General features: G+C 37.4%; 1 protein-coding gene across 2 annotated transcripts; it reads right to left on the reverse strand.

The window, feature by feature from the left end:
* Positions 6,547 to 115,484, reverse strand: COL5A2 (collagen type V alpha 2 chain). Of its 2 annotated transcripts, none has more exons than XM_021399319.1 (54): positions 115,129 to 115,484; positions 61,801 to 62,025; positions 60,240 to 60,253; positions 58,212 to 58,244; positions 57,340 to 57,372; positions 56,638 to 56,691; positions 52,909 to 53,019; positions 51,851 to 51,928; positions 50,134 to 50,178; positions 49,569 to 49,622; positions 48,909 to 48,962; positions 47,443 to 47,496; positions 43,594 to 43,647; positions 42,799 to 42,852; positions 41,453 to 41,497; positions 40,220 to 40,273; positions 39,508 to 39,552; positions 36,642 to 36,695; positions 34,812 to 34,910; positions 34,311 to 34,355; positions 34,110 to 34,208; positions 33,768 to 33,821; positions 32,592 to 32,699; positions 31,876 to 31,929; positions 31,080 to 31,178; positions 30,494 to 30,547; positions 29,588 to 29,686; positions 29,425 to 29,478; positions 29,271 to 29,324; positions 28,719 to 28,772; positions 28,092 to 28,145; positions 27,715 to 27,759; positions 25,848 to 25,946; positions 25,048 to 25,155; positions 24,877 to 24,930; positions 23,991 to 24,044; positions 23,820 to 23,873; positions 22,830 to 22,883; positions 21,963 to 22,070; positions 21,803 to 21,856; positions 21,569 to 21,622; positions 20,383 to 20,544; positions 20,163 to 20,270; positions 18,767 to 18,874; positions 18,587 to 18,640; positions 18,124 to 18,231; positions 17,933 to 17,986; positions 16,618 to 16,725; positions 15,726 to 15,779; positions 14,641 to 14,748; positions 12,515 to 12,806; positions 11,107 to 11,294; positions 9,048 to 9,272; positions 6,547 to 8,193 (listed from the first exon to the last, which is right to left on the reverse strand). In XM_021399319.1, the coding sequence occupies exons 1-54, from the start codon at positions 115,229 to 115,231 to the stop codon at positions 8,047 to 8,049; spliced, it is 4,491 nt and encodes a 1,496-aa protein (XP_021254994.1). In that variant the 5' UTR covers positions 115,232 to 115,484; the 3' UTR covers positions 6,547 to 8,046. The 2 variants fall into 2 exon arrangements, with proteins under 2 accessions (XP_021254994.1, XP_021254995.1); XM_021399320.1 differs by lacking the exon at positions 115,129 to 115,484 and adding an exon at positions 89,415 to 89,486.

Below are 144,179 nucleotides of genomic sequence, written 5' to 3' on the forward strand. Positions count from 1 at the left end.
GAACAATTTAAGCATCTTGATATTGTTTAAAGCTGTTGAAGATGCACAGCTTGGTCATCTCTCACATCTACTAGCTGATGGAAAAATGCATTGGAAAAAAACCTTTTCTTCACCCACATGGCAGAAAAAAAAACCAGCTTTGGTGATCTCCAGTACTAGTGGGGCTGAGTGTATGGCTAATAACAGTTATTCAACCTTAAAACTGAGTCTGGGGGAATTGTTGTTTTGTTTTGTGTTTTGTTTTTTTTTTTAAGTCATCAGTTCTTTGATTACTGATTTCTAATAATGAAAGGTTTATGACTGAAGTGTTTGTAGAAAACAAATAGCTGACATCTCCATAAAATAACATACTTGATTCAAATACTTTTTTTTTTTTTTTTCAGAGAGTCACTCAGTAGGCCAACATGATTCTTTTCTATTTTTATAGGAAGGCCTTTCAGATAACAGAAATATGGAATAGCACTGGTTAACAAGCAGGAATTAGCTTAGAAAGTCAGGCTGGCCTTTGGAAGATTTAAGTTCTAGACTTGTTTCTTTCTCATTTATTTTATCAGCCTACAAAATGCTTCAACTGTTTTATTATTATGGTATTTCTCATGTAAAATAGACCTTACCTGATGCTTTCAGAGTAGCAGCAGCATTACACACTGTTATAGGCAGTACATCAAGTTCACAGGCTACAGCAGTTTGGGAATAACACATTTTTGCACAGGCAACTAGTAGAGATCTGTCAAGGATGGACGGAACCACCAACATCTGCTTTCAAGCTCTAAGCTGATTTTATACATGTTCAAGTACATCTTCCTTTAATCTATCATATAACTTTAAATTTATATGCTAGAGTCAGCAAAAAAAGAATATATTGCTTGTTACGGACAAGACACCCATTTCAACCAAGACAGAAACCTTATTGGCTCTTTGCTCCACAGTCCCTTCAGCATTTCTAGTTAAGGTATTGAACTGCTGATTTTGTTTTATCGTTTGCCTTGCATTTTTTTTCTTGGTGATAATACCATCATTTCTTTTATTATCATTTTTATCTTTTTTTTCTGGACATTTGCCTACCTGGCAGGGAATCCTTTTTTCATTTATTTTTTTTCTTTAAACAATTACCATTTCACTCTGCTGTTCCTTCTACAAACGTTTTACTCTCTCAGTCCTATTATTTTTATAAATACAGCCTCTCTCATTGAGTCCCACCGCCTAGCAAGTGTCAAGACTTCAGTGTAGCCTTCATTTCCTGAAAAAAAATATAAATGTGTAGACTGAGAGATTAATTCAGGGATTAGTTAAATTGTCTTAACTGCTATTTTAAAACCTTGCAGATTTCAGGGGCAAAAAGACTGCTGAAGGCCATCTCCAAATAGCAGCAGGTTTTCCAGGCAGGAGAATCCTAATAACTTCTCTTAAATTTCAGATAGGATATTCTAATAACATGTTACTCAGTTTTAGAACTGGAAATTCTCTCTGGAATCCCATTTGAGATTCCAAGATTGTTTCTAAGGGATATTTTACTAAGTATCCTTCTTGCTTAGTCAGCACTGGTAAGACCACAGCTGGAATGCTGTGTCCAGTTCTGGGCTCCCCAGTGCAAGATAGACACGGACTTACTGGGGTGAGTCCAGTACAGGGCCCCAGCAGTCAATATGTAGAACTACCTCAAGGAAGGAAAGCAGATGAGGGCCCCAACCTCTTCTCAAGTGATGCCCACTGACAGGGCAACAGGCACAAACTGAAGCATGTGAGATTCCATCTGAACACAGCTGTGAGGGTGTTCAAACACTCATACAGGTTGTCCAGAGAGGTTGGGCAGTCTCTGTGTGTAGAGATGCTCAACCCCTGACCTATCTATCAAAGCTTCAAACAGTTTCTAATTTCCCATGCATACTTCCTATTCTTCAGCTATGTCAGTGTGCAATGCTCTTCCCACATCTACCAGACTAATAACTGTTTAGCTCCATTTCAGGCAACCACAAGACAAAGAAAACCTAGAGTCCTTCACCCAGCAGCAATAAGAAAAATAATACGTTTTGCTCTTAACACACATTTAGACTCTTTACTTGTCTTCATAGAGAATAACTTTTCCTCATGCTCCTGTCTTTGCTTGCTATACTTCACAGGCCTTCTATGTGTTGCTTCTAGCAATAATGCCATGACATTTTCTAAATTTCTATGTTGCTTGGTGCATTCTTCTATTGCTATGTAGTATCCCAGCGCTCCACAGAAACTTTAGCAATAAAATCTTGGATGTGAATGCATATTATAGCTAAAAGAAAGCTAATAATTAGGTAAGGGAGGAGCCTGAAAGGGAGAGGCCATGAACTTCTGCTCTCATGCATTCAGAGACAGCAAAGCAACCTCTGAGCCAGAGCAAGGTGAAAGGATAAGGCACATAAGGAAGGAGAGCAGAGGAGCTGTATCCTATGCTGCTCCAGCCTTTTAAAAATAAACAATTCAGTGTAATTCCTTTTCATAATCACTCTACCACTAAAGTGTTTACACTCAAACCTGTAAGCCAAAAAGCCTCATTCAGGGAGGATTAAAGCATCAATTCCTTGTTTTCCTCACCCTGTAAGCATCCAAACTGCTCAACAGAAAGAGCTCTCTGCAGTAAGGCTGTGATCACCTTAGACACACGCATTTAGAGCCAAAAAAAGTGACACGTAATGAAGAGGCTCCACTATATGGTAGATTGCCATAAGAAGATATATGCCCCATTCACTGATGGGTCCTGTCACGTTGTGGGAAAGCATCAGAGCTGGAAGGTTGCTGTACAGAGTCCTACTTGACAAGTTGCAGAGCTGCTGAAGGAAAAGGTGAATAATGCCAATATACAGAAGTGAAGGCGATCCAGCTGGCTTTAGACATTGCGGAATGAAAGAAGTAGTCACTGCTCTAGCTCTACCTCTACCAACTCCTGGTTGGTGGCAAATGACATATGGAGCTGGTTAGAGCAATGGAAGCAGAACAACTGGCAGCCCAGAGGCAAACCCATCTGGGCTGCTGCACTGTGGAAAGATATTGCTGCCCAGGTAGAGAACATGGTTGCAAATGAATTGCTCTGGCCTTTTTGACAGACCTTGCGGTTACTCAGTCAGTAGCATGAGACTCCTAATCCCAGGGTTGTGGATTCAAGCCCCACGCTGAACAATTAACATCCCCCCAAGTAAAAGCAAACTGTGGCCTGCACTCTGCTGCTATAGGGTTGGAAACACAGCCCCACCATTTGTCAGGGGCTGATCCACACTGCACTGGAACAAGGGAAGCTCCTGAACAACTGCAGCACATTGACGACATCATGTGGGGCAACACAGCAGAAGTTTTTGAGAAAGGGAAGAAAATAATCCAAATCCTTCTAAAAGACGGTTTTGCTGTAAAGCAAAGTCAAGGGACCTGCACAGGAGATCCAGTTCTTAGGAATAAAATGGCAAGATAGACATTGTCAGATCCCCATGGATGCGATCAGTAAGATAACTTCTATGTCTTCACTAACTAACTAACAAAAAGGTCAGAGAAGAGCACAAATGCAGTCCCCACAACCCTCACAATCAGTCCTGGTGTTAACTCCAATCCCTGTGACAAGCCCCACACTGAGCACTACATTGGCTGTTATGGTTTAACCTGACAGTGGCTCAGCACCACAGTCATTCACTCACTCCCTCTTCCCAGTGGGATGAGGGAGATAATCGGGGGGGAGGGGGGAAGCAGAACTCATGGGTTGAGATAAAACTATTTACCAAGAGAGAAAAGGACTGATGCTCAGCTAGCCACTGAGCAGTGGAAGAGAGCCAGATGAACTTGGACCCCCTGCAAGACTCCTTCCACTTGATGCCATATGCTATGGAATATCCCCTCAGGCAGTTTAAGTCATCTGTCCTAATTCCATTCCCTCCCAGCTCCTTGGGCCCTTTGCTGCAAATGGCCTTGGCTCTGTACAACACTGTTTAGCAGCAACTACAAACATCCATGTGTTATCAACATTGTTTTTCTCCTAGAACCAAAACATGTCATGATACAAGACACTCTGAAGAAAACAGTTCCATCCCAGCTTAAACTAAGACAAGAGCTAGGCTCCTGAGGAAATACAGAAAGAACAAGAGCATTTGCTTTTTTAAAAGCTACAATATTAACATTATTTCATTATGCAGTATATAATACAACACTAATATTGCCCAGTTAAACCACTGGGCAAGGTAACTGTAATACCATGACCAATTCTCTTTCATGTCCCTTATTGTTCAAAACAAATTAAGAGGCAATGTCAAGTAACAATAAGAGAAAACGTCTCAGAGAAGGAATAATTCTACTCCTATCAAAATAGGAGGTGAATGACTACTAAAACTAGTCAACAGTAAGATAAGAACAGGCTCGGCAATACTTGAACCTCAATTCTTTGTTCATTGTGCTTGCAGAGAAACACACTTTTTAATTTCTGGGAATATTTGTTGTAACTACTGATCATATTTGAAAGATTGTCCACAGTTTTTCTCCCTAAGAAAGAAAAAATTCTTTCAAAGTTTTAAAATGTAAGAAATCTAACAGTTAAATACACTGTATGAAGCCATCTGTGTTAGGAGTCACTGCACAGGAAAAGAAATCCAAAAATGGATTCTAAGTATAAAATCAAAGCCCTGAAGTTGAAAACATAAGGAATTCATAGCTCTACAGTTTATACTTGGCTGCTTCTTTGTTCTCATTGAGGTATTAGAAAGGACAGGATCCTGTTGCACTGATTGGGCCTGTCACAACAGCTTATAACCAGCTGTATAATTACATACAAAGTCCAATATTTTATATCGATAGTTCACTGACACAGAGATAAAAGCTGAATAGTGATGACACAAGCTTAAGAACAATCCAAATGCACTGGTTAAAATCTTAACATCTAAACACATCCTACTCTCAGCATTCAAGTTCAACTACATCATTGCCAACTCTGCCATTATCATCATTCACTGAAGTGCCAAATTACCAGCAGTGAACAATGGGCTTATACCTCCTAGATGAGATGTTAGCGGCTGTTGTGCAGCTGCATTTGAGAGGTGCCAGCTACTACCAGGAGCCCTTGGTTCATCTCTCACTCAGGCCAGCATTCAACAGGAGAGTCACTTAGGAAAAACAATAACAATAACCAACTCTTATAACTACAAAATTGATTTCAATTCAGCCTCGGACATTTCACTATCTAAAGTGCCTTTTCTACTATTTCTCAGGCCATTTGCAACAAAGACTGGAGAACTGCACTAAATATCCTAAATAGCTGATATTTAATTAGTGCTATTTTATAACCTAATCAGTGTCGTGCAAGTTATCAGACCATTCAATATATGTTTTTGGAATTAAAGATGTATTTATCTGAGACCGTGTCACATGGCCAGGTGAGAAGAAAAGCAGTGCTCCCCCATCCACCCTTCCACCCACTCTTCCTATTTTTTTTTTATTATTATTATAATAAAGACTCTTTAGTTAACTGCATGTGAAGGCTTTGCCTCAGTGATCCTCCAGTTATTTTTTTTATTTTTTTTTTGTTACAAAATACCATCTCAAGGTGCCTTATAGCTAAGGCTCTCTTTCACTATTTGAGGCATATCACTGCAAATGTTGCACACTTTGTATGGAGATAGAGGTGTAATGAGAACGACTTGAAAATAATAGGTGCTCATAGTTAAATACACTTCTCCTTCAACAACCTTAAAAAAACATTTATAATAAACATGGATTATGATACTTTGCTGACAAAAAATAAGAAATTTAAAATAACTTTCTAATATTATCTATACACCAGACGTTATTTACTTTGTGCATCTGATTGACACTTGGAGGCACGATCAAAGTCGCCAGCTAACTACATTTGCAAGAACATGTTAGAACAAGCCAACATACCTCAGATTACCCTGCAATTAATATCATCTAAAAATCTATTAAGGGTCCAATACAGTATGCTGACTCCTGAGCCACATATTAATAGTAATCATTTAATGCTATTAAAAACAAATAAATCATACTGCTCCTGACAGGGAAATGAAAGAAAAGAGATTATGGAGATGTGAATCTTACGGTTCTATGTTCCTAGTCCCAGTGGATGTGCATAAGGACAATCTGGAAACTTCCAAAGCTCCAACGTTTTCAGGAGGAAAGGAACATAAATTCTTGCCTGCCTTGATACAATGCAACGTTATGGCTTGTCCAAAAGCTGTTATCTGTCAGAGATGACTTACATTGACACTTGGAATTAGTCGCACTTTACTCAGTGTAACATAAAACAATCCCAGTCTCTGCAGTCTCAAAAACAATACCAGTTTGGCAGCCTTACTACCATTTCTGGGGATAGCTCCATGCTAACTGACAACTTCCTTGTGAAAATTGTCACAAAATAAGGTGTTATTCAACATACTTTCATTTCCCTACATGCAAAATACTTCAAGCAAACACACTGCAAAGGAGTTACTCAAATAGCAGCAAAAAATAAACACTTCTATTTTTTACTTTTCTGGAAGTTAATTGATATGGGACACACTGGAAGGAATTTTACAAAAAGGAAACCACTTAAATAGCAAGAAGCATGTATTTAATTAAATGCTTTGCAAAGATACATGAATAAAGCTATGTGCATGACTTTCTTTAGGGATGGCCCCAGATGTTTATTTTTTATTTTTTTAAAGAAACAAACAAAAAACTTGGAGAGCACAGATGCAATAAAGAAATAAAAAACTAAGTAATTTTGTACCCACATACTTTACAAAATAAAGCATGCTGTTAGTACAAAACATTTTATACACTGTATGACCAACAAATAAATGCACTGTAACATTGTTCTCTCAAACACTGTAAGCCTAACAGCTAAACTCTGAAAATGATATTGAGTCAGCATCTTTATTTCATCAGCCTTCTACAGAGCCATTTAGCACCATCACTTTTTTTGTTTTGTTTTTGCCCTGCCTATCACCTTTCTCAAAATAATAACAGAAGCATAGCACCTTTCAATACCTAAAATAAAAATATGAATATTAAATGCATCCCAACTTTCAGAGATGAGGTAGCTCATGCTAAGAAATGATGGAATTTTCTTGCTTTGACAGTTCAAGACCAGCAAGTCAAAATTACTGGTAATGCATGTCTGGATGTCAGCTAAAAATCAGGGATTTCTAAAATTTCTCTTTATTAGCAATTGGTCTGGTATATATGTGAATGATTTGCAACATACATAAATTGGCACCGTATATAAGACATTGGTATAATTTGATATGTAACTATTAGATGGGCAAGTATTGGAAAAATCAGCAAGTGTTGGATTTAAGATACATTTTGAAGATCAATAATAATTTAATACAATTGCACAGATACATTGTGAGAAGTGAAATTAGGCCTCAAAATTTAAGAAATGGGACACTTATTCTGAAATCTTCTATTTACCCCAGTAGTACTTTTACTTTTACTTCATAAATTAACGGTGGCTGTAGAATACTCTTATGAGCAGACTGTTACATAGGAAAGTGCAAGAAAGACAATGCCAAATTCAGATGATCCTGTCTGAGAGATTTCTGTCTGCAAGAGACATGAATAGCTATTACACTGGCAAACACAGGAAGATAAACTGGGGTAGATAGAGTAGATATGGTTGAAATATAGCAAACAGTTCACCAAAGCGCTCCACTTTTCTGTTATTCAGTATGCATCCAAGCAAAAGAAATTGTCATTAGAGCTTTACATAGTCCCACATGAAAACTATCTATTTTGTATACCTGTAAATTCTGAAGTGATCTGAAAGAAAAGCGAGGAAAAGGATTCATGTTATTTTTAAAAGGTGGTCATTGTTTCCCTTATAATTGTACTGTTGCACAAAATGTTGGTTCAACCATTTAAAACGGAAGGTTTGTAAGTAAAATAAATATTCAAAAGGAGGCTGGGCATTTAGAAACTGTATATACAGTGCTGATCCAATATCAGCCATTACTTCAAGAGTCTCAGGATTAACTTCAATCAGTCTAAGTTCATGAGTTTAATTGCTGTTGTGGCTGAGTACTGTGTTAATTTCCCCCCTTCCTCTTACACAAAACAAACTGGCCCAATTTCAATTCCAAATTCCTGATCGGTGCTGCCAACATCCACTGGTGCGATATCTATGATAGGCAAACGTGCCACGTTCTGTGTTCTGTACTCAAAGACCGTCTTGCCCACGTTGCCATTACGTTTCTGGGAGGAAAAAAAAAAGAGGAGAAAAATTAGTCCAGATCTCATCTGAGAAACAGTCTGAAGTCCAGCTGGTGAGTCAACTGTCTCCATGTACCTCTGCTGAGCAATACTCTTCTTTCTGCACTGTACTTTTATTATTTTCAAATGTACATGTCTTGCTTTCATAGTGATGAACAGACCTGTCCAATTGGCACAGAATGATTTCTCCCTCAAGAGGGATTGATTTTTCTTTTTATTATTAATTTCTTCTTTCTGTGTATATGTACCTGCACACACATACTTGAAGTACATTCCTTTAAAACACAGAGAGTATTCTGATTTATATCAAGTGCAAAACTAATTTTAGTAAAATTTTGCCCGTATCTTGGATACAGCTGCAAAGGCTATTGACAAAATCTACACTACGCCCACTTGCTGGATTTAAGGCTACTAAAATTTTGAGCGGGAGGAACATTTTCCTCTCCAATTCAGTCAGTACCAATGAATTTTCTCTAGAGTATTGCTGCAAGAATTCTACCCATTTGGCAGACCAATGCTTAAGATTATTTGACTTCTTTTTGGGATGTCACACAGAAATAACAAATACTGTTTGCAAAATTGCAAACTGGGAAGATATGCATCTCAGCATGCTGACCAATAACTAGTATTTTATCAATATCCTCTAAAGACATTGATTACATGGACTGAGAACTGTAGTAAAATGCCTATTCAGTTACATCTGTAATTCATGGTGAAATTCTGCAGTCTTATATTTATCCTATTCCATCGATTGCTTTCCAAATCAAGAAAGAATTGCCACCGTCAACAGCCAGAAATCCATTTTCTCCATTTTCAACGACAGAAAGGCAACTTACAGAACAGCTGTCATGAAGAACAGTGTATCTGAATCGGCTGTTTCCCTCTGCCTTGATCTCCAGGTCATTGGCCCCTTTCAGAACAACAGCTTTCTTCAGGTTCTTAGTTTGGTCATCCATGTACCCAACGCTATTCTTACAGAGGTAAGTGATATTCTGGGAAGCTTCCTTCGACAGGAGGCGCAGGAATGTCATTTGAGTGACAGCTGTATCCCCATACACAAACTGTGAAGATACGAAATAGATCACCATTCATTACATAAAAATTCATTAACAACTTGTGAATTTTATTAACATATGTCATTATCATAACTCTTTCCAGACATGACTAGCAGGAGCTCTACCACACAAAATCTAAGAATGATTTTTTATTTCATGGAAGCTGAGGTTGAAGAAATGTAGACAGCCTGCAGCAGGGATCATTTGGGAGAATTTTGGCCATTATGCTCTGAAGCTGAACATCAGAAAGGCAGAATAAAATAGTACGTTACAACAACCTCAACTGAGGTGAGAAAAGTCAAGCCCAGAAAGCTCTTTTACAGCATATCCACTATATTGCAATTTTAGCAGCTTGTTTTCTATAGGTCATGTACCGTATTTAGAAGTGTCACAAACAGCCAGTTTGACTATATAAAATACATTTGCATATAGATATATCCATCACATAATTAGCTTCCACAAAAGTCTGAAAATGTTTAATGTGGCATTGTTTCTATAAAAAATTAAAACAATATTTCTATGAATAACAACATTTAAATTCCTGATAATTTTTCCCTTCTTGTGAAGGTTTCACTTTATTCATGCTTAGCAAATCATGACAGCATACAAAAAAACTAAGAATGACTAAAAAATGAAAACATTCCACTGGAACTGGCAAAGAATAAAGAAAACCTTACGTGTCACTACCGTCATTTAATATAAAATATGTTCTTTGTTTAGCAACATCAGACATGTATTATTTAGAATCTGTAATAAATGCATCTGACTACTAAACAGTTCCTAATGTTAGCTATCAAACTGGGCAGTGCTTCCAAAAATGAAATATTCTTTTACAGTTTTCCTCAAGATAATTTCTTCCTCCAAAGAGCAGAAAAACAGAAGAAAACAAAATAAACCCTCTATATGTAGCTCTGCAGGCAGCTAAATATCAACCGTGACATCTTGGGTCAAGGAAAGTTCTCCAGAACATCACAGTAAGTGAAAGCATCTCAAAAAAAAAAAAAAAAAAGCAATATCACATCTGTTCTTAATATTACATCTGCTCTCAATTCGGACCTGTCAACAGGAACAATCTGATTGACAAAGGCCTCATCACATACTCGTTTGAAAGATATTTAATTACTCTGTACGAAATAACAGTTGAAAATATCTTTGGTTTTAATTTAATGAACCAGGAATAAAAATGGTAAAAGGTGTTCAATTAATTATATGTTTTACATAGCATAAATTTCTGTTATTTTGCAGGATCACTAAGCCTACTTTTAGAAGTAGGCTTCTCACAGAGGGAAAACTGAACAGAAATCTAAGGATGGAGTTTTTGTCTGCCTAGAGACTGATGCATTCAGCATGAAGTACTTGGAAACTAATGACAATCTTATTTTCTATAAAAGTACATTCGATGAGAGAATTTATACCATGAGTCTTGTAGTTTTTAGCAGTAAAGAGCTTTCTTTCAGAAAGCGTAGAATTCAATTAAAACAGGAGCAATTTCAGTCATATATTAGGGCAAAAATACATGTTAACGACAAAGATAGTAAGTTACTAATCATCAGAAATCATCAGAGATCATCAGAAAAGCTGGAATTTTTTGGACAAAGAGAAAAACACCTACCACCAGTAGCAGATTACAGCCAATCCTGCCTTAGACATACTTGCACTCTTCTTCCCTTTCCTATACTAACTGTATGATAACAACTTATTGTATAAGCCAGTCAAATCAAGAAACAAAATGCTCTAATTTAAACCAAATTTGCTCAGTGGAGCAGATGAAATTCTACATCAAAAGGAAATAATGTTCATCATAAGTAGCTAATTCGTGAAACTAAATAAATCTATTTACCTGTGATCCCCTGTTCATATCAAGGCCGTACCAAATGGGCTTCAAGTCAGATGATCTGCTGGCCCACCATGTTTTACGTGGGATAGCTGATGGATTTGCAGAAATGCAGGTCTCTCCAGTTTCCATGTTGCAGTACACTTTTATAGCATCTTCAACACATCCCTGATTAGGATCAATCCAATATTCACCTGCAAAGGATATAAAATAAAATATAAAATTATGTTATACAAACAAAAGCATGTCTTGACAGTACAAAACACGAGGGAAAACAAGCATTTGCTTCACGTCACCATCCAATGTTTGTTTTGACATGTACTTCACTTTAAAGTTGCTTCAGATGCAAGTCAATCAGCATTTCAAATATTTCCAAACTGAGGAATCAAGACTTGACAGTTGTTTAAGGTTAAGGTTGCTCAAATCTACTTCAAAGATACTGGATGCTCCAAGTGCATAAAGAACACACAAGGGTTAGACAAATTTTTCCTGCAGATGCCTCTCCTATTGTTGATGCTAGTGGCAACGTTTCAAGAAACAAGGGAAAAGATAGTAAGGGGTACAAAAAAATTGTGTTTACCTTCCAGACTGTTCTATCAGTGGCAACTCATATTAATTAGGGAAACCTCAACTGGCATGTTAGCGTATTACAACCTACCAATTGCCAGTAGGAAGCAGCAGCAAAGAATTCTAGATGGAAAGAACTCACAGGTCATCAATCCTATTTTGATTAGTAATATTTTGAGCTAATAGCAATTAAGCAAATATTCACAACTGATGTACCAACCTCTCTCTGTCATCATCTAAGTGGTACTACCTGTTGATAACACTTTCAGAAGCCAAACACAATGAAGTAAAAAATATTTTAGATGTAAAAATATATTCAAATATGAAAGGAGACTGTGGTGAGGAGGGGGTCTGCCTCTTCTCCCGTGTAACTAGTAATAGGACTAGAGGGAATGGAGTTAAGTTGTGCCAGGAGTGTTTAGGTTGGATATAGGAAAAATTTCTTCTCAGAAGGAGTGGTGAGGCATTGGAATGGGCTGCCTAGGGACATGGTGGAGTCACTGACCCTGGAGGTATACAAGAAACATGTAGATGTGGCGCTGAAGAATACGGTTAGTGGGCATTGTGGTATTGGGCTGATGGTTGGACTAGATCTTAGTGGTCTTTTCCAACATTAATGATTCTATTCTATATATCAAATAAATAAATGTGGTGTATATCAGAATATATACCTCATAGGCAAGAAGAAATATTTTCCTGTGTGGGAGAAGTTTTTGAGTTCCTAGTGTTTATGCTCGATTAGACCACAATCAAAACCTGTATTACAAACCTTTTTTGTGACTAAGTATATATTGGAAGTAAGACAGACTCTTATGTCACATACAGAAGGTAGTGTGTTTACACTCACCGCTCTTCTTGGATGGGTGGCACAGCTTCAAGTCATCACAAGTCCGTGCTGGGTGTTTCTTCGAACCATCTGGGCTGCGCATAGTCTCAATCTGGCTGCTCAGTGACTTCAGTGTGGCATGGACTCCTGGGTCTGTTTTATTGTGGTCATCAGGAGCTGCTTCATCTTCAGTAAACTCTGGTAGTGGATCTGCCATAGCATCATCATAGTGTCCCATAATGTCACCAAGGGCAGCAGTGAGGTGGCCTGGAGGGCCTGGAGGACCAGGAGGGCCAGGATCACCTGGTGGACCCTAAAGTAAAACACAACAACAACAAAAAAAAATGGCAACAGAGGCACAACAGAGTAAATACTAAGTAAAATGGTAGAGAAGCCAGTCACTAAAAAACAAGAGTTTGGGGCCACTCACTCTGATGTGCAGGAAAAATTCACATATAGATAAACACTTCACATTTCCAGGAACAGAGAGAAGAAATTAGCACTGCACATGAGGTACTGCACTTTAAGATTAGAGCTGCACCCTGCTTCGTGTCTCCACTGTCTGTCTTATTATCTTGCTCAACTTCTTCTCCATCCAGCTTTCAGACAACAGCTGGAAGAAGTCACTAAAGCCTCTTGATTCCAGTTTAAGTCATCTGTCCCTCTTTGTTCTCAAATCCCAACCTACTAGCTTTATTTCCACACAGCTGCAAGCAGTTTTCAGAGCAATCTAAAATTTCTGCCTACCCTGAGTCACCTCAGGCACACTTCCAATCAGTAAAACCTGGGGGAAAATTTAACAGAAATATCTATACATTTATCCTGCGTAGTGCTGAGCTTTCTGACAACAGATCACCAAGATGTGAAAGAAAATCCACATCATCCTGACTTGGAACAGCAAGTTATTTCCCAAATAATAATATTTTCCTGAATGTTGAGGCCTTTCTGTCAATCTGAACTGTGATATCTGCGGAGGTAACTGAATCTTGAGATAGCAGACATCTGTCAATAAGTATTATATGTCCACCTGCAGGTTCTGAGAGCTCTTCTTTGGCAGCAGAAAGCCTGCAATATACCTACACTGTAAGTTTGATGCTCTGGTACATGAGACGGTACATTAGAATGTGGCACTTCCTTTGAGATTAATTCAGAATTCACAACTAGTGTTCCAACTTAAGATAGAGCATTAAGCCAAAGTAATATATGATGCATGTCTCAAATGAAACACTTAGCATTTCTTTTTTGTTCCAATTATTAGTTGCACGCAAGTCAACACAAGAAGTAAAACTGAAAATATTGCAATGTAGTATTTCTTGTATTGTCTCACTACATTAAAGAAATATTTTGATACATTTTTTTTCTATGTAGACTATTCATTCACTGTTGATGCCTCAGCAGAAATTGAAATACTGATAATTGGTAGAAATTCAAATGAAATAGAGTAAATATGAGCACATTATAAAGACAGGAAATACCATGAATGTTTATTGTATGAGACAGAAAAAAAAAAAAAAAACAGCTGAAACTGCCTTCTCTGTCTTGCTTGTTATTTTAGGAACATTTTTTCTACCTTGTCTACCTTATCTCTCAAAACCAGCAATGTCATTTTTTTATTCTTCATGTGATCATCCATATCACCCCTTTCTCAAATCCCTCCAGTTTATAACTATCCTTCTTGGGATTATATAACATGTTTTATAAATTAATAATTAATTAATTGATATATTTGTAATATGCCTGGTAGATTTAGAAAAGTTTAAGACTTTTACCAAAGCAGTGGGAGTATTTTTTTTCCTTAGTTGCACAATGGCTTGTTGTTGATGGCTTTAAACTTCAGTCTGAAGGTCAGCTGAGCTCAGTATTAGTTTCTGCTGTGATTTTGGACTGAAGAATTTCCTCAATGCAAAGTATGATAGAGTATGCTGCTGGAAATCTTGGTGAATAAGACTAGGATACCCAGCTTTTCAGAAGATAACGAATGAGTTATTAGTCTTTTCTATGCACAGTCACCCCAGTTAGCTGTTGGAGAAACTGTATCTGGTATCATGATTTATCTTGAGCTTGTGGATGCTTGACAAAGTGCTGCAATGTACTGAGGAAAAAAATCTCATTATTTGAAGGTAACCTCTCTATTTCCGTTAACTTACCTCAGGCCCAGCTTCTCCTACACTTCCTCTAACACCAGGAGGCCCAGTTGGCCCTAGTGGTCCAGGACTTCCATCTTTGCCTGAAGGACCAACTGGACCTGGAGGACCCTACACAAAATTGGAGAAAGAAGGAATCTATTTTAGCATTTAATAGCAAAATTACACAAAACCTCCTTTTTACAAACAATCACAGAATTCCAGAACTGTAGGGATTGGAATGAACCTCTGCAGCTCCCTCAGTCCAATGCCTTCTAAAGCACATTCCGTACAGCAGGTTACACCAGAAAGTGTCTGGGCAGGTTTTGAATATCTCCAGAACAGAAGAATCCACAACCTCTCCGGGCAGCTTGCTCTAGTGTTCTGTAACTGACAAAAAAATTTTCCTCATGTTCATGTGGAACTAGTGTTCCAGTGTGCTCCTGTTGCCCCTTGTCTTGTCACTGGGGACCACTGAAAAGAGTCTATTCAGAAAGCAATACAATTATTTGTGTATATTACCAAACTTTAAAAATCATTCTTTTTGTTCTTCCCTAATGCTAAGAAGGCAGTTTCAATGTTCTTCCAAAGTCGGTCACCTCAGACAACATACTTTGAATTCATGATCTACTTTTTCCTAAAACATTTTCAGCAAGTTCAATTTCAAATGCTACATCTTAGAGTAGCTGGTGTATGCTCACATTCATACAGATCCAGAGACATCCTGTTACTCAAGAATATACAAGGAATCATATTTCTCCTTTACCAGGTGTCAGTGATACCCCTAGGGTTTAGGAAAGTCCAAAAAGTAGAACTGCCACATATATGCCTTTGCATCAGATGTAGCATAAGTGTCTGTATAAAGAGACTGCAGATCTGTAGCTAGCTATCTTCATCTAACTTTCTTTTTCTAGCTATTTTCATCTAACTACATTTTATGTTAACCCTTGTTTATTTAGCAAGGTAATGTCTCTCAGCAACAGATATGGTAATAAACACATAATATTGAAATCAATAAAACCCAGTAAATTAAAAAGAAAACTCAAATAGAAATCTAACTGTGGAAAAAACAAATGGGAAAAAATCCCAGACTGGAGCTTTATACTCACCCGAGGACCAAACGGGCCTGGAATGCCAGGACTTCCCTGTTCACCAATAGGGCCCTAAACAGAAGAGATTATCATTATCATTGTAATATTTAAAGCACATTCTTTTTGTCTTAAAAAATATTGTGCGATATAAACCTTTATGTGTGAATAATTTTATAATATATTTGAACAAGGGTAAGTACCTTTCCCTCTTCTGATTAGTTTTCATCTTACTGTCTTTTGTCACAAAGACATGGTAACAACAGCAGTCTCAATTCAAACAAATAGAAGAATGGTGCATAGATACTGGTAAAGTTGTTTCTGCACAACAGCCTTGCTTCATGTCATTTAGAATCAGTGCTATTACGAAGTCCAAAGATGCTTTAGGTGGTGGTTTATTTGTTTTGGTGCGGTTTTTTTTGATTGAATCTTTGCCTACTGGTTGAAGCATTCAGCTCTTGCACAGGATCAATGACCAACAGTCAAAAAACTAAGTTTTCCATTGTATTTCCAATCAATTGCCACTGAATTCATGAAGTTCTTACAAGTACTAGACAAAAAGAGACTGTCATAGTCCTCATGAGATTTTGGATTTGATTTCTTGACTGTTAAAATACACTAGCAAAAAATATTCCACACTCTAATGTAATTACCCAAAGCTACCAACTTCTGAATAGGAGAGTGCAGTTCTTGCAAAGCAAAGGTTTACTTCACTACAAAGTATTATTGCAGTATTGCAATAAAAATATTAGAAAGTGCAGACAGACAGGCCACTCAAAAATACCTACTGGGAAAAAAAAAAACTTGTAGTTTTGTTCTCAGTTTCAGTTTTTGTTGTTCTTGTTTAATATGTTTCTAATACACGGTTTAACTGCCAAGGTAATATGATTATAGTATAAACAAAACAGCTTACAGGAGGACCAGGAAGACCTTGAAGCCCAGTGAAACCTCTGTGGCCTTTCTGGCCCCTGTCACCTCGATCTCCATTGTCACCTTTGTCACCACGAGGCCCTTGAGGACCCTGTAAGAATCAGTAATTATATGTAAAAATTCCGAACTGGGAAAAAAAAGACAAAAAACTCATTTTCTTTTAGATGCTGCATTCAGACCTCCTTCACTTCTAAAGATAAAAAGAATAGGATGCCGAGGCAGCTCCAGGAATTGTAATTTTAACCAAAGTATAAGCAAACAATTACGTAAAACTGCATTATACTTAATTACAAGTGTGGTAAACTTAGTCTCTTTAACTTCATAATACAGTAAAAAAAAAAAAAACTGTAATAATGATACTAAATAAATTACATAATGAAATTAACAGTAAGAGACATCTTTGTCTTACTGGATGTAAGAAATGATTTCCACAGGCAAGACTGAAGTATTACAAACCTTACACAGGCTTGTAACAATAAACAAAAAGCCTCCATGTTGCACTTTCAATTCTTGAAGCTCCTTTCGCCTTAATTATGATTAAAGTACAACTGAAGTTACATTCCCTAACTGGAGACAACAGTGTTTGGGCTCCCCAGTACAAATGGCTGGGTTCTCCTGCTGTCAATTTTATTCTTGTCATTTTAGATAGACTGAAACTTTTCATACTAATTCAAGAATAATTGAAAAAAATGGCTTGTGCTCTCAGTTCTATATTTCTTATCACAAGTTTCATGCTAAATTTCTCAGTGCCAAATACCAAATAGTTCATCAATGGCATCATTATCACTAACTACTCAATAAACCTTTCGCTCATATGACTTCTGCTTAGGCTCTGGACAACATTCTTTGAATTTCCCAAGTTTGTAATTCATTTTTTTTTCCAGTGTTGGATTATAAAAGAGTTGTGTAACACAAAAAGATAGGGTTTGTTTGCTTTTCTGTTGGATTGAATTCAGAATCTTCTAAGCTGAATAAGGCAGTTTCATAAGGACAGGTGATTATTTTATTTATTTTTGTCTTTGATATTTCTGCCACTCTGATCTATCAATCTGCCTTTTTCTTTAGCATTCATTTCTTCAGTCCTAATTTGAACTGTCAGACAGATCATAGCCAATTACTAACTCGGGCCTACCATCCTCTGGACAGCATCGTGCTCCAAATAAAGAGATTTCAAAGCATGTGGAAACAAACACTTAGTGTTTAAGCTTTGCTCAGTATTCTGATTTGGGCACTTTTTCTCATGCACTGTCCTGTTAAAAGTATCTCAGATAAAATCATAGAGACCATGGAAAACTTACAGGCAAACCTCTTTTTCCCGCACGGCCTGGGGGACCCATTGGCCCTCGAGAACCCTACAAAAATTGCACAGAGAGGACACGTGAATCAACCCACAAAAGTAGACACAATATTATATGTACATACACATATGCATACATATATGTATGTAACAAATTATTAAAAACAAAACAAACAAAAAAGTCACACTTACAGTTTCACCTCTTTGACCTGCATCTCCTGGAGGGCCAACAGGACCTGGAGTTCCAGGACCTCCTGGTGAACCTGGTAAGCCTGCAGGGCCAGGTTCACCACGATCACCCTGCAAAACATAATTTCAATATTATTTATCTGAAGAGAACAGAAGTAGACCAAAGCAATAAAATAGCATTCTTAATGTATTCTCCCCTAAGCAATAAGACATAAGCATTCCTAATCTACTTTCTCACAATGGCAGTCTACGAAGATATTCATTCTGTAAGAACTCAAGTCTGAGTTTCCAGGGACAGGCGTTCTAAGCCAGGTTTCCTCAATTTTGAGAGCTTCTTACTCAAAGCTGTAATATACTTTTAAAGCAAATTCTTCATTCCAGTTAACTGAATGAAGAAAACAATCCATTAAAAAAAACAATAATAAAATGGAGATTTACAGATTTAAAGAAAACAACTTATTCTTACACGTTCTCCAACAGCTCCATCTCGTCCTGGAGTACCATCATTACCAGCAGGTCCCTAGAGTTATGAAACATATATGGCCATTGATTAGCTCTATAATCTCACATTTCTACAAGAAGAACTAGAAAGTTATCTTTCTGTTGTTTTGTTTCTTCCTGCATATTACTAGGCTCTAATACTTACTTCTGGACCAGCTTCCCCTACGGGTCCAGTGGCACCTGACTGGCCTATAGGTCCTGGGGGACCTTTATCACCTGGTGGCCCTGTGGGACCTTGTTTTCCTGGCGTACCCTAAAAGAGATGAGAAATACCAGCATTTTAATCACTGAAAGAAGAAAGCACAAGAAAAATAATTCCTATAAAGCATTGCTCATGAATCTGAAGTACCCTAAACTTTTTTGTCTTCCTAAAACTGAAAATTAAGAAAAGATTTGTAGTGGAAATGCTAAGTCATAGCCTTAACCAGTGATGGAGCACCTGGTGGGAAGGCAGGGCCAAACTAGGCGAGCTCAGCTGCATGCAACACACCTGAGTGACTGGAAGGGGTGGAACCAGGAGCCCCCCCTTCATTTAAGTGTTGGCAGTGAAGGCAAGGGTATCTTACCGGATATCCCTGTAGGGGATTTAAAGGGTAAGCAGATTCTTTCCTTTGCTTCTGTGCCCACTGCTACTGCATTTGGGCATATCCTCACTTGCTACAGCTTACGACTTTGCCACCCCACTACTGTCACTGTGCTTTCCATCACATTATAGTATTCTAATAGATTTTGAATAATATTTAATATTCTGCATGTTTTTAAGCAATTTATTTGTGTTAGTCACTTTTGAATAGACTAACATTGACTAAAAGCTTTACTAGAAGTCAATCTGTCTAGTAGCAGCTCTCTAGTATACACTTTCTTTGTTAATGTCTGATGGCTGTCTTCCCAACACTGGGAAAATGCAATGAACTTTGAAGTAATTAACATCAATGTATTATTTTTTTTTTTAGCCTGGAATAATTCCTGCCTGTCAAACTATAAAGTGACTTTATGGATCCAGCACTAGTGACAGAACTTCCATACTATCATTTCTATTGATATTTTATTTAATGTCTTTGTCTCCTGGATAATTAGGCTTTCTAATAAATACCTCTAAATACCACAATGAAATAAAGAACACAAATGGCAATTTGGAATACTGTAGTTTGCAATTTATGAAATAGCAGTTACAGAACATTTACTCACATTCAAGTGACTTTTGGGCACCTAAATGAACAGTCTGGGGTGTTGTGGTTTTTTGTTTTGTTTTTTTTTTTTTTCCCCAAAGATCTAGTTTGAAGTCAAATAAGGACATTTGAACCAGATGCCTTAGCATATAAACCCACTTATTCTTGATGCTGGTTCAAATCATCCAATAAATCAGAAATAAAATCTCCCACCTTATACGCTTCTATGAGAGTTAGTTATTTTCTATTCTCTCTACATTCACTCCAGGAACTGATGTTTTCCAGTTTTCACGTTGTGGTGCACTATGCTCTCAATCTCACAAAGACAATGAGAATATTCAAGGTTGGTATATCAGTTTGGTCATTACTTACTGCAGGACCTGGCAGTCCTGGCATGCCTCTTTCCCCTCGCTGTCCTGGCATACCCACAATACCTCTTTGACCAGTAGTTCCTGCTGGACCTGGGGGGCCATCTGGTCCCTGAAATGCACAAGGGATAAAATGATGTTACCATCACTTCCATAGCAATAATATAACAAGACCAAACCTAGAGTTAGTCTGGGGAGATACAATGACATGAACAAGGACATACCGGCTGCCCGTCTTCCCCTGCATCACCCTTGTCTCCAGGACCACCAGGGGGCCCAGCTGGTCCTCGATCACCCACACGACCATGAGAACCAGGATCACCACGAAGACCTGGGGGACCTTCTTTTCCTGGCTCGCCAATAGGCCCAGCAGGCCCTGGAGCTCCCTAATAAGATTTTAAAGCTTCATTACAATGGACTTTTTTCTAATCAGGACAAATAAACACCAAGGACTGTTGGTTTTTTTTTTTAATTAACTATAAATATGCACTCAGGGAGGAACAACGTGTGACAGAGAGCCCAGAGGTAGTATAATCTCATTTACAGTGGTGCTGGACTCCCCGGATTTTAAAATTATGTCCCAGCTCTAGGTTTCTTTCTCATCCCATTACAATTTCAAATCCCTCCTTTAGAAGAGGCTTTTTATTTTTTAATTTCTACTATACAGCTACTGCTAAAACTTTCTCTGGCCATTCTTTCTAATATCAAGCACCTGTTCATATTCAGTGTTTTCATTCATGTGGTCTAAAGGAGTGCCGTCACAGACCTTCATTCATTTCTCAAATACCTTTAAAGGTATCACATTCATATTATGTTTTCCGTAAATTTCACCTTTACATAAACTTACTATGACTACAATTTATTTCGTACAAAAATCTCTCTGAAGTTGAATCTTCAATTGTTGAACCACAGTTAAGTTTACTTTTTACAAGAGAGTTTCTAAAAGTGTTTAGACATGAGATTTTGGTTTTTGTGTTTTTGTTTAATTTTAATGCATCTCATGAGTAACTCCACTGATGAGATAAACTAGTAGAGGCCTTTTTTTTTTCCCCAAAAACTCTCGTAACCTCAGTCACCACTGAAGAGTATAAAGAAGAAGAACAAAAAGGCGGGGGAAGATAAAATTGTCATTTTGTTAACTCAGCAGAGTAGTTTGAGAAGCTAACTCAAAACCTAACTAAAGATGACTTAATCCAGTGAAGTCTTGCACTAATTTGGACACAGCAGATCAGTTGCAAGATTAATAAGTTTTGTTTAGTAAAGTAAGATGTAAATACACAGTCACAGAAGCCAGTGTTGACAAACTGCTCTCTTCCATAGCATCACATGGTAAACATCGCTTCATGCTTCCTATTTTATCAGTGGCTGGATTACAGTATCTAACTATTACTAAAATGTCAATAGACTTACTGTAGGTCCTGGAGGTCCAACTCTTCCAGCAGATCCTGGGAATCCAGTAGCACCCTAAAAACCATTTTGACATGAACTTTACAAAAAGAAAAACAGCACTGAAGTTACCTAAAATGTTCTTAACCAAGTTGGTGAAACAGCAAAATACAAGCTGAGATAAGGAATTGCACACATATTGCATTAAGTTTTATTCGATTGTCTACAGTTACCTCACAAAAAATAAAATCTACTTACAGGAGGACCCTGAGTTCCCCGACCACCTTTTAGACCAGGAACACCTGAAGGACCCTAAGAGAAAAGGAAAAAGAGAGGGGAGATAGAGAACACTCAGAACACCTTAATTAAGCAGGATCAACCTATGCCACTACTCTCTGATGATGTTATTTGTACGTACTGGTGGACCAGGAGATCCAGCAAGCCCCTGTGGTCCTGGAGATCCAGCATCTCCTTTCTGTCCAGGTTCCCCAGGTTCACCTTTCACACCCGGCTGACCATCAGGGCCCTATAAGAAATCAAATTATAGAAGAGGCACCAGATCAGAGAATACTACATCCTTCTAACCTAACAAGTCACTTTGTAGAGAACACCTAGAAGGCAAAATATAACAGAAAAACAAATCAACCCACAAAGCAGTGCATTTGCTCAATAGGTAAATTCAAGGGAACTGTAACCATTCATCACAGTCTGCAGAATATGACAGATATGGTTTTCTGAAAACTCAGTGAAGTCAGTATTTCCATTGAAAATATTTTCTAATTAATATTTTTCATTTCTTTAGATTTTATATTTTCCTCAGCACCTGTTAGATATCTAAAAGAAACTGAACCAGTATTCTCTTCTCCAGTCTTCCCATCAGGGAAAGCAGGCACCTAATTCCTTGTGAGGGAAAGTATTCACTGAAAATCTGACAAATTTTCTATTTGTTCCACCAATTCATACTATCCTCTACTAGTCATAGAGTAAACCTTAGCTACTTTCAGTAGATGACACTTTACAATCTCAAAGGAACAATTTAGTGTATTCATGAAGATATGAAATCCAGTGAAAAATTACATCATCTTATCAAAAACACTATTTTTCAACTGTCTAGGGTATTCATTGGCCCTCTCCACTACTTCATATAATGATGGGAAAAAGAAGCAGATCTTTTTCCAACAAAAATGTGACTCATGTTCCAAAACACTGCAGTATTATTCATAATGAAAGAAACTAATTAAGTCAAAGCATGACTAAAAGAAACTCAGTGTTACAAAACACATACCGGAGGACCAGCAAAACCAACAGCACCAGTTGGGCCATTTTCTCCTCGGGAACCCTGGTCAAAAAAAAAAAAGAGTAATTGTACATAAAATAAGTGTCTGTCCATATGCAGTAATTTTTGCACATAAATGAAGAAGAAAACAAGCTGTTTACTCTTGTGTGATCATATTCTTTATTTTTTAATCAGAATCAAATGATCATTTAATCTCACAATAAAAGATGTTAACTATGATGCTAAGGCCTACCACGTAGTCAAGACTACATAGACTTTTGGAATTTAGAGACAAAAGACATATGCAAACGGTAGAACAACAATAGGAGGAATTCTGCTCACAGCCACTTCCAGTAGTATCAGGATCAGCTAATAACACATTCTAAAGAACCTACCATTCCAAACAGATACATCTGAGGACAAAAACACCATTAATTCAAAGATATATTCTTCTACAAGGTCAGAATGGGCCATGAACTTCTTCAGCTGAGCTTTTCACATAACATTTGTTTGGAAAGGGAGGAGTTGAAGGCTGCCAAGCTCCAGCATTCCCCAGAGGGGTGGAAGCTGTTTCAATTTATACTAGAATTGAGATTGTTCTGATTTATGACAGAGACATAATGAATTCCAATTGATATGAAGAATCTAGAAGGGCTGAGCTTCTAACTCCTTAGTCATCCAAGCCAACTAGCAAGATCTCTAAAATCACAAATGGAAGAATAGATGAAAAGAATTAACACACTTGGATGAATTAAGATAGATCTCTGTGCTTTGTCCATCTAAATAATTTTAATACAGTAATATCTGGAATGGGCGCACTTTTAAAAGGACTTTTAAAAAAGAAACTTTTAAAAGAACACACTTTTAAAAGAAGCACACTTTTAAAAGAAACCAGGAAACTATACCAGCAAATGATACAAATGTCTGAAGCTTAGATCAGAGTTAGATATTTGTAATATTTATTAACTCATTTCAGGTAAAAAACAAACATTTACTTACAGGGTTTCCACGAGAACCAGGAGGACCAACTAGACCTCGAGGACCCGGTTCACCCTTAAAATAAAATTTGAAGTTAGATCCCAGTAACTTATCTGATGAGTAGCAAAAATGCCAATAAAGCATGATGATATTAAGAAACTTGAGCAGGGAATGGCATAAAAATCTGTTTACCTTTTCTCCAGTGGGACCTGCTGGACCCATTGGGCCAATTGGACCAGGAAGACCCTTTTGAACAAATTAAGAAGGAAGTTAGAAAAGTGATGATTCAAAATCGTTATTTCAAAACCTCTGATAAAATACTATTTCCATAATCTCTTCTTTCCTTCAAATTCTTCTTTATGTCCAAAAACTTATTGGGTCTTCTATATCTAAAATTTACTTGCATTTCCTTTCACAGTGACCAAAATCCTGTATCTTAATAGTCTGGCTTTCCTTCATTCTCTGTTTCTTCTCCAGCTTCAACTTCTTCTTTGCACCATTTATGAATAAGGCCAATGATAAAAATAAGAACAACAAACCTGGCTTTATTTTGCATTCTCAGGAAGAATTTAAGTCCTTTTTTACCCACTTAGCACAGAATATTTCAATATCTTTTATGCTAGTCATTTATGCTTTATTTTAAAGCATCTATCATTAACTTTGGAAGACTCATAAACATCTTGCACACTCCTCTAAAGTGTACTTTCTCTTTTCCTGTGGTAGTTAGGCAAATAAGTTCCAATCTCTTTATCCAAACTGATGAACTATACTTGATGACCCTACAGCACTAACACTTTTACTTCCTTGTGTATTTAAAATCTCAAATTAACACATTACTTCTGGGAATCTTTACCATTAAAATCTTAACTCCAATTATCTACTATACAAAACATGGACTTAAAACAGAGATACAAGAATATTGTGCAGAGTTGACCAGATTTGAAGCATCAGAGGAAATGCATCAACTCATCATATCTCCAAGTTGATTACAGTTTAACTTTGAAGTGAGTACCCCTAACACAGTAAACAAACTGCTGTGTGGAGAGCAGATATTAAAAAGAGTTACAGATTTACTTACTCTTGCCCCATCATTGCCAGCAGTACCTTCAGCACCTTTCTCACCTATGCCGCCCTACAAAAAAACCCAGAAAGTCTAACTTATGACACTGAATGCTGAATAGTTCATACTATTGCATAAATGCAATATTAAGAGACAGGTGAATCTACTTGGCACAACAGGAATACTTACTCTGTCACCCTTCGGACCAGGAGTGCCAGCAATCCCCCTTTCTCCAGGCATACCTTGAAGACCTGGTGGGCCTGGATCACCAGGTGTCCCACTAGGGCCTGGGCTTCCCTGAAATGAATAAAGTGCAAGTTATTTTCTATTCATCTGAGGAGTATCTTCGTCTCTAGGCTGCCGAACATACTGTGCGTGTATTGAAGTCTCTGGGGTAGAGTTTTAAGTAATAATTTTCTCTTAAATTTGGAACTTATTCTTGTCCAAATACTTCTCATTTCCCATTGTGTTCCTCAGGAAATTCAGTTGTAATACCACAGTCCTTCCAAATGCATTAGTACGTAATCATACCAGCGCATACTGGTGACCAGAACAGGCAAAAAAAGAAGCTTGAGCTGTTGAGCTCTGTCTTGACCTTGATGCTACATCAGTTTATTACACAAAGTAGCAGCAGGTAGAAGCAGCAAGGGGCAGAGATGTTTTATTTATGCTTTGTTTCTCACAGTTTACATCTATTACAGATTTCACGTAACTGGTGTGATCTTCCAAGGCCCAATTAAATCAACTGCAGGTGAAGAAAAGATGTGCAATTTTCAGCGTTTATTTTTAAACATTCAACACTGCCAACTCTCTTAATGTAAACTGACATAGTTCTTAAAACAGAGCCATTGTTAGACTTTCTTTTTGTAGTTTAGAAATGGCTTTGTCCTGATCTAATGAGAAGTACACACAAATATCTCTCTGATGCCCTTGTGAAAAACAATTACACAAGACATTACTGCAGCAACACAAATCTCATTGTAGCTTACCTTTGGACCATCAGGACCATGACCTCCAGCCATACCCTTTTCACCTGGAAGTCCGGACGCACCTGGCTCTCCCCGTTCCCCCGGATTGCCACGTTCTCCCTATAAAATGGATAACTGTCACTTATTTACTAGTTAGGGCACAATTCTGATAGCAAAAAAACATAAGTACACTATGAGCACAGAACTACTACTTAAAAAAAGAGCCTGTAAACTAATTCTACGAAGGATGCTCCAAAAGTAATGCCTCCTATTTCATTACATTAGCCCACAGTGTCGGAGGTGGATGTTGGTGGTATAGCAGTAGAGATTGAACCTTTCCACAAATATTCGATTACATTTTGTTGCCGTGAGGCAGATGGCAGCAGAGGGGCAGTCTGACAGAACGGCATCTGATGCGCAAGTACAGATGAAGCAAAGGTATGTCACTGAATTCCTCCATGTGGAAAAAATGGGCATTGATGCCTCCTGAATGTTTGTGGAGAACAAACAATGGATGTGGGCACAGTGAGGCAGTGGGTGGTGTGTTTCTGCAGTGACAACAGTGACGTGAAAGATAAGCCATGTTCTGGACACCCATGCATTTTCATACCATGAAATGAAGAGCATCTTAATCTGTGCCAATCAGAGGACTATGACCAGGGAACTGTGTACAGAGCTGAACATCAGTTTCAGTGCATTGGAAACAATGGTGATAACATTGGAATATTGCAAAGTTTATGTCAGGTGGTTCCCACAAACACGCACAGGAACACAAAGAACACCGTATGGAAGTTTGTCAGGACCTACTGAACCAATACAAGACTGATGGTGACAGTTTCCTGGATTGCATTATCACCAGTGATGAGATGTCGTGTCATCACTATGAGCCAGAGTCAAAACAGCAGTCCATGGAGCGATTACGTGAATTCCCCATTGAATAATAAGTTCAAGATGCAGTGCTCAGTGGCTAAAGTGATGTCCATTGTCTTTTGGAATAAGAAAGGGGATTTTTTGGATTTTCTGGAACCCTGACAAACCATCAACTCTGACCACTACATCATGATGCTGACTAAGCTGAAGGCTCAAACTTTCAGAGTCAGATCTGAGAAGATGACAAGCTTTCTCTTGTAATACAATAACACCAGGCCCCATACCAGCAAGAAGACTGTGGAGCACATTGACAGTCTTGACTGGACTGTCCTACCACACCCACTACATAGACTTGATTTGGTGCCTTCTGACTTCCATCTGTTGTGGCCAAGGAAAGATGTTGCCCATGACATCCATTTTCTTAGCAACAATGCCGTCCTACAGCTGTGAAACAGTGGATCACCTCCGCTGGTACAGATTTATGAGTGCTGCATAAAAGCTCTTGTTCATTGCTGCAGAAAATGCATAGCAAATGGTGGTGGCTATGTTGAAGAACAGTATTTTGTAGCTGAGAATTTGCCCTTTCAAATAGTGTTTGTGTATTCTGTATCTGTTTTAGTTTCAACATAAATAAATCGGAAGCATTACATTCAGAGCAACCTACGTAGGAGAACTGATGAAACAAAAACCAGCATTATGCTTTTTATTGTTAAAGGGACGCAATGCAGAATATTGCTCAGCAAAATAGAGTCTTTTTACAGACTATAAACCACATAGTTTACATAGTCACATCTGTTCACTTAGCAGATATTGATTAACACTACTTCATGAGCAATTAAACTATTAAAGGTGGTCAGTTTTATATAAAACACATCACCTTTAAATATATCCATGCTTACAATTATTTTATTGGGGGCAAAAAAGACAAAACATTCATTTTGGCTGTCAAAGTTCACGTAGTGCATCAACTTTCAACCTCAGAAAATGGTTACGAATACTTCTGAAGGAAAATACTTACCCTGGGGCCCAATGGACCAACAACTCCAGGATCTCCAGGAACACCCTATGCAGAAGAGAGCTCACCATTAGGATGAAAGCATATTCATAGTCTTATAGCTGTGAAAATTAGAGATAATCATTTTTATTTCCAAAGTACTGTGAATGCAGATGACTAGTTCTGAATACTATCTGTGCGGGACAAGAGAAGATTTTCCAACCAAGAACAATAAGATAGCCATATTCTAGTAATTAGGTTATCCAAAAGCAGTCCTCACAGACAGCTTATAGGCTACATCAGTAAATATTTTGAAACAGAGTGGGAAATTAAATTATAAAGAGGAGAAAAGATAAGGCTACCTTACAAAGTGATTTCTTGTAAAATTATACAGAAATTACCTGATCACCTGGCTTTCCTCCTTCACCTGGAGGACCCGGTGGCCCAGGTAAGCCCTGTAAAAAAATAAGTAAAAATAAAATATGGTTTTAATAAAACATGAAAAGATATTTAAGCTCAGATTTAAGACACCAATAATACGAATATATTGCATACAGTACAAGATTATGCCCTTAGAAATCCCCAAGCAAAATAGTTACATGAATACTGAAAAGTGTTTTCCCACTCTAAATGAAATGGCATCTCTTCTTTAACATTTGTCAGACATTTGCATGTCAGCTTTAAAAATGATGTTATCTATAAATAGATTGACTTAATTAACATTTCATTATCAAAACAATCCTTTTGCTCCATATTTGGAACATCTTTGGAAAATCTCCAGCTGAAAAACGGAAAGGTTTTTTTTTTTTTTTTTTTTTGTCAGTGGATACAGAACTGCCACTTAAGCCTCTTCCAGTGAAGTTTACTGTACAGCTGATATAAAAGCAACATATCAGTAATTATTCTACATATTATTGCCATCAATTCTCAAGCTGTGTTTTGGTAAACATCTTTTGATTGAATTCCTAACTTAATTTGATAGAGACATAGCTGTTTATTTTTTTTCTTACAAAAATTAATACACATACCTGAAACCCTGTAGGACCTGGAGGGCCTTGTTCTCCCCTTTCTCCTGCCAGACCCTGCACAAAAGGAAGTAATAAGTGTAGATCAGAGGAACAGTGAAGGAATTTTCCTTCTCTCTGAATATTCATTTTTTTTCAATTATGTATTTGTTTATTGTACGTTTTTACTTACAGCAGACCAAATATATCCTATCTAAAATAAGGAGATAAGATATATCTTATTGTATATTTAAGATTCTCACCCAGAATTCTGTGCTAAAGGCAATACACTCAGTTCCACTGAAACCAAGAAGCTAGAAAAATGAACTATAAAAAAAATTTGACCTTTACACTGTTTTTTTTTTAATTTTATAATTGCCATAAAAGAAATTGTATTACTGATACATATGTGTTCGATATAAAATTCCCAGTTTTCCTAGGATTTCTTTTAGCGTTATTGTAATCCTTGTTTGGAATCAGCTGGTGTGAAGACAAAAAAACCATAGAGGCAGAAAGATCAAGGAAGGGATGGAGAGACAGGCAGGTAAGCAGACAGTGTTGAAAAAATTGACTTACTGGTGGGCCAACCGGACCAGAAGGACCAACTTCACCATCTTTGCCAGGAGCTCCCTAAATAAAAATGACATAGGAAAAAGCTTTGTATAGTGAACGTACATAACAGAAATGCATACTTTCTGTAATCACTGAAAATGGCAACAGTCACACTCACTCTTTGTCCTGGGACACCTGCGTTTCCTGCTTCTCCAGGTTTACCAGGATCACCCTAGTTTGCAGGAAGAAAAATGATTATTTTTACATATTGCTCTTGGCCATTAACATGTATGCAAATGTTTAAAGTTAAGCAGATCTTGGGTACTAGGTGTCATACTCACACTACTACCCTTTGGCCCAGAAAGGCCCATACTGCCTGGCTGACCTCTAATTCCTATTGAACCTGCAGGACCAGGACGTCCATCTTCTCCAGGGGCACCCTGGAGAAAACAGAGAAAAAGTGTTTTCTGCATTAGATTAAAAAAAAAAAATACTTATTCATTTGAGCCTATTAACCTCTAGAAAATGACTGTCAGTGGTACTAGTGAAAAACAGTTCTAACTGAATTTGAGAACAACCTTGAAGTGACTAGATATTTGTATTTTTTTCTTCAGCAAAATAATTGTGTTAAATGAAATTTAAATACAGGATACATTTGTGTCACAGCTCAGTGATTGAACCCATACTGTTTCTCAGGAGTCGTAGAGAAACAAAGTCGTCAGAAACAAAGACAATTGGCTTTCCAACATAATACAAATAATCCTACCTAAAAAAAGGCTCTTGGTGCTAGAATTTTTCATTTTAAAGTTGGTGAATATAGCAGGGAGTAAAGTACTTGGTTATCTTATACTGTTTAAGTATATAGAATAACACTAGCCTCATTTTGTGCTAACAGTTATCAGAGTGTATTTAAAATAGAGCTACAGCCAGACAGCTGGAATTAAACAAATATGATCTAATTACTAACACTGAGCCATTATGTACAAATATTTTACTGTCCCCCTCAAAAAAGAGACACTTAGAAAATATTGCAGCAGCTGCTAAACCACAGACACTGCTGTAAACAACAGACAAAATTATAGGAACATTAACTGCTCTGCATCTCGAGTTAGGAATTCGAGCTTAACACTTAAAAGAGAAGGTGAACTTTCAGAAATCAAGAAAAATGGAGTAAATACAAGTAATTTCAATGAGTTGGGATCTCCAAACCACTGTGACATCAGCTCAGACGACCAGCTGCCACTTACCAAGGGGCCGAGTTTTCCTTCAGGGCCTTGAACACCTGGGTTTCCTGTCAAACCCTAAAAATGGGAATAATATTGGTGTTAAATTGTGCATATAATTCTATAACGATATAAGGGAAATACAAGAAAAATGTAAATAAACCCAGAAGATATGCTCAGTTACTACCATGATAAAACCATCAAGATACTCTTCACATGATTTTCTTCTCCCTATCCAAAGTCCTCATCCATATCTTTAAAGTACTTTACAGTTTCATCCCTATCTTTGATCTTCCCTTTCCTATTCCCCCTTTCATTGCTTTTACAGCTCTCAAACTTCCCACAGGGTTACATCCTCCAGTTGCGTTAGCCAGTCTAAATCAGGTATCTAAATCAGGTATCTTCTTTCAGAGACAAACGGAACCTGTGCCTTCTAACATCAGCAGAAAAAAAAAACAACAACCAGGTATTCTGGCCTTCAGCTTCTAAGGTGCCCCACTGAAATAGGTCCATCCTTGTAACAGCAGCTACTTAATTTTGTAGAGTGTACTCTCACCTTTTGAAAATGATATATATCATGGTTTATAGCGTACTGCTATTAGTTACTTACCCTTGCACCGGGGAGTCCAGGCTCACCAGGACGCCCAGGATCTCCCTGACCTCCTTTAGGACCAGAAGAACCTGCTGGACCACGCTCTCCTTGGGCACCCTACAGAGATATCAATAAGCTATTAGTTAACACATAGAATAGTCACAGTGAGAAAGCTAAATAAAATAGATATCTTCAATTTAAGATATATTTTTGTGAACAGAGTCCCAAAACATCAATAATTCTATTATTACTGCTGCTTTCCAAATTGCTATTAAGTTGCCTCTTCCATAAAGCAAGCTTATGGAAGGACTTTATAATCCCTGTATTTCCTTTTTTTACCAAGAAGTCAGGAATTATGAGAAACACTAGACAAACATGCAGGGCATTGACTCACTACAAGTGTTGCAGCACTTTAGAAAGCCAAAGACAGATAAACTGATCTGTTCAAGAGAAGTCAGAACTACATATGAAGATACACCAAAAAAGGCAATTTTTCAAACAGTTGCATTCTATGGAACTACATATATAACAATATAGTATTACAAACAAGTCAGTGTTTTCTATCTATTCTCTTATGAGATTGAGGGACCATTAACTCCAGCACATCAAATGAAAGTTGAACAGCACAGGAATTGAAAGTGATTTCTCATAAAATTTTAGTCTGAAAACCTTCCAACCACTTTTTGACATTTTTCAATTCCTTTTTGGTCTACTTCTGGTAATTTTAAGGACCTGCCCATTTGCCCAGAAGCATGTTTTTAATGGAACACTTACTCTCTATATATGCATTTATGAAAACACTTATTTTGTTTACCTTTGGTCCAGGCAAGCCATCAGAACCTGGAAAACCACGATTCCCAGGAGCACCCTGGGAAAAGTCATAGATACAAGATTATTGACTTTATTTATTTATTTATTTATTGCATAACTTATTGCAAACAAAGAATTTGAGTTCTAGTTTGAGGATTCCATTTATTTCCTTGCAATTTTCTTCAGCAGTATAAATTTGGGATTTTTTTGTCCACTTCAAGCACTGAAAATATCAGTGTTTTATTCATGCATGCTGAACAGCATAATTCAAAAATGGATGACCATTTGTACAGGGCTTAAGTACATCATCTGCAGATGAGCTCATCATATCTCTAACATTTGTTACCATGTTATACTGTTTCATGAATCCATGAATTGAAATATCCACTGCAAAAGTAATGCATAGTACCACAGATTTCTTTCCTCATAAAATAATAATCAGAAGTAAGATCAATTCAAAAAATATCATGCCATATTTTTAGATCCTGAGCTTCAGAGTATAATTTTCGAAGAGATTATGGTCTATCACAGAAGACAGCACCCTGAAATCACTAATCTGGTACAGAATCAAGTTGTTGTCATTATTTGATACTGTTAGGAAAATAAAGTCTGATCATACCCACAATCAAAGCATAAGAAAATCTGTGATTAGGTCTTGATGACAAGTTTTCTACTTGCCAGTTTATCTCTCACAAGACACTATTCTTCTGGATCACTTACCCTCTCTCCAACAGGGCCTGGTGGACCCACTGACCCAGGATCACCTCGAGGGCCTCTTTTCCCTTCTTCACCTATGGGGCCAATGGGACCCTGGGGACCTTGTGGGCCCTGTTGAAAGTTAAATTTTGTAAAAATTCCTTGTTAAGCTTACCACTCCTCAAGCATATTGAAACAGACTATCTTCTAAATATCATAAACATTTTTCTAAATTAAGGAGGAAAGAAAATATAGTTAGGTTTTGAATCAGCTTTTCTCTTTTTTTGTATTTATGAACAAATACCTCAGTAAGATGGGCAATATGAATAAACTCCAACTCTGTAGTTTGGCACTACAGTGGTTATTAAAAACACCTATTTGCTCAGATGTACTACTATGTCATTTTATTCATTATCATAAATTGAACAAGCAATAAAGAACTAAAAATCAATTCGATTCTTGAAGAAATTTTCAAAGAAATGAGAATCCAGGCATTGGTAAGGAAACCATTATTTTATCTGCACAGTTTCATCAGTTTTTATGTGATCACTTAAACTACTGAAAAAGAAAAACTAAAGATAGACAAGACAAATTGTCCCCAGCTCTGTAGAACCACTTTTTTCCCCAAAATTCATACAGTTAAAGCATGAAAGTAGCCAGGTTTCCAAAGAATACTTCTCCAATATTAGCTGTGTGATAAACAGCTATTCATGCCATACAATTACATAAACATTTCTATTATTTTAATATTTATATCAATATACACACACCTGCATAGAATGTATTAAATGTATAGTTTTTAAAAAGATTTTGTTCTTATGATTAGCACGCAGATCTGAGCGATTTCAAATGCCTAGAAACATACAGGATCCATTTCTCCTGAGATGGAGAAACTGGAACAAAGTCACTCTGAGCACTACAGAATCCTGAGCAAATGTACTAATTGGTTTCTGTCTGAGTTCAGGCTTATAAGGCCTACACAGAAAGGTGATTTATAACATCAAAGGAACTGTTTTGTCATTCATTCTTTATACTGTCTAGCTAAGTTCACTGCGGCTTGTCTTCCATAATAATAATAATTTGACAAACGAAAGTAATAATGAAAAATAACATCTGAAATGTCTTAAAATTTAAGTCTATTCAAAATATGCATACAAGCCTTTGCGATTCCTTTTCATCTTACAAAGCATGGAGACTTACTGGTTCACCTTTGGGTCCTGCTTCTCCCTTGAAACCTGGAACACCGGGGTCTCCCTGAAAGCAAACACATAATTAACATGTATGAAGTTAAAACTGTGCAAGTCATTCTTTTATTTTGGATTATGCTATGAAATAGAAGTAGACCCTTTTCCTTCTTAGACCTCTAAGAAAGCAATTACATTATTTCAAACTCACGGAAGACTTACAAGATCTCATTCTCAGCATACTCCTTACCATTCTGCTAATTTAAAGGCACCTCACTGCCAGTCAATGTTTTAGTTTCATAGAGTGACACATTTGCTAGATATCATAATTTCCACAAAAAAAAAAATACATCATTACCGGCTGCCCTCGAATACCAGGTGGGCCAGTACTGCCTTGTGGTCCGGGGGAACCAGGTGGACCTAATAAGCCAGGGGGGCCTCCAGTGCCTGGAGATCCCTACAAACAGAAATAACAGTAAGGAAAAAAAAAAAAAAACTAATAAGGAAATAAAATAAATCCACTTACAAAGTTTCTTCAACAGGTGATACATTTACTTACAGTTGGGCCTTTAGCACCTGGAGAGCCATCTGTCCCTTCCGTACCCTAGAAATAACATCCCAATCATTAGAATTAATTTTTTCGAAGAGGATATCGATAACAAAAGCAGAAGACAGCTATTTGATACACTTTAAGAGAGCAGACGGTAAAGGCTATTAAATAAATACATTAACCTAAGATCTACTAGTGCAAATGCAAATATGAGTAATAAAGGGTACAAGTTAATGTGATTTTTAGTCTTTAAGATCTTAAATTTTTAAAGTATCCATTGGATTGAGACTGTATCATACTGTATAACTTCCTCTTTTTAAAGTTGTTTTAATTAAATAACAGAAAGTAGTTATGAACAAAATCAGAAGACAGATGAATGACACCTTTCCTTTTCTGGGAAAAAAGTACTTTGGGCAAAACTTACTGTCTACCAAGTAGAATGGTAAAATCCCCAATAAACAGGTAACATGGACATACTAAGCAGAGAGGAATTCAATTTAATGTACTTACAGGAAGACCTTGCGATCCAGCTGGGCCTTGTGGACCTGTTTCACCTCTTTGTCCTTGAGGGCCTTCAGGACCACGAGGACCCGTTGGACCTGCTTCTCCCTAACATTTCACAAAAGAAAACCGGGGATTATCTTCCTCTGAAAAGTAGCACTTCAAACTAACTCAAGAGTAATACTGAGCTGATAAGAGAAAAACAATTCTGATAAGAGAAAAATCTTGATATACCTTATTATCCTTAAAATATACTCTCACTTTCCTAATTCTACTTCTGTGTGTATATAGAATTTAAAACTACAAAAAGAATTTTCCCTTAATGTATACAGTAAAACTTTCTATAGAGGTGGAGCACTCCATCCTGTGGCCTAAATCAGATCAAATATTTTTGAGAGATACCTCTGTCTAAAATCCTAGTCCATATCTGTAATCTGACAGTTCTGTTTTGCTTTGTTAACAGATAAGGATTGGGATTTAGGAGTAACAGAACACTTGTTGTTTTTTGGGTTGTTTTTTTTTTGCACAGCACAGTTCAAGTTGCTGTGGCAGCACTACAGTATATATTAAACAAAGTATTTTTATAGAGATATAGACGATACAGTCATAGACAGATAAATACTCTGGTAGTCACATGTCATGCTGATCAGAGTAGAATAGAATAAACAATTACTCCCAGTAAAGCCTTGTAAGAGTGGAACAGACCCTCCAACAAAATCACTCCTCCCGGAATCTACTTTGAATTCTATTTTTATAAATGAAATTTGCCTTTTGGAAGTGATGGCCATTAATATTACATTTTCAGAAATGAAGTCTACATCTTCAACATATGGTCTGCTTAGCTTTTATAAGTTCAAAGCAGCTATTCCAATTTAATTAATCTAATGAACAAGCTTGAAGATAGGTTCTCTTTTTCAAAATGCCTTCATTGATTCTTCACCTAAAAGTTTCTCCAAATATTTATTTTGATATTTAGTACAGCTTAGCTATGCACTAAAAATCTCTATCATTTAATTTTATATATTATCTTAATACTCCGTTCCAAAAAATCGTTTCATGCATGTTGTCAGCTTCACAACACAAAACATCTGCTGAATTTGGCTACTAGCAAACTGAAAAAAAAATTCTTTTCAATAAATTTTTCATGTTGTGTTTAAGGATTGGAAAGGAACAAAGAGAAGCAGTTGGGTGGGGAGTAAGTGACAGAAGTATAAGGAGTATGAGTTGTCTTTCGTATCTTCTTTGCAGACATATTCTCAAGGCTAGGAAAAAAAAAATAATTGAGTGTCTTCCTGAAAAACAAGAGAAGAAAATCCCACAAAGACAGTACTGCAGCTAGTACAAGTTTTCTACATCAGCCCAATCATGCAAAACCACAAAAACTTGAAATTATCATTTGGCTTACGGTGGTGAGTTGCAGTGCATCTCTATTGGGGTTTCAGGCACTTTCTTTACAGGTTTAGGTCATCTCAAAAAGTATTGTTGGCCAAAAATGGTCACCAGAAGGTACTGCTTCCATACTCTCTTAGACTAACTGTTACAACTCAACTTGCAGAGCATGTCTTGTTATTCTTTGAATAAACTGGACAAGATTTTGGTTCGCAGGATAAAAGTATCTTGTTATCATTCCTTAATGAAAGCAAAAGTGAAAGCAAAAAAAAGTATCCTAATTGTGTTAATTTCTGTTACTTTATTTGTCTTCTATCTTCTTTCTCAAGGCCTTGACTAAGATTGATGTCACAGCCACTCATAGGGACCTGTATACAGGTAGGTAAGAAAAGACTCCAGGATGAACTTGTGTTGTTAAACATACTAAAAGGGAATTTTATTTATTTTTACCTTCATACCAGGAGCACCTGGAAAACCTGGAGAACCAGTTATGCCAAGGGGACCCTATAAAAGATGAACATACAAAGCTATAATTCCACTCTTCAGGTCACACAGATTAGTATCTAAACAGTGGGTAAGTATGACTCTAAGATTAAGTACAGTTTTACTCATAAAACATATTTTGAAAAGAAAAATATATTTTATTTTTCTGAGTGATACGTGTGTTTTTGAAATAATGGTGTGATGTTTTAAGAATGTACTTACTGGATTATAAGCGAACTTACAGCCTTTGATTCAGCTATTAATGTGCAAATTGTAATGTGCTCAGTTCACAATTACTATAATAATCATTTTTCAATTTTAGCTCTTAATAAAGCCTTATTTCCTCTTTCTACATTCATGTTACTGTGGTATAGTAAGGAAAAGATAGTTGTTAAGCAATCACAATTTTTCCGACAGAAAGTAGCAGAGGAGAGTTTCAATTCTTTTAAATGTAAAAACCTAACCTACAAAGAAAAGAAATGCAAGTTACATCTCCATCAAAACAGTTATGTTGTTAGGCATTTGAGGTGAACAATATGACAAGTAAAAATATAGTAAAAGTCTGAGCAACTACATGTCCCCACTTCCTACACTTCTTTCTCACTGAGATTCCCAAATTCACAACCAAATTCTTGCAAGATTTAAAACATAGATTTTGTATCAGGCTTTTGAGGCTATATAGACACAGATGTACAGGAGGAACAGCTTATTGTTCAGACCTTTGTCCTGAGATAGGCAACATTTCTGGAAAGGGAAGAGAAGTAGAGGCTGGATTATAGCACACCATGAAACATATTTCTGTGCAGAGGCACACCTTCAGCTCCAAAAAGCAGTATAGTTCTTTCCAAATAGCTTTATACCTCAAGACAGTCAATGCCAGACCTAAGAATATCTGAGAGCTTGTGCAGATAGAATTATTATGTAGCTACGCTATTTCTAGATCTAGAGTCAAATTCTGGGTGCATTGTACTGCAGAGCACTGGCACACCCTTACGTGGCCTATGTTTGGGCATGGATGCAAACAGCTGGACTTGCATTAAATGGCAGGTTGTCCAAAGTCACAGAAAAGCAAGTGTGTGTACTTTAATATACATGCACGTTATGATGAAAACCTTGTTAAACAGAAAGACTTGCAATGAAGCACCTTGCAGTAAATTTATTGTTTCCACTTCCATAATGTCTCTTCTGCTGAACAATATATTAAACAGAAGACTACTCCTACGGAATTATAAACTCTGAGGGGTGACACACAGTGGTTATACATATTCACTACAATGCTGGGTTCCCAGATGATTCCTCTTTCGTTTCCTGATTATTTTTGTAAAATATGATGCATACTGTGAAAGAATGTTCTATGCAATGAAGTTTTGCTGACAAACTAAAGAACAATTTGTCCCAGTGAGTATTAATTACAGACAACATTTCTGCCATGACCTTGCACTGGATTTCTATAGAATGATGTAATATCTCACCAAGTATAATTTTGAAAACCTATGTCCCAGTTAACTGGATCACAAATACACATAAGCCAAATCTCTCCCTGATTTCAAGGAGAATTCCAGAATTAGGGTAGACCAGTGCACCGACTCAAAAAACAATGCTTTTCATTAACTCTTCCTCCAATTAGAAACATATGCACTAAGAATCTCTATCTCCCTGTGAGTATGCATGAGAATCTGCCAAAAGTGTTTGCCAACCAATTGTCATGTCCAGTGAAGCTGAACTCACATTTTACGCCAAATAAAAAATTCAGCCTTCACACAGAATTTCATAGTTTGGGAACTAGCTTTTTTTTAACCTTTATATTTTGATGTCAGTGCTGAAAAATCTTCTCATTGTTTTAAAGATTCTTCTATTAACTTACCCTTCTTCCACGATGCACTAACTGCATTTTGAAGCTTTTAGACAATATTCATTTTCAAGCTTCTATTACAGTTAATTATTTTTAATGAATTTTGTCATAAAATTGTTTGGTCATTAAGACAACACATGTAAATAAATGTTTCTCAGGCTTATATCACTCTGATACTATGGAAGTCTCTACAGAAAGAAATTAATTGTGGGCAGATATATTTGGGGATTGGTGTAAAAAAAACCTCTGGCTTCTTTATACCTTTGCTCCTGTGGGTTGACTCAAATGTATCTTGCAAATGCACTGAGACTGGATTGTAGGGCTGAAATTATCACCCTTCAGTATGCTAACATCCACACTTTGCACTGCCACAATCATCTTCAGCTCACTTGCAGCTGTGTGAGGCATTCTGCCATTGAGCATATCAAGCTTTTTCAGTGAAGAACTTTATATCAATTTGAAGACATTCATACACATGCTGCTGGTTCCTCAGTTCAGTGTGTGACTAAATAATTAAATGCCAGGCTTTTATATGTTTTGTAACAGAGCAAATGCAAGTATTAAGTTCTGCTATTGGTGAGTGTATTTCCTCTTGCTGAGTAAAATCTCATTTGTCAATTTTGCATGTTAAGAAAGAAAATATGCAATTACAACTGTTTTACATTACAATACATATTTTAAGACAATTATCACCCTAAAACATGGATCCCACTTCAAAAAAGCAGCAAAACATCATCTGTCCAGGGAAAACACTATCCTAGTCCTCTGCAAATTAAAACCTTTAGATTAAGTAAAATACTTTGCATCATTTTCAGAAAACAGCAGAAAAGCCAAGATCAGTAGCTTCCTGGTCCACTGCCAGAACCAGGAATCAATTATGCCACCAGCAATGGCCAGCAGTCATATGTGCTTCTCTTGGTGATGCCAAAATGCAAGAGGTAAATGTGAGATGAAAAAAATTGTGATTAGAAAGCAACTTACCATTGGTCCCGGCTTCCCAGGCATGCCGTGCTGACCTCGTCCACCCTAAATATGACAATGGACAAGACAGAACTCAATTTTTTTTTTTATCATTAACTTTTGTGATAACAACCACACAGACTAATGTGTTCAAATAAAAGCTGGATTATAGATCCCTCTGAGCACTGATGTATAATACTTTTGGAAGAAATCATGTTTCCTTTAAGGAAACAGATTTCTCTATTAACTTTAGAGAGGCCAACATTTTGACAGTGTCACTGTGTGGAGCAGTAACATAAACATAAAGCAAGAGAAGGAAATTTCTACTTAAATATGATTTCATATAGAGGTGAATCCCCGTTTTTGTTTTTCTAGTTCAGCATTTTTTGTTGAAAATAGCCTTTCAAGAGAAATTTCATAGAAACAAAGGAGAAATTATTGAATCATTGAAAAAAAATACAGTGTTGAGGATATTTGTCCTGTTGAAAAGTTTTAGCATGAGAAATTACAATTCTTGCACAGAGCTAGTATTTTCTTTTTAGAAGTGACTTTTGAAATACACATTAAAGATTTCTCCCCACAACACTCTACTCAGGCTGTAACTTTCTTAAGCTACAGCAGAACTCACCACTGAAGTAACTAGCAGTCACACAAAAGCTTTCAGGCTGACAGCTTTAAATTTAAATTAAAACAAAATAGGAATTATAAGGAGACAAACCAAGACTCTACTTACAGGGGCACCCTGTGGTCCAATTCGACCTCTTTCTCCTGGCATTCCTCTAGGTCCCTTGAAGAAAGAATAAGAAATGCAATCCTCAAGAACAGAACAACAAAAAGTGGAAAACATAGTTCACTTGACTTTTTTCCTCATAGCAGAGGAGACCCTTCCTTTTTTTTTTTTTCAAACTATTTTTTTTCTTTTTACTTTTTCTTCAAAAATTCTTGACTTTTCCTTTGTTTCAAATAACCTTTGCATTATACTGCTCTTCAGGAATTTTCTGTTCTGTCTTCTTTATTTGTTTTTAATGAGAACATGATTAGCTTCACTGAGACTACAAGCACAAAAAGGACAGCTGATGTAAATTCTGATTACAGAAAACAAGCTTTTTTTTTCTTCCTACAAGTGTAGGAAGAAAAAGTGTTCCATGACAGGAAAGAAATAGGAGCTCACACAAATCCTTGCAGCTTCACAAGCTTGCCCAGGGGAAATTTAATGGACTATAATTTCTCTTTTCCTGCTCCAATAGTATTTCAAGTTCTAAAAGCATTAGAATAAATTCTGTATGTTCTCACCAGGGTCAATAATGAAATCTCATTTACTATGGCTCATTCACAAACAAGGCTCCCCTTCAGGGATATTACATTCTGCATAACACATGATAGTGCTTTGCTGAGATGTCATTATCTGATACCATGCATGTGCTTTAAGTCTACAAGCACAGTTGAAAGTGAATTTTTGAAATATTGTACCACTTACAGTTTTCCTAAAACACATCTGAATGAAAGCTATGCTGAGAAAAGGCTTCTCCATTTCTATGCCATAAAGGCTTATCCTCACCATAATATCCAAAATCCTCTCTCCGTGGTTTTCTTAGCTAGTGCATTTCTGATCTAAATTATTTCATCTCAAAGCAACCTAATTCAAATGGAGCATTAACATGGAAAAAAAAACTTTAGTTACCCCCAAATGTCTAAATTTCTATGAGTAGGAAAACAATTACAAAACCTACATTAAAATTTCTGTTGAGTCTATCATAATTATTTGTATGTCTGTGAATTGTCAAGAATAACTTCTTACAATGTACAAACATTACTTTTAGTACAGTAGAAAACAAAGCTTTAGTAATGAGAAAATTCAGCTTCAAAGCATCAAGTATGGATTTCAAAATCATAAAATTCCTACTTGCACTATTGGTAATATGTAATATTGGTAATACGTGGTAGTGCCAATACATGTAATACTCACTAGAGGACCTGTTGCACCCATGGCACCTGTTGGTCCAGCTTCTCCCTAGAAAAAGAAATGAAATAGCACAGTTAGAGGATACAGGTTAAAGGAAAATAGAACTACATGTTTCAACCCATTCCTCTGCACTTAAGTTAGGCCTAAGAAGAAGATTTGAACAGTCACCTGTGTGCATCACACACGCACCAAAGGCATGCTTTCACCCTGACACTAGCTTTTCACTGGTTGACAAGGAGAAAAAGCAACAAAAAACAATAGCCAGCAGGATTTACACACAAGAAATTGTTGCATTCTCCTCCTATCTGTCCTAGCTGACTGCACACACCAACTACTGTGCTGTTTCTACCAAGTCCAATGTTTCTGCTGTTCCCATCTCCACAGAAAGTTACAGACTGTCTTTGTCTAAGATGAGACATCTTTGCTAACTCTCTTTAGCTCTAATTTCACGTTTTCATATACATTTTTGGAAGATACTCTTCATTCACTGCATTTGCAAGCTGAAGGAATAGGTCATTTTCCACCTGTGATTATCACCTTCAGCAAGCCAAAAATGTTTTAGCATCAGCACTAATCAAGGTGCAAAAGCCTGAAAGTAGGTTTCTATGCTTTATTAAAATAACTTTTAATCCATCTTGAAAGCACTGACTGCAGCTGACTACCCTGATTTGAGATAAAATAATAAAGGTGCTGTGGAACCAGCGAGTATTCTAAAGAGAATTAAATTGTCAGGTGAAAAATATTTGGGTTGATAAAATATGTTTTCTTTCCCCTTCAACATCTGTTTCCTTTAAGCCAATCTTGTTTAAACCCAGTAAGGTAAATTAAGAGAAGAAAGTTAGACTTTAACTGTGCATTGCTTTATTTTATTATATATATTATATATTTATTATACAAAATACTAGAAAATTATCTTTAATCTCTGCTCCAAGTCACTCATTTGGTCTGTGGTTATCCAAGGGAATGGACCACAAACTGGCCAAGTGGCAATGTGTACGGGCTCTTTGCTAACAGAATTCAACAGCTTCAACATTACACAGGTGTTGCAGACAGACATCACATTCACCTCATGATATCCCAGGTGAAATTGTGACCAACACAAACCCAAATGTTTTTTTTTTTTTTGTATGAAGTCCAGACATGAGATTTGATAATAATTAATACAGATTGAGCACACAGTAAAAATGGACAAGTCCATATAGCCTCCCTAGAAAAAACATTAACTCCATGAAAGCAGCACCAACAGAAGTGGTGTACAAAGCTTTATGCTATTATCTACTGACTTTCATTACTTTGGCTTTACATAAAACATGGTTAACAGTTTAACTCTTCATGCGCCTTGAAAATACCTTTGCTCCAGCTGCTCCAATTTCACCTTTTGGACCATCGAGACCTTTCAAACCCTGTAAGAGTTATAATTTCACCACAATTTTATATTTATATATACACACATATACACACAGCATTTCTACTATTATTGTTAAAATAATTCAATACCAGGACCTTAAGAACAGACTCCAGTCTGCAAGAGCAAGAAAGGGGGGAAAAAATAGAAGGAAAAAAAATTATGGAAAAAGTTTCTAAACATTTCCTAAATGGAAACTGTTTGTATAAGGTACATTTCCTTGGATTTACTTTCCTTTAAAAAAAAATCCTAAAACAACAAGGAGGAGGCCCTGAGGAATAGGAAACCCATTTATTTCTCTCTGAAGTAAAGTTCTGGCCAGAAAACTTGCTAGTTTGTAATCACTCCATCTTGCAAACATACCCACCGCTCAAGTTCCCCACCCTAACGAAAGACTTGCCATTAAGTGAGAAAACTGTCTGCTTTGTGCCTCCTGAAGCTTGGCAGGACTCATGCAAGCTCCATCCAGATTCCCAGAACATTTGAAAGTAAAGAGAAGAAAGTAGAAAAGAATACAACTGAGGTCAGCTTAATGGGGAATAGCACTGATTTTCTACAAGGCGCTCTCTCTCTCTCTCTCTCTCTCTCTAACGGCAGTGATTCTGCTATTGTTGGCAGGACTAACAGTGTAGTCAAATTGTAGTCAAATTCATCACAAATGCAAAACCAGCTGAATGTCTTTACACTGAAAGTGTCTTGAAACATCATCGATAAGGAGAGGGAAGGCCATTTTTCTTACCCTGTGACCCTTGAGACCTGGAAGACCTGGAGCACCAGGAAAGCCTCGAGGCCCCTAAAAAGTAAAAAAGAAAAAAAAAAAAAAAACACAGCAAGTAAACGCTACGGATTTCTGCAGATAAACCTAGTAACAACACTGCTTACAGGGAAGAGGGTCATTTTAATTAGTAATAACATTCCTAAGACTCCTTCACCATGGTGATATAATACACCGTGGTACAGCATTTAAGGGAGTCACAGACAAAACAAGGTAATGTCCTATGAAGCTAGACAGTCCCAACATTATATGCATTTTCACTGACACTAAAATTTTTATAGCTTACATTGTTGTATGACCAAATCTCAAATTTCAACAGAAAAATGAAGTAAAAACCAATGGTAGATCAAGTTTTGAAGCTTAAGATGAAGAAAATTTAATTAAATAAAGACAAAAAATCAGTCATTATTTAGCATAAAATAGAAAAGGAGGCCAAAACTGCGAACTGCATTTATAATATCAGAATATATCAGTCAAATATCACAATAAACAACTGCTGTTAAAGCATACCTGGTAATTAAATCAAAGTTGCCCTGCATTTCAATTTCTACCAAGTTGCAGGATTTCTCTTTCAGGACAGGCTAAGTAACAAAAGGAAGCAAGGTCCCTTATGCTATAATACTGGCCATATTAATTTATAATGGAAATAACATTAGAATCTTCATAGTCTCGGGCAACAGTTCAACAAGCTGTTTAGACATATTTCTTCCTCTCTGGCACAAGCAATTATTCACTTCAGCAGCAGACGGGCATTTCCACTTCCACAGTTCTTCACTATGTAGGGACCTATAATCCATCCCTAGCTCATCTACAGGTTTTTGAAAGAATCACTGATATATATTGTCTTAATAAACAAAAAGCATATATAAGGAAGAGCTTCTCAAACCTCTCTGGAAAAAAAGCAGTACAAATAACTTCCTGCTTTGTCTCACTGCAACCAAGGGCACTGCTGTTGTGATTTACTATTTAAAAGGGTAAGGTGCAGCAGAATCTTGCTTAGCAAAAAAAAAAAAAAAAAATACACTGAGTACCTCCAAACAAAAATTATCAAAAAGAGCATAGTTCATATGTTTTGGCATATTAAAATTCATATGTATGTATTATACAAAAAGAAGCATCATGAAGTAACAGCGATACCCACAGGAGCAAGAAAGAACATGTGAGATCTCAGCACAAGAGAAGAGCTCTCTACATACTGTTGTTTCTTTGTTAGCACTAAGAAACGTAAGAGATGCCTTTGTCTTCTCGTAGTCAATTATGGAGATAATGACTGATCTTAAGGTTAAGTTGGAAATTACTCCAGAAAGGGGAGTACTCCCTAAAGGAAAAATTACTTTGTAAAGATATGGATTTTCTAAGTTAGTAGGCTAGTTTCTTCACATTATCATACTTGGTGAGCTTCTCACCAAAGGGCAATCTCAGTCATCGTACAAGGTCTTGCATGTAAATTTGAAATCCTAAAATTATACTTATTTAAACTGAATAAAACCCATTAAAAAATTTGAGGTGTGCTTAAGCAGTAGCATATTAGATACAATGAGGGCAATCAAATGATGAAGCACACACATGAGACAAATCACATGGCAAGCAGACAAATCCTGCACAAGTGGAAACAGCCATTAGGTATCTCTGTAGCAGCCTATGGGGCTAGCCACTGACCAAGACACTGCACACTTCTCTGACAAACCATGTAAACAATGCTATTCTTTATAGTGTAACGCAACTGCAGCAAAGCTTTTAATGAGCCTTTTTTTGTGTGTATGCAGTTAAAATACTTTTTTCCTTCATTAGGAAGTCTTCTGGCTTTAATGCAAACACAAATACCTGTTTTAACCTTGTTTAACAGCTTGTTTTTTGCAGAAAGATCCTGTAAATCCATTACACTGGATATACAGCAGACGATACCAAGCTGGGAGGGCATGTTGATCTTCCAGAGGGTAGAAAGGCACTACAGAGGGACCTGGATAGACTGCATCGATGAGCCAAGGTAAAGCATATGAGTTTCTATAGGGCCAAGTGTCCGGTCCTGCATTTTGGTCACAACCCCAGGCAACCCTACAGGCTTGGAGAGGAGTGGCTGGAATGCTGCCTTAAAAAAAAGGACCTTGTTGTGCTGATGGACAGTTGGCTGAATATGAGCTAGCAGTGTGCGCAGGTGGCCAAGAAGGCCAGTGGCATCCTGGCTTGTATCAGGAATGGTGTGGTGAGCAGGACTAGGGAAGTAATCCTGCCCCTGTACTCGGCATGGGTGAGGCCCCACCGTGAGTACTGTGTTCAGTTTTGGGCTCCTCAGTACAGAAAGGATATTGAGATGCTGGAGCAGGTCCAAAGAAGGGCAACAAGGCTTGTGAAGGGCTTGGAGAATATGCCCTACGAAGAGAGACTAAAGGAACTGGGGCTCTTTAGTCTGGGGAAGAGGAGGCTGAGGGGAGACCTCATTGGTCTCTTCAACTACCTGGAAGATGATTGCAGTGAGAGCGGGGCTGGTCTCTTCTCACTGGTGACAGGAAAAGGGGAAGTGGCCTCAAGTTGTGACAGGGGAGGTTTAGGTTGGATATCAGGAAAACCTTCTTTACAGAAAGGGTTGTTAAGCACTGGAACAGGCTCCCCAGGGAGGTGGTTGACTCACCATCCCTGAACGTGTTTAAAAACCATTTGGATGTGATGCTCAGGGACATGATTTAGTGGTGGGTTGTTAGACTTAGAGTAGTATGATTTTGTAGGTCTTTTCCAACCTGAGCAATTCTATGATTCTACTAAATCCTACTCTCCACAGTATCCTGGGATTAGAGCATATGTACATATGCTCTCTCTGATCAGCTTTCCCCAGAATTTTATTAGAGGCTTTAAGTACAGAAGATGTTCAACAGTGTGCACTATTTTAAAAGCATACAAAGAAGATGATTTTATTGAGTAAAAATAGAACAGCTTAATCTGAACAGAATACTCCATAGACTACATTAGCATGAAGCAGCTCACAAAACATTGCCTTTGCTCCATAACATTTTGAAAGAAGTCTTTGGAGATAATGCTGCCTCATTGAAGGATCATTTCTCTCTCGAAGAGATCGTATCTCCCATTGCTAACAAAATTACCTGGCAAAAACTGCATGCTTTTGAGAAAAGGAGGCAGTTTCAGAGATGATGTGTATCAGGCAGCTTCTTGGATTTATCTGTCTCCTTTTCAGCCACACTACAACTCCCTTCCAGGTGTAGAAATGTGACTAATGAACTCATAATACAGGTCAAATGTAACATTATCATGTTATACACGATTGTAAAATGGCTTATCAGACATAACGGCTTTCTTTTATTTCTAGAGTGAATCATGATGAGCATCCTCTGCAGTACAAGTACCTATTATTTGGAAATACTTTAATCATGTTTACATATTGAAAATGCATAACAATATTTTTGATAATGTTTATGATATCATCACTTCTTTCCCTGCCTCTCAGACTGGAAAGGTAAACACTGCCACCTTACTGACATCACTATATGCTATAATATATATGATTGCAAATGACAATGTGAGAAACTGGGAACTGTACAACTCACAGGTACTGTCATCTGCTTCATGTATATTTCATACATGAAACTGCTGAAATGTGCACCTATGAAATGATTCTCAAGATTAAGTGAGAAGACTGTGGAAATACCTTTTTTTTTTTTAGCTATTACACTGATCTGGATTGTTAGAATTAGGTGATACAAACACTTTAGAAATTGAATGGGCAAGCTTTACACTTATCAAAACAGATATTGATGACATAATTACAGCTATTTGCTAAAACATAAATGATTATGCTCTTACTGGAGATCCTGGAAATCCAGGCTCACCAGACTGTCCTGGTCTACCGGGTTCACCCTAAGGGAAAAACAAAACAAAACAAAAAAAAAACCATGAAAACTGAATTTTCTTATTTTCTGTTTTCTTACCACTCTATCATTCAAACAAATATGTATTATAAATCCTGTTTTACTGTAACAATTTCAGTAACATAAAGCAACTACACTCACGACTAACTGTTCATTAGACACAGTAACTTAAAAGGCATTTTAACAGAATTGTGGGAACCGAAGATTGAGTCTAACGCGCACCTCAGCAACACCAGGTGGCGCTGCGAGGTGGTGTGCCTGGGAATTGAGAACCAGGCACACTTTGCCAACGTCGTTCTGACAGTCACATCGTTTTGATTGTCCTTAGGAACAGAAATCTAAAAATACTTGCATTATAGCTTGTGACTTCTCTTTCTGTTCGAATTATGTTGTAAAATGAGTATAATTTAATTCTACATCGGTCCGTCATTGACTGTTTTCTCCACAAAGCAACAGAAAATAAAGTATGTTTTTAAAGACTGAAAGTCTACCACATAATCAAATATTCCATACATGTATCAAGTAGTTCACATACATCCAGGACACCAGACTGCAGAAATATGAAAGGCTTGAGAAAAGTAGTTTTCGGACAGAGAGACAGTAAGAACCCATCACAAATGCAATTAAAGAAACCTACACAAACATTGGAAATGGAGGAAGTTCCTCAAGTAGTATTGATATTCAGTTTCATTGCATTGAGAATAAACTCTTTCCACAGATTCTTATAACGTTTTGTACGGTTTAGCAGGAAAGCAACCATTACCATGGTAATTTCTATACTAAAACATCTGGCATCTCCAGCTTTCAAATCACTTTACAGTTTCAGTTCACAGCTCAGATGGATTTAACATGCTTTGCAAAAGAAGAATTTATATCTAATGGAAAATCCCTAGGTTACTGTTGTGCAGTACGTATCTATTAATTCATATGCATGTATTTTACATGTAATATATGTAAATAATCATAAAATCAATTATGGATGTAATAGATTATTAAGTAGTTTTTTAATAGTAAATTTTATCATTCATATCCAGGTGCATGTTATTGTTACAGTTCTTCTAGCTCATCACGTGATTCCAAAGAGAGGAGGGGCCGCAATTTGCCCCCATTTCAAGAAAGACATCTTACTGAAGAACTGGCTGAGGAAACAAATAACAAAAAGATAGTGCTTAAACTTTGGGTATCATGGTAACATGTAATGGGAAGAAAGGAAGGTTTTGAACAGAAAAATATTGCTAAAGATTATTGTTATGATACTGCAATAATGAGAAGTATGATTACAAAATGGAAATTGAAAAAATGTAGCTGCAACAGACACATCTGCTGGTTAGTCACTCTTTAAAAGAGGCCAATATTTGTTTTATTAAACATGAAACAAGATATGAACAACAAGAAACTTACATCTTCACCGGGTTTGCCTGGAGGCCCTTCTGGCCCACGAGAACCAACTGGACCCTAAGGAATAAATAGATTTGTTGAGAAGTCCATCTAATCATCACTGAAATAGCTATTTGCACCGTTTGAATGTCTTGTTTCACAAAAAAACAGGTGCAGAAAAAGGATGATCATACGCCTAAGAATGATTGCTGAATTTTGTGGTGCTCTAATCATTCTGCCCCTAAGAAAGCTGCATTAAGTTAAAATGTATACATGTACAGTACAAAAATGTAGGATGGATTCTTCAGGAGAAAGAAAATTTAAAATCAGTTATTGTTCCCAGTCTGTCTCTCACTTTTACCCTTGAATCATTATATCACTTCAAAAAATGAATATTTTCATCTTCCTTTATGTGTTCCCCTACCAGCTACGGTGTTACTAGTGGTTACCCATCCTCAGGTTTGTGGTGGCAAAGTAAAAATGATTCTTTATAATATCATTCCGATACAAAACAATTCAAGTTTACTGATCCACGAAAGCATGCTTTGAACACCACAACTCTTTATCTAAGTATTAATTACTTAGCTTTGCTTGTGACAACATGGAAAAAGATCTCCTCTAAAGGAGGTATAATAAACCATTTGCAATTTTATTGTAGAAGTGTTTGTATTTATTTGGTCTTACCATAGGTCCTGGATCTCCGGGTTCACCAGGAGGGCCTGTGGGACCAGCACCACCCTATAATTGACATGAGGTAAGTACAATTACAAATTCTATAAAGTAAACATAAAAGGATAAAAACTAAAATCCAGGATGAGGAAAACAACAGAATATGGGACAGTCTGGATTCTAATTCAGAAACAGCTCACTAGCAAGATGAGTGAAAGGTGGATGCTAAGACTACTCAATCTTTAGAGAATCCCTGAGCCGTACAGAAGTGCCATTAGACATTAACACCATGCTAATGCCAAAATCACAATTGAAGAAACATCATTTTCATTCAGTCATTAAAAGATGTGTGTTGTGTCAAAACCTTGTTAAGGATCTGTTGTACAGAATCAATAGAGTAGATCTGAAGCAGAACTTGAGAGCAGTATACTTAGGTTCTCTTCTAAATGAAGACACATTCAGCCATGCTTGAGACAGATATGTCTCAGAGCTGAGTTCTCTTCTACATATACAAGTTACTACATGCTCTGTCATCTTCTTTGGCCAATTGTCTTAAAACCCTATGAAATGAAACACTTACTTGTTTTCCTTGGAGACCTTGAGGACCTCTTGGACCCACTGGACCCTATCAAAATAATAAAATGTTACACATTGAAGACCACACTTCCTTAAGTAACAATCATCCTTCAGAGACAGCAAAATTGCCTGAGAACAACCTCCTAGTTAACATTTCTATTCTACCTCCTAGTTAACATTTCATAACTCTCGAAAGGCTATTATGTTAGGACATCCAAATTAAGCACATCAAATGAAAATCTTCAAACCCAAATGCCACAGCAGCGTAATTCATTAGCCATGGAAAATATGGGCTTGGGATGTCACAGTTTGACATCAGTGAGAACAACCTGTATGAGTGCATAAAAATGCAACTAGAAAAATGTAAGATTACAATTGCAGTTAGGGGAAAACAGTTTCCCCTTTAACTGATTTTGATTAATTAGATTAATTTATTTGTTCATTGTTTGCATTAGTAAATTTACAATGTTGTTCTTGGCCATGAGCAGGAAGAAGTAGTAATGGAAGGATTCATTTTCATGAACCATACAAAATACAAGAACAGGTTCCAAATCATTGCTGCTTGTCACAGAAAATGTAGATCTGCCCTTAAAAACTTCCATGGTATTTTTAGAACAGTCTCATGTTTAATTGTAACCTGTAATATAAAGTAAAAATAATCTTTTCTGAAAGTAATTCATTTACTTCTAGCAATACAAAAAAGTATATAGTAGACAATAACTTCCATTTTGACAGATTCGAGATTTCACAGTTCATTAGTTTTTACTAATTTTACATTGCATTTAAGCCCTATTTTCAAAAAAAAAAATTTAAAAAACAGTAAAAAAAAAAAAAAACAGTAGGTTAGCTGAAAGACAGTTACTGAGTTTTACTGAGAACGTTTCAAACAGTGTTGAAACTGAGTTCCAAGGTTACTGGTGGGGGCTTGGATGGATAAGATGCAGGTAGGTAAACTCATGGACAGGGCAGTCACTGAAGGATAGTTTTCTCAAGAAAGAATGCTAAAAATAACAGGAAAAAAAGCTAGCAATATCTTTGAGATATCACAGTGTGATAAATACACATAGTAGAAAGAGATACTGTTTCAAAATAACCCAAAGAGACAGTTTAGGGTGGTGTAATGGCTTTCACAGATGGTAAAAAAAAAATTAAAAAATTCCATGTTACCAGTAAGTTCCCAGTGCACTAAAAGTGAAGGACATACCTTCAGTATGTGAGAGAAACAGTGAGAGAAAACCAGACTCAACGGAGAAAAAGAATGCCTGTCTTAAAATAATAAGCTCACAGCTGGTTTCAGAAATACTCTTTCAAATTGCTACCAAAAATAACTATCTTCGATGGCACAACATGAAAAAGAAACCATCGATGTTGCATGTTTGTTTACTCAGCTTTGTACTATACCCGACACTCTCTAGTTCCTCTGCAGTGACTCAATAAATGAGAAAATCATGCATTACTTTTTTAATATACCCTAACAGCTGTTATATTTCAGAAGGAAAAAGGAAGTCAACAAGCAGGATAGAGGGCGGGACAAAAAGCTTCCACTTTAACAGAACATTTTTTCATTGTCTTCAGATACTGTTAAAAGCTGCACTGGAAAATTCTGTATTTTTAATTTCTAAAGGCATGGGAATTTGAAGAGGATGAATTCTACTTTTGTTTTTCTGTATGTGCACTCCATTTTAGAACTCTTCTAAAACACAAGGCTAATCTGGTCTTACCACTGCACCAGGCATCAGTCCCATCTGACTACCGAGTCCAGATTTTTCATCCAGTCCTGCCATCTGAGCTGCAAACGGCTGAAAAAATAAGACGGGTGATTTTAGTTGTCAGTTATGTTGATTCACAAGGCAAAATTCTTTGCAGCACTACGAGTAAATTCTTGTTCCAATCAATAAAATAAAGGTTCTTTTTATACATTTGTAGTGCCTTAAGGGATCAAAGACCAATCAAACACATCATATTATCTGCTTTCTATTCTGATTCTACATTCACTTTAATTAAAAAAAAGGGGGGGGGGAGGGGGGGAAGATGATAAAGAGAAAAGCTTTCAATTAAAATAATTAGATTTCTTCCACCATTCCCAAGTTTAAAATCATACTTTAACTTCAAATGCAATATTTCTTCATTTCTTTTAAGACTGCTTTGTTTTCACTTACTGTGCCTCAAGTTCAGAAATATCTGAAGGCAAACAGAAATATGCAATCATAAAATTAGCTACACTGGACTGCATTTTCTGTGGTTCTAAGGGATACCTCCATACTGAAGAGATTTACTGAATCTGTCAGATTCAGGACCATTCAGAAAGGTGTTTAAGCTGAGAAAATCTTCCCAATTTGCAGGCTGTTGGCCTAAGCAGTATTCCATCTTACTGCAGAACAATGACTGCTTTCAGTAATGTTGCAGGAACAATTGAGTGAGAAACAGAGAAGATACCTCCCATATAGCAACAAACGTGTAACTGAATGTACTTCAGAAATTCAGATATATGTCATGGTCAATCATCATTAGTCTTCCACAGAATTCAGGAAAAAAATAAGATGTTAACAGATGTTAAAATACATTATAAAAGCGTCCTTTCAGAGTTTTTTCCACACTCAAATTATTTCAGGTTTTTGCAGAATTTTCATTCCTGCTAGCCATTGTTCCTCATGACTGGGAGACAGGAACAGTTAGAACAGCGTTCTGTGTTTGCTGAAGTAAATAGAAGTTACTGTGTGGGATGTGGATCTGAACCAACATTCACTTCACTTTCCACCAAAGCAAATGTAAAACTCACCCTGCTTAGTCCATCTGGTCCTGTATGGGTAGGATGTCCAGGAGGACCAGGGTCACCAGGTTGGCCAGGGATACCGGGTTCCCCATCAATCCCTTGAGGACCACGAGGACCCTAGAAAGAAAATAAAAAATGCAAACAGCATACAAAGGTAATCAGGAAAATTCTTGTAAACAACAAACTCTCATCTCTGAAATCTGAATTATTAAAGGAAGATTTTCAAATAAACAACATCCATCAACACCTGTTCTTACCTTTAGTTCAGAAGCACTGGTTAAAATGAATTATGAATTTGGCACATAAGTAAATTGCAGTAATTTCTCTCCAAAGCAATTCTAGAAATTCAGGCTTCCTATCATTCCATATTAGAGTATGTTATTCCTGAAAAACTATTTGGCTTTGTGCACTGTACGGATTATCAAGAATTTATTTCTAAAGTACAGATAGCTCAGACTAGTGCATGTACATACAAAAACTCAGGAAATTCCATTGATTTCTGCAGCCTTCTGACATCATGAATGGTTTAGCTTATACTGTTGCTACGCTGCCAAAAGTACAGAATAAGTCCCTTGGTGTCAATGTTATCTCAAACCACAGTTTACAGAATAGACTGGGAGTCTATCCCACTGCTCCCATTTTTATCACCCATATTTGATTCCTGAACTTCATCTTATCTTGTATCAGAACCAAAATTAAATAAAGAAGCAGCTAATAAAAACATTAGTAGAATGAAATCAATAGAAGTAGGGCCAGTAAAGATATACTTCAATCCTAAATACAGATTTCAAAGTGCTTGTCACTGCTGCTTGTCAACTCTTCATTGAAAGAAAAATGCTGGAAAACAATGAGGAAAAAAGTCTACACTATATAACAAGCTCTTCTACTTTAAGGATCCTTACACATAAAACTTTGAAAGCCTGGCTCAATGACTCGTAAATACAATCATAATCAGACAGCTTTCTTGTATTTCCAGGAGATGAGGTCTGTGTTTCCTTGCAGTCTCCATTATGTTCCAGTGAAATTCAGGATCTGAACTAGTATGATTTGTACATTAAAGATAAAGCATTCCCTTGGGAAAGAGCTACGTTGGAATAGTATTGACATTAAGATTCCTGGAAACTTCCGGTGAATAAGCCATTTTCTTCCCCCTCATAATTCTCAATATATCTTTATGGTCTGAATTCCTATATGCCAAGTAATCAGTGGAAAAATCTTTTTCTTATCAGATATATGTACACACATCTACTTGCCACATCTGAGATGTGAATAGCTGGTATTCTGAGACAAATGTGCAGATTCTTGCATGTTGGATAGAAACAGAAGGTTCTATCAAAAAACTACTATCTAGTATTTCTATCAAAAACAGAAGAATACACTGCCAAACCCTACTAGCATATAGCTTCTGAAGAAAGAAAAAGTAGTAGATATCTTCTTTCCTTTGTTCTCAATTAAAAAAAAAAAAAAAAAAAAACAGATTTGCCTGAAAGGATTCAGCAAGCTTCTATAAAATGACTACAAGTTTTCAATACCCAAACCAAGATACCTTAACAAGATCTGACTTAGAAAAATCGCTATTTTTTAGCTCCTGCTTAGAAAAGGAACCACATTTTTAGTTAACAAGCGTGCTTCAAGAGCAACACTGCAACCACCCCACAAGCACAAAAGTCCTTGAAAAGCATTTTTGTATTTATAGCTGGCAACTAACCAGTGGCATACAACTGAATCTTCTTGCACTTTAATAAAATATTGATTAAAATTAATTGATATTATATGTTTGTGTGTGCATGGAGAAACTTTTCTTTTTACCAGCTCAGCTCAAGTCAGAGAGGTTTACCAAATAATTTAAAAATCTAGCAGAGGCCACAAGGTGGCATCCTTTAAGGACATATTTAGAATAATGACACATTAATAATGCTGGCTCCCTGCTGCTGGTCAGGAAACACTATTACAGATTTTGCCTGTACCAGAAAATGCAGCTTACAGCAGAGCACTTTGAAACTACTATTTTATTTCTACTGCAATTACTATCTAATGTAAAAATACTGAAACAAAATGTCCTGATACTCTGAGCATGCTCAAGCATATTTTCTGTCTTCAAAGGTTCATTTGTATGAAACTGTATCATACTCCAAAACTTCCCATCCCCAGATGCATTCTGTAAATCCAAGCATACTGCTGCCTTTGTGTTTCTCTCTCACTGCTACGCTAACAAATAATTTGAAATACTGTGCTAATACTTCTTAATTCACTTTATATACAAGTGTCCTGCTTACGTAAAAGGCAGAGATCTATAGAAGGGTTGAATTCCACCTGCTCACCAGTCAGTAGGAATCCACTTAAAGGGCTTAAAAAATAATAACCTAAACAAACAAAAGGCTTGGGAACGTGCTTTAGTGGGTTTGCAGTTAATTTCATAGTGGGTGCCTGTAAAAGCCTATCTGTTCCATTAGGAGTTTTAAACAAATAATAAACAATGTGTGGGGAATTTTTCATATTATAAACAGGAGGTGTAAGTTAGCTTTCTATTTTTCAGAAGCATAAATCAAAAACCCTGCTCTAGCAGTAACTACAGATCTAAAGCACTGCCCTGTGCTTTCAGATCCAGTCTGACATACAGTCTCACCAAAACCTTTGACATAATACTTTCAAAGAAGCTGACTGGTTCCTAATCCCTTGATATCTCTTCAAAGCACTATTAACAATCCATGTCAAAAGAACACAAACCTTTTTTTTTTTTTTTTTTTTTTTTAAACACAACCTTTTAAGTGTTTCTAGCCATCACTTTGTGAAGACATAAGTGACACACAGCACAGGATCAGAAATTTAATGTCTCATTGATAAAACTGCAACTGGAAGACACGTCAGACATCTCTGCAAACACAGTCAAGATTCCTCTGCGTACCACAAAATTTCACAATTACTTCAAGAATTCCTTTATGCGTTGTGACAGTCATTCATCAGACAAAGGTCTTAACGTTGACTGATCTAGAGAGCAGTAGTGGCTTGGCATCTATCTCAAGAGGCAATGCATTTATTCCACATCCTTAGAAGCAGTGTCATTACCATCTATGGACAACAGGCATTCACCAGAGGAACAGCAGGAAGGAGTCAGTTTCAGGTCTATGCCTAAAACTCAGCTCTGTTACTCAAGCAAAATACGTTAAGTATTGGCTTGCTCTCTCCTGAGGGATAGGAAAATATCCACATAGAAATTATAATGGTACAACTCTTTAAAACCTGCTAAAAACAGCTTCTGCATTTTGTCCTAGCCTTTTCAACAGGAACATGTCGTCTCTGGTATTTTCAGCACTCCCTTTTGGCCTTTCTGTGGTTCTCCACATGCAGACGCTGAAATTCCCTTATGAAGTCTTTATTTCCACTGAACAATCTTGATTATATTATTCACCAGCATACCAACACACGTAGTCACATATTAACTCCTGCTAACTTCCTGAGCTTTCTGTTCTGAAACACTCCAATCCTCACAATTCACACTGCTGCTAATACACAGCAGTAATCAGCAGCCAGCAGTGAAAATACTGCTTAGTCTCAATCAGTTCTCTCAAAACATCCAGAGATACTGAGATATAAACATTTTTCTGTTTGTTAGCTAATTCTTGGAAGATATGAAGAAAGTTTTGGTAACTCTAACAGACATGGAGAAAGTTTAAAGCCACCTAACATTTTGAGGTTAGTTCAGAAATTAATTTCTAATACTTTTTAATAACTTACAGGTCTTCCCTTAGGTCCTCGTTCTCCTCTTGGTCCTTGTGAACCAGGAGGCCCCTAAAAGAAAGTTTAGAAATATTAAATGCCTTTTAAACTAGCTAGTGATCTATAAAGCTCTGCTAATACGAAATGCCATGCTTATTTGAAAACTAATATATTATTTTTTTTCCACATGATCATAAAGAAAACAGTTATGACCACTGAGCATCTCTTCTCAATTGTACGTTGCCTGAGGGGAGTAGAACCAGGATGCAGAGATCTACAAGATGGTTTCACATCTCATGTGCTCCACAGCTTAATTTAGCACAGATTTTTCTGAACGCTGGAAGTTCTCAATACTGACTTGTCCAGGTTTGAGACACCCTTCACAATAGTCCAGAACTGCTCTCTGCTTAGTCACAGCTGGAGAGCAGACTGCATCTCCTTCATCTCCTGCTTCTCCCTTAGCATTCTTCAGCAACAACCTTGTTCAAAGGCCCTTGGACAAGCGAGTGCTACAAGCACACATCTCTTGCTTAGGTCGTGGGCTGAACTAGTAAAAATTTCCCTAGTCTTGTTAACTCCCAAAACCCAGCAGCTTTGCTCACAACACCCCATCACATGTGTGGAAGATTCCTCCTTTATATCATTCTCACAATACAAAAGAGAAATTAAGAAAGTAGAAAATGCTATCAGCGGAGAAACAGAAGATAAGAAAATACTCACTGCAGGTCCTGGGCGGCCTCGTATTCCTGAAACCTAAAGCAGGTAATATAAATTAAAGTTATCACCCAGTATTATGCCTATATTTGTCATGACCTTACAGAAAATTATTTCTTGAAAAATAAATAGCATAGAGAGAATTAAGATACCAGGCAAGTTCTAAGGCTTTTTGAAAAAAAAAAAAAAACAAAACAAAAAAAAACCAACTTTTTACTGGACCTCTTTTCCCTTTTTGCAATATTTCTATAAGCTATATGAATAAAGTCTTTGGAAGTATCATTGTTATTTTATACAAAAGCAAAAAAAAAGATTAAATAAATAAGTAAATGATCTTATTGTTGATTGTCATTTAAGTTTATCTAGTCTTTTAATTTGTCTCCATCCAACAGGCTGGGAAGTTGTTGTCACCATCCCTGAAGGTATTTAACAGACATGTGTATGTAGCACTTAGGGACATGGCTTAATGAGAGACTTTAGTTGATGGTTGAACTTGATTATCTTACAGGATTTTTTCCAATCTAAATGGTTCTATGATTCCAGAAAAGGATAAAGTTAAAGGTGGAATGGGAGAATTTTTAGCACCAGCTCTCTATTTTTTAATGCATTTTCCTAACACTAATATATCGCTATACCTACACAGAACTGAACCATGAAAATAAAAGATTATGAGGATTTGACTCTAAGATTTTTTTTCCTCAAAATGCAATTGACAGGCATTTACAATTTCGCAGATGTGGAACAGTGTAATTCATTCCATTCCTTTCAGTATCAGCATATACATTTTTTTGCATTTCTTTAACAGCTGCAATTCTGCTTGAAGTACTGAAATGGACACTTCTATGGTGCTCTGATAAATGAAGAAAAAATGGACTCACAGGCGGCACTATTCCAGGTTCTCCTTTTTGCCCCTGTAAAAAAAAACAAAAGAGAGAAACTTCAGATGGTAGGAATCAAATGAGAGCACAATTAATGGTACCAATTTTGCCAATTCCATCCCTATGATTGTGAAAAATGCAAAGAGTTTTCTAAAGATACACCTGAGACTAAAACAAAGTCCCTGCGAAAGCTAATCTGCACTATTTTTAAAGTGTATAGAGACTGATTAAATGAAGATTTATAAACTGAGTTTCTCTAACTGCACAAAACGCTGGCTGAAAGAAAAGAGACAGACTAAAGTGTTACCGTGATTTTTTCAATAGTAAAAAAAAATGTTCCCACTCTGCTATATGATGATTTGATTCATTTGAAATACAGAACCCACCACACCATTCAGATACCATTTATTCAAGATATTAAACTAGAACTCACAACACCGCAGGTGTACAAAACCTACATGTCTATCCACAGTGTAGGAATAGAACACAAAGCAACATCACATGGCCACAAAATGAAGGGGACTGTATTTGGCAACTGAATTTTTCTTGTGCTGAGTGTGTTCACAACTATTACATGTTAAATAAAATAAATGGATTTAGACCTACTGGCAGTAACCATTTCATTAAGAAAAAAAATAAAAGAGGGCCTCCTTCTAACTCTGCATAGGGAGTTACTCAGTTTTAACAAGTCTATATCCTTGATAACCTAAAATTTCTATTATTTCTTGTAGCTGCTTGCCATCTTAGAAGTTCATTTATTGTAACTCACTACATTCCTCCTGTAAAAATAGATCCTCTCCCTGTTCAATGCATGCTGTGCACTGCGCTGCCCAGAGAACCATGGCCCTGGTCAGGAATAGAATGCTCTGGTCCTTCACCCAGCATCCTTGTCAGGCAGAGCTCACAGCTGCAGAGCCATCTGTCTGAGGAGCAGACAGTAATGGTTGCCAGTGTTTTACTTAGCGCTGACTCAAACACAGCCATGATGTTATGCAAGCTGCCTCGGGCACCCTGAGTTAATACCGCAGTGAAAGCACAAAGGGTGCCAAAAAAAGTTTCGAGTGTAGTTTCATACCTTTAAATATGTCTGAAGATTACTTTTATGATATTTGTGCTATCATCTAGTGGTTTTATACAAAGATCCATTTATCCATGGCCAAGTATATAAAATAATGAAACATAACAGCAAATGTAAGAAAACCAAAGTTTGTATTAAAAATACAAGCTAGATCAAAGAGCAGTGTAGAATAGTTTTAAAACCTTGAATTTGTAAGTATAATTTTATGACAGAGCTGATCAAATCAGCGGCCAGGATACCAGCTGTAAGGCAGAACAGTTCTGAGGTATCTTTGACTATCAGTAGCAGGCAGAACATTTCTGAGGTATCTTTGCCTATCAGTAGCAGGCAGCACATAGGCTCCTGTAAATTGGTGTAGCAATAAGCTGGCCAGGCTACAAAGCCAATAGTACCAGCTATGCACTCTGCCCTTTACGCAGCAGTGAAACAGCTACCTTGTGATTGTCACTTGAATTACAAATAGTTTAAAACCAACACGAAGATGCCTAGGCAAGAATCAGTAATGCTTTGCACCACAATATAAGACAGGTCTCCTGCTCAGCATTTTAACAAATACAGCAGGAATGGTTAAAGAGGGGCTGTGCTACCTATCGCACACTGGGCAGTAGGCAGTCCAAGCAGAATATTTTACAACTGTGACTTCTAATAACCTAGTGGTCTCTTCACTCATTGTGTGGCGCTGCTAGAGATGAGACAACCAAAGTACTTAAACTGGAATTTCTTTGATGTAGACAGCAGGGATTTTCAGCCAGGAGATTGTCTATATTGACCAGGATTTTTTGCCTGCATCCCAGGATCTCTTCTATTGCAAACTCCCTAGCCACTGAGGAAAAAAAAAAAAAAGAATATGTTTTTACTAGAGTTTATATCTAATTTCTGTGAAGTGATCTGAGGAGACGCAAGAGATTTTTTAATATATTACAACAATAAATAAATTAAAAAAATCTTACCTTTCTTCCTCTACCTAATAAAAAGGACAAAAGAAGAAAAGAGAAGAAATTAATGCTTTTACTTCAAGAGACAGGCACAGTAAGAGTTGAGTGAAGGTGTTACAGCTAAAGCCACACCAGATTCTGAGTGCACAAGGAGCTGGAGAAGGTTCCAAGGATGCACATACTCTCTTGTTCAGGTCTGAGGAATCAGATGCCCCCTGACCATCAGCCTTTATCAGCATTGCACAGAATAAGAAAAAGCACTTTAGAATATCCTCTGGGGAACTCTTAGAAGCTTTTAGCACTGGCTGAAGAGCTGACAGTTGAAGAAAGTTTTATTACTTACTAGAATATAAGCAATATTGATGAATCCATAACATACAACATGGGTATTTTTCAAAAGATAGAACTGACTGGAGAATCTTTCACACTTTTTTTTGTTAAGTTTTTGCAATATTATGTGTGCCTGAGTTCAGAGCTATATAGCTACACTCATATCCATAAAAATCCTTCTGATAAATATTTTATTAATGTCTTGAATTACAGTAAGGAATTCTGGAATGTTTCCATGCTGTTCTTACATCTTCTGAGTGTAACTGTTGGCCTTGGCCTAATGCCTCTCAAAACACAACAGGAGGGGCCATCTGTTTGTAGATGCTTGACACATCTTGCTTTATTGCTCAGTTACACATGTCCATACTACACACTTGTTATTACTTCATCTTATACTAAGTTAATCAAAATTAATTTTCTCCTATAAAAAATGGCTTTAATTACTACATATAGTATAGCTCAAAAATGCAACATACTGTATTAATGAATATTTATTGCAAGATAAGATATTTTTCTCTTAGAAAAATATTTGGAGGGATTTCTCTTCTGGAATTAAAAATGAACTGGAAAAGATATCATCTTTAACGTATATCACAGAAAGTACACAAACAGTATGAATACTTCATACTGTGTTTTTTTCTTATGTCTCACAAGAGAATCATCTGTCCATATTTTTACTTTGGGGAAGCATTTAATAGTGTTTACATTTGACTGTATTTATATAATTTTTTCAGCCATTGGAGAAGCCTGAAATTGAACATTTTATTAAAGCATGTTCTTATTTTATGTCTTAGCATATTGATCTTTCAGTTCCAGAAAAACCATCAGAAAAAAAAAAAAAAAACAAAAAAACAACCTCAAAACATCAGGATGGAATTCAGATCAGCCTCTTAGTTCTAAGGCCTTTGGGCTTTATCAGATTCACAGTCGAAGAAAACTTTCCAGGGTCAGTTCAGGTGCAAACCAAGTCAGAATATAACTTCTAAGTATTTAGTGCCCTCACATTTAAATATTTAGCATGGAAATACTTTTAGAAATTTCAGTATCCATAGTTTCCTACTTCTTTGGGTTGATTTTTAGTGAACTTGAACCTCACCATTAACCTTCCTGTGTATTGACTTCAAGCTGACCTACATTTCAGTAGTCCCCCTGTCCCAATTTGAGCCACAGCAGTGGAGCAAATTTCATTCTCAAGGCCAGCCTGACTGGCCCACCTTTCAAAAAGTGAACTAGGAAGCAAGCTTACCAATGGTAGGGTCAAAATCACGTGCTGTATGGGGACACACAGGACAGCACTCTCCTGGGGGCACCTGTGGGTTCTCACACTCCAACACATCTTGACATTGGATTTCATCACAAAGAATAGCTCCATTGTCACAGACACAAATCTGGCATGGCGAGGGCTTCCAAATATCCCTGTTCAGGTACATCTGGCCATTCTGAGTGCAGGCAATCTCTTCAACGTCTTCTCCTGGTAAAGAAGAGAGAATATACATAGCATTTTCCAGCTGTGAAATCAAAGGAGGAGTAAGTCTGGATGAGAAAAGAGCACATCTGGAGATCAAAAGTAGCACCACATACATGAAGAAAACAATCCACTAGTATAGCTGCAGTCAGTATTATGAAGTTCTGCATATCAGTCACCTTAACCGTTATTTCATTTTACCAAGTTATTTCTCAATCAAAAGGAAGTAAAATAGAGTCATCAGGGAGTACAAAAATCCATCATGTGGTCTCAAATGAATGCTGCTTTATGAGTTGCTGGATGCTTTTCTGCTCAGTGGGGTACGACTCCGCAATGAAGAACTCCTGCCATATGCCAGCTCCTAGTAACTCTTGCACACAGGGCAATACGGCATTTTCTGGAGAAAAGAACATGCATGCGCTACCTACACCCTGCTGCAGATACTTTACACAGCCAGACTTACGGCATCATGGAACAGACGCAATAGAATGCTTGTTGAAAAGAAAGAAACCTCATTTGTGATGATCTTGGATAAGGTAATACCGGCATGGAGAATGAAACCTTCCAAACAAGACAGTCAGTCACTGTCCAGTGGCAACCAAAGTGTGCATTGCAAGGGTATGCACAGCAGCAGCTGAATGAAGAGAGGCTCCTCAAACTACTGGGTTTGTTCAGTTCTTGCTCGCCATTGCCTGACACATAATCACAACAGCACGTGCATAATTCATTGAAACATGTTAACTATATACCAAATAATTCTTAAATAACTATATATGAAAGAATGCCCCGCACAGCCATTTCTAAAGGAGCAGCAGCTACTGACTGTATGCATGTCCTATGTACATATTCTCACATCTGTATGAAGCTCATCTCAAATTACTGAAGTTACGCATCTTTTTTAACATAATCCATTTCCTTTAAATAAGTTAATTTTCTTGCTTTAATACTCTTATCTTTATTTATTTTTCCTTAACTTCATTTAGAAATCTATTCAGTGTAGATTTTACTCTCTCCTCTCCAAACAATATACAGTCACCATGACAGAACAACTTCTTTAGGTTGAATCCTCTTTTTTTTTTTTTTTTTTTTTAAATATTTACTTTGTTTTTAATGTCCCGGGAGAACTTAAAATTTTCAAAACTTTCCCTATTTGACTGGGTTGAGGAACATGGGGAATAACTACCTCTTCACATATTGTCCTACCCATAGTGAAGTCCTGGCCTTTGTTTTCTTCTTACTGTGTAGACAAATAGTCCAAATATCTATGTATATTTTTGTGTTGTTTTTTTTTTTTTTAAATACCAAAGGTATCAGTATTTCCCACAAAAAGCAAAATACACTTTAAAAACAAAATACGGTTTTCCTCAGCCGTCCAATCTTTTAAAGAATGTCCTATCCGCAGAAAAGATCTTTTACATTACTTTGGCCTAATAAATATTTCACCCTCAGAAGGAACACAAGCTCCAGCAAACAGAATGAACAGTCCCCAGACTGCCCCTAGGCAGCAGATCACAAACCTGCAACCCAAATTCTGATTCCCTCTGAGCCACAGGGGGAGCAGAGCTCCCACGCAGGCTCCTGTGCTCTGAAGGATTCTCCTGACGCTGAGATACTGCAGTGAGGCTTAGTCATACCCTGGGTGGGAGCTCCATCTGGCCACGGAAACCCTCCTAACAAAAATGTCTTCAAAACTGGACATAAGATGAGGAATAGAGGAAATTATGTGTACGTATATTGGGTGCATCATGATAGTCAACAATAACAATTATTATTTGTTAAGAAAACTCGTTATTAGTGTAAAAATTAACAGCACTGAGCACAAGGTCAGCTTCACTGTTCTATGCCTTTCTGCTGTAAATTGAACCAGATGTAAACAGAAAATCACAAAGTAATAAATAGGAACAGATTGGGGATTTTGGCTTCATGCCTTAGCTCTAGTCCAGTTATTCCATCAATGTCAAAAGCTCGGAGAAACAGAGCAGATGTGTCATTAACTGTTGCCTGCCATGATTGGCTCCTGCAGCTTTCTAACAGAAACTGAAATCAAAATTTATACCAGGTCATCTCCTGACTGTGACCAGCTCATCACATAAACTGACCAAATGGCTCAAAGGGGTGCTGCAGAAGCTCAGGAGGAAATGTTTTCAGTGTGAAGTAAAGACATCAACCAAGTGTGCTGTACAGTCCATTTATGACACTGTGAGAATAATTTTCCAAACTGCAGAAAGCATTTTGGAAAGCACTCTTCTCACTTCTCCCTTGTGTGCATGACATAACACACTGTCTGACATATTTAGCCTTTTCCCCCCAGATGTCTGGCACACGGCCTCCATCTTCCTTAATGTAGCACCAGGAGAACTCACTGTGCTGTTCAAGAGCAGCAGTTTGCATAAATGAAATTTCTGAGTTATTAAGCCCAAAGTCAGCATTCTGTCGTAACTTCAAATAAACCACATAGCAACAACTGCCTTGGCAAATAGGAGCTGAGCCAGAAGGGGACTGCTTCTGACGGAGTCCTACTAAGTGGCTCGGAGAGATGTACAAAGGGAGGCGAAAAGAGCACATCCTGACTTCTGGCAATATATTGAGAGGTATGATTTACTGTCAGATTGCATATATGCTGGTAACTTTAAAAGAAAAACAAGCACATTTTTAAGGTTAAAACTTTCAACTGTGTTCGCTGATTCTAGCTTTCCTTTATGCTGTGGCAGTACTATACTAACAGTAACCTGAAAAGAGCAGCTATTACATTTCTAACTCATTCATCAAGCACATTTTGCCACTTCACTAGCAGATCTGAACCATACACATATCATCCACACTTACCCAGATCAAGAAAGGCAGCAGAGGAAATTTTACTACTCTGTTTCTTTCTTGGCATGGAAATCAACAAGGTTTTTGTTTTTTAATTATAGAGACCAAGGCACTGTTTTCTTCACACATTCTTTCCACCTCAGCAGTTGTAACACAAGGTGCCGAATGACTACAGAAGCAGCTTTGGAACTGTTAATGTGGCAAAATGAGCTGATAGTCTATTAACCAATTCCTTTCTTACCAATAGGAAGTACACCTATTATTACTACTGGACCTCACAGGAGAATCTGCAGGGGCATCAGCTCATTTCAGTCAGAGAAAATGAGTCTCAAAGCATCTGCAGATGTAAAAGGCAAGGTACAAAAAATACCCTACGAAATATTTCAAGACATTCATTCATATGCTTACGCGGAGGGCCTTTCTGAAAAATGATTTCAGTGAAAGGCACCATGAGTACAAGGTGAATTTTTTTTCCTGCTATATATTGATCTCTTGGAATATCAGTTTTGCAAGTAAGAACTATTCAACTGGAAATCAAAGTGAGCTACAGCTTATATATCAAGTCTTCATATACCAATTATCAAAGTTTGGAAGAGAAAATCACATTGCGCACTAACATACACAGGACCAGTTCCGTCACAACACTGAAATTGGGCTAATTACTGGGAAACAAACATCCCAGCCGCTAGATGGCTGTCAAAACCCATCATTCACCATCAGTAAATCCAAAATCAGTTTGCATCCAGCAAAGGCGTACAAGCCGCACCCTGCTTTTGGCACTCCATGCTGAGCTTCTTTTCCTTTTAAGCTAATTTCTCTCTAGAACAGTTCCCTTCCTCAACCAGCCAAGGATAGGACAAACATTTTTGAAACTACCTACCAGGCATGAACCATTGTGCAAGCAAACACAGAGATCCAAGTTGCTTACTGACACACTTGTACTTTCCACACGCATGGGTCATTTAGCAGAATGTGGATACTAGGTTGCTCTTCCAAGGGTAGAATTAGAGGAAAGAAACAGAAGTAAGAGAGACTAAAGTGGGAGAGAATGCATCTTGGTTTATTGTTCAAAGTTATTCACGTTGCCTCACTGCTTTCATTGATTACTGATTCAAGTCTTGCACGTGAACAATGAAAGTGAGGCCTAAGCATGGAACCGGGATAGACAAAAGGAAATTAACACCTAAAAATGAGAAAATGGAGGGGAAAAAAAAATGTGTCTTGATCAAAAATTACTTAAAAGGGGTTAAAAGATGAAGAAGAAAACTACTTCACACAGCTTTCTGAAAGTGTCATCCAAAAATATTAATTTTCCTTGCAGATAAGCCCCCAAAATCCCACACTATACTCTCATGTTACCTGTCTATGCTTATAAACAAAGTAATATTACAAAAGGCAGTCACCATAGCACATTTGAAGAGAAGCCAGGAGATATGTCTCTGAATGCCATACATAGGGGGGAAAAAAGCCCAAGCAAAGCTTGCAGATATACAGCTTTTCCACAAACATTAACAACTTTGGCTGATTTATGAAATGGGAAAGGAAAGGATACAGCAGCAAAGCAGCTCCATTTCATTACACTTTTTTCATTACACTACTTAAAGTAATCAATAATTAAAGAAGTCTAAATACTGATACATGCACAGACAGTAGAGAACGCAATTTAACACAACCAGAGGAGGTGATGTCTGGTCTTTAAAACATAGCCTGCCAGTTGTATTCTTTCTTCTGCCAAGACAAACTTCTTGATGCATACTCTAAACAAAATCCAATGTTTTTATGTTGCATAACATAAAACGTGTGTAATAAAAAGGCAGGATTATTTAAGAAAAATGGCTGGAGACAAAACAACTTCTGCAGATAGCTTCTCATACGTTCATCCTGATTCTAGTTTGTGAAAAGTATATGGAAATATAAGATCACAATAAAATACATAGTATTTAAGTTTAAAAAAAAAATCAAACCAGAAGAAAGCTGAAGAATAAGAAAAGCTGACTTTCAAGTTATGAATTATAAGAATCTAATTCTACTGACTCACAAGCAGAGGTGCAGAAGAAAATCGAAGTGAAAGGCAATACGTGCTAAAACCATTCTGCAGATGTACTGTTGGGTATGTGTACAGACTGCCAAGAGATGGACAAGAGGAGCTTGGCGTTAATAATACTTGATTGCCAGGCTGTTGCAACATTAACATCGGACTTGGTCCAGTTCTCATTAAATCAATGGAAAAAAAACCTCATTTATTCCTATAGAATTACACTGCATGTTTTATCTTTTCAAAACAGCTTTTTTTCTGAGCAGTAATAACTTAAGCATTATCTAAATTACCACACAAACTGTAATGCAAATATCAATTATTTTGAAAATCAGATACTTTTCAGGAGTGCTGATGAATATAAAACTTATTTTGCCTTTATGCACAGAAAATATTCTTCTTCATGATTGACACAGTTTACAGAAAACAAAATTCATGGTTACAGACATAAGGAAAAACCTAGAATTCTTTAGCAACAAAAAACTGAAGTGATTCAGAATTCACTTAATATGAAAGACTCAGTTAGCACCATCAAATCAAATTTGCATTCATCCACTTCCATTCAGGATGCATCATGCACCTCAGTGAACTAGAGATAATAGCTACAGTACAAGGATGCACTTAAATGCAAATAACAGCATTCTCTTGGAAATGCTCATCACTAACAAGGCCTTTAACACACTGTTAATTCACTAAGTATTACAGAAGATGAACTTTCTCTCGATGGCTTGGAATTCAGTTTAAGTCCCCCTGCACAGCCAAGAGAGTAAGTTAGGAATGATACATACAAATTCATCACAATTATAGCACAGAGGATTTATTCTTCATAGGAACACCTAAAAAAGAAAAAACACCTAGCAAAGACTTTCATTGGTCTAAAATAACTTTATCAAAGTCCAAGCTCTGTACTGTTTTGCACAAGCTGAAGGTCCATATGAACATTTCATTTTGCATTTTTCCTATGTTTTCCTAGGGAAATTAGGCTTACATGTCCCCATGCATATCTGATTCCAGAGGCTAATTTCCACCGTGTTAAACAGAGACCCTGGGAGAGACAGGGTCACTGAGATTCTGCACTCCTGCAAGTTTTGTGAACGCACAATTCATACTAGAAGGTAGGCCTGAGTTAGAGCACCACTATGGTCCCCTTCTAAAACAAGTGGATAACAATAAATTCCTTTCATTATACATTTGGGAATGCACATAGGCACACCGTTTGAAATAAAAACTGATAGAAAATCAGGCTTCGTCAAAAGCATTTCTTACGAAAATTGGGCATGCTTTTTCTTCTCAATTCATTCTATGAGTGCCTTCTTAAAAACCTTACAGGATAATTTGCATGAAATAAATATTTTTAAAAGCATTCTACACGTTAAAAATAGTTCTGTGACCTTAGCTCCCAATGAGCTTTCAATGTGATTGGTTAGTCAACCACCTAGACAAGGAGATGAAGCTCTCATGCCTTGTTTCAGAATAATAAAAGTCCCAGGGTGTAGTTCTAACTGGTGTAGGTAATTTTAAAACACCTATTTTAGGAATGGAAAATTACAGAGACTCAGCTGTTTTTCCTGCAGAGTCCACTACCATAGCATTAAGTATGAATAAATACTGCTAAGTATCAAGACACAAGTAGGCTCCCAAGCAGGGACTTAACTGCTGAAATGGATACAGCAGTTAACCAGAGTTCTACTGAAGATTCACACTTTGCAGCAACTAGCTGCTTTGGGGTGGCATTATGGGGAGTGAGTTCACTCACTGAGGTTTGTCAACTGTGAAAACCCCACCTCCATGGTCTAAACAACAGCCCAGAGGCAAAAGCCAGCAATAAACTGATGTATCTGGACCGAGGAGAAGGGGCAACCTCACAGCTAAAGGGCTCTGAATGTGATCTGGCAACTGGTTTTGTCTGTTTCAGAAAATTGTGCCAAAATAAATAATTCTCTTTTCCAGCTCAGCACTGTGATTCCAGATTTAGCTGAATAGTGATAACTGAAAGGGGAAAACCATTCTTCAGATGTGGTTAGACTCCTCTGAAAGAATTTTAACTTGACATTGCAAGCATCTTATTCCCCCCATTTTATTAACTGTTTGGAAGTAATACTATGCCACATTTGTGTATTAGTCTATATTTCTACCAGCTCACAAGTTTGTACATTTATGTCTCAATCAGTGAGAACTGGAGTTTTGCTCATCTTTTATGGAAAAAGTTAATTTCCAAAACAACAGTCAAGAACAATGTTTTTATTACAAGGTCCAACACATGCTGGATATAAAGGCAGAATATACTGGGAGCTTTTCCACTAAAAAGGATTTCTCTTCCTTGTCCTACAGTGTTACCCACTGTTTATTATACTGTTCAATTCACTAAGAGCATCTGATGATGTTTCTGCATATTGACTTCATTGTTACTGACTTAATTAATGAACAAGACTCGACCCTTCTAAACACCCCATTCTTATGCTATGGACAGGGCAGTGAACTGTAAAGATGTTTCAGGTTGGTCATTTTCTGTTGGTTACTTCACAGCCTTGAATCCGTGCACTTTGGAAGCACTTGGTTTAAGTAACTCACTAAAGTCATTCCATAAATAAGGGCAGGGTTTTTTTCCTTTGATTTTCTCTGTTTTTACTTTGGTTCAGGAGTAGAATGGCTGGTTACGTTCTTCGGAGCCTGTAGGAGAATGGGAGGTTGAAAAGCCTGATCTGCCAGCCATGCTTATAGAAACAGTCTCAGAATACATCAGTCAAGCTTCAGGCATACAGTGGAGAAAAAGATTACTTCCAAATGTCTAAGGTCATGCATAGATAGTAATGGGCAGGCAGCCAAGGCATGGCTGAGAAAACACTATAGCAGGTTTCAGCAGTCGGAACAAACTAGCTGAAAAAATAGGGTGCCTGGTTCTCCACTGGTATCCATGCTGCTTAGACTTTGTCATTCAAGGTCATCATTCCAAAGCCAGTTCATCTCTGTCCCACCTGTCCCACTGTTTACTTCCTAACTCAGGAAGATCAAACCTAAAAGTGTGCTTACCATGGCAAATCACTGAATTTTATTATTTCAGTAGGCACCAGAGAGCATTTGGTTTTCTAAGCAAAGTGTCTGAACACATTCTTGACTCTGGTATGACATTTTTTAAGTGGAATCACTTTCATTTACATGAGGATAGGCTGGTCCCACAGAAACAGCAGGTACTTTTGATGAAGCACTTACAAAAGCGACATGCTGAAATAGTTTCAGCCTGTGGAAACAGAGCAGGGCCAGGGCTCAGTGCTGCTGAATATTCACAAATTCAGCAATATAGGCATTGTCTTTCAAAGTACAACAGAGTTAAAACTGCAAGACTGAATGCTTTAGCTTCATTCTGGAAGCAACCATGCTCCAATGGTGGGAAATCTGGCCTACCTGCCCCTGCCACAAATTAAAGCAAACATTATCAGGACTTAAGAACCATGCCTAATGTATTTAAACTCAAGCCTAAAATAAGAAATCTTTTCAATGAAAATGTAATATTTTTTCTGCTGTCTACTTTGGCACACTATTCTGGTATCTCTGGTTGCTACATTTTGGTCTTTAGACTGCTGTGAATCAGTAAAACATAATGCATTTTGGCTGTGAAGAAAATTCTCTCAACTGCTTCCTGTGCTAGTATCAGTGAGACAGGTTCCACTCACAGGTCGCTTGGATTCCTGCAGTAAGCATAATTCACAAGCACTCATCCTGGCTGTCCAGCCAGACAGAAACCAATTACCCGAGGGAAAAGGCACACGGAGCAAGATTGGGCTTTGTCAGGTCCTGAACAACCACTTCTGAAACCATCAAGGTTGTACAGGTGTCTCATGCTGCCTTGTATTTTCATCTTTTGTCAAATGATTAAAAAACACATTTTGAAATCCAAGTAATATAAATAACCACATCTGTAAGCTTATGCTTTTCAGACTTCTCTTAGTAAAGAAACAGTTTATTAGTTCATCCATTATTAGTTCATCAATTCCAGAATAACTGTATTTGATGTACATATTAAAGAATATGTTGCACTGTTCTCTGACAACTAAAACAAAGGGGATCCTTCATTTCATCATAAAGGTTTCAATAGCTCCTCTGTTTATTACTATTGTTATAATATTAATATTATTGCACATTAACTTTAAAAAAAAACACCCTCTAATCTTTTCTTCCCTAAATCATGTTTTACCATAAACTCCTTAGAAATCCTTTGCCTGCGTAACACTACTCACTTCCTCATCAATGTCATAAAATGTCTAATTAATTAGAAGGATATAGCTTACAATTTAACTCAAAAATAATCATGTCTGTTCTGCAAAGTGTTTTAAAGAAAAAATACTATCTACAGTCTACATGACTTAACCACCTCTGGTAAAGCAGGGAAGTAAGCAACCATCTGTTCTGATGCTAACAGTGAAGCTAGCCTACATGAGTACCATAAACCACAGCATGAGCCTCTGTGGACTAAAACTCCCCATAAAAACTGATGGCAAACAGGAAAAAAAAAAAGGATAGGAGGCAAATGTAGTAAAACCTGTTCTGTTCCTCACAAAAGACCTGGTTATGTACAGGACAGATTACACCACTTTCCCTTTGTTCACCAAGTCAATTATCCCATCACTGAAGGCAATCAGATTTAACCAACACAACAGCAACAGGAAAATTCACAAAGCAGCCTCTTAACTGCAAGCTGATCTCATTTGTGTTCCCATCTACCAAATTCTTGCAAATTCCACTGTACTCGTTTCATATATGCAATAATAGTCAAATTGACAAAATAATACTTTGCTTTGTGAAAGTTTGCTTTTCTTATGTTGTAGGATTTACCTCTTTTGAAGTCAGACAAAATGGGTATGGATGTCATCTTATTTAATCTAAGAGAAACACACTTGCTACTGCCCAAACATCCTCATTCTTTGAAGCTATACACATCAAAGTTCCATAGAAACCTATCATCACATTGCCCTTTCCACAAACCTCTTATACATCGTGGTTTGCAAAGTGGGTTCACACAATCCTTAAATGCATCCTCCGCTGACTAATACCACCCTCTTTTTTTAGCTAAAAATAAAGATTTGTAATTAGTAAGAAAATTCAATTCCATAATTAAAAATCCTTACATTCCAACAGGCTCAGCATTTCAAACTGAAGAGAAAACCACCCAGTGCTTGGGTGGAGTGGAGTAGGAAGGTACTGCTGGAAAGCCATACTCATAACATGTTGTTTGTACAGTAAAGCTATTCATTTGCTGAAACTCTGGGCCTCTGAAATTAGAAAAGAGCAGGAAAGTCTACAAAAATTCCAGCAACAAAAGCTCTGTTTCTTTTCTGCTACCACTACCTTTACCACACTCCAGACAGCTCAGTCAGCAACTTCTGTTTTCAAGATGACATGGAACAGGCTTTGGCAGCCCTCAGGGCATCCTAGCTGTTTTCTGTGCAGTATCAAGTATGAAGGTTATAAAGGAGCAGCTTAGCTTCAAATACAGTTTAAAGTCACTTGCACATGTGTGTGAGAAAGAACACAGTGATTTAGGTGCATCTCAAGTTCAAGAAGAAATTTTACTTCTGCAGAACTTACTACATAGAGACATAGGAAAAACAATCAATTTCCTTCCTTCAGTGTCTAAAAAGAAGTGTCAGTAAGTAAGAAGTAGAACCCAATTTATTTCAATAAAGGTTAGGTATGAGAAAATCCTTGAGACTGAATATCAGAGCAGGACAATGAGGACCAGTCAGGAAGGTTTCTACATTTTTGTTGTCGGAAAGCATTGAAATACTGAAACAATAAGGAAGGTAATTTTACTAGATATATCCAATTGAAAACCATTTTTATTTTCAGAATACCTGAAATAAACTATTTTATTCAAGACTTGGCTATAGAGATCTTTATACCAAGAAAGCCTTATAAAAACAGACATTTGAGTCAAGTTGAGGAAAAACGTTCTCACTGACCTGACCTGATTCCTTTTCCTCATTGCTGATATTATGAGGCCTCTAAAGGTTGCCTCAGTTCACATGACTGGAGAGGGAAAACATGGGTATGTATAAACAGCTTCCTCCTTGGCACAGGCTCCTGTTTGTATATTGCAACTCCAAGGATGTCTTCAAGTAGAGTCTCACATTTGTAGACTAACAAAACTTAATTCCAACTAGAGAAAGATGAAAGTTAGGTTTTCATTTTCAAAGCGTTGCACAACTTCTCCAATTTTAAGGGGGAAAACCTAGTTTCTTATTTTGTCTTTGTGCAACTGTGGGAAACGATAACACTTACCCTTCTTTAAATTTACAGGTAGACACTGTAAGAAAAATCCAGTGGGAATGCAGAATTAGAGACCTCTGCATATGTGGAGACTCCCTGTTACTGCATCCTATTTTTGAAAAAAAGTTACTTTTTTTTCAATTGCGTGTTTAACTTAGCTCTGTTATTGCCCCAATTCTTAGTCCATACATATTTTAAAATAAATGAGTGATGAGCATGAAAAATGACACTGAATGTTAAAAACATAAGTCAGCAAAGAAAAAAATCCTGTCCACACTGCCATTTACATGTGTAACGTTAATAAAAGTTATTTTAAAAGATGCACACCAGCCCTTACTTTGCTCTACTGAAGGATTAGGGTTTCTGGGACAGAGGAAATGAAAGGCTTTCCTACAGGCTCTCCTGCTCTTACTCACTGGATATCTTCCATGCTTCAGGGATGAGGCATTATGAACTTTTGTCAGACAAACAGTCCATGGAAGAAAGGGTTCGAATGAATTAAAATTAAAATAGAGTTCCATACTTTAAAACAAACCAGCCATCATCACCTCCAGCTACTATTTTCTTTGAACTTCATCTGCTATTTCCCTTAGCTCTTCCTTTCAAAACTACTTTGTCATTTTCCATATTTTTTTTATTTTACCCTATCATTGTTTCTTTGATATGAGCCTTTAAAAGCCCAAGAAGGCAGCATCCAGTAAGAACTTTTTAAAAACATTTAAGTTCTACAAATGCTGACATCTTTTTGCATCAGTTACCTCAGAAGTGCAAATAATGTTTTGCTGAAGTCCCGCTTATCAGAAGCATACAAGAGCCTCTCAAGATCTTCCTCAAAGAGCACCTCAATTTCTAGTTTATGTTCTTATGCAATGTAATTTTCTGAACCACAAAGCTCTTCCACCTTACCATCCTCCTCCAAACCCCAGTTTTGTCCTCTGAATTTCTGCTGTCCTTCTCTAAGAAAATACCTCATCTTTCTTTTACTTCAGCACCTTACATCTCTTGGAATGTTGCACTAAGAGGATAACTTAACATTACAATTTCCAATTTGAGAAATACTCACTAAAATTTTCAAAGCATCAGCAACTCCATAGGCAAGAGGTATTACTGCTCATTAGTTAGGAATAGATAACTATTTGACATGTTTTCTCATCAGTTTAGAAATAGGAATCCAGTTCAGTGATGTACTAAATATATGGGGACATGCTCCTGGTAACAACAGTGAAGTCCAATATGAATTTTGATTGAGAGGACAGAACTGAGATTCCTCCTGTTAACATGTTCAAATGCCTTAAGAGATGCGGTTGCTTGAGTCACTGCTCTCTATTCTATAGAAAATAAGCTGGAACATCTGCAAGCAAATTAATATGTTTTGTTCTAGCCATTCTTGAAATTCACTTAATCAGTTAGGAATGTTGTATTTGCACAGCTTTAGAGCAAGTTCTAATCTTTTACCTCCTTCAGAACATTACAGTCATCAACGGCATCTGCAGAGTTACCCATTATTTCTTATATTTGAAGAAAAAGGCTAGAAATGAGGCGCTGCATGCTTAGTTGATTCAGCGAGGTACAGATCTGAAAATTCAGTAGCTGTCAGTAAACTGGAGCTTCAGTTCACCCAGTTTACCCCAGCTAAACATTTTGACTTTTAGTCTCTCAATCAACATCTGTTTTTCAAACAGATAGCTATCTTCTGTACTAAGAAAGTTCCCAGAGGATCAGAAATAGCTGGCATCTATCCACAATGTACAGTAGGGGTCTGTGATAATTTCCAGAACACAGTGTCCTATTGCTAAACTTATTCACAGCGGTGAAGAAACGTAGTACTGCCAATGTCTGCCCTCACCAATTCTTCCTCCACCGGGGATCTGTGCTCTTGTATCCTCATGTTGCTACTTCCAGTCTTTTGTTACTGCGGTAGAGAAGGTACCAGGCACAAACCAGAAGACCTTTGCATACACAGAAACAAGGTATCAATGGGCTGGACTCTGCCTGGTTTGTACAGTTAGAGTGAGCCCTGTATCTCATGACAGTCAGGACCATCATGCACATGTGCTGCACCTCGACCTTCCAAATAATCGATGAGCATCCCATACTCAAGACCAGCTTTTCAACTGCCTTCAAGTATAACTTAATTTCTGCTTAAAAGAAAATAGTGACCTAAAAGTGAACTGCTAACACAACAATACTCATCTCCTTGCTAGAGTACTTTGCTGCCTGGCTCTTCACAAAAAGTGATGTAAGGTTTCAGACTTTCAGTAATCATGTAGAGTGTACCAGACGCACAGAATGTGACAAACTTATTTCATGCTTCCAGCCCACCTTCAAGGCTTTAGGGTTGCACTTTTGGGCACAAACGTGTTACAATTCTGTTGTGCTGAAGGACTGACATCATCACCCACTGCTTACCACATGTCTCCAGTGCAACAAGCTGGTACACCAGTTTTTAAACAGGTGGACTGAGCAGCAATTTTAATTAAGAGCTACAGGACAAGATACAAGTGTGGCCCTGCGCACTGTATTCCTGAAGACCAACCAGAACTGATGAAATGGAGAAACAGTAAAAGGAGTAACCTTTTGCCTCTGCAAAAGCATAAATCGATATATTAACTTCATAATAAGACAGACATCCATTTGATAAAGTTCAATCTCAGCACGTCAGTAACTGCACAGCTGACAGCTACAGACACTGAAAAAGAGAGTAAAACATTTTCATAGTGATAAATTTGACAAGAAAAGATAATAATCAACTTATATGAAACAGATAGTTTACGTTGCTCTGCTATAGATAAAGTTGAGTCTGCATTTCCTTAAAGGCCTCCTTGTTTCCTGCAGTTTTTGAGCTGGCAGACAAAATTTCTATGTCAACTCAAAAGACACAATCCCAGGAGGTACTTGAAAAAATTAGGGGAAAATAAGTTCCCAAACAAATATTGGAAAAAAGGTGGCAGATTTGAGGGGGACAGGTTGACAGAGACAGCAAAAGTTTCCCCAGCAGTTTGCTGACTTCCACTAGAAATGAGTTTGTTTGGCAAGCAAGGAGGTATCTGTCTGCAGCTCTTGATGTTCACAGCACATCTGCAGAATGATAATGTATACCGTATCTCTCATGTACTGCCTTTATAAATATGAATGTGCAACATGTAGTTACATGAATAGCTGTAAAACACAGTTTCTAATGGATCGTATCTTTAAGTAAAACAGCTATTTATGATGGAAATGACTGGGTCCTAAGAGAAAACGTCTTTGTCTAATGGATAATCCATCACAAATTTCATTACTGCTGGAACTAACCCCACGCTAACAATGTTCAGATACACTTCAGAGAACACTAGTTCAGCTTCATCCTTATCCAAAGCATTTAACCTTGAATACTTTTCTAAACACAGAAGTTAGGGTCCAACTTGTACTCTGAACTACATGATGGAATTTGTGCAAAGAGACCTAGAGGCACAATTTGGTCTACAACTGACAGTTATCTAAGATAATGCAGTATCACAGAATTGTAGAAAACCCTGAGTTAGAAGGGACCCATAAGGATCATTGTGTCCAACTCCGGGCTCCACAGAGGACCACAAAAAAAAAAAAAAAAAAAAGACCACCTTACTGAGAGCATTATCCAAATGCTTTTTAAGTTCTGGCAGCTTGGGGCCATGACCACCACCTTCTGGTACAGAACCTTTCCCTAACCCCTAGATGACCCTCCCCTGACACAGCTCCATGACGTTCCCTCAGGCCCATCACTGTCATCAGAGAGCAGAGATCAGTGCTGCCGTGAGAAGCTGCAGCCACCATGAGCCACCCTCAGCCTGCTCTGAACAAACCCAGGGACTTCACCTGCTCTCCACACATGTCTTCCCCTCCAGACCCTTCACCATCTTTGTAGTCCTCCCTTGGAGGCTAATAGTTTTACAACCTTTTTGTACTGTGATACCCCAAACTGTACAGAATACCCAAGGTGAGACTGCACCTGTGCGGTGTAGAGCAGGACAATCATTTCCCTCGACTGGCTGGCAATGCCATGCTTGATGCACCCCAGGCAATGGTTGGCCTTCCTAGCTGCCTGGGCACACTGCTGAATCACGTTCAATTTGTTGTTGATCAAGATCCTCAGATCCCTTCCAGCACCGCTGCTCTGCAGCATCTCACTCCTCAGTCTGTATGGATTAGCCAGGGTCACTCCTGCATAGGTGCATATTAACTAATTGCATTTATTGAAAATTAACTGATTTTCTTAAGATCCACGTTAAAGGTAGAATTAACAAAGCTCTTCTTTTTACTCAGCTCCAGGAAGTTCTAGATCAAACATGGAATTTGACATCATGATTAAAACCTCTCTGATTTAATAACTGCAAAGGTTTTGTTTTTTTTTTCCTTCAGTGAAGTTGGACTGGGCTCTCCTTTATACACTTAGTCAATTCACTTCATACCAACCATCTCTAGTCTTCTTATGCTTCTAGCTTTGGGGTATTTTAATTTTCTCTTATATTTGGACTACAAAATCTTTCTTGGCAAGGATTGTGCTCATTGTTTGACAGGGATTTTTGCTTAAAAAAGCACATAGTTCAGACATTGTTCTTCATACTTAACAGCATCTTTCCAACAAATCAGAAAGGAAACTGCCAAGTGATATAGGAGTAATAATAAGTAAAGAACCATTTACTTCATCCTAGAAAGATCGCAAAAAAGGAACTACAGAATACAATCAATTCTAAAGAAATAATCTCATGCAGGTGCTGAGTATTTGACCATTAGAACTAGTAAAAAAAATTTACTATTCTCAATTGTTGAATACAGAGAAACAAAAGTCTCAATGCACTAGCTATTTTATGTCAATTATAAACATAATAAACAAAATATTAAAATGTAATGCAGACTGAAATTATGATTTTTTAAATGTAATTAAATTTTAAAATAAATCACTACTATAATTCTTAGTGTCATTTACTGATTCTACTATGCAACATGCCACAAACTAAAAACCTTAGTTTGGTAAATATCAGATCTGCACACTACTAGAAACATTAGTAGAAACCATGTTCTGCATAATGATCATGCAACATTTTGTAAATACATTTAAAATTTTAATTCAAAGTATTTTATTTGGTTAATGATGTTAACATTTTTTCTTATGTATTTTATCAGTGAGCCTGCATTTGCTCATTTTTGAATAATGAATTTAAAATAACTCATTCTATGTTTTTAGGTCCAGATCCCTGATCAATGTGATAATAATCAAATTACTGTCAGCCTTCAAAAAAAAAAAAACCACTAAGACAAGATTTTTAGTAGATACAAATACTGAAATACTGTAGTAGTTAAGTTCTAACAGATATCACTGTTGTGTTTTGTGTCTCAGTTAAAGGATTAAAAGAATACAGATCACACTACGGTAGAAAGGTGAAAGGGGATAGAACAAGTGATGTATATTTAAATTTATGTCTTAATTCTAAGAAAATATTGAGATTCCCAGACTTCAAATAACATGGAAACAGACAAGGCATCAGACCCCAGTGACATTATCAAATACAGATGAGAGTCAAACATGCACAAGAACTCACCTTCGCTAACAGACCACACTTCCTAATTAGAGAGATGATGAAGCATCAGAAAACTGATAGGTATCTCTGTAATTCTTGAGAAACCGAAAGCATGGAGTACACTAAAGTTTTTAATAATGATGTAATCAATAAAAACAGTTTGGTCAAATTGAGATTACTGGGTTCAAGGGTAAAGCAGTGAGAATGAAGGAAACATAATATAGAGAGCGCCAGAGATTGTTTTACGTCTTTCACCTCCAAGAACCCAATGGATTATCTTTCACAAACTCAATAAGGTGCTACAGAAATATAGTTTTATATATGTACATATATATATCTTTGGATAGCATTATACTCTTTATTTTTTGGATTTCATTCCAAACTACAGATTTTTATATGGACCTGCATTGCTGCTACGCAATAAGTAGTTCAATTAAATATTTTAGAAGAATTAAATACTGCAGAAAACTTCTGGGATTAAATCCATGCCTTCTGAATTAACAACATACTGGCTTTGGCAATGTGGTGAAATCTGCTCTTTGGAACAGGCTGACTAACTGTTTAGGCTTAAAAGGGGCAAATTCCCGAAGATTCTCCCAGTATTTTGCATTGTGCATATGCTCTGTGTATTTATAATCACTCATAAAACTGAGCAAGATTTATTCCATGTTCATCTTCTGAAATTGCTGCTTCATTCTGGACTTGACATACAAAGGCTGCTCTGAAAGTAATGCCTCTCTTTTTTTTTTTTTAATGTTGTCCCACAATGTCAGAGGCAGATGTTGGCAGTACAGCAGCAGGGGTTAAAGTTTCCCATCAATATTCTGTTGCAGGTTGTTGTTGTGTGACAGATGGCAGCAGAGGGGCACTCTGACAAAATGGTATCCAACATGGAAGTGTGTATGAAGCAAAGGTGTGTCACTGAACTCCTTCATGCAAAAATGGCACCAACTGATACCCATCAACACCTGCTGAACTTGAAAGACGACCAAAAAGTGGACATTAGTAGAGTGAGGTGGTGGGTGGTGCATTTCAGCAGTGGCAATAGCAACATGGAATCCAAGCCAAGTTCAGGATGGCCATGGAGATTTCTATGAGACCAGCATGCAGACTCTTTTTCATTGCTTGTGAAAATGCATAGCTAGTTGAAAAATAGTTTTTTTGCAGCTGAGAATTTGCTCTATCAAATAGCGTTATTGTGCTCCTTGCATCTGTTGTAGTTTCCATGGAAATAAATAGGACGCATTACTTCCAGAGCAAACTACACACACTGTAGTCTTTAATGTTGAGGAATCATTCAAATAGCCTGAGATTCTGCCGTAATGCACTTATGTTGTAAGGCTTATTTCCAATGTGTGTGAAGTTTCCTTTCTCCACAAAGTGGGGAACTATTTTAATTCAGCACCAGAGATTCAATCTCAAATAACGGAAGGAAAATTTCACTAAGTCACAGCACACCATAAGAACACAACCTGCAAGGATTGGAATCTGAGTAAGGTTTGCAGGCACTACAGGATGCAACCTAACTGAAGATAGAAGACATTCATGACACTACTACGCATTTTTATAAATAGTAATTTGTATGGATTTCTCAGTACACAGGGCATCTAACTTGGACTGAATTCACCATGGTGAATGAAGTATCCTCATCCCAAAAGAGTCTATTAAAGAAAGTACAAAGAAATCTCTTTTTTTTTTTTTTTAAATCCCCAAACCAAAACCTTGCTCAGCAGCTATGAAGATCGAGAAAAAACTCCAGATCTCCTGCAAGTCTGAAAGAAAACAAGCATGAATGAAACCTAGATGACTGATGACTTCTCCAATCCAAAACAAAACCAAAGATTGTACCTTGAATTTCTTTACAATTGCCCAAGCTGAAAAACAGATGAGTCCACATTTCCAAACCAAACCTAAAATTTGGCTTATTATTCTTCAGTGATTCTCTCATACGTCATGAAAGCTTTAAAACCAAAGCTGAGTTCTCTAATCAAGTATTTCTGAGAAGTAGTTCAGCTTTGTTTAAAAAAGCACAGTTGTGTTGGTTTAAGGTAAGATTAACTTGATTTACAGGATGATTAGATTTCTGTTCAATTATTGCAGATGTATTTTTTGGATCTCAAATTGCCCCTGGTTCAGAAGCCACTGTAAAGCTATTATTTCATTTTCTTCAGTAACTGACAGGTAAACCTCTGATCAATACTTCCAAAAAGCCTCTGCAAGAATTCCTGTCCTCACAGAAAGTTTGCCAGTCCCTAGAGACAAAAGGATTTTTGTGCCACGTTTTGTATCTATTTTTGTATTGTACAAGCTCATTTTTCTAGGATATAAGTGGTAGTTTCCTGCTACATCCACCCACTCACAGTACAGCTTCTCATGGTACAAAGCACCCCAAGCTAGCTATTATGGCTTAGCAAAGATCAAAGATCTCTACCTACAAAAACCACTGATCTAAGTTTTGCAACACAAAGTTCTACCACACAATCTCTTTTCTTTTTCTAAATCAGCTGCTCATAACAATATACACGAAGGGATGCAGCTGTGGACCATTGCTGATACTCAGCCTTGCATTTCCTGATTTCACATCAAGTGCTAAGACTCATTTTGAAGAAAAAAAAAAAAGAATTCTTTAAAATGCAGACTGCCAGGAGCTGACGGTTAAGAAATCACGTGATTAACACCATTTTTATTCTCCATTTTCCTTGCTCTGCCTGGACGTTTAGATTGCTTCACTTACATCACCACTAAGTGTAATAAATACATCTGGAAAAACTCTTCCCAGTCATCAAAAAATCCAGAGAGTCTAATTTAAGTCATTGGCTACACTTACTGCATGAACAAGCTTGAAATATAGCTTTGAGTAACACCCTGAGTTATAGGCAACCTCTATGTGAGAGGAACTCTTTCTCAGAAGTACCCCACAATTTAGGATCAGGAGGGAATTACTATCCATCAGGTTTTTGTCCTGCAAATAGGTGGTCAGTGCTTAAAATTTACATCCATTCCTCAGATTTCCACTGGCTACAGCACACAGCATATTTCTAAATGGTTTATTACAATTCATTTGCAATCTTCATGCCCGTTGGAAAGCATAATAAATACACTTATCTAACGACAAACCAAACCATCACTTGCCAGAATAACTTCAAAGCATTTAAACGCATAGCAAAAAATCAAAGCAATCCTGCAGAAATTGATCTTCCAGCCTCCTTCCCTCCCACCTTACTAGCAGAGCTGCCTTTTAAGTGTTACTTCTTGTACTGTGAGTAGAAACATACTCTGCTGCTGTCTACTGTCTCTTGGCACTAACTGCTAGACTCCCTCACTCCATCCCTAGGGCTCAGGTCAGCCCCAGGGGACAGTGACCACCCTGTTACCAGAACTGGAGACCCAACACAGCAGCACTCCTTTCCCTGCTGAATTGCTTTGGAAGGAACCCTTAGCAGCTGGATGGTATACACACCTGCACCTAACAAGTGTGCTGTTCAACAAGTAATATCTGGTAGGAAGTATTACTTTTTTTACCTCAACTGCTTTTGAAAAGTCATTTCTAGTTTTTTAGACATCTGTGTTTAATAGCAAATCCCATAAATAACAGTTTTATTTTTCTCCTGCTCTTAAACTAAAGAGAGTAACCCTTCACAATTATGAAGAAAATTCTGAAAATATGGATACAAGCCTAACCCAGAACTTCTGAAATATCTGAAATAATAATTTGTTTGCCAGTACAAATATTGATAAACTAAACTACTGACATAGCAGATAACATCATTATTTACCAAAGGATATAAAGATGGACATGGTATAGAAAGCTGCAAAATCACAAAGAATGTGCACACATGGCATAGCTGTCCACCACCATATTAGGCTGAGCATAGCTGTGCTGACCTTCCTCACATGAGGATTCAATTGCTCTCCACATTTAGAAATCATTGACCGTGAGGAATGTAAGCCACAGGCTGAAATACTTGTTTCCTTTTTTCTTTTCCATTAATTAGAATCCCCCATAGAAATTCGGCTTATGACTTAGGTATGAAATTATTGTATAATATCCTGCTCTGTACCGGGTAGCATATACAATAAATGGAAAACAGACACAATTGTTCTGGGTTTACATCCCTTCTGAATTTTCAATCTATTTCTATACATAGAAATTTTGTATTTCAAACAGTCCAGTATGGAAAAACACCAGGATCAGCATACTGTGCCCAGCAGACACTTAGAGCATGTTCCAAGCAGTTACAAACCTGCACATTGGAACAGAAGAGCAAGGCAGTATCAGCTTGGGTTGGTAGGTTTGCATTAAAAAAAAAAAAAAAATCAAATTCATTCCACAGCATGCAAAGTTTGTGTTAAGAACAGACAATACCACTGTTAATCATTCTTCTGCCCTATCTATTTATAAGTGCTTTAGCAAAGTATAGCAACACAACAAACAAAAAAAAGGAAAAAAAATTGCAGGTTGAGGGAATTCTTGGAAAAAAAAAGTTCCCCTATGTTTGGATGATGTTACTGTCATGGCCACCTATACTTGGCAAGACTCCCCTCAAAGAGATTTGTTAATTTAACCATGTAAATCCCTTTCCAATCAGCTTTCCATTGTAATCTTTGCAACCATTATAAATGTCTGGTCCAAAGGGGAATTCACAAAATTGCTGATGTAGTACTGCAATTTAAATGCATTAGATGAATTACATATCAATCACAGCTTATATTAAACATATATAAAACATTCAAGTAAATATGATGTAATGCTATAATGTGATGGAAAGTACAGTGGTAGTAGCAGGGTGGCACAATCCTAGGCTACAGCAAATGAGAACAAGCCCAAACACAGCAGATGCAGACACAGAAACAAAGAAAAACTGCTTACCTTTGGAGGGCCTCAGATAGGCAGGGATCTACACTGAGATACCCTTACCTCCACTGCCAACCCTCAAATGAGGTCTGGGCTCCCCTGGGTGGGCCCTGCTTTCCCACCAGGTGCTCCATCACTGGTTCAGGCCGTGACTTAGCATTTCCACTACACACGAATATATTTTAAAAATCAATTATTTATATAATTTCCCTAAATATATTTCCAGATAGATTCCATGAAATCAGTGTTGAAGCTCAGAGAATAATAAAAAGAATAATACATCTTCTCTTGGTAACATTATGAAATTGCACAGTAATCACATAGTAGCTCTATATGAATAATGAATTAAATATTATCTTTAAATATTAAATATTATCTAAAAGTATCAATTTGTACAGTGCCGATATCTTATTTAGTAAATTAGTTTGTTTCTCCTCAGATTGTTGCCGCTGTTCTTTGCTCTCAGGGCCATCTCCTTACCCTTCTCCCCTTTTCCCTTCTCCCGGGGCGTGGACCCGTGGATCCCCCGTCCCCTTTGTCACGAAACCGGGCCGAATGCCCGTAAACCGTTGACACCTCAGTATCAATTTGCTCAGCCAGGTACCTTAGCTTATAAGAACCAGACGTATTTTGAACCGTTACCTTCATGCGAGGAGGTGTCTGTCTATACATCTGAAAAACAGGCAAATAGCTGGTTCTGTTTTCTCATTTTCCTTTCCTGCAGTCACTGCATCCCTGCTTTTGGTATATTTGCATCCTCCTTAATGCTAACAAGAACTAGATACGTATAATGAGAGATCAATTAAGAAAACAACACCTGACAGTGACAGTTCATAAGTCAAGCACAGAAGGAAAATATAGATTTACTGGTCCTTATGATTGATTGCATCCTACCTTAGCAGTAAAGAACAAGAGCACATTTTCCACTATTTAAATACATATGGGAACTCGAGACACAGCCAGGAAGGCTCTTTCATACAGAAATAGTTTCAGTCTTCCAAAGTTCAGGAAAGTATTCAGTTTCTTTATAAACATCTCCCTAATCCCAAGGCAAATTAAATTCAAAAAAATGTGGAATAAAAATCAGTCTGAAGGCTCAGGCTAGCACAAAGCTTGATGAGATTTGTTTTCAGTCCTTGGCTGGAGTTTATTTTCCTTCTCATTTACGCTCAAGAAACCATTGTTTCTGCATTTTTTTTTCCTATTTTATTTCATTATTCTGTCTGACTTACTCATAAAAATAAAATAAACAAAGTCCTGATCTAGGCCATGGCACTCACCAAAAACAGAACCCGCATCATAAGAAAAAAGAATCATTGAGAAGAGATGCCATATTCAGCTTCAGTTGCTTCTCTGACACTGTTCTTTTTTGGTCTCATATATCAGTCACCAAAGGAGAGCTTCTGATGACCAGAGTTTAAGGTTAGCAAGCACTACCAAACATGAGGTGAGAGTACAACATTTCCATTGGCATACATGGCATTTAGCTGACACTCGATTCATAGAGCAGCCTGCAAGGGCATCACAGCAAAATAGCATAGAGATGCCAGCTATCAGTGGAAACCCAGGTACAGTAGGAACAGCCCACAAGCTGGCTCTGCAGAAGGAGTTCCAAAGAGCCTTTAATCTAACATTTCCTAACTGTGGTGTCTGAATTGTTTGGAAAATGAAAAGCAGGCACATGTAGAGCATTTTCTCTTCAGTAAGACAAGCTTCAGTATGTAGCTATCAAATTTCAGCTGCCATAAAGACACATTAGTGAGCTGAGTACCATCCAGGATCCCCAGCTCTGCCAGCCACAGTGGTCAGCCTATGAGCTGAAAGCTTCTGAGCCACTGGGGCAAACTCAGATCAATCTCCTATGCATGTGGCCTTAGTTATCTATAAATGACTGTATATTTTGTAAAACACTATCAGAAATCACAGTTCTGTTTTACCTCTTCTTCTTTGCATCAGCTTTACACAAAAGGAAAGGTTCTGTCTTATTCTTCATCTCTGCACAGAAATTTCTTAGAGCAGTGATACAAAAAGCCATTTGGGAAATGCCTTAAGCCACATATTTAGTTTTAGTCTGGTTGGACTTTTCTAGGATATCAAATACATGTACTACATGTTCTAAATCATTACTGTTTTGAATAAATATGTAACCTATATAATTCAAAATAACTGTCTAAGACAAAACAAAAAAGTTTTAAAAGCTTCACTTAGATTAAAATCTGCTTGTAGAAATACATTGACTAATCTAACATTTCTGGCTTTTGTCATGACTTAGGAAATCATCTATTTCTCCTGCTACTCAAGAGCATTTTATCTTAACCATCTCTTAACTATAATAATAAAACTCCTCCCAAGGAACATTAAGCAGAACAATTATTTCATCATTACACCAAACATTAAGTATAGTACGTCCCATCTTATACTCCAAATATAACCACATCTTTCAGTGCTAAGGAGCAATGAATAGGGGCATACCCTACCTGTTCCCATGTTTTCATGATAAATCTAAAGATAGATGGTATTATTCTTAAAACTATAGATTCTGCATTATATGTTTCTGTGAGTATATAAACTATCTTGGAAAAAAAGACAATTCTATCCCCAAGCTTGCTTGTGGAAAAAGGAAAGCTTTAAATAATAAACTCTACATATTTTGTTGTAGTTTATATTTGTTTTACAAAGAGGGAGAGGGTGAGCCACAAACTCAAACAAGACCGGAAGCACCTAAAAAAAAAAAAGCTTACAATTATTTTAGCATGACTTACGATACTGGAAGGTTTGGGATTGGCAATACTGATACATATTTTTAGAAGCAAGACTACCAAGTTTCAAACAACTCCTACTCGATTTGTGTTCCTTAGCTGATACAGTTGTGGTTGGGTAGGAAATGAATAAATACAGAGAAGGGCATAATTCTTAATAAAGAAATAGAAATTGGGGTTCTTCCATTGTCAGTTGGCCAAGTTTTGTGTTTGGGTTTTTTGTTTTTTTTTTTTTTGCTTAGTTGTTGATTTTGCTTTTTAAACAGTGAGAAAACTACTATTAAAAAATGTACTGTAAAATCTCAATGGAGACAAGATCAACCTTACAGTAAAATCCAAGCTTGTTTTTCTACTGTTGCATGAGTAAATGCATATTAATTATCTAGTGGCAAAAACACATCTTCTTGGCACTGAGGACAAAGCTACTCTTTTGTTCACTTTGGCACAAAAAGAAAATCAGTTTCCAAATTGATTTCATCTCATACTTTTGAAACATTTTATAGATTCATTTAGAATAAGCAAGCTATCATTTTGGTAGTTGATAATAACCCAAACACACCTTTGGCGGTTTTTATTTAATTGGAACACTCTTCATAATTCCTCATATCAATACACTTATCAATCATTAAGGCACTATAGTTTTAAGCAGCTGAAAGTAGATAGACAGATATTATTAAAATGTCACTAGAACATCATCACATAAAAATTGTATTTTACACAGGTTTATTCAAGAATTTGATATTGTGGCACTTCATTTTATAACAGACTGAATCAGAGAAGAATATCAATCTGAAAGTCTAGGAATTAAGATAAAAATACAATTGTTCACAGACAAGTGGACATTTGTATTTCACCATAAATCCAACAGAGTTCCACTCAAATCTGAAATCTAGAACAAGGTCACCTCAATTTGAAAACTTTCAGGCTAAATTCCACATTCTGCAAAAGCTGAAATTATCTGTCAAGATGTTCTTGAATTATATGTTGACTCTTGCTAGAAGTGCGTCTTTGTGCATTTCGTAGGCTTAAACCATAGATCATAGAATTGCTCAGGTTGGAAAGGACCTTCAAGGTCATCAAGTCCAACCGCAACCTAACCATACTGCTCTAACAACCCATTGCTAAATCATGTCCCCGAGCACCACATCCAAATGGTTTTTAAATACATTCAGGGATGGTGAGTCAATCACCTCCCTGGGAAGCCTGTTCCAGTGCTTAACAACCCTTTCTGTAAAGAGTTTTTCCTGATATCCAACCTAAACCTCCCCTAGCGCAACTTGAGGACATTTCCCCTTGTCCTGTCACCTGTCACTACTGAGAAGAGACCAGCCCCGCTCTCACTGCAATCACTTTCCAGATATTTGAAGAGCGCAATGAGGTCTCCCCTCAGCCTCCTCTTCCCCAGACTAAAGAGCCCCGGTTCATTTAGTCTCTCTTCATAGAGCATATTCTCCAAGCCCTTCACCAGCCTTGTTGCCCTTCTTTGGACCTGCTCCAGCACCTCAATGTCCTTTCTGTATTGAGGTGCCCAAAACTGAACACAGTACTCAAGGTGAGGCCTCACCATTGCCGAGTACAGGGGCAGGATTACTTCCCTAGTCCTGCTCACCACACCGGCTTCTAACATTCAGGAAGACTCCACCTCAGCTTATTTTCTAGTACTTCCAGAAAACACAAAGTTCTTACATTCCCTGCAGCCCAACTCCTTGGCACGTTTTGTGCAAGAAAAAAACAATGCATGAGACAAATTGTAACTAATATATTCCAACAGCCAGCACATTCCTTATTACTGTATTGAAAGGACAACCAGCACCCAAAACTTGCTCATTAACACTGTAGTTAGACAGCTGATTGTGTGCGCTAATAAGCCATAAGGAAGACTAAATAGACTGGCTTGCTGCCCAAATAGTGGTGGCTGTGAAGAGCAGAATGAAGCACAGAGTTTGAAAACTCTGGCTTCCTGATGTCTACCTTCTCCTGGGCCTTCCCTGTCTGAAAGGAGTGATTTTTTTTTTTTTTAATACATATACATAAATATATATATAGTATATACATATTTAACTATACGAGCCTTTAATTTTTGTCTTCATTTTATGTCCCACAGCTTTTAAAGCTGCAGAGGCTGGGTCAGACCTCCCAGCAAAGCCCGAGCCATGCCAAGAAACATCCAAGGAAGGTGTGACAGGGATGAAAACCTGGTCCCCTCCACAGCTGTCAGGGAGAAGGCAGATGACCAGGACTCCAATGAGCTCTGAGCTGAGCTTCACCCACTGAAAGGTGTGATGAAACTGCTGCACTGCCACATCAGACAGGACCAAGTAAAGATAAAGCTGAGGAAAGGTCTCTGCCATATGCTCAACCATGGATTTTAGACCCTGAGCTGTAGTGCACAAGTGCATTTATAAACTCATTTGCTTATCTACCGTGCAGATTAATGTACATAAACAGAAAATGTCCTTCCTAATTTTGGCTGGATTTAGTCTATTGTTTCTAAGAGGTTTTGGTTTCCTATGTATAAAATATGGTCTTAATAGGAGTCATCTTTGGCAACGTTCCAGCCAGTCATGGTTTAGATTCATAACAGATAATTTTTCATAAATGTAAATGAGATTGTCATTGACACAGCATTAACTGTATTTCAGCTACAACACACTAGCCGTGTCTATTACCAGCATCAGATTGTTCTTTTAGTTTAATTCTACTTTTCCATTTCAAATTGCTTTATTGGTAACCAAGCTTTAATTAATTGCACATGTGTTTCTACAGTTACCAAGGAAGGCTAACATAAGCATTATATGTATCAGCAGCATGTAAACATTTCCCGTATCCTATCTTTGTTCCTACATCCTCCTCCCACAAAACACATACACAAAACAACACTCACAAAAAAAGCAACAACTAATAAATTCACATTTACGCAACTTCAGGGGTACTAAATATTAATCATATTAATTGATGCAAAAACATCAGTGGACACTCCTTTGTAGCATTATCAAGAAGTTAGGCTAGGCTTATCTTCCCAGATTGCAGAAAACAACTTAATTATAAATAAAAGGGAGCTCAGGTATTTTGCTGTAAAATGCATTCCAGGTCATAAGAACAGAAAAAGCTCAATGATGAGTCCCAACCTGCAGCCAGTTGCACATTTCCCATCAGGTTCTGGCAGGTCCAACTACTCACAATCAATTTTCCTCAAACTAAAAGCCTGCCATACTAGATGCACTATTTACATAAGGGAAATCAGGTTTACATTCGGCATGATATACTCCCTGGTGCAGCTGAGCTTGGGATTCCTGAGTGCTCACACCTGCTCCTGCTCCTGCTCCAGCTTTACCTGCTTTAGCAGGGGCATAGGACTTGCTGATCTCTTGAAGTCCCTTCCAACTCCTGCAATTCTGTGATTTTGCCCTCCTCCTCTAGACATCCCTCCAGTCCTGGGCTTCTCATGTCTCAAACTTGCCTGGCTACAGCCACATTCTCACTTAGTCCTTTGGACTGATAACATCCTGGCTGCCTTCAGGGACTGATCTTCCCTCTCAGAAACTACAGTGCCCTTCTGTGGGCTGCAATTTTCACTTCTTTATGGCTTATGCAGCCATCTGCAGGCTCACCATTTAGCCTCTGAATATTGATTTATCACGTGCTACTGTTAAAGCACTTGCTGGTTTTGTCCTTTAGTTCGTTTAGTTGTCTAAATCTTTTCAACTAAAATTAAAATTTTAGATGAAATGCATGCCTCAGTCAAGGAACTTTCTGTCATTTATATAGTTTAAAATATTACAATACATTCATTACTATCTTTAACGAGTCTATAAATTATCCTTCAAAAACCAGTTGCAGGGTTGCAGATAACAAAAATAAAATCTGAGTACTACTTCAACTGCAAGGGAAGCACAAATGCATACATAAGCAGCACAAAAGAGAAATCTAGCATGAGTGCACATTCATTAATCAACATAGACCATCTAGTGGTGTTTTGTACACTATAGTATCCCAGGCTTCCAAGGAAGGCTGGCAAGTACACCACAGGACACAGAGGAGAGCCATGCTGTTCTGGACTAGCAGTTGAAGACTAAGCAGGGTGTATGACAGCTTCTCAATGCCTGCATGTAGGAGTGCACACAGGCAGCAATTACATTCTGGGTCCAGCATAGCCTGCCAGTATGACCCTGAAGGAAGTCATGCATCTAAATATTTTCCCAGATGGAATAGTATCTGTAGTCTGAACTGAAGTGGGTAACAGCCCCACTTAATTTTAAGTATTCATGCTATTGCCCAGCTTGCCAGGTGATATTTGTCTTCTGCATCCCCAAAACAAGCTGGTGAGAATTAAGATTATTGGCCATTTATTACAAATCTACTGAATGGCAATAAATGTCAGAAGAATGAAAATCAGGTAAAACCACTATAAATAGGTAGTCATATACTGCTTGCATAACCAATTTGGCTGGCAGCTCACTCACAGCTATATTTAATTGATCCACAATTTGCAATATTCGGGGTTCTGTCCCAACTTACAGAAAACATGTTTTCCAAGGAGTGCCAATGCCAGGCTGAATCAGACAGGCTGCCACATGGTTTCTCCAACAGGTTCAGTCATGCCGTTGTACTCAGCATCACTGCTGGCAGTAGTATGCAAACTTCATGCTACCTTTAATTAACCTTTCCAGAAGGTTGGAAGTTTTTTAATAATTGTAGAATAACTTGTGTTTGACTCAGCTCCAGTTTCAGCTTGCACATCTAGATTTGCAAAAACCTGATGTCTGAATTCAAATAAATTCAAATTAAATAATCTCCTAATATGAAATTATTTATTGCCTGGGGTCACTCATTGTACTTAGTTGTATTTGGAAAATGAAAATAAATAAGCAGCTTTTTAGTATCTGCAATTAACACAAAGCTTTTGCTGCAATTTTTTTTGCTGATAAATATTTTGCTGATATATAACAAGTAGAGTAGAAATTGTTAGCTAATTCTAAAGATCTTACATCCTTAGATGTTGCATCACACATAATGGAATCAGAGACGGAATCAGCAGATACTATCCCTAAAATATATCAATAATAATAAAACTCAGAAACCTCTTTTAAAATATGTTTTTCTTAATGATTTCTTTTTCTGTTCATTCAATGAATTCAGATAAGACAGACTGCATTCTAAGTTTGCTGTACAATCCCTTCCTAAGAAGACTGGGATGCTTATCTTGGCACAATATAAATTTTATAATGTCCATACATTATGTGTATATTTTGCAGTATTTCAGAAGTGTTAATATAATTTGATCATGCTATATTTCAGAATTATGATTAATATCCTGTGAGGTTTATTTGTGAAGTTCATAACTTAAGCAGATTTTTTTCCATTGTATTATAAAACCGTAATATTTTAAGATGGTGCTGTTAACATAAAATATTTTAAAGACATAATTAATTCCATCAAAAGATATTAAGTGTTTTGAAGTTTCAAAAAACCTTGGGTTATATAATACTAGTTTGTTCCTATTTTACAGTGGAGGAATGTGGAATATTTGAAAGATGTCCCTTGTTTCTGGTTGTTGAGCTGGAAAGATTTCATTTATTGTTGTTTTCTAATGAAATGATGTACAACTATCACTCAACCTGAAGTAAAAAGGGCAAATAAATTGCTCCTTTCAAATTCAGGCCTAAAAATCTCCCAATTTAGAACGCTGAAATCTTTACCTATTTGAAATAGTAGGCCTATTCATCTTGAGACACTTTGAGGACAGCTACTCATCAAGTACATTCCTCCTCCTTTCTTTTTAGCTGGCTAATGAAAGATCCAACCAGAGGTCACTTTTCAGAAATCCGACCTTAGCCTGCACTTAGTTGGAAAGATAAAATGACAGTTTTAAATTGCTTTTTTAAGCTACATTTTATTTAACACCTAAGTTGTGTAAAGCAATAACTTCATAAATCTGGAAAGCATTTTTTCTGTGTCAGGCTGAAATCCATCAACTTGCTCAATTTAATTGTTTCTTAATAGCAACACTGATTTGGGTGTTAACATTAGTTAAACATTTCTTGCCCAACCACATATGCAAAAATTCACTCAGCTCTGCTCCATGAAAAAAAAAACTGCTCCTATAATTTGCTAAGCTCCTATTTCATCTGACTCCCATGTTCATGCCTTCTGCTAAAAATTTTTGAGGGAACTGGGCTGACTTCCCTATGATTTTGAAGCGAAGCAAGACCATTTGAGATAGCAAGCTGAAAAGAGCCCACTCCCAGGCTTCAAAGATGCAGGAAACAAAGCAAAGGCACTACAAATAATATGACCAGAAGACCATGTTTATTTTCCAGTTTTATATAATTTGCAGCTACAGCATCTGGCTATTTTATAATCATCAGTTTTCATTCCAGCTTGTATCTCACAAATCTTGTTTCATGTCACTTTTACTACAAAAAGTAATTTATAAAATAAATGAAATGGGCTATAAAGAGAGTAATTTCACTGCAGCAATGAACAATAGCAAGTTAAATTTGCTGAGTACATTTTGTTACTCACATCTTAAAGTGTCTTAGAGATTTAAGAGATCTATCACATACAAATTCAACTGCATCACATGTGACACTAACAACCAGTACTAGAACTCAACCAAGCACCTACCTTTTCATTCACTGGAAAAAAAGGAAAAAAAAACCACCTTGTTCTTCTCTACAACACTCCACAAGTAACTGTTTTTTCCTCAGTTTTACCTGAAAGTAACAAATCCATGCTCTTCACAAGCAGAAGTCTCTAACAAACTGTGTTTTGTCACTCAGCAAACTAAGGTTCACATTGCTAGAAGACAAACGCTAAACAAATTATGCACTTGCCATTAGCAAGTCCCAATAAAGATGTCCACTCCTCAATTTCTCATATCTGGTCTTCTCTCAAAAGTGATTCTTTTACATGGATGTTTCATCCTTTGCCGTGTTTGCTGCAGTTAAAAAAAATGGCTTCTTTTCTCAAAGCTGCATAATTGTAGTCTTGGTGGAAAGTAGCATTTCCACACTGACACACTTACCCTGCAAATAGTTTTGTATATTCCCTGTGCAGTCTTTTTGAACAGATTTTGCACTTCAACAATATATAGTATATTTTGCTTGTTTGTTCTATTCCATAAACTTTTGTCTAGTTATTGCTACTTCTCTCCATATGTATAAGAGAAATGTGAATTCTTCACATTCAAAGTTTGTCAGCACAGTCATGAAAAGGGACATCAGCTGCTACAGATGCAATTACCTGCACTGCTTTGATCATAAAAGATCACGTACTTTTTTTCTCAATTAAGCATTTACCTTGACTCTCCAGTAACACAAGGCAGAACCTTACATTATGGTGACAAACATTCCTAAATGTAGAAATGTTTGAAAGAGGTCCAATATCTATATTCAAAGTTAGAAGTCGGTTGTATGTTCTCACGCTTCCAGCACTTGAGTCTAAGAATGTCCTAATTAGCAATAACAATAAATAAACAAAAACATGAAAGCAACTGTCATCTTTCTCAACTTCATATTCATTTTGAAAGTACGCAGGAAGTGAAAGGCACTTTTTTTTTTTTTCCCTAAATTCTCTAAGTTATTTGCTTAACTACTTCAGGATCGGCATTTCTTCCCTACCTCATCTAATTTTAGGTTAATTATACTTAACATTTCACCTTGGAGATGAGGCATGCTGTAAAATAAGCCTTAATTAGAATTTAGAAATAAGCATAGCCCATACTGACATTATTTAAACTGCTGAGAGGCCAAGATATTAACTATTACCCAACAGACACCTTCCCAGCTTCAACACATCAGCTCCATGAGACTCTGCTTTAACCTGTAGCTATACAAATAAGCACCACAGACAACAAAAATTAACACTGTTTCCCAAAACACCATATGTGCTAAAAAATATTTTGATGTCCAGATCTAGTGCAACTGCAGAAAATGCTCATCTCATCAGTGTCTTCACTTATGTCTTCATTCTTTATTTTCCCAAACTACTCTAGCCTTCAATTATGCTTATCAACTGTATATAAACTGAACAGTTATTTAGGGGAAAAAAAAAAAAAAAGTATCTCATTTCATTATGGTAATCCATTAACTGCAAAAGTAGGTCATGTCATAAACTAACTTTGTTTATGTACATTTTCCTGGATATCTTTCTTATGGAACACAAGGTGTGTTATTAACTAAGACATAATATTAAACAAACTACATTCAACTACATTCCTTAGCTTTGTGTCAATTCTGAAGAACATTTAATATCACCAAAACTGTAAATCTTAAAAAAAAAAATTAAAGATTTAATGGAAATACACACTGATTTAGAACAAGGTTAAAAAAAAAGGTATAATTCTGAGAGTTTTTTTCTTCTTCATTTCAGCACTGGCCTGTCATCCTGCTATGGAAAGAGCCAGCAGAACAACAGAAGTCTCCTTCCAATATGACTCTTCCTCTGCTCCTGTTTCACAATTCACAAATTCACTAGTCATGCGTCCTATTTCCCCCCATCTACATGAACTCCAGTTCAAGTCAACAACACTAGCAACATCCATGGTAGTGCTCCAGTAAGGACACCCATCTTTCTGGCTTTAGGGAACAGATGATAGAGTTTATGGCAGAGCTGGAGCTTATTTCATTGCTTGGAGGACTGCGTGGAAATGGAAATCATTTAAGCACTTTCCCAATGGCAAAAAATCCTGATGTCTAACTGCATTTTTTTTTAGTAAATAAAGTTTGCTGAAGTTAAATTCATTAATATCTCAAAACAAGTGAAATACATTTTATATCATCTCCTGCCTCTCGTTAGAGATGCATCAATTTGACAGCAGGAGAAAGAATTGTTTAGGTGTAAATAATTTCTAAATGTACACTTAAAGCTAGGAAAGAAAAGAGATATCAACATTATGGGATGCCAACATTCAGAAATATCTTGTGCTTCTTACATTCATTCATCAATATAAAACGCTTTTTTTTCCCTTTTATTTTTGTTCCACATATGCATACACAAATTCCTACATATTTTCTTCACAGTTTCAACATGCTCCCCACCCCATTCTATCAAGATGTGCCATGTAGCAACAATCAGATAATTTCTATACTTCCAGGAAATGACATGACCACAAGAAGTTCAAATAAATATAATTATTGACCAATTAGATTGTCTGCACGTTAATCTTATCAGCTGTTCTACTATCTGATGAAATACAGGAAAGGACTGCATGGTTCTTTGCACAAATAAATCATTTGCTTGATTTTATTCATTTTACTAGAATATAAGCTTGATGATATCTCAAATGCTTTATTTTAGTAGTAAAACATTACAGACAAGAGGAGACAAACTAGCTTCCTATAGCTATTTTTAGGTAATATTATTAGAATCTGTTTCATGGCAACACCTGGAGTCATGGAATCAGTAAAAAAGACTGGTCTTTCCCCAAATAAATTACTATGGCATCAGTGGAAATACAAGGCAATCTGCTGCAGATTGGAAATTAATGCACTGAAACCTACTGATTCATTGCCCAGAGTCTCCACCTCAGATGCAAACTTCATAGGGCTCTAAACCCACCTGTTTTCATGCATAACATTAAATAATGTCTGAAAGATCATCCACTTTGACTTCCTAAGTGTTCACTTTTGAAGTGAAAACTGGGCTCACCTGAGCAGACAGAAAAGATCTCTCACTTTCTGCAATCAGGACACAAAGAGTAGTACATTATGGTGACAATATCACAACTTTGTAGAGGCGTTCATCCTAGGCTCCAGTTACATACTACAGGGCTATGATGGGTCAGAACAAAGTAAAGAGAAAAGTGAATTGTAATATATTTATCTGTTGCTTTTCCTGCTTTAAAAAAATGGTGCATTACAAGGGTTTCCTATATCACCTAATTACAGCCTGGAGTTCAGGACGTATTTCCCAAACTTACTGATGAACTCTATATGCAAAGTAGGCAGTGGTAAGGATAATATATTCACTGCATGACTGCTGAATGTAATTAGCAATAGCTATGCACAGCCCCACAAACAGACTTGATCCATACTATAAATCTCCAGATTGTTAATATATACAATGTGATTTTACAGAGGAAAAAAAAAAAAAAAAAAAAAACATCTAATCACCTTATCTCTGGATAATGTTGCAGATCTTTGGCTTATGTAAGTTATTCCACTGAAGTAATTGCACTATCGTGATTTGCACGCAATGTTTTTCTATTGGCTTTTTTTTCCTCAAGGTAATAAGGTCAGGAGACAGCTCCTTTCCATCTTGTTCCAATCCCCTGATTAATGTCTTCTGAGAGTCCCATTTTTATATCTCTACTAGCCCTAGCATGCCAGTAGCCAACAATCCCTGGGTTAAGCTAGTGCCAAGAATAATGTGACTATTTTCTGTTAGCAAAGCCAGAAGAGAGAGAAGTCTAGAAAAAACTAGGGAGATGAAACCAGGACTGGAATTAGATATTACACAATTCTCTCCCCAGTATAATTATCACTCTTCCCAAATATAACTTTATATCATCATATCTCAAATTTAGTCTTCGACAGAAATTTCATTAAGGTAACATTTCTACTAAGAGACACTGGCAGAGAACAGAGGTCTTAAAGAAATTTTCATAAATGAACAGAGATAATCCTAAATGTCTAGTTTGATCTCAAGAAGTTCAGTGCAGCCTCTTCCCTTGCATTTTGCATAGATGAATGAAAACAGACCCCTGCACTTACTGGATTTTTAATCCTAGCAATGCTGGAAAAAATCTTTGTGCTCAAATCCTGAGTGTCAGAGACCACAGGACCACGCCTTCCTGCAGCACACATCGATGACACTCTTGAAACCCACTTCTGGTTTAGGAACAGAAGTTTGTGAACATTTTGGCATATTCAGTGTTGGGGGTTTGGTCTGGATCTCTGTCACAGGGCTTGCTGAGGAAGGCAGCTCAGGGCAGGCCGCAGTCGAGCTGTGCCAGCATGCTGACGTGGAAGAGGCACACTGCGCCGGGGCTGAGTGGGTCCAGATGCTTCTTCTCTCTTTAGAAAGGAAATTATAGTCTGCACAAGCAGAGCTTGGCACAGCCAGCTTTCTAAGCTAGGAAATTTCATGATCTGTTGGAATATATTAACATGTACATTTTTAACTCCAGCAGAGACAGAGCTTGTTTCTGGAACAAACGTTTGATAGGGGCTGAGTTGCTGGGCCCAAGGGAACATGAGGGGTTGGATGATTTCATTTCCCCTAACCTAAGGCAGTTGGCAAATATTGTTTGCTGCTTTTTGCTTTTATTGTTATGAATTGAGTGGATAATTGATGGCAGGTTGCCTAGAGCCTGGGATAGGCCTCCTTCATGGAAGCTGAAGTAAATAAATGGTGGCTTGCCTTTATTTCACTTGTTTTGTGCTGACTTCAGAAACGACTAAGGCCCAGTTTGCCTTACAAGTGGTGACCCAGGGGGCAGGGGCAGGCTTCTCTGCACAGCAGCAGCCCAGAGGTCACCCTCAAGTCAGCTCAGCACCAGCCCCAGGCACAGTCTTTGCTGGTGAACAGATTTCAGCTCCCAAGCCACCTTCCTAAGGCCATTCTCAAGTCCTAAATTATATATATATATGTATACATTATACTCTGCAGACTAGAAGAGAAATAATGTAAATGTGAATCTCCTGAGAGTTGCACTGAAAAAAAAAGCAAAAAAAAAAAGCTTCATTTTTTTTTCGTTCATTTCATTCAATTTTTCATTGCATGCTTCAATTCTTATTTTCTCAGCCAAAATTTTCCTTGTGAAAATACAACACTGCATTCAAATTAAATGTTTGCCCTCTCAGTTACACACAAGATCTTCATAGGTGTCTCTCCCACAAGGTATTTCAATCCTTACTACAAGGAAAATATTTCCACTACAGGGAAAATAGATTCTAAGGTTGATAGCTGAGCACTAACTCATACAAGAATCAAACACAGTTAGAAGTTTCCACTTCCTAACCAGCTGAGTTTAGCTGTGAAAACAAAATCCCACTGTTCGAAACACTCATCTGAATTTTTTCACTTTCTTGACCTTTATGCTGATCTATCAAGCATAATAAGAAAAATGGACATACTTTTTGAACTTCAACACAGAAATCAAACCATAATCACTATTAGGATAGCAAATCAATAATCGTTGTTCTAATTGTTTCTTCCATGAATGGGAACTGGTACATATCCAATAAACCAATTCTCCCCTTTTCCTCTTAAAAGAAGGGGAACCCTAAAATGAAGATCATTCTGGAGCAAAACAGAAAGTAACTGCTTGGTTTTACCTGTTTGAACCAGTGCTGGAAGCTGGCATTCAGAGACGGAGCAAGGAGAAGCAGCATATAAAGTCAAGGGGGAAAGCTAATGCTCTGGTCAAGGCAGATCTGTAGAGAAGGTATCCAGCCAAAGGTCCAAATCCTACTCCACTGCCCTAAACAAGTCACATCACCAGAGTGAAAATCCCTCATTACCTCACTCACAACTGGAGAGAAACTGCACCTTCTGACAGCTCTTTGTGCCCTGCTCTTAGCCTGAGCAACAGGTTCACAGTGGTATCTAGAGCTCCAGACGTTTATAGGGACAGAACTACAAATGCTGTGAAAGATTGAATGGAAAATATCAAAGAAGCATGCCATTTCGTGCCAAAATTCCTAATTGCAAAGTGAGCATCATTGTAAAGGCATTAAAGGGCAGCACAAGCCGTTATTAATATTCAATAGCCAAAATATTGAGAGCCAAACTCACAGCCATGCTGACACTTATGATTCATTTTTTTCATGGTATAGGATCAGGGTAGGGCACAGCAGAGGACAGAATCATACATTTTCTACAAAATGCTATGTAAATTCAACTTAACAGCACTGGAAGCTCTATAAAAATCTGTATTTTCTATGTGCATCTCATTGTTATGTTGGCTAGATTTATGTAATTACGCATAGTTTGAGGTCAATATGGAAAAAATGACTCATCTGTTACTAGCAAGCTCTCTCCAGCAGGCATACAGCCTGAGGAGCCCAGAGATCAGGCACTGAGACAGAAGAGTCAATTGGGCAGGTACAAAGCCTGCAATTTCTTCATTCAGTACACAGTTACTCTTCAGAGTGTCTCAAGTGCAGACAACGCGAACCTGGCAGGAAGTGTTGATCTGCCTGAGGGTAGCAAGGCCCTACAGAGAGATCTGGACAGGTGGGATCTCTGGGCTGAAGCCAATGGGATGAGGTTCAACAAGACCAAGTGCCAGGTCCTGCACTTTGGCCACAACAACCCCAGGCAACACTACAGGTTTGGAGCAGAGTGGCTGGAAGACTGTGTAGAGGAAACAGACATGGGGGTGTTGGTCAATGCTTGGCTGAACATGAGCCAGCAGTGTGCCCAGGTGGCCAAGAAGGCCAATGGCATCCTGGCTTGTATCAGAAAGTGTTGCCAGTAGGAGTAGGGAAGTCATTCTCCCTCTGTACTCAGCACTGGTGAGACCACACCTCGAGTACTGTGTCCAGTTTTGGGCCCCTCACTGCAAGAAGGACATTGAGGCCCTGGAGCGTGTTCAGAGGAGGACTACGAAGCTGGTGAGGGGTCTGGAGCACAGGCCTTATGAGGAGCGGCTGAGGGAGCTGGGATTGTTCAGTCTGGAGAAGAGGAGGCTCAGGAGAGATCTCATTGCTCTCTATAACTACCTGAAGGGAGGTTGTAGTGAGCTCAGGGTCAGCCTCTTCTCTCCTGTAACTAGTGACAGGATGAGGCGGAATGGCCTCAAGTTGTGCCAGGGGAGATTCAGGCTGGACATTAGGAAATACTACTTTTCTGAAAAAGTGATCAGGCGCTGGAATGAGCTGCCCAGGGAGGTGGTGGAGTCACCATCCCTGAAGGTGTTCAAGAGACGTTTAGATGTTGTGTTGAGGGACATGTTTTAGTGGGGTTATTGGTAGTAGGTGGATGGTTGGACTGAATGATCTTGTAGGTCTTGCTAAATCTATGATTCTATGATTCTAAGGGTAATTAACTAAATCCCAGATACACATCTGGTAATAACTAATTAAAGAACAGAATAGCATCCATATAAATTGTATCTCTGTTAACTAGAGTATCTTCTTCCAAACAGGATAGTCTTTTGCACAAGATCCTCTCGCTACAGAGCTATATAACTTAAAATAAGTGTCTAGAACTCCCTGTGACACAGCCTTATGCAGAAGGTGGTGATTACATGAATAAACCTGTGAATACAATGCCTAGAAAGCTGAGTATCTGGGGGAATATTCAGTTGGAACTAGATGCCTAATCCCTCTGTGCTTCCATTTCCCTACCAGTTAGCAGTGCAGCACCCTTAACACCTTTGTGCATAGCATATGTGTGTATGTTAATCATTTTTAAAGGAGATGACATTTTACAATGATGAAGCAATACAATACTCTCAAGAAAATAATCCAGAAATGAAATCAATTTTAACGTCCATATAACGAAAAAATATTGAACTATGGTTAGCAAGGCACTTTAAATAGATCTTGAGAAATATTTATCTCCAACTTAGTATTTCCTGCATTAAGTCCGTATTGGCACTTGGTGACAAAAAAGCTGATATTGCAGCCCTGAAATCTTCATACTTAGTCACAGATCAAAAGAGCTTGTAATACTGTCGAGGTGTATTGTGGAGGAGGAAGACTGCTCCCAACATGCTCCAAAACTTGCTTTAGAAACTTATTCCATCTGAATCAGACCTCAAGCATCTAAAATCTTAGTACTATTTTGTTTTTTTAGTATTAACTTCTTATGAACATAGTTAACAGCTTCAACTGAGTGGAAAACTGTCTTACACATCAAGGTCACAGCTTAATTTCAGGTAATTGCTGGACTATTTACATATTATTAAAAAATAAAATAGAATAAAATAGAAAATTCAAACGTACTGTGACTCAAAGAGAATATTCCTGAATCAAAAATGCAAAGTCATTTGTATCAAAGGCAATTGGAATACATTTGTTTTTCCCACTACTCTCTGTTCTGTCCCTTCTTGATATTACCAACATACACCAGCCCGTTCAAGGTTTCACCAAATCTTTCCTTCCCACTGGATAACAAATGTTGTGCCCAGACCAAACAGTACATGCTAACACACATAGCAGTGATGTCTCTTGCTTCAGAAGGTTTTTCTCATTAAGCACTACCCAAAGCACTGGCACAACATATGACTTGAGCTTTAATTACATTTGACACCCAGAAATTTCAAAGGCTAAGAAAACCTGAATTTTGTAAGCATTCCAGACTCCGTGTAATACAGCAGTGAGTGCATTACCACAGGTGCTGGAAAACTCGTTATGCATGTAGTTGGGCTGAAAGAAAAACATTGCCCCTCAGGCCTTTTGTGTGAAGACAGTTCTATTTCCAAAACCAGAGCTGTCTGGTAGCATGCTCCTACATGTTTCCCACAGGATGAGGAGAGGAAAAAAAAAATAATTTCAATTTCTCCCAGTCCCAAAAGCCAATGGTTACCAGCACTTATGTCAAAGCTATACATGATGAATGACACATAAGCCATAGGAGCAGGGGATATGTTTAGTTCAGGAGGACTTCAGATGCTGGCAGTGATTGTGCTGCATGGCATGAGAAAAAATATTAATATAATTGCTATAATTTTATATCACCTGTAATGACCTACAGATTACAAAGAAGCTGCTTTCCTCTTTAATAACTGTGTTCCTGGAAAAAAAAGGCTTTGTTATTCGTAATCAAATTGAAGATATTAGCTAAGTTTTCAGTGTAACAGAAGCTACTGTCAACAAGAGCTATGCCTAATTTCTTTTAATAAGCTTGCTTTAGCCACAGTTGGTTTAGACCATTTGTTGTCTTCTCAGAGCACAGCCAGGAATACTAAAAGCACTGCTTCTACAGCACACTGGAAGCAGCAAGAGCAGCTTTTCCTGCATTAGCTCAGAAATCATTTGCCAAATCCCAATTATATTTATACTAGATAACTCAGGAGATGGGAAAAAAAAATTCTACTTACTGAAACAAATACTAAGAGAATGTGGCCTAAGCAAATAGTTCATAGCTTCAAACTTCACAATTTGTTGCATACCAGAAGGGCTCAAAATGATTAGCTATTTGCATTGCCTGACTATGACAAGATGTCCTAAAAACTAGCTCTGCCTTGGAATAAACAGTTAAGTCAATTTTGTCTGCAGACTTTGGAGCATCAGTGCCCTGGTATTTACATTATACTGTGAACTGCATTACACTCTGTAAACAAATGACTTAGAAAACTCTGTGTCTTCCAAACTTCAGGAAAGAATTTCAGTCTTTCAGCCTCCTTAATGGACAGATTTTTTTAAAAAAGAGAGCAAGGAAGGGCAAGATGAAGAGTGAATCTAGCCATCATATAAACAAATATAATCCAGTTCATGAAAAACACATTCTGATTTTTTTCTTTGTGACCAGAAATATAAGCTGTAGAAATTCTAACAGTCAGTAGAAACTAGTTTTAGTAAAAGCGTACCCTTTAGCCAAATCAGCTCCAAGCCCTATGGATTATGTCGTTACACATACCAGATCCCAAACTACTACCCAATTTAAGCATGCTTAATTCTACTAAACTTAAATTCTTACTGAACATTATGCAGGTTTTAGTAAAATTCACTAAGAGTGCATCTACAATACTTAAGCACATGGATTGCTTCTAACACCTTGAAGGCCATACATGCCGGTTCTTAGCACAGAGATCCTGCAGTGCCTGTACTTGAGTCAGATTTGCACAAAGAGCAGGCTCCCATCAAAGCTGCTGAGATTCTCATGGTTTTCCCTGAAACCAGAAACTGGGCTGAGTTTATGGGCTCATGTTTACTCATGACTGGCAGCAAACTTCTGTCAAAATCATGTGAATTTGGGCAGAAAGACCGCAAAACTCAGCATGGCTTAATGTGGGGGTGGATTATGAAAAGCCTGCATACCTCTGATACTGTAAATATCTAAACAGATTTAAAATATTAAAATATGAAATATTTTTCTATGAAAATAATCTCTATGTGCACCTATATTTTTTTCAGTATAATTGACACAAGATTTCCAAGATAAGTACTCTTTTATTTCAAGTAACTCCCTGCTACACTGTTTTTCCTAATTGCTTCTTACTTCAGATGAATAGATCCTGATGTTTGTTGCCCTCTTTCAAATGAAAAACTGAGATAATTAAAGTCCTCATTCATTAAGGTAGTTAGGCAAACATAGCTAAGTACAAGTCATGGCATTCTACTCTACAGGCTATTAACATGCCTGAAGATAGATTCTACAGTACTCAGCTGAATGGGAGGTTTAAAATCACCAAATATTTACTTTCTGTGTTCATTACATTTAAATACAAACAAAATACACTGCCCATCTTGCACAGTGCCTGTAAAATAGACAAATTCCACCCTACAAGGATTTCCTAGGAAACCAGAGCTGGCTCAAAGAAGCAGAGAACAGCTGGAGAAAAAAAAAAAGTATTCAGTTATCCATATCCTCAGCTTTAAAACCATGAGAAAGATACCACTAATAAAAATTAGTGCAGTACAACTCACAGTAGTTGGCCCTGGCATCCTTCATAATGACAAATATGCATGTCCTGAAGAGATCAAAATTTAACCCTTCTCTCCCTGTCATCCCACCCAGCCTCCTAAAAAACTAAAAAGAATTCAAGTGTGCACATTTTGACACAATATGGTAAAGCTACAAAGCTTTCGGTACTAAAAGGAAGACAAAACCCAACAGAGAGGTGTACTTACTGAAACCTGACAAGAAGCCACAATTCCTGTGATTCACTGTCTAGAGAATTCTTTGCAGAGGAGCCAGATTCTACCTCTGAAAAGTGTCAGCTATTCAACATGAAAATCCATGAGATTAAAAAAAAATATTATTAGCATGATGACTCAGCATGTAGATGACAGTAGATCAAGGATGCTTTGCATTCAGCAGCACTACAGAAATTTATAGGAAAGTCCTGCAATTTGCAGTAACAACATAAACAACAAAACTACTCAACCTCAGTATCAAGGTCTAGACTGATTAGAGCAAAAGTTTCAATCCAAAAAATGAAAAATAGATCAAAGACAATTTGTCTAATTGCAGCCCTGATCTCTGAAGTGAACTTCTGGCACTCTGCCAGTCATCAGTGCAATTTTAATATCCAGAGCTGTCATAGCAGCCATACTGGTTTGTTGGCTGTTCCTTCTCCATACAGCTCCATTTTCCATGTTCTGCTTTCCTTGTCACTGGGCTTGAGGTCTTTTACATCGGGTTCTTCACTTCGTTTCTTCCTTTATTGCCAATGCAAGTTTCAGTGTTTTCTGACTCTTGCCAAAACAAGCATTTAAACATCTGGAAATCATCCTACATTACCTTCACCAGTGAGATGCATTTGTCTTGCAATGTAGTTCCCATACAATGGGAATGGCTAATGTCTTGAGACTTCACACTATATAAACTGCATTAAATATATATATACATATATATTAAATGCATTACATTTTGCACTCATTTAAAATTTAACATTCATTAAGTTAAAAACACAGATTTTTTTCACAGAAATTCAGATAAGTATTTCTACAAGTAGCTTTCCAGTCCAAAAGATTCCTGATTTGAAAGAGTTCTGAATTAAAGGTATTTAAAGTAAATCTGAAACATAACATTAGAGTTGTGTTCTTTTTATAGCACATGCAATTTGAAATTAAAATGTATTAAATTTTTTCACTAAGATTTCCTGTAAACAAAGTCTTGGGTAAACAAAAATTGGATTTCAGACGCAAAACTGAGAGCCTTTCCTGTGATCTTCCTATAAAAATGACATCAAAGTACCTTGATTTGAAAACTGGGTCTATGAAAGTCTTAATCACGTCTTCAGAAGTTGTTGTCACATGCATCCCCCTTCACTACTCAGACGATTCATGCTGTTTTTACTGGTTCTGTTTATAAAATACAGGGTTACTATAAGCCCCTCACTAAAAATGTTGTTTTAATGCCTCACTTTCCTGAAGAAACACTGTCAAGGCTTATATACAGCAAAGAAAAAGCTTTTCCACGTTTCACAAGCCTGTATCGAGAAAAAAATATATACCTTTAACTCCAGGGTTTCTTTGTCTGCATCATGAACCTAAGCTGATCACAATCTTTCATATTGAAATCCAATAAATTTTCAATTTAGCTATTAATAAAAGAAGCCACTCCTTCAGTGGAAAATTCATAAAGAAGAAAAATACACTACTTCTTGTCTATGCCTCTAAAGGAGTGAAAAATGCCAACTATTCCCACACTTTTTTCTCCACTGAAGTCACAGGAGGGCAATAATGCCTCGGCCACACAGAGCCATGGGCTCCTCAAAAGACATGAACTCCACCTTCTACATGGAGCCTCTCTGCAAGGTCTTGTCTGTTTTGCTTCCCCTTGGCTTCCCTTTTCAGATCTTTGGACACATTGAGAATTATTCAGTCTGAAAGGTGTATACAAAGCAAAAACCCTAAATAAAAAAGATTCAACTCTTAAAGTATCTGCTTTATAAAAATTCACTCTTAAATTTCCATCTTACCATTTTTTTTCCATAAATTACCATTTGGGATTGGACTCGATCACTGAAGGGCAAACAAAAGCTTCTCTTCCTCTTCCTCATGCTTTTCTGCCTAGCATGGGTCATGAGAACACTGTTTTGCTCTTCTAGATCCTACTGTGACAAAGAATTGAGTTCTTAGTTTTACCCTCCTCTGATCACACAGCGTAGCACAAAATCAATCTGTTTGTGTTTGTTTTCTTTTTTTTAAAAAAAAAAAACCACCTTCAGTCCAGTCGTCACTTTAAGATAATTCTGTTCTTTGTGATTCTTACCCATATTTTTGCAGATGGCAAGTATTTCATTCCTTATTCTCGTCTGTTAAATTCATTAACATCCTGCTTCTTTCCTGACCTACATGATTCCAGAAGATCATTTCTAAAACCATGAGGTATCATCCACAATAGAGATAGATTCATGTTAACCATGTATATTTAATTAATTTTCCCACCACTCACAACAGCAATGTTCAAGCCAGTACCAAATGCTTTACTAGCAGTGAAATGCTTTTTAGCATTAACAACACAGCAGGAAGTCATCAAGCAGTAAACTTTTGAAACTATCTGGAGAAAAAAGTTGTTTGTTTTTTTTTTAAAAAAAAACCAACAACTATTTCCCCTCTTACAACAATCATGCACATTGTAATTCCACAGTACACACTATGAATAAGTCTCAAGTTCTGTCCTAGGGCACAGGGAGATGCTACAGTACCACCTGCAAGTCTGAACCCCAAAATATTTTGGAAAAATCTGTTCATATCTCAAAAAAAAAAAAAAAGCCTGACATCTAACAGATTTTCAAACTTTCTGATGAACAAAGAACAAACAGTAATTTTTCCTGAACTACAATAAATGGCCTATCCCTGTAGAAATTATACCTGGCAGCTTCGAGCTAGCGCAAGCAGTCATGCTTTGCCAGCTGGAGCCCTCAGTGGCTAACCTCCATGGTAGCTCATTCATTTGACAGGTTTCTATGGGCCTGGTTACAGATTCCACCAAAATGTTCTCCTTTTTATAGGAGCTTAACTTCCATAAGATGATGGCTTAAAGTGAGATTTCAATTGGCAGTGAAATTTCAATCGTGTATCTCAACAGCATGCCATAGGATGCTGTTGCCCAGCCACTGTGCATGTGAAGCAGTGTATCTGGAAAACCTAAGGCATTGCAGCTGAGGGAAAGAATCTCTAAGGTTGGTAGAAAATGAGATAAAAATAATCACAATAGGATACCAAACATTACATCACATTTTCATACATTAAAAAATTTGGTAGGATCCTGTAAAGAAGTTGAGCAAAGTTGAATGCAAAACAGTTAAGCAACAAAGCACAGCTTCTGTTTACTGATTCTGTTTTAACGTTTTTTCCCCAAACATTTTTCCTTGGCCTACTGGGATACTTAGCAAAACAGGAGACGTGAGACCTTGGAGTGGGAAGTGATTAAATAAATAATCAATCAACAAGGTTTTCTACGATCTCCCAGAAAAGGAAGGGTTGCTTTAAAGCAAACTCTCAGCATAGCTTCTGAAGGCACCTGAAGGTATCCAGAGTCAAGTGGCAGAAGTTTTTTCCAAATAAGAAGCAATTTCTTCTTGACTTTTTCCTGTACGTTCATAGTCATTTTAGAGTGCAATATTAATCTTGGACCAACTAGGCCAAGACATAGTCTCATGATGGTATATTTGACCTCCTTAATCTCTTTCTACACTACACTGACATTATGCCTTTAATCTTTCACTTCAGATTCTCAGCCTCCTTAAGGATGCTAGCAAGTGTTTTATTGGGAAAAGATATTGTATTGACCTTCTCATCAGCCATCTACTGCACAGCAGGGAACAGGCCTCAATGAAACAGTTTACTCTTGTTCGTACTCTCCGTGAGTTCACGTCCAGAACTCTGAATTCCTGCCAGCAGTATCAGAGTCGCTGTTTGTGTTTCTATTTAGCCCCATTATCCCAAGAACTGGGGCACAAAGGTTCACATTAATTCTCTAGTCCATCCATGCTATGCTATAAATGAAAATCACAGAAGATGCAGAACACTGTGGAAGATTTTCAGTACAAAAACAGCCCCATTATATAACTTTCCCCACTATACTATTTATGCAAACATTCAGAAAAACTCAAATTCTCCAAAACCACAAAACAGTCTACCTTCAATTGGCAGTAGCATGGCCAAGGAACAACATGAGCCTAGCTCTCCAGAGAGAATACTTTTCTTCAGCAGCTAATATGATCAGAATCTCAAGGGTCTACACGAACAGTGGTTTCCTGTATGAGACAGCAGCACACTGCCGCTGACCCCCTGACAATCCTCCTTAGTCTTCATGCTTACATAACACATGACCCTTCCACAGCAAACGCGGGTGGGAGAGCAGAGTAATGGAATTGTTCTCACTGCGAGAATAAAAGACAGCACAGCAGGCTATGAAAAATTCAGGTTGCTGGAAAGGAGAGATAACTGTAAGCAACTGTTTGGAGATTTTAATTACCACAGCACTGAGTGTTTATCAGCATCCAAAATTCCATGTATACACTTATTTTCATAAATGTTAATTAACCTATGAAGGGGGAATTTTAATAACAAATCCAATGGCAGTCAATCTCTCCCCTGGCTTATGCTTCATGTCAAAGTTTTCAGTGAGGTAGATGGGAACCATATACAGACTGAGGTGTGATGCAACTCAGGAGTAAGTAATAGATGGACATACAGTTAGCATAAGAAACTAAAGTGAAAAAAAATACTATCAGTATTTCTATGAGTAGCATTCATAGTTTCCAATCATATCTGAGCATTTAAGAGAGTCACAGAATATTCTATATTCATATTTTCTATAAAAAATAAACTTCTAACATAGACTCTAAATATATTCAGAGCTATCAACAATTTCCTTGGTCTATGGCAAGGATGTGTTAAGCCATTATGGCATCAAAAACCTCTGTCACTAAGAAAAAGCAACAGGGTTAGATTTCCCACTTCTGGTAACTATTTTCCTTCACCTGCAGAAGGTTTTCACATTCATTTGGTGATCATTCAAAATTAAAATTTGCAAAAAGAAGGTCACAGTGCCCTTCCTTGCAATCAGTAATAACAAATGGTAAATATTTGAGTCTTTTTAAACTATTAACTTGGAATACATTCAAAACGTGCAGAAATGTTGATCAGGATTTTAGAAATGCATCAGTCACAGGCCATGCAAAGTATACAGTGCTTTCCCTTCCAGGATCTCCAGCAATGTACTATTTCTTGAAATGGCACAACATCTATTTTTACAGTAGACAATTTCAAGTAATACTGAGTGACTTAGGAAAAAAAAAAATTTCCTGGTGGCGTTCTATGTCTTCTACGTCAAACTACAATCCTACAGAAGTAGCAAGGAGTCCCCCATCAGCTTCGAGTTGCTTAGCAATACAAAGTGAAGAAGCACATTATAATAAACGATAGCCAAGGATGAGCCACAGCCAAAACCAGAATAAGCAGGAATTTATTATTTGGTCAAATTCCTTTAGTGGAATAAACATGACCAAAAGGAGAGACTTACCACTAAAGTTTGCTTCAAAGAAGGTGTACCAGATTCATCTCTGAATGTAGAAAATGTGTTACTTCCTATGAACAGTATCACTGTTTTGCGCTTTCTATTAGCTCAACAACTGCACTAACTCTTCAAATTTCCAAATTTAAATCAGAAAAAAAACCCAACAACATAAATCACATAATAAAATTCATGACAAAAACAGAGGAGGTATAATTTATACACACATATAGTATTGACTACATCAGATATGTAAACAGTACACAATGTCACCTGTAATGTACTTCTCTTACTCTGAATGTTACATGACTTATCAGCAACTTTTTCACAGCTTGAAAGCATATCATTTATTCAATAATTGAAGAACATGTATTTTACAGTACTAAAAATTCCATCATTTTATCTTCTTCTCATTACGCTTTGAATTAATGACCATATATGTACCACACATTCCAGTTTAAATTATACATGACCTCCTGCATGTAGCACTCTCAACAGGACTTGAGAAGGACAATCTAATCAAGAGGGGCTATTGCAGTGTGACATTTCAGGCAGACAGTGCAACAGTGCTTGCCTCATGCATCGAAGATTCAAAGTCCAAGATGCCTTTCTCAAAAGAGTGTAATTCCAAGTTCATCTGATTCCTTTTTCCATTTTTCTGATTTCATTTTCCACTAAAGGATACTTATTTTTGCCTTATTCTTCACACTGAAGATCTTGTCTACAAAATAAGTTACCTTGTAAGATAACTTCAGATCTTATAAGTTATCTTGTCTATAAAATAAGTTAAAGTTCAGTCTTTCTTCTCTGATCAAACAGAGAATTCATTGGATCAGTATAGGGAATTTTCTTTCTAATGAGATTTTTCTCAGAAATTCTTCTATTGTCAGGAGCTTACACACAAAAATGAGCAGAGTCACAAAGACAAACATGGGCGAAACAATCAGTGTACATATAAGGGCAGATCACATGCCTCCCGTTGGAATTTCAACTATTTTTTATTATTTCTTTATTATTTTTTGGCACTGAGTTCATTGCCTTTCTCTGGAAAAATAGTTGCAGACAGGCCGTGAACATCTGCTTGGGTCTTTTAAAGGATTGTAGTGTTGCATAAAGGTTTGCCTTCAGAGTAACTGCTTCCCCACATGTCCACAGAAGAATTCCATGTGTTTCTTGTCTCACAAAGCACTGAAAAGCAAGTAATCTGGTGAGCTGACCAGCTCTAGGTCTAACTGCACACAAGTCATACAACTTCCAGCTAACTCAAACAGAAATCTGGCTAAATACTATTTAAACATCAGGAACTGCTATTAAGCAAAGTTTTCTTAGGCAAATCTATTATAAATAGAGATTTATATTTTTTTTCAGAAAATTACTAGAAGGTTAACATAAACCAAAAAAAGGCTTAGCTTTAAGCTAATATACATTGCTAAACAGAATCAACCCTGCACTGTTTTAGATGAACAACTCACCCCAATAGAATGCTATCACAGTGAAACAAACTGTAAAAATAAAAGGACTTCACCACAAAATGAACTGCGAGTGTGCCAAAATGTGAATTAGAGATTGAGAGAAAGAAATGACCATTCGGTTTGTAGTGAAATAATCTACATTTGTAAATATCATAGCAAAAAATGTCAGTACTAACAACCATCGCACACAATTCTTCAAACACAGAAAATCTTCTAAAAAAAAAAAAAAAGGATCACAAGTCAATGTGGATGGCTTAAGACCTCAACTGTATAGATTGCATAATTTTTGAGCAAGAGCCTACTCAGTCTGAGTAGGAGGAATCTTCTTGAGGACTCTGGAAATTTCTCTTCCCCACACTGTCAAGGGCAAGGGAACCAACCACAAATATTCAGAAGTCATGTCATGACTCAGCCCCCAAAGAACTCTTTTTTGTGGTGTTTTTTTTTTTTTCTAATATAAATAATGGGTTCACATTAATTATTCACTTCTCACTTCTTTTTTTTTTTTTTTTCAGTTATTTGCAAAGATTAGACCTACAGTCATAGATCTCTACGCACATGCACACACTTTTTCTCACTAAAAGCACAGGTATGCATTTAAGTGAGTGATCTTGGGATCTGGAACTTGGGGAAAAGAAAAACAAAGCACTATGAGATTCTCACTAAAATAGTGAGAGTTATCAAGACAGACTATTTTCCCCTCTTTCATATCATTTTTCTTAGGAACTTTGAGGACTCTTTTTTAAGGTTGAAAGATCTATGAAAACCAAAGGAGCATCTAGTATGAATGCTCAATAATTCTCTTTCCTTCTCATAGCTGCAGGAGTCTTGTTACCAGATTTCCAGTACCTGTCACAGAGAGGAGACTGTGCAACATATTAACCTCTTTTCCCCCTGAAGATACTATCTCTGTTATTAGGGAGGGGTAGATGGGCATATTTAATAGCCCCTATTCAACCAGCTCAGCTGTTTCTGTCTCCTCGCTCCTTTGTAAGGTTTCCAGACAAATTGAAAGACCTGATGAATTCAAAGAGGTCAGAGAGGATCATGAATTCAGAGGGAATGACCCTCATTTGTTTGTTCTTGTTCACACAGTGGAACAAGAGGAAATTAGCTCAGATACTTTGAATCAATACTAGAGCCCACACTGATCTCAGCTGATGTAGGGCTGACACTACCAAGGTGGGACAGGGAAGAATAAATCAACTCAAAATTTTCAGAAAAGAGCATGGTTCATAAACTAATGAAAATCTAATGACAAGTCTAGGAGTGAAGTGAGAAATATAGGAGAGTATGACATTAGGTCACTACCATTATGCCCAAATTGACTCTGCAGACAAATCCTCTTCAAGGAAGTATTTCCCACAGCTGCAGCTCTGAGCCAAGTTACCAAGAGATCTTCCACTAGAAGTGTGTTTCTAGTTTTCTTAAGTAATGACTTTGAAGAAAGCAATCACATTTACATTCTCAAGTGGGTGGGAAAGGATCCCAGCAGCATGTACTACATCTGCTAGTTGCTTCCCGTATACTGAGTCTTAAGGGAAGAAGAAAGACAACACTGTGTGTGTGGAAAACCCTTCACCAAAGGTTCAGATCTTAAACAATGCAATTTCAGCCCTCTTCTGGCTTCTCATTCCATCTCTGAACCTGTCTGGGCCCCTACAAGGAACATAAAACTCAGATCTTTCACTCCTACGTATTTGTAGGGTGGCTTTATTCTCATGTAACTTTTTAATGGGTGCATTCAGAGCATCCAGGCTCAAAATGACCAATTTTGCTCTACCAGACTTGAAAGTATCTGTTTTTCACATTTTGAATGTGCATTTTAAGGTGTGTGTACTGTTCAGCACTGCCAGCCGAGTGCTCTTGAGCAAAACAGATCAATCTGCAATGGTTCCAAGAGAAACAAAAATGAATATAGAAACTGGCATTACTTAAAAGTAGAGCAATGGTAACTGTCAAAAAAATTGTTAAGCAGTAATACTGAATGTTTCTTTTTTAAAAAAAATATTACCTGCTTTATTGTTTTAACATACCTATCAATATATGGATCCCCCCTTTGCTATGATAAACTCTGTAAGATGCTTCTGCAAAAGCCATGTCTTTCTTCCTCTGTGGCTGACAGAACCAGTTTCTAATTCTTCTCATTTTTCTCCAGTGTTGGTATGAAAAATGACTGGTGTAATACCATTTTACATACTTTCCACAAGTCTAATAATTTTTTTAATTTATGCTTCTTAAAGTGCCTTTCCTGTCTCCCCACATACCTCTGAAATTTGTTTAACACAGAACCTATATTCAAGTGACACTGACCAACTGAATGGGTAGAAGTGAAGCAGCTGCCAAGATGAAACCACTTGCAGCACAATACAACATGCATTACTCTGCACTGGTTAGTACTAAAACCAAGACAAACTAAGGACCCAAGCCTCCTCATCCAGCAGCATTTGTGAGCTTCTGTCAGAAACTACATCAGAATTGAAACTCCCTTATATATGCACTTAAACTAGACCTACATGCAGGATGTGCTCCCTCCCTCCTCATTGTGTCCTACCCCTCACAGCACAGTTTGTTTTCTTTTTGTGATTTAATTTTTAATGTATTGAGCATATGAGAAACAGCTTTCTCATATATACAGCTTTCTCATGTAGACAAAAGCTGTTTAAGTTCCCAAACAGGAAGATGAATGAGTGAAATAAGTGCAAACAGATGTCAGTAATTTATTACGGTGTATTTTACTCTCTGACTTAGTACGTACCTCTCAGTTTCTTCAGCCGTCAGCATACTGGAATTACATCCCAGAAGGTGTTGCTACATTACTGGCTCATCCCATAATTTCCATAACAGCAACAAGCTAATAAATGGCATGTTATAACTTAACCCCACAGACATCTCACATAAGATTTGTTGTTTTGCTTTTTTTTCCCCCCCAAAATCTGAATTCAATATTTTCAGAAGTGTTTTCTTTCTTATTCTACATATCTGAAAAATCTATACTATGGGTCTCCCTTTACGGTGAGTATTTGAATTACACTCCCAAGATTACACAAAGTGCCCCCTCTATGGGATTTCTTAAACAGTCATGCAGAGTCAGGAGAGTTCTGGTTTGCTTTGTAGAACAAAATTTTCAAAACTACTGCACTGCTTTATTCACCAGGATTGGAATCCTGCTCACTTGTGCAATGCAGTGTATTACAAGATACATACACTTGCAAGAAAAATAAATCTCTTGTAAATATGCAATAAAATAATTACAAACTGCATTGTATGGCAACAGAGCGATCCCTTTGGCTTCTTTTCCAAATTATGTCCAAAAATGTAACACACAAGAAGCCTGGAAAGCATGTTCAGGAGTACAACAGCGACAAACTGTCCTACAACCAGCTTTCTCACATTTCAGGAAACCAACGGACAGCAAGGCACTCGAACTGGTGAAAGAGGACAGTTACTACAAATTCTTCCAACCTCTCTCCTATACACATTGAAATGATGTTAAATAAGAAAAGATACAGAACAGCCTAAGAAAGTTCAAGTTGCAGGCTTTGGGTACACAGCTGGCTAAACCTCCCGCTTTAAGACAGCTTGCTAAAAACCTCCGCTGTTCAGATAAGTGAGCCAGAGGGTGGGAAAGCACGAAGGCAGGGAAGGCTGTGTTCCATCACAGCCTGTCACTGGGGATTAAATAGCTTCTGCAGCCAGGGCCAGAGGGGGAAGGAGACAGAGAAGGGAAAGGAAGAGGAGGAAGAGAGAAACAAAAGAAAAGAGAAGAAAGGAAAATGACATTTTTGTGTTTCTAAAACAAAGAACGTAAGAAAGCAGATGTCGTTTTGTGCAAAAAGACTCCACCCTGCGCAGCTCCTGTGTTTACTTCTCCCAGCTCTGGTTGGTCTCCAGCCCCGGAGCGTCCTTCAGCCTCATCCTAAGTACTTTCTTTTGTTGCAAACTTTCCAGCCCCGTGTGTTGTTTGTGCCAGGCAGCAGGGTTTACTTCAGGGTGCTCCACAGCTGCATTTTTGCATTTAATCATTCCTCTCTCCTCTGTGTTCACAGGACTGTGCACAGGGACCCAGGAACACTGCAAAACTCCAACTTTTAAAACCTCCCTCTGTTTTCTAATTATATGCCCAAACTGCAAGCCTTACAGCCCCTTTCTTAGCATAAAAACCAAAAATCTTATTATTCTTACCCCCAAGAAGTTTTCCATTTCTCTCATTAACCAAATAACAAAATAAGCACTCAGCCTACAAAGAAAGAAGGAGGAAAAAAAAGGGAGAAAAACTCACCAGCGTCATAATCTTCCTCTTCTTGAGCTTTTATGGTTACAAATAGCCCTAATAAAGCAGCAAGGATGAAAAAAGTTCTCGTTTCTACCCTGGTTGCCATCATGCCTAGCTATTAGACATGTATTCTCCTGGGCAGTAAAATGTGCAGAAATTGAAGGTTATTTTAGCACCATGAAGCCAGCTGGAGAATCTCTCCGTCTTTCAGCATCAGTCCCGGGACAAAGTCTGAGAGCCCTTCTATTCAGCACCAGCTCCAGTGCAGTCTGCAAGAGCTCTTTTCAGGGGATGCAGCTTTAAATGGGAAGAATGCTGCCTCCACTTCTCTTCCTGCCCCTTTTCGGCTTGTTCAGGCTCATAATCATCCACTCCCTGCCAAGCAAGAATCTGATTGATGGTAAATAACCGAATCAGAGCTGGCTTCACTCTTCCTTGAACTTTCCTCTTTATGAGTACACTTGCAGGATATTTTCCTGCTGCTGTGCAGTGTGTGCTGTGTCAGAAGCATTTATTAAGAAAGCAAAGCATAATTCAGTAAGAAGTTGCCAGGAGAAAAAAGCCCTGCTTTTAACACACACACACTTCCTGGGAGTGAAGGGTAGAGCCCCACTAGGAGCTGATTCACTTATTAGGAACTTGATCCCTTCCAGCTTGCTGAGAGAGGAGGATTTCCTCCTTTCCCTGGTACCTGCCCCCTGCCTCTCTCCAGCTGTATTGGCAAACGTGACTGCAGTCTAGAGAGAGGGGCCGCAGAGCTATCAGCGCAGCTTGATAGCTGGATACAGGAACCTGTAAATCATCTCCTCCCCCTGTCCTGGGGCTCTGTATAATCTTTCATGAAATGCTCAGTGCACTCTATATTTACAGCCCTACCAGCTGGGATGACTATTGTAAACCTCTGGAAGGTGCTCTACATTTTAAGCATCGTAATGACAATCAAAATGTTTAGATATCTGCTTTCTCCCTCATCTCTCCACCTAACAGGAGTGACAACTGGAAATCTACCTAACCTCCAACCTCATATTTAGCCCTTAACAATGCCCCTCCATTAGCCTCCTAGTATGGGGACTAAGTAAATCTCTTTTTTGTGAATCACTGCAACTGGGAGTAGGATGCTAGATTTTCCTCTTCCCCCTGAGCTGATGGTCTGGAAAGAAAACTCTATCACTAATCCCTTCCCCTTACAAGAATGGAGTTGCCAATATGTGCTGCATGGAAATTCAGATCTGTCTGCTGGAAGGTTTCTTTTTTTATCTTCAGCCATTGCACTTTAAAAACAATGCCATTCTACCCGAATGCGGTGAGAAGTAAATCTCCTCACCAGGATTTGTGTATGCTGGAAACACTGGCCCACTCTGCTTATCCCAATGGTATTTAGACCTTCTAAGTAATGCAGAAGCCTAAAGCCTATGAAGTTTTCTTCTGTGCCCAGAAAAGGAAAGGTAACACCAGAACTTGTACAGAACTGCAATTCTATATAAATCTGCTCTTACAGGACGACCAAAGATTAAATACTACACTGAAACAGAACAAAATCAGAAAAGCAAATTCTGTTCACTTTGTGTCTGGGCACAGTAACCACTGCAGGAGCATAGTATACCACAATCAATATGGCTCAGGAGCAGGAAGTGTGAGAAAAAGAGAGAAATACTGAAGGAGTGCAAGTCATTGCAATCAGAATCATTGGTGAGTACCAGCTGAGAAACTCAAAACTGATAAAACAAAGCTTAACATCTGTTAACCTGCCCAGTCATAGGTGAAGTTCAGTTTTGACAGGTTCATAAGTATTTGCAATGGTTTGCTGCTCTCAAAAGTCATATATTTTTGATGTAAAAATTATCAAAGCCACACCTCCCTTGAAAAGCTGAGGATATGTGATGCTGACTAGAAAGACCAGATCTTCTATGAATAGACCCAGACCTGAAATTTGGCACAGATCTGTACGCACATTAGTAACAAGAAAGCAGCAAACAAGTAGCTTAGAGCCATAGTCAAGCAAGCTGCTATTGCTAAATCACCACATGAAAACTACACATGGTACAAAATCATAATATAAATGAGAAAAGAGAAAGAACACGTTTTTAGAACCATACCTTGTAAGGTTTCCCACAGTTGGAAGTGTTCAATCATTATTTAAGAACAGGAATATTAGTATTAATAACTTAAGAGGAGAAAGGATGAGAATACAGGCAGTGCTTTTAAGACTCCTCATGCATGCTGATGAAAAACCATTAAGACAAAGATGTAGGCATTTCTGAACTATGTGCTACTAACTGTAGGGTATTTGTGTGAAAATTCTTATAAGAAAGATGACAACTGCTCAGAGAACTCAGCTGAAAATCCTGCACACAGCCAGGGGAAAGCTATGATAAAACAACAGCAGATTCTGACTACCACAGAATTATATAAATGTCCATTCATTGGTAAAACTTACCATTAGCATTACTAGCTTTGTCTTCAAAATTAGTTAAAAAGTACCTCCTAAGTCTTAGTCTGCAACAGGTTGGTAAATTCCTAGTGTACTTGCAGCAAAAATGAGCCTTACCATCATTATCCCTTATCTCAGACAAACATCACAAGAACAGTGGTGACATTTTCCTCTCTACTGCTCATTGAGAGAAAAAAAAGAATCAGAAAGTCTTTACCATTTTAAGTACAACTTTTTCCTGAGGAGCCAGTGATGTCAGCCCTTTGAAGAGATTCCTATAGCAATATCTGGAAGTTGCCCTTCACATCCATCTCTGCCATGCTCTCACCAATAAATTACACCACACAATTACAACAGTTTAACAAGAGAGAATAGAGAAGGATGTAAATGATTTAGCAAATCAATCCCTTTGTGCCTCCTTATAAACACTTCCTTTCACTATGTCTGTACATTTGATGAGCTTTTCAATTTTATTACAAGCATCACAATTCTAGTCATTAAGTCTATCATTTTTTATTTAAACAAATTCATTTCTAGGCCTAAAATATCTGATTGCATCACATTGGGTACAAATGAGAGGAATTCTTTAGTTAGCACTATTACAAACAGAGTCAGACTGAGCAATTAAGAGTAGGCAGATAAATAATTCCAAGTATGCACAGCAACACCTCCCCTCCCCTTGTCTCAATAGGGAAGGAACCAACACTGCATTAAATAATACTGTATATTTATGGAACAACTGCTCTCCAACCATTTTTCACTTTTTCCATAGTTCCTAGGGTTCTGTAAGAGCAGAGGAATGTGGAATTTAGCAAACTACTCTAAGGTCATGCATTCAGTAGAAGTAAATCCAGATACATATTTTTGGAGCTCATTTTTCTTCTGTTCCAAGAAAAACCTATACAGGATGAAAGTTACTTGAGAGGATAATCCAGATCCCCACCTCTTGGAATAAATTCCCCTCCAACACACTTCGATCTACCCATTGTTATGTATTAAACATCAAGTATGCAACAAACACAAGTTTAGTAGACAGAGCCACTGAATGAGTGGTAGGACTGAGAACTCTCCTCTTTCCAGTCTGTCTCAGCAGAGCAACTGATCTGGAAACGCAGCCATAAAACTAGGCTCCTTCTACCAGTTGGAGATTCTCTGCAATTGGGATGGTCACAGCTACTGATTTATGGTCAATTTCTGACTCTCAGGAGATAAAAAATAAAGAAGATATATGATTAAAAGATGAATTTCCAGTGCTTCCTACTTCAATCAAGAGCAACCAGATGCTTTGAGATTCAAAGGGTCTATATAGGAAGGGAAACTTTAACAACAACAACAAAAGCATGTTCCTCTTTCATTGTATGCTCTAAAATGTCTTCATGGAATGACAACTGTTCCCAAAGCTGGGATGCTCCTGGAAATTTCAAGATAGAGTAACCTGAAGAAAGATACAGCTAAATACTCCCTAAAATCCAGTCTGTTGATATCAGCTCCTACACTTCAGCCAACGAGAAGGGCTAAAAATCATATGTAAGGTTCAAAGTCAAATTTCATATTCAAAGAGCATTTTGAGTGATAGATGAAGCTAGGGAATACCATTAGTTAATTTTGATGGTTCAAAAATATATTAAAATAAAATTCACATGGTTACACCTTTCAAATTCTCCAAGTCAGGCCAGGAAAAAAAAATAATTATCTTCACATCTTTCAGAGTATATCTACATCTGAGCAAATAAAATTTCAATATCTATGAGAAGCTCATTGTATTCAATAGAATATAAGGAACTGACATGATTACGCAGAGCGTAAATCTTCCTGTTTTAAATTTATTTGTACCAACCTGATAAAAACGAATTCATATAAATTAAAAATCTACAGGTAAAAGTAAGATGGCAGACCATTCTTTTATTAGCAACATGAAATTAATGGAATTGGGGAAAATCAAGCTAAGTTTGAATTCAAAATACCTTTCCAAAAACAAGCAAGATTTTCAAAAGCGCTGCTTTTGAAGCAGAGCTTAAGTTACTGTGAGAGCTGCTATCAAATTTTATGTAGGTAGTTAAACCCATGGTAAGCGCCATTTGAAATTTCCACCTTGAATAATAGCTCTTTGATCACACACATAGCTAAAAAAAAAGGGCATACCACATTTTTAACTCAAAAATACAGTCAGCATAAAATATTATAGTCTTATTAGAATTAACCATTAAAATTAAGATGATTGAAATCAGATGAGAGACCAATATTTCTTTTCCTCTGAAGTGTGTTCACATTGTACTTTCAAGACCCTTTAGTGCATAAAAAATCTGTTTTCTTGTTTTACATTAGTTTTTCACAAAGCAAATGACAGAAAACTCCCATATTTAACATCAGATAATGTAATGGGAAACTGCAAAAAATGGCAAGAATATAAATGGAGGAATATGACGCTACTTGGATCTTTAAAGACTAGAATCCAAACTGCACTGCCTCAAGATCCCACTCTCCCTGCTCAAAACTCCACCAAAAAATTAGTATCAGCTAGAAACAATAAACAGTGTTACATCAGAAATGTTGCTGCCCATTTCCAGTAGAATTTTCCCATCAACTTTTGGGTGGGGAAGTTAAAAAAAAATGAAGTCATTTTGGAGGAGAGGAAAGAAAGATCTCTTTCCCTCTTACACTTAAACCACGTAGTACTGTTTCACAGCAAGCTTGAATTTGGGGAAGTAGGATGATACTTTGCTTTAAACTGTTAGTGTGAGGTCTTGGATTATGTCAGTCATTTTAAGTTTGTTTTTGCTATGAGCAAGTCCAAACCTAATAAGCTATGTAAGGCTATTAGCACTGGCAGCCTTTCCTTCAGAATGCCTCAGTTAAATTAAACTCAACATTACTACAAGGGAAAGATCAAGAATAATTAAGGGAAATCTTCATGAAGTCCTTCTGAAAAAACTATACTTATTTTTTTACCTAGAAGAGGAAAAACAGCATCATTATCTCAGTGTTTATTACAAATTCATTGTCAAGCTAGTTTTCTTCTTCCTAAGAACTTAAAACTGATTAAGTGAAAATATAACAGTCACAGAAAGTTACGTGTTTAAATGGCAAGGGCAAATGCTAATCTGCAATTCAAAAAGGCACCAACTATCTTTTTTCTTTCTTTTAAATATTAAGTTTCTTTACCTAGGAATCACAAGGAAGTTCACTTTGTGCTTTTTACTTTACTGAAGGTCCATCATTTTTTCTAACCATGGGACTCAGTTAAAACAATGGGACTGTAAACAGGAATTTGGCTGAAAGTTCATATTCTACCCTCTTTTATTTCGGAAATAGGCTGTTTAGGAGCTGTGTATGTGCTCAGGGTCTCATAGAGAGCACTTCATCATCATCTCAATATTTTATCCACAGTTTTAAAATGATCAGAATTTTATACACATATCACACATTTCTTTGTTTAAAAAAAAAAAAAACACAGTGTCTAGGACTACTTGTATAACTACTTGGTCTTGTTGTCAGTCATACCCTGTATGAGATCCAAGTACTGTGCTCTAATGTTTCACGTGGACTCAAACACAAAGCAAGCCCTTTAATGACTTGTCTTCATTTCCTAGTATTACATATCGTGCCTTTAAGAAATTAAGTACAATACTTGTCTAGTATAAAATATGCTAACTAAATACACAGTTAAAATTTTATGCATTTATTCTATCTGTCATTTTTGTCAAAGTTCTTTATTTATAGTCTGTTGTTGTTATTTAAATTGATATAACCACTGCAGGTTTCAAATTTTCCAAAATATAACTAAATTTCTTCACATTACCCGTAAGGATTATTAACGAACCCAGTAAAAAGATAGGAAGATGATGTGCAGCTTGATTAAATCCTCACTGCTCCATACCTTTATCAAAAGCTGCATGCAGACAAAACCCTATTATTCACCAGCATTTATTTGCAAGCGACATACCTAAGAGTGTGTGTCCTCAGATACCAAAAGCAAAATAGCCAGATTATCACAGCATACTGCCTGGATTCATGCTCAGTCCTCCTGATGGTTTTAATTGTTTCAGTTTGTTAAGAAGAGTATGTTGTTTCCATTTCTGGTCTCGTGAACTAACGTAACACTGGCTGCAAACATAATATTGGACCAAAGCACTGTAAATGCATTGGGAATTTTTTTTCTTTTTCTAATCATTATACTTTCTTAATCTTCAGCCTTATAGTTAATTCTGTGGACCATCCAATGCCCACAGTCATTTAGTTGAGGCAGACTCAGAAAACAGAGCACTTAAATCTGTAGCAAAATTTCTACCAACCATAAGAAGTGTTAAGTTCAGGACATGGTCTTATATACTGTACTGCTCCCAAGATGCAACTTATTTCCTAGCAAAACAAGAATGCTGAAAAAAATTGTACATACTATATGCCAATTAAGAGAGTTGGCCTACAGATGGGAATTGAGAATGGCTAAAGAAACAACTGCGCTCCAGGGGGAGTTTTAGAATCACAGTGAATGTATGTTAAAATTAATCCTGGAGGAAAATATGCAGATAATGTTCCAAGGAAAGCTGATCATGCTCTATAGATTGAAATGCCAAATTATATAAACCTCAGGATAAGCAAATGTACTGGAATTTCTCTGTTAGCTCAAATGCGAGATTTTTCATCAGTTGTTTCAGACTGAGTCTGCTGCTGACCAGGGAGAAATGGGTGGTCTGCAGGAGGGAGCATCTCAAGCAGATGGGGCATTGGCATGCCAGAAGTGGGTCCAAGGAGAATTTCTCTTCTCAGGAGGGAAATGCTGAAGAAAAGGGCCAGAGACTAGAAGATTTTTTTTTCCTCTACAAAACCATATTCTTTACTGCTTAGGAACTATATATACACCCATGTGAAACAAAGCGCCTGTGACTTTATACAGGCAATAAAGTAGGACTGAAGGGATCCATTTACTCAGGATATTGTTTCCCATGTAAAAATCTTAGCAGATGTTTAGTGAGTGTTTGATATAATGTCATATCTTAAATTTACATTTGCCAGAAAATTTTCATTTTTAATCTTCCTTTTTTTTATCCTGGAAAGTCAAAGAGCATTTGATTTTAACTCTGAAGTTAGGAGATGCCTGAGCTATACTGACAAAAGGAATTTAGCTTGCTCGGGGTACCTTACTGGAATTACTTTGCTTTTTGTGAGGTAGAAGGAAGAAAACAATATTTTGGGCAGATATCCTTGACACCACACTAAAGCAGCACAGAAAAGACTACATCAACACTGATAAAATGAAAGATGATTAACAGAAGAAAGAGAAATAGCAACAGCAGCAGAAGGAAGTAATAGAGAAAAGAGACAAATACAGGAATCAGCATTTGTGTACAGCAAGGATATAGGACTTGAGTTTATGCATCACGTTCCCACAGAGTTAAAACTAGGAAAGAAAAAAAGTTGTCTAAGAGCTATAAGTCTAGCACTGTGAGTACTGATGTCATCATTAGAATTAAAAGGCCAGGACAACATGACATAAATGTGAATACAGTTGCCTGGTTGCTTATGCTAGATTCAAATACAGAATGCAAAACAGATATATTAAAAAGAAAGGTTCATTCTGCCTCCTTTACTGTTCCATTTCCTTCCTCCCCGTTCTGTCTTCTTTCCAATATTCTATTGTATTTATGACTTATTACATAAGGATTTGAACACATGTATGGAGCACATATCCAATTGCTTTTAAAGATTAAGTGCTAATTGGAAACATAATTTACTCAGAAGAAATCCATCAAATCTACACTTAATTTTTGCTGCGAATAAGTGTTAACTGAACCTCTTTAGGAATTTAATGCCAGAACTGTCCATGAGATTTTCAAAGCTCTGGCCCATCAGCAAGTGGATTTTCATCTGGTTAATGGGCTGAAACAGATTGTGCAAGGAGAATATACACCCTCTGTACTCACTGGCAAGCTTTATTTTGCCTCAACTGATTGATTCCATGAAGTATTTCAGGAAACCAGCTTGATGGCCTTTCAAAGATGATCCTGAGATGTTTTATACAATAGTTATTAATGCTTAGAGATCATTTTACCTTTCCTCAGAAGCCTATCTTATTTCTCGTTAAAGATGCTTAAACTTCTTGCGATATAGGTAGTAACTTACAAACTGACTCCTAACTCCTGTTAGTAATTCGATCAGCTAAAATAATTAAATTTCAGGGCACTGTAACACATCACCACAAACTTACCTTGTAACCTGAGCCCCTTTGATTCAGAAATAGAATGATTTAAACCAGAGATAAGTAATCCCACAGTGTGGGGACAGGATCGCTCTTTTCTCTGCATTTCTCAGGTAACAATGGTTTCAAAAGACTTAGAGCTCTTGCTAGAAATGAAGGGTTTGCATAAAGGATCCATACTCAAGTACTTTTAGAGTACTACACCGTGTCACATAAATTCTCCTTCAAATCTTGCAGAATATAAGTTTACACCTGCATCAGTTCAGTACAAACATCAAGTCTATTTAGACTGCAACACAGAGCAAAGCCTGCACAGACTGCTATGCACAAAAATGCCCAAGACAAGATGAGGGCAAAGCCTGCAGACCTCTTCCTGCGCACATTTCCATGCAGACTCCCAACTTAAACTCTAGTGCAGTGTACTTTGGGAAACTGATGAGCAGCCCCCATCCACCCAAGCCTCCCCCTGCTCAGTGAATGGCACAGCCCAGGCTATTCAGGTCATGGTGCAGATAAAAATACACTATAATTTATATTTTTAATACTTTGTGCCCACTTTATTCCATATCCACTACTTTATACATCTAATGGTCACAAATTCTCAAATTTTAGTTGCCTAAGATTTATTCACTTAATTCAAGCACAAATACATTCACTAAAGAAAAAAAAGCATAGATATGAGTTAATTCCAAGTCATATATCTTGTAATTGTATTTGCTTATTAGAGACTTTTTGTAGTTTTATCATTTTGATCATGGTATTCCCAAAAATCTTTTATATTACTTTCAGAATGATTATTTCACTTTGTTTACTTGGTAGAGCATACTTGATGTTCCTCGGATTTTAGGATACCAGATTTTAGGATACCATACTTTATTATAGTTAACTATTCTATACTTATATTTAAACATCTCCCATACTTGGTATAAAATACAAATGAAAAATTATTTCAGCCTCTTCCATGTGCTTCCCACATCCTACACTACAATAATTGTCCCGTTATGATGATCAAAGCACAATTTCTATGAACAATGCTTTCAAAGAGAGTGCAACAGATGCTCTTGTTTAGCATTAATAAGGAAAAAGCTTATCTAAAATCTTCAATGGGGAAATATTGGTGGTAAGTGGATGGTTGGACTAGATAATCTGGGAGGTCTTTTCCAATCATGGTGATTCTATGATTCTGCAACAAGAATACAAGCTTTAAATATGTTATTATTATTCCATATATGTTTACACAATTACCAATAGACAACATGGCACCTGACATACAATTAAAGAAGAATTTTTCACATTTTTCATCTGCTTCCTGCAAATATTTTTATAATTATAATAAGAATAAGCTATTGGTATGAAATCCTAGCCCTATTCTACTGAGAATAAAGAAAAAGCTTTAATATAAAATCTTGACCTCATTTATTTGGACTTAAGAAGTCTGCAACAATGTTCCTCTAAAGGAAAAGCAAACACTGATTAATCTCAGCCTTATCTTGTAACAGTCTCTTAGGAATATTTGTCAAAACAGTCATGAGCCCCACCGAAGTTGATAGGGCTCTGTGCAGATATTGACTGAAGAATGTGGTAAAGTCTTCAAAAGTCAGTAGCATTTAGTCAAATATTTTTAAGGCTTGGTCAAACTCAAGATTTTTTCCAAGTTTAGTTCATGTATCTTATCCCTATTGTTTTGGTCTTTCTGAAAACCTTAGACTTATTTTTGTACACAGGCTGTCCTGAATTATCTTGTAAGACTACCCTATTATACAGAAAATAAAGAGGAGAGAGGATGAAAAAGAAGATACTCCTAATCTCTCCTCTGTGCCACAGACATTTGAGAATTTATACTCCGTAAGAGAATTCCTAGACTCCTTAAGAAATTACCTTTTTAAAGCTGTGTAATAAATCAGCTTCCCATTAGGGTGGGACATACAAATAAGAGACAGCTTGTAGCACTGCAGCTTAGATATCCTAATTTTAGAAGAAAAATCAGCCTACTGACCTGCTAAATTATGTCCTTGAAAATGACTTTCCGCTATGGCCAAAGGCAAGCAACCACTAGCCCATATTCAGACTCTCTTTGTGTCAACAGTGACATAAAGAAAGACAGACTGTGAGGACAAATGATAAAGCAAATGAGACCACTATGATAGAATTGTAGTGGCTATTTAAACATTTACTGCTAAACCTAAACCAAGGAATGTTAGAAGCACACCACCTTACATATATGCTACAACCCACCACAGAAGACCAAGCTGAACTTAATACGCCCACAGACAAAAGGAAATGCTTAGTTATGGTGGCACACAAATGAAAACTTTCTTTGGCAGAGAACAAGCCTGTATAAACATGAACAAAACTGAATCCTGCTCCCTTTTCAGGATCTGAAGTATCTGAGCTACAACAACAAAAAAAATGCTACCTCAAGTTAGTTATAATACATACAAAGGAAATAAAAGAATGGATACATAGTTCAGAATGTTGTTTTCATTCATATGAAGCTGGATTATTTTCAAAATTTTTATTATCATGTGTCTTCTCACACTGTTTATCATAATGTGTTTCAAACTCGAGATGTTGTATTATGTAAATTGTACCAAAGGGACCGTTCATTTCTACAAAAAAGGAGGTTTCGGTAAAATCCCTCAATCCATCTAAGGACAATTTGCAATTGTCTATTTCCAGTTTTTATTTACCATCGCTTTTTCACAGCCAGATTCAAGTCAGTACCAGGCACTCTCTATGAACACAGAGGTCAGAGAACTTCAGAAAAAGCAAAGACAAATGCTGTATTTCCAATGGCAGTGAAAAATGACCCCAATAAATGGCAGAAAAAAAATTACTCTGAGTAGTATTGAAACCTGAGCTTCTGATGATTACCAGAGTTCACAATTAAACCAACTATTCAGAACATATTAAAGTACCTTACCAATTTTTTATGCTGTAATTGACGTGGATCCCATGAAGTCTTAGATATTTCAATAATTTTCATCTAGCAATCTAGCCCAAAGTTCTCACTGAACAGTTTTCCATAACTTTGTACTACTGTTGCAGGATGACTGTAAAACCAAGCATACTTTCGAAGAAAGACTAGAAATGGATTCATGTAAACTTCATAACTTCACATTTATACTAAGAAATGCATAGCTTCCATGAAACATGATAGCATGTGTATAGTCAAGAATCTGATGACTAGTTATATAACGTTTGTAAAAATCAAGTAGAATCAGTGCGATTTTTTATCTATCTTCTGCTCTCATTGTGGAATTAGGGAACAATTTAAATAGTTTAATGATTGTCTGTACTCTTGTAAGAAAGCCAGCAGTTCAGGCTTGGAAAATTCAGTCACTAGTGTTCAAACAAAAAAAAAAACGAAAACATTTTGAAATCTCAAGTCACCATTGTACCTGTGTAGCTCTCGTTAAACTTAATAGACATTACACAGACATTTGTCAAGAGCAAAATAAACTCTTACAGCTGCAGCACTTCTTGAATGACTGCTCGTTTTCATGGCTTTTTATGACCGTAGGCCAAATTAGATTTCGAAAGGGCAAAGAATGCAATATGTTTCAGTAGACTAATCAACATGGTTTGCTTTGGGCTCATGTTAGCTTGAGAGTTAGCTCAACATCTGAGATCCAGAGCAGGAAACAGCTGTGGCTCAGTGCCTGAATTCCTCTGGTCATTCCTGCCAGAGGGTCAGTGCAGAGCTTGGCAGTTTAGTGCATGTCTATGTGAAACATAGCACTTGTGTGTGGTGCAGCCTTCTGCTCCCCAAGCTTCAGTCCCACTTGATCAGAAAAAGCAAGTTCAGATTTCTGTTCAGATTCTTTTCCCACCTGCCTCATCCCACAGTAGTCGAACATTTGCCAGGAGTGAGCTTTATCTTTATGATCTAAAGGAAATAAGCTGCTGAACGTGTGATATAGCTTTTTTATAATTTTTCTACAAACAGTATGGGAATATAAGTCCAGGTCGTTTTATGTCATGCCTAAGTTTCCTGTTGCTGTAATAATGGAAGTCCTGCAGGGTTATGCAAGCATACGGACAGCTTTGTGACCTTAGTGAATAGCAGCTAACCTTTGTTCTGTCCTCTAGTGAACAACGTGGTAGCATGCAGTAGTATTTTAGAAGTCATCACTTGAACAAAAAATTGTCATGGTTTTATGATTTTCAGTTATTGGTATTCCACATCATATCATGTAGTTTATGTACCTGGTTCTCGGAAGAGAAGAACTACTACATTCCCCAGAGGACTTTGTGACCCTCTTACCATTTTCTGGTCAGAGGTAAAGGTAAAAACTCGCAGATCATGAGACTTGTTTTCTCTTTCCACCCGTCTCTCGTCCCAGCAGCATCTCGCTCCCCAGCCGTCTGACCGTCAGTACTAGAGTAAGGCCTACCTTAACTTTGGATACTCTCTCTCATTGTATTGGATTTATCAGCTTAAATTGTAATTATATTGTATTATAGTGTGTTGTTTCGCATTCCCGTATCTTATTTAGTAAATTAGTTTGTTTCTCCTCAGATTGTTGCCACTGTTCTGCTCTCGGGCCCATCTCCATAACCTTTTTCCCTTTTTTTCTTTTCCCGGGGCGTGGGTCCGTGGGTCCCCCATCCCATTCATCATGGAACTGAGCCAAATGCCCATAAACCGTTGACAAAAATGCAACTTTAAAACTTTCTGCTAATTTGTATTTTGCACCAGATGGTGAAGCATGGGAGAAGATGAAGAAAATAGTAGGGCACAGGTTAACATCCCAGATTAGAAGGGAATGGATGTGAAAGTAAGACATGTAAGTGAACACACATGAGTGAGTGAAAACACCTGAGCCAGCAGAACCAGGACTTCACTACTCCAAAGATGGGTCCCCCATGCAGGTAGGTACCTAGCTCAGGACATTAAAAGGTGAATGAATTCCAAGGAAGATGATTCCAGACAGGTTAATAGAAATGGGAAACATGAAATAAATCATCCCATCAATAGTTAGATATAGTTTTCCCCTTTTTCATCACACAGCCAAGCATTCTCCTTTCCTCTTCACGCCACCCCTCAGCAGCCCAAAGTCCCCTTTACGTAGCTGTACTTGGGTGAGCCCCTAACCAACTGCATGTCTCACTTTGCAGTGGTGTTCCAAAAGCTGTATTTATTTCACAGCTTTGTAATTCTCCCTCAGATGTTAATTTGCCTGCATGCTGCTCCTTCTCCTCTTCCCCTTCCCCACTCTAAGAACTTACAGGTCTCATGTCCGGTTCTGGGCTCCCTGGTACAAAAAAGAGAGGGATCTCCTGAAGAGAGTCCAGCGGAGGGCCACAAAGATGATGAAGGGCCTGGAGCACCTCTCTTATGAGATAGGCTGAGTGACCTGGGTTTGTTCAGCCTTGAGAAAAGAAGACTCAGAGGGGATCTGAATAATGTTTATAAATATCTAAGGTGCAGGAGTCAAAGGGACAAGGCCAGACTCTTTTCAGCGGTGTGTGGTGATAGGACAAGGGGAAATGGCCACAAACTGAAGCATAGGAAGTTCTGCACAAATGTGCATAAGAACTTCTTCACAGTGAGGGTGACAGAGCTCTGGAACAGGCTGCTCAGAGAGGCTGTGGAGTCTCCTTCTTGGAGATGTCCAAGACCCGCATGGACACCTACTTGTGCAACCTGGTCTAGGAGCCTGCTTTGGCACGGGGGTAGGACTCAATCTCTAGAGGTCCCTTCCAGCCCCTTCAATTCTGTGATTCTGTGAAAAGACTTTTCCCAAAAAGGATAATAAAAGGAAGCCAGGAAAGAGATGAGCTAAGACGTTCCAGAACCAAAGAAATTATACCTTCTCAAAAATTAACTTTCTACATATTTCTTAAACGGTGAAATATTTAAAATAATTTTTTCTGTTTCTGAACCAAGTTTTCCAGAAAATGCACAGGGAGAATGGAAATCCAGATTTATGCTAAGCAGAAACCCTTTGGTCTGAACAATGAAGTTACAGTAGCTGCACAGTCATCTGCTAGGAATTCCTCTTCATGAAGCTACTGCCTCATTCAGAAACCTCCCACTGAATTTGTATGTTCATGTGGCTGCTGGAGAGAAGAGTTCACGTGGCTGCTAGAGTGAATCACGACGTGATCTAATTTATTTCATGATATGAGGACTGAAAAAAAGCAAGTCCTATGGAAACCTCCCTCCACCCATCTTCCTCCACTTCTTTTTATTTTTTTTTTTTTAAGAATACTGATTTAATTCAGTAGAAACCTAACGTGATTAAGCTAGTTTAAACTATTTGCAGGTTTTGGCTACAGAAAGTAAAATTACACCAGCAAACTGATCTGTAACAACTAGGAAGATGGAGGAGTCACGCTTCAGTTTGTTTTCACTTAATTTGATTTCTTTAATTTTTATTATTTTTGTTTGTTTTCTACACATTCATGAGTTATGTTTGTTTGTTTTTAAAGCAACATAGATAACCATTGAAACTGGAAAATTATGGCCAAATGTGAAGAGGTTCTGACTCACTGACAAGGTATTCATGTCTCCAAGAACACTGTGAGGAAATAATGACATCTTTGTAACTTGCAGAAATAATGAGACAAACCGTGGGAAATGTTGTCCAATATATTTCTCAAATTTACCATATAGTCTATTGCTTCCTTTGAAAAGGGATTCTCATTTTGAATTGACCTGGTAGATAAATCTCCTTATATGAAAGCAAGTGGGAAAAGCAAACAAAAAATAGCCAAGAAGAAGCAAGAAATAGTGAAAAAGAAAAAAAAATGCAAGTGTCAAAAAAAGAGAAATCAGACAAGAGACAGGAAACTACAGCCCACTCCATTTTTATAATTAAGTTTTCATATGCAGACATCCCAGTGAAGTGATGACGGCTACAAATGAGACTTCAAGACTGCTGCATCTTTGGAGGGAATACAATGGATAATTTTTTTTTTAAACCATCTGTGAAATAATTGCAAACCTGTTCCCTGATCATTTTGGTGCATCAGTTATATCCTGTTGGGCAAAAAATAATTGAGCTTTCACACAGACAACATAGCTTTCTTCACTCATCTGTGGGTTGATTTGTACAAAAAAAAATATTTGTCCCATCAGTTTAATAACCTTGAATACATCCATGTCTAAAAATTCCCAGAACAATACTGTTACCAATCCACACTGACTAGTCAATCACCTACTTCACAGTAGAGAAGTGCAGACACATTTCAAAAGGTGTTTCTCATTTCCCATGATCCTGATTCAGATTTGCTAATACAGTTAAGTACTACAAGAAATCTGAGTCCATAATCTATACTTGCTGCTCAGTGCAGCTTACTTCGTCTTCTGTTTGTCTTAGAGTTTTTAATCAATATGGTAATAGAAGTGATAATTAGTGATAGTTGTATTTTCACTTCAAGGAAAGAAGAAGCTTCTTATTACTGTTGTTTAGCAATCTGGACTAGTACTTGATCTACTGGCTGGCAACCCTGCCTATGGCAGGGGGTAGGAACCTGATGATCTTGAAGGTCCCTTCCAAGCCAAGCCATTCTACAATTCAATTTGCCAAAGACTTTGACCATACAGCTATTGAGACACTGCATACCGCACAAGTAAGGAGAACCAGATAATCCAGTGAACCATGAATGACTCAACCTGCTCCCTACAAAGTATTTTAAAATCCTTTAGCCTTCAGCTGCACTTATTCATGTCTTCATAGTTGGTGTTTCACTTCTGCTAGACTGGGGAACAGAAAGGAACCACGTTACATTCCCCACGACTGCTCTCCAAAAATGTAGAAATGGCCATACTAGTTTAATTAAAGATCAGTATCTCACAGATCACATCAGGGCACCAAGTAGTGAGCTCAAAAGATGAAAACTGTTTTTTTTTCAGTCCCAGCAAGCTTTTCCCAGAGACTAGCTTTGAACATTCAATGCAACTCATTAAAAGTAGTAGTAAGTGCAAACTGAGGAAATCTGGATATAAATCCAAATTTCTCTTAGTTCAGTTATTGGTACAATTACAGTGCAATCATCTCTGTGTAACTACAGTCCCAAGGGAACAAAACACTGCATTCAGTATTAGAACAAGAGGTTTTTACTCTGGGTTATCCTGTGGGTTCACGACCCTTTTACAAATCGCTTTATGTCTTAATCTGCACAATATAGAAAAAAACAGCAAATTTTGTAGAAAGCTCAGTAGACCTTTTGAGGATAGATGCTTCCTAAATTCAATGTGTTGTTTATATGGAGTAGGATTCCCCAAGAAGAGAGGGAATTGATCACTGATCTCTGAAACACAGTACACTTGGGCTCCTTATTCCCTGCTAACTCGTTTCCTGAGCCACACAATTAATGCAACCTCTCTGCAGACAGAGGCATCTTCCAGTTACTTTTCACCCTTCTTCATGAATTCACTTGCTTCCAAGTTACCACCTGTATTAATCAAGACCATATTGCTAATTTTTGAAAGCCATCCAACTTGAAATGCTTCTTTCAGGTTGAAGATGTCTACTAATTAGCATTTAAAGCTCAGGCAAAAACTAGTTTAAAAGAGCATTCTTGGAATAAAGGTAGCTTCCTGTTATCAAAATGACTACCTGTTGCAGCATCAGACTTTTTCTAATATTAAAAAAAAAGAAATTGTCTAGGAGTCTAAGTTAAAAAAATTTTTATGTATATTCCTTTATTTAACCACAAAATTATTTGTACACTACTTTTAAAACATGGAAATTTACATTACTATGAGAAAATAAATTAGGATAAGGCAAGGTTACTACATCAGAGAACAGGTTCACATTTTCAATCAATGCTCAGGTTTTATTTCCTATTATCAGGTGCTAATTCAGTTTGGAAGGATCCTCAGGGCTCTCAGTCCAACCTTCTGTTCAAAGCTGGGTCACCACAGAAGGCAGATCAGGTTGCCCTGGATTTAGCCAGTCTGGAGACAAACAAACCTAATTCAAATGGTAATGGAAAAATGAAATGGCAGAATTTGGCTGCTCCTGTTACTGTAGGGACAGGAACTCTAGAAGGGCCTGTTTCAAAGTCACTGACACAAGTCTGTGGAAAGCTCTCCATGACTCCAGAGGCACTGGATAAGTCCCAGCTTCCTGACATAGATCAAAGTGCTACCATCTGAATTAAAAAGATCTAGGACAAATGTTCTTCTCATTTTATATCCAAAACTACCAATTAAATATGACTCAAAGCTTTGCTCATGTTTGCTGTGCAACAAAATCTAAAGACAATAAACCCTTTGCAGGCTCAGATGCAAATTTTCCTATAGTTGCTGATTTAAAACAAACAAAAAAGTAACTTACAGGACTATTCAAAATAATTTCAGTGATCTAATTAGATTAACCAGGTGTTTAATTAGCATTAGCAAAGAAAGACAGGAACAGAAGGCAGAAGTATATGCTGGAACAGTGAATGAACTAAAACTATTCACAAAACCATGTAAATTTCTAGTAAGATGGAAAGCTAAGTTCCTTTGGTAAAGTTGTACCTGCTGTTGTACCACTAGAGTACTCCAAAATCTCAGATTTCTGACCTGACAGCCTACCTGGTACTCCCAAGGCAAAGTCCGTTATCCTTGAAGAGCAGCATAAATTGTTGGCAATTATCTGGTAGAATAGCCTGAAGGTATTCTGAACCTTATAGACAAAATAAGGATAGATACATATGATACAGTCTGGGTTCTAGTTGAACCCAGATTGAGGGCACTTAGATATTTGGGTATTCAATAGTAAGGGTTTGAAACCAACAGGGTAAGTACGCAGGGCTGCCACCCAGCAGTTATTAAACAAATGAAAACAGACTTCAAAAGGAGCTGGGGGTGTTTGAGGATTTCAGACTCACAAAGTTGGCTGCAGAGCATCTCATGATGTTTCACAAAGCTATTAGTTGTCTTTAAAGACATGAGAAAAGCATCCAAGGACAGACAAGATAAGGATTTAACCATCCAGCCTTCTACATGAAGTAGGCTATTTGGAAAGGTGCAATTTTAGTAGATTGATTGTTGTAGTTTTTGAACTATAAATAACTAATTCAATGACAGATTGAGCTCTGATTCTCCTACTGCTTTAAAGGTTTTCCAGTATCCAAGTTACCTTTGTCATATGTCTGCTTAACAAAGGAAGAAAAAGGAAGGTTATATGCTCAGTCATTGGTAAGGCAATACAAAAATGCCTGAAGGCTTAAAATAGCAACCACACTGTAAAGGTAATTGTGTAAGAGCAGATCTTGAAACAGACCTACTAGGTGTTAGACCTTGCACCCTTGGAACTGATCTCTTCTTATCCCCCCAGGTACTGAAAAGCAAATATGAGTGGAGGGAAGCAGACTGGGCTTCTCCCATATTTAATTTTAAAATAATGTTATAAATGTGCCTTTCAACTCCTTTAACAAAATTAAGTTCAAAAAAGATCATAAAGTCATCGAATCCTTAGTTGGAAGGGATCTCTGAGGACCACCTAGTCCAACTCCCCTGCAATGCACAGAGACACCACAGACAGATCAGGTTGTCCAGGGTCTGATCCAGCCTTGCCTTGAAAGTCTCCAGGGACGGGGCACCAACTATGACACTAGGCAACCTGATGCAGCACCTCACCACCCTCACTGTAAGAGATTTTTTCCTCATATCTAACCTAAATCCACCCTCTCTGAGCTTGAAGCCATTTCCCTTTGTTCTATTGCCACAGACCCTGCTAAAGAGTCTTTCCTGTTCTTTCCTGTAGCTCCCCTTTAGATACTGAAAGGCTGCTATCAGAGAGCCTTCTCTTCTCCAGGCTGCACAGCCCCAGATCTCTCAGCCTGCCCTCGTAGGAGAAGTGTTCCATTCCATGGATCACTTCTGTGACCCTTCTCTGGACACACTCCAACAGGTCTGTGTCCCTCCTGTGCTGAGGACTCCACATCTGGACACAGTACACCAGATGAGGTCTGACCAGTGCAGAGTAGAGGGGCAGGATCACTTCCCTTGACCTGCTGGTCACACATCTTTTGACGCAGCCCAGGATACAGTTGGCCTTCCGAGCCGCGAGGGCACATTGCTGGCTCATGTCCAGCTTGCTATCCATCAGTACCCTAGGTCTCTTTTGGCAGGGCTGCTCCCAATTCTTTCATCCCCCAGTTTGTATTGGTAATTGGGGTTGCCTCGACCCAGGTGCAAGACCTTGCACTTGGATTTGTTGAACCTCATGAGATTCACCTGGGCCCACTGCTCTAGCCTGTCTAGGTTGCTCTGAATGGCATCCTATCCCTCTGGTGTGTCGACCCTTTTTAAAAATGAGTACGATGTTTCCTTTTTTCTAGTCACCAGGGACTTCACCTGATTGCCACTTCTGAAATATCATAGAGTGACTTGGCAGCCACATCAGCCAATTCCCTTAGGACTCTGGGATGCATCTCATTGGGACCAATAGACTTGTGGATGTTCAGGTTCCTCAGGTGGTCACGAACCTGATCTTCACTTACAGTGAGAGGGATGTTGCTTCCCCAATCCCCTCCTACCAAACCAAATGTTTGAGGGCTGTGTGGCAAGCAGTTATCAGAGAAGACAGAGGCAAAAAAGTTAAGTACCTCAGCCTTCTCCTTGTCTATTGTTACCAGCCTGCCTTTGTCACTCACTAGGGGGGGTGTGCCCTCCTGGACTTTCCTTTTCTGCTTGAGGTACCTGTAGAAGCCTTTCTTGATCTTGTTGGCATCCCTAGCCAAGTTCAGTTCATGCTGGGCCTTGGCTTTCCTGACCTCACCTCTACACAGCCTAGCAGCTTCCTTATACTCTTCCCATGATACCTGTCCTTGTTTCCACTGTCTGTGCATTCTCTTCTTACTCTTCAGTTTGACCAGCAGGTCCAGGTTCACCTATGCCAGTCTCTTGCCTTCCTTTCCTGACTCGCTAAACCTGGAGATGGAGATGCTCTTGCGCCCTGAAGAAAGCCTCTTTAAAGATCTGCCAGCTCTGTTCCACGCCCTTTCCCATATGGACAGTTTCCCAGAGTGTTTTGTTGATTACCTCCCTGAAGAGCTGGAATTTAGCTTTCCTAAAGTTTAGCTTCCTAGTTTTACTCTTCATCTGTCTCAGGAATTTTGAGCTTTCCATGACAGTCAAAGTCTAATAAGAAACATTCTCCATTTAATCCAGTCTTGAAGTAAGATTGCACAAGGTTTTGAGGATGAGAGGGAAAAAAAGTTAGTAATAATGTCATGCCAACTGCAGAATATGAAGTCATACGGAAATACTGAGTAATTCACTTTTTTTTATTATTATTAAAACAGTAGTTTTACATATCAACTTGGGAATGGTAACCAGTACAGTCACTTTATATGTCCAAGTTTCCCATTCAAAATAATTTATTTTTTTCTGGTGAAGAGTTCAAAACTGTTGAATAGCTATAAATCATGAGAACATATAATGATGCTTTTTTGTGTGCATTTCAGAAAATTAGATCAAAACTAGTTCATCTGTGTTAAAGATTTCCTTTCCACCTCAGGAAACACTTTTCTAATTGCATCCTACTTAAGAAAGATCTTACAAATAGACTTCATAGCTCAGATATAAGTGTTTTACTTTGGGGAGTGCTGTGAGTTCCTGCAAAGCCAGATTGCCCTGAGTTCTTCAGTCTAAGCTCAAAGGCAATCAGAAGTGAACAATTAGATATATTCATTCTAGTGTACAAAAAATCCTTTATAGAGTACCATATGTTTTTACAATGACATGGATTAGCAGTTTTCATTCTCCAGAATAGTTGCATCTGTCATCATTTATGTTCCTTCCAAAGTCTGGTATTTCAGAGTGGTTATGCTTTTCCACAACTATGTAGAATGAAGGAAATAAAGAAAAAACAGACCAGAGGATGGAGAACTATAGTTTGAATATTTGAAAATGATCACAACTATCATGGCACAAAACTTCCTAAAAAAAATAGCTGGATTTTTACAGTTTTATGAGGAAGCAAAGCTCATTCTTTTTGTCCTATTTTTTTTTATTATGTTTTCATGAATCAGTGTAACTGGTAATTTTTGAAATCCACTTTCCATTTGTTGTCAATTTTTAAGATTTGTAAATCTGATTTACAATTTCTTATAATCCAAAGAAAAGAAATTGAAATCGGTGACTCTGCATGCAACTGGATCTGAAAAGTACATATAAAATCTTAATCTGGTTCTGAAAGTCATTTCATATCATATTTAGTAAAACAGCTAAGCAAACACAGGCAACAGAAGGTAAAACTAATACATGCTTTCAAAAAGCAAATTAGACAGACATTTAAAGCTATCACAAACAATTTTTGCATTTACATGCCAGATCTGAGCTTCTTTGTAATGTCAGAGGAAGTACTTTTAACCAGGAATAAAAATCAAACTGATTTAGAGTGAAAAAGAGTATTTAGTATTTAGTAAAAAGTATTTATTCTGCATGCTATTCTTTTTATTTGCCATCAAGATCTAGACACCTTTTCTTAGATGTCCTCTAGAAGCCAAACACTTGTTTCAGGCTTTAATTGCAATTTTAGTACTTTAAGGCTATTGATCTAACAATTTATTACTCGTCCTTTTACTGCTTTCATCACTGTAGCAAAGTTTCAGTAGTGGGGCAGCATATCAAACCTAGCCTATTGGACAAAGCACGTACTAATTCACAGCATGACAGCGGGCCCATATTTTCTACTCTGCAGCAAAATACCAGCAGGCATTGCTTCCTTCTGCCTTCATCACAGGCATAAGGATAAGGATTAATAAGGATTAGTTTATTAATTAATAAGGATTAAGTAATTAATAAGGATTTCTTTGTGTCTTCAGTACAAACAGCAAATTGTGTCAAAAGACTCAACATCATTGATAAAAGCAATTACAAATATAGATATAAAACTAATTTGAGACATCAACATCTGAATTCCAATGGAAATATTGCACAACTATTAGAAGAAAGCCTTTGGAAAAAGCGTCCTGCACAAAGACTAGCCAGAGAGGAGCTGGAGAGAATTGCCCTGCAGTAAGAAGTGAAGCAAAGCACCGTCACCTCACTGCCTCTTCACCTTCCATTTACCATACACTCTCTAATGAATGTTTCCCCTGCGCTTTTCTGAGCAATTAGCAATTTTGGTACAAGAAGGGAGCATCTTTTCACCTGCAAGAGAAGGCATCTCTCATCCAATTCCGTAAAACAGCTTTCGTCACATTGTTTCTTTGGAGTCCTGCTTTAATGAGGATCAATCTACCATGAACAATTCACAGACTATTTTAGCATAACATTTCCAATTTTTAATTCTGTTTGAAAAAGACATTTGCATGACAATGTCCTACCATTATTTTCTTCATCATTAATTAGATCATACTCCACATGAAAAAAAGATTGAAAAATTAAGACAGTTGAGAAACCATTCAGAAGTTTAACTGCAGGTTATCTTGCAAATCATCACTCAGGTCTGCTTAATGAGAGAAATAAATTGTTAGCTGTCCTACTAAGAAAGTTCTTCGCAAAATACTATATACAGCCATTAAAATTATATCTTACTTTTATCTCTAAAATTCCTACAGAATATCACCATAGCAGTTGCAACAAATCAAAACGCCTATAAAATAAAATGACACTATACTTCTTTTTCTCAAGCTCTCTTCTGATAACAACCCCCATCCATTTCACTCTAAATGAATTCACGCTATCTTGCTCAGCTTAGGGCATAAATTATGGATATTCTTGTCTGTGGAGAACAAAATATGCCTGTTTTCCCTGAACACGTTATTACTGCATTTGGAAGACGGTATTTTACCAACATACGAACACAGCTTTGCTCTCCAGGATGACGTACTACTTGTGCTACTGAAATAAGAAGAGTTACCAATCTGCAAAATCAGCATGAGCAATGAAATGAAGTCTGCTAGGGCCAAATGTTTCACATTAAACATACAATTGCTGGCAAAAAATCTAACATCTCTCATAATCATTTCCCATTTTCCTTAAGAAAGGAGCAAAAGGATCAGGATGTGACTCAACAAAATGCATCATAAGTTATTCAACAGTGCTTTGAAGCACTTAGTATTTCTAGTTTGAGTCAAAAAAGCAGCATCTGAAGAGCAGACTAAGAATAGTTATTAATTAAGGTATTAATAATAGCTCTCTGACAGTTCAATTGTGGCAGTAAAACTTTTAAATTTGGTCCATTGCAAAGTACTCTGTTGTCTAAAGATTGTATAAGAATGTGTGCTGGGCCTCTTCAGTACTGACAGATCTGCCATCATTTTGTGGTGCTAAGGATGAAACTAGCAAGAAGAGCTGCACAATCAATAGCTGCAGTGTAATGACAGAGCTGAAGAATGGTTATTAGCACCATCTAAATTAAATAAAAAAAAAAACTGAGTATCATTTTAACCATGCAATTTTATTTTTTTTAAATGACACTTGAATTTTGGGGGTTAGAAATACTGCAATTGCTTCAGCTAATAACTGCTTTTTGCTAGCATCTGGCTAGCAGTTAGATCACTCCAGACAAGGTTACTTGTCCCTGGCCAGATGATTCATCAGCAGCATTCAAGTTTTCCACTGCACGACACTGCTGCCATGCAACTGGATGGGAAGATGTACATTTGCTTATTACAGTGTTAAGAGCAGAAATAATTAAGAACTTCAGTTTTTGTTAAATAATTTTTCTGTAAACATTAGGCACAATGTCTGCATAATTCTACTGATAATACCAACTGTAAAAAATGCAAAAAATACACCAGCAATCTAACTGCATTTGTAGGGTCATGTTTTTCCTGGCATGCTATTAAATACATTTATTCTGTCAAAGTCACCTATCTTGTACACACCTGTTTGACTTCCCAGCTCTTATAACCTAGCACAAGATAACTTTACATTTTATAAACCACAGATAATACTTTCCATAATTTTGTTAAAATAAAAGCGAGCTCATTTAAGTTCTTAAAAAAAAAAAAATACAACTTGAGGGAGACCAGGGAATTTAGATGTTTGATAAGGAAGTGAAAGTATTTTAACTTGTACAGTTATATTCAAAATGTAAGTCACACCAACAACTAAAAGTTAAACTGTAGGATGACTACATAGGTGATCTCCAGTTTCAAAATTATTTTCTAGTGAACAAGTGTCATTAGGTACATAGACAATCACAACTCCCCATCAAAAGATGCCCTAGAGGCTGAAGCATACTTTCAGGTGTCTCTGAATTAGGATGACTAAATTAGAAGCTTGATCTATAATGCCTATCCGTGCCAAATTTTTTTCCAGAAAATACAAGATTTTCTAGAATTGTCAATGTGACATTTCACAGGTATATCTAATTAAAATAAAAAATTTCCAAGGCCTAACCATCTTCACAGCATATCTGTAGTCCTCAATTATTTTGTGAATATGCAGCCCAAATAGAATTCTTCATTCACAAAATTCGCTACTCTGCATGGATATATATGTGCCACACAGACATAGACACATCCTTTAGATGTGCCTACAGCTGCGATAGCTTCAGGAGTCACAGAATTCCACTTCTGCACCAAAGTGCATTGCTATGTTACTGTTCATTTACAGAATTGCTCACTGCAATTGCATAAGCAATTGAAGTCACCCAAATGAGAGCTGACAACCACCCCTCAAGTCATTTGGTACCACCTTCTCCAAAATACCACCGCATAAAATTCTCTAGACATATATATGTATGTCATTTTGTATTTTCATATGAAGTTTTAATTGCATTAACTTTCTGCTAAGACCCTATGCTACAGCCCGCTATATCTCAAAAACCCTGAAAATGGCAACTTATGTACTTTACCAGAAGTCTTTTCTTCACTCGTTTACTCTCTCATTGCAGCTTAGAGGACAGTCTTTGTACGCCCTTGTACTAAATTAAGTCTCAGAATGAAAATTCACATTATGTATTCTTCCCAATTATTTTACTGAATGCTCAAAATATAAACAATTCACTCCATCAGTTGATCTGCTGCTGCATGACAAGACTGATAATTTCTTTGTTGATGAAACACAGCAACCTTTCATTTATCAGTTATATGATAAAAGGCAAAAGAGAATAGATTCTCCATTCTGTTTTCCATACAAATTAAAAACTTATTGATTCTTAGAACAGAAGCTCACAAATACAAATTTCAGGAAAATTCCTTTTGCTCACTTTCCTCCAGGACTAGCTAAGGGTGTACAAATATAGGAGTGGCAAATTCCAGAGAAACTTCAAATAGATTACTTAATAATATTTATAATACGATGGTACTAATCCTTCCTTGCGGCCACATATTTTAAAGCTATGTTTGAATACTGAGAAGTGTAAGAGGCAGCTTACAGGGAACACAAACTATAATTGGCCTGATTTTTAATGTAAAGTGATTTTGAGACTTGCCTCCTTCTATACACACAGATGAATTCTGACATAAGCCTGAAATGACTTCTCATTTCCCAAGAGAAAAACAAAACAAACCACAAAAGCTTCCAGGCATCTCAGGGACACAGTAAAAACTCTCTGCATAATCTAGGGGTGAACTCCCATTTTATTCTGAAAGTCAGAAGTCCTACTTGCATCTGGGATGCCCAGATTACAATATTTATACAATATTATTTTCTCCATTTCACAACAGAATTAGAGTACCAATCATAGTAGCATATTTTCCAAAGAAAACTGCAAACATGTATTTTAGAGAGGGATTGCTTTCTTAAAACTTAGAAGAATGGAAGGTTTATTTTAAGTTATAGATTAAGAAATTCATTTTCTCTCACAGTCGATTTTGAAAGACTGCAGAAGCAGCAGCATAGCGTTCTATAATTTTGTAAAATTCCTATTAAAGCAAAAAAAAAGTAACAGGAAATTTAAATCTACTTTCAGCATCACAGATGTTGGGTATGGAAAATGCATACTATACATGTAATACTAATGATCTGGACAAAAATTAGTTCTGTGCTGTATTTTAGCAGACAAAAATGAAAGCTAATCTAACTATTGTTTTATCATACTCAACATGACAGAATAGCATTGCCTCATTCAACCCTCTGCTTCTTTTTTTCCAATGAGATGCCTCTTCCAGAGTACAACCCTTTTTCTTTTTACAGAGAATAACATTATTATTGGGATTCCTTCTCCAAGTGATAAACCTTTCCTAAGAGTTGGGGCTGCTGTACAGTTTCCTTCTTACTATCCTATGTTCAAAGGAGACAATTTCAAAGCAGCAAGGCAGACACAAGATCCAGCCTTCTAAAGCCTTCTTCTTCAGCTCATACACAGCCTTCTAAAGACACATATTTTGGATCCTGTACGAGAATGTGCAGTATAAATATCTCCTGTAGCTATGATTTTAAAACTGCTTCTTTAAGTCCTGTCTTCAGAAATCAAAGTCTGCTGAAAAACTCAAGTCCCACTCTGGACGGAGAGAGAAGATTCCCTCCTTCCACTACCTACAGGCTTCCAGAGACTGCCAGCTCCGGTCAAAAATCTTATATTGCAATTGATTCTTCCAGACACTGCTAGAAAGAGAAACATCTGCCAATTTCCTCCCCAGTACTTAGGTTGACAGAGTCAAAATTTCCTCTAGAGCCAAAATATCTGTTCACCCATTGTCCTTAAAATACATTTATAGTCAAATCACAGTCAAGTTAAGAAAATAACTGCTCACAAAACAAACAAAAAATATAATAGATCAGCATTCAGAAAATTTGATGGCACCAAGACATCTACATGATAATAAAATGAATGTTGCTGAAATAGAGGGACATCTTGGATAAAAATGAAATAATTGAACCTGTACACGCTCTATCATTTGTGCACAAGAAACTCTTTAGAGGGTAGATGTTTTATTTTGGAACAGAATTAACTATTTGTAGCTGCAGGAGAAAGTTGGGAAGATTAAGTTCTGGAATTCCCTGACAGAATCTGCAATTACCAACCCTTCTTTTCTGAAAAATGAAAGAACATCCAAATTACCAGGCTAAAGCTATAAAAGATAATAAACTATCAGAATGCAATTATCTTCTGATTTGTTCCTTGCAAACGTATTTGTATTTGAAGGAGGCGTGTGTAAACCTTGTGAAAAAAAATGATTTTTAATTTTGAAATGCCTAAACATCTAAACATTTAAACATCTGAAAATTTTAGGTGACTGTAATGAGAAACTGAAAACAGAAGCAAAAATTAATAATGACTACAAATTATATGTATTTTTGACATAAATTAAATGTTCATATACTGCAGAGCTCCGTGGTAGTCCAAGCATCACATACTACTACCATCTCCTCTGCTAGGGCACATCTTCTGCTTCACATTAAACTTAACTGCAAAAGGGGAGAGAGGTTGCAGTAAGACTAGCAAACTTATTTTGCATTTCTTGGAGACTAGACGCAGACCTTTTTGGAACTCAACTTTGAAACTGGATGAAAGTCACAGCTGTAATGGTAAAGCTGAGTTATTCTTCCAGTTCACATGGAAAACTGCTTACAGAGTACATAGTTATTTCAGGAGCTCCTCACACTGCAACAAAAGGCAAGTCGTGGGTGTCAGCTTGGAGAAAGTCTCCACTTTCTGCCACAGCTGCTAAGCAGAGTTTATGAACTATGTTAAATGCATTCCTCCAGCATTATAAGTTTTCCTTCTCATATAATCTGAAACACTCTGGCTTGCTGTATTACAACACAGTGTTTTCCTACATTTTGCTTTTCAGCCAGAGAAGATGGTATAACTGACAGCATCAGAAACAAACATCCTGAAGGTGAAAAGATTCCCTCCTCCAAGCAGCTCTGTACTCCCTGGCCACCACACAGAGTATCCCTCCTCTGCCTCCAGCATACACCCACCTTTCCTCTCCACCATGAACTGGCAGTCCTGTCTGTGACTGGGACGTAGGGATAAGGAAGAAGTAATAGCAAACGTTGTACATGAAAATCCAGGAGATACTTAAGAGTAGAAATAGCCCTAAGCTCTTTGATGAAAGGAAATGACAAATTACTTCATTTAGGATAAGTGATGAAGCAGTCTCCACTGTGTGGACATCTGCTCAACCGGTACAACTCACATAACAGCATTTGAAGGCAACCCAACAACAGCTTACTTTTCTTCAAATACAAGGGAAGCTGCAGCAGATTTAAATTCCATTGAGGAGCAACAGATAAGAGTAAGCTATCTCAAGCAAGATGCCTCTTTTGCTTACACTAAAAATGCAACTTAGAAAACAAAGTTTCAAATAAAGCATTCAGTTCTCCCGATCTTGCTGCAAGAGGCAACATCTCTGGGCACAGAAAGAAGCTTGCATCTAGAACTGGCCACAGACAGCTCACCAGCATCCTCACATCTCAGGTACACAGCTTTTCCTATGTTCTAAATATTTAATAAAACAGCATTCCGTCCTGTAGTTCCACATTTCCAATTTTTCAGTATGCAATCTTGGAATACTTACTTTTCTCAAAAAATACATTTTAAAAATCTGTTTTAAATTTCACTTTTCTAAGTA

The sequence above is a fragment of the Numida meleagris genome, chromosome 5 (assembly GCF_002078875.1).
Source record: "Numida meleagris isolate 19003 breed g44 Domestic line chromosome 5, NumMel1.0, whole genome shotgun sequence".
Lineage (NCBI taxonomy): Eukaryota > Metazoa > Chordata > Aves > Galliformes > Numididae > Numida > Numida meleagris.

Coding starts and splice junctions, on each gene's coding strand:
- COL5A2 (XM_021399319.1), bottom strand. CDS start 115,231: ATGATGGCAACCAGGGTAGAAACGAGAACTTTTTTCATCCTTGCTGCT. Junction 43,648..47,442: donor CTGGATTTCCAGGATCTCCA/GTAAGAGCATAA, acceptor TTTACTTTTTAG/GGGCCTCGAGGCTTTCCTGG. Junction 25,947..27,714: donor TTGGTCCATTGGGCCCCAGG/GTAAGTATTTTC, acceptor TCCATTTTATAG/GGAGAACGTGGCAATCCGGG.